Source organism: Amblyraja radiata, chromosome 13 (genome assembly GCF_010909765.2).
Source record: "Amblyraja radiata isolate CabotCenter1 chromosome 13, sAmbRad1.1.pri, whole genome shotgun sequence".
In the NCBI taxonomy this organism is placed as follows: domain Eukaryota; kingdom Metazoa; phylum Chordata; class Chondrichthyes; order Rajiformes; family Rajidae; genus Amblyraja; species Amblyraja radiata.
In genome coordinates this window covers 58,541,720-58,685,898 of record NC_045968.1, presented here as the reverse complement: position 1 = coordinate 58,685,898, position 144,179 = coordinate 58,541,720, and the positions used below count along the sequence as shown (strand labels likewise).

Genomic DNA, 144,179 nt, shown 5'->3' with positions numbered 1-144,179 from the left:
AACAAGGACCAGGCCAGAATGGCCCATATTTGGCCCATATCCCTCTCTGCCCTGTTTGTCCATAAATCTGTTCAAATGTCTATTGAAAGTAGTAATTGCATTTGCTTCTATAGCTTCCTCTGGCAGCTCATTCCAAACACCCTCTGGGTGAAAAGGTTGTCCCTGAGGTCCCTGTTAAATCTCACATGCTCAAACTTATGCCCTCTAGTTTTAGAACCCTCGACTCTACCCTGCCTAATCACGTTTGGTTTTACCATCACTAATCCCCTCTTACTGTCAACATCCTGCGGTACACCAGTGACTGGATCGCGTCTAAAAACATTGGCTATAAACGCATCTTCGATCAGTCTGAAGAAGGGTCTGACCCAAAACATCATCTGCCCATTCCTTCCACAGATGCCGGCTGACCCATTGAGTTTCTCCAGAAGTATATTTTTGCTTAAAACTATATACTTTGTCTCAAACCTTGCATACAATATCTGGGTCTGCATATTTCCAAGTATATTGTAGCAACTATCTCCGTGTTTGATGTCCAAAGAAGGGTCTCGACCCGAAACATCACCCACTCCTTCTCTCCAGAGATGCTGCCTGTCCCGCTGAGTTACTCCTGCATTTTGTGTCTACCTTCGATGTAAACCAGCACCTGCAGTTCTTTCCTACATATCTCTGTGTTTTGTGTGTTTCAGTCAAGTAAGAAGCCTGGTAACCTATCAAGCAGGGTGGATTCCTTCCACCCTTCTCCAACCAGTTGGCTCAGAACTAAACCCGGATGAGACTGATAACAATTCAGGTCAGAAGCAGAGTTCTTGTATACCTTATTAGTGAGATCATGTTTTCACACTGCAGTACATTTTTAGGGAGTTGACAATTTAATTTAATTCATAACCAAATGTAGTGTGAAAATCATTATTTTTTATATAGTTTAGCATTATTGTGACTAACCATGTTATACTATGCTGACTTTGTCTTTGTGTTTTGGATTATTTTAACGCTTGTATATTAAAAACTAGACCAAGGGCAGACCCGTTGGGTCTGCTCCCCCAACGCACCCGTCCCCTACCTGTGGCCCCCACGGGAGGCGTTTTTTCGAGAAGATGTGATTATACACACATAAACACACACATCCACATACAAGACAAAGTTTCAATAGTTACTAGACCAAGTGCAGACCCATCGGGTCTGTTCCCGCGACGCGCGGTTGCCTGACGTCATTGCGTAATGCCACGTGCTAGGCGTACGCCGTCAAGACGCTGCGTACAATGTCAAGATGCTGTGTACGACGTCAAGACGCTGCGTACGCCCTCAATGCCCCTGCGGGCCGACAGGCCGTTGACGCGCGGGATTATCAGAGAGTGCAAGCCCGCGGGGACGGCGAAAAGCAGCGGGGGAGTAGCCGATCTGTGCCTTCCACCAGCATGACAGAGCCGGGCTGGGGGCGGGGGGGGGGGGGGAGTGGAGGAGAGCCGGGCGGCAGCAGCGAAAATCGTGAGTGAAATGTGAAAAATGTCGGCGTTTTTGGAGAAGAGCCGGGCGGCAGCAACCGTTATGGTGGCTGGCCAGCAGGAGGTGAAAAAATGAGTGAGGGGGGGGGGGAGGATTTTATTAAAAATTAGTGAATGTAAAAGTGAAATCGCTAGCGAAATGGAAAAAATCTCTGAGTTTTTGCATGTGGTTTTGGTGGACCAAGGAATCAAAGGCCAAATCTGACACCCACAAACAAACACACACACACACACACACACACACACACACACACACACACACACACACTCACACACACACACACACACACACACACACACACACACACACACACACACACACACACACACACACACACACACACACACACACACACACACACACACGCGCACACACACACACAAAGTTTTAAAAGTATATAGATATATGATAGATAAAAAATCTAGGCTGGAAACTTCATTTGTAAATGCCCTGAAGTTGGAGCATAAACCACAGGACAGACTCCAAGCTTTGTTTACTGATTGAGTATTGTGATTGCACTGGTTAGTCCATAAATGGGCTACATCTTCTTCTTCTTTCGTGTGGCCTGCACAGCCTAAAGTTGTTGGACAACTTGTTCCATTTGATCTTCCGTTTGTGCACGTCGTATAATACAGCCTGTGTATTATAATCTGACACATTACTGAGGTATATCACAAATCTACAATCATTGAGCTGAAGATAGGTTAAACCCTATGACATAGCATTTATTAAATGCAAAGAAAGTTTAAATCATTTCAGAATAAGAGTTTATGTCAAGAACAGTGGAACAAAAAAACTACACCAGTTACTCCCAATAAAAGCTGGATAATATTCAGCAGAAAAGTACAGAGAGTGAATTTATAGCTGCATGTGAATTGCGTGCTTCAAATCGATTTTAGTCACTTACCACACCAAACTTGTCCTTGTTGCCGAGCTCCAGGGTTATTGCATGCAGCCTTTGCTTTTCTTGCTATCGCATCTTTGCTGCAGTATGTGGATTTGTTAGGGTGGACAGAACCTTTCTCCCAGGGTGAAAATGTCAAAGAAAAGAGAGCATAGCTTTAACGTGAGAGGAGCAACGTTTAAAGGTGATATGTGGGGAGAGTTTTTTAACACAGAGAATGGTGGGTACTTGGAACATGCTGACAAAGGTGGTGGTGGAGGCAGATACGATAGAGGCCATTAAATTGCTTTTAGGTAGGCATATGGGTGTGCAAGGAATGGAGGGATATGGACCATGTGCAGGCAAGAGGAGATTAGTTTATCTTAGAATCATGCAGACATTGTGTGCCGAAGGTCCTGTTCATGTGCTGTACTGTTCTATGTTCTACGCTGAAGGAATGCTGGTGTACTTATGTTTCCCATCCCTATATGGTGGTTACCAGGGAGCAGTATGGTCCAGGAAGACTTGGTAGAAAGGAACTGCAGATGCCGGTTTAAACCGAAGATAGACACAAAAAGCTGGAGTAACTCGGGGATAGACAGCATCTCTGGAGAGAAGCAATGAGTGATGTTTCAGGTCGAGACCCTTCTTCGGACTCTGAAGAAGGGTCTCATCCCGAAACATCGCCCATTCCTTCTCACTAGAGATGCTGCCTGTCCCGCTGAGATACTCCACCTATTAGTGTCTATCTTCTATTTAATTGGTGGCTGCCTAATTAATATATTGCATAACCAATTCAAAGGACAAGTTGAGTGTCTGCTTCAAGATAGTCTCCCAGATGAAAATCAGCAAACCCACTAACATTGTTTGTGACCTTGGAAATTCTATGGGATAGAAACAGAACCAATTTCCTCCAGTTTACACCAAATTACACAAGCTCCTAAAAGGCCGTAGTAACTTCGCTTCCAGTGTTATACTGAGTAAAGAAAGGCACCATCCTATCAGTTAAGCAAACCAGCTTAGTCACTATTGGTTAGTCACCATCAGCACTCCTGGTGAGATGCTGTAGCTGGTAATGCAATGGAGGCAAATCATTGACGGCTCTAAAGTGACTCATGCTGCTGATGTAAGGTGAGCGAGTATGATTGGGCTTAGCTGTAATTTGTGTTCATGAAAATATCCCCCATTATAGGAGGACAAAAGCAAAATAAATCCCGGGACTGAAAGGAATGTGTGCCGCATCTAGTTTTACACAGTCATTTCAGTGCCATGGAGTCATTGAAATTTGACAGTGCAGAAGAATTGTACACTGTGACCCAGCATGATCATCATAACCATAATGAACACAAGGTTAATCCCACTTCACAGCTCCTACTCCATTGTCCTGTTGGTTCTGAGGCATCTCATCCACATGCTTTTAAATATGGTAGTGGTCCCTGCCCACACCATCCTATCAGGCAATGCGTTTGACCCATGCTGTTTGCTTAATTCACTGCAGGGTATATTACTTACAGCAACTAAATCTGTGATCTCTGGTTACTGACCACTCTGCAAATGGAAAATAGGCCATTCCTAATTAAATCATAATTTATACATCTATACAAAACTAATGCTCTGATCTTGTTATTTTCCGGTTTGCACCGTCGTTATATTTGGGCAAAAAACGGTACGCGATAACGCTACGATTTTTCCCCAGCTTACTCACCGTTCTCCTGCGCTGCGATTGCACCAAAGTTTTGTTCCGATCAGTGGTGTAATGTAAAAGGTAGTGAGGTTTAAAAATCTTAAAAAACGCGCATTCGCAGATCGATCGATCTGTTCTCCTGCCAGTCAGCACCGTGAGGATTGGTCTTTTCTCCTGTCACTCTGCGGGACGGTCCGCCCCTTCCTACGCGATCGCGTCTTTACTGGAGCTGAGGATGGCCGGCGGAGGTTTCCAACCGGACACAATTTTCGGAGGGACCGGCAGGAGATGTTGCCAAACGGAAAGCAGAAAATCTGATCCTGGCGAAGGAGAACATTGCTGTGAGTCACCGTCGCACTGTCACTTCCAGCCCCTTCCCCTCTGATCCCCATCGCTGGCTCCTGCCCCCTCCCCTGTTATACCCACCCCCCTATTTTAAGAGTTATTCACATTTTAAGCTTTAATAAATCCCTTTTCCACTTGCCGTGCCCATCAGCTGCGCCTGCGCAGTAATACCAGCGTCACAATGGGAACCCAATGGGCAGGAATGGCTGCGCCACCAGGGAGCCGCTAAGAGTGGATGGGGGGGGGGGGCGTTGAGGGGGGATGGAGTGAGTGCGTGGGGGGTAGGGCAAGGAGCTGAGTTGGGGGGAGGAGAGGGGATCAGGGGCATCACAACGAGAATCCGCCAGCCGCGCTTCTGCTGTTAGGAGCTATGAGTGGTGGATTATTGCATTGGGGGAACGGGTTGTGTTGGGGGAATGGGTGAGTGGTGGAATATTGCGTTGGGGAATGGGATGCGTTGGGGGACCAGGCCTCCCGTGTGACTGGGACCCAACAGGTCCCACCTAGTCTGGTCTCAATTAAATCTCTCTTTTTTTACTCTGATTAAAACAAAACTGGTATAGTTCAGAAGGCTTTTCCAAAAAGCTATAATTTTGGGAAATCTCCACCACATCCTCACTGCTTGCCACATCCTTCCTGTGTTTGATTGCTGCAACTGTGGTCCACCTAGGGTTGCCAACCTTCAAGATTCAATTTAATTGTCACGTGTACCAATTAAGGTACATTGAAATTTGACTGACCATACAGCCATACAGTAAACAGCAACGACACACAGCCACATAAAATACAATTTAACATAAACATCTACCACAGCGGAATCCACATGATGGAAGGTAATAAAGTTCAATCCCACTCCCAAGCTTAATGCTTGTGATGATTTTTAAAGTACACTTTTTTTTAGAGATGTAGGTGTCACTGACAAAGTCAATGTTAATTTCTCATCGCCAATTCCAGTACATAAAATGCTGTACACCATTTTCTTTCACTGTTGAAGTCCTGGTGATAATACTCCCAAATGCTTTAGGGTAGAGAAGACAGGGATTTAAACTGGATATTGGAGGAATCAAAGTCTGCGCCTTGAGTGACTTGAAATCTGTAAAGAATGACGTTTTTATGGTCGCATCACTGCTCCTGCTGATTTGGGATGTACTTTTGACGAGATTTGGCAGCTATTATTTTTACAGTAGATAGAGCTCTAGGGGCTAGTGGAATCAATGGATATGGGGAGAAGGCAGGCACGGGTTATTGATTGGGGACGATCAGCCATGATCACAATGAATGGCATTGCTGACTCGAAGGGCCGAGTGGCCTCCTCCTGCACCTATTTTCTATGTGTCTTTGTTAAATAAGGGACAAAAGGTCAAAATACAGGACAAATTCCCAACGGCAATTTGTTGATCGACTCGGCCGTGGCTGGGTGAATGATGAGCTGGCCTGGGTGCTGGACTGCACACAAAGCCCAGCCGGTGGGCCAGCTAGGTTGCGCGGCCCGGGCCAAAACTCCTCAGCTGGCCCGCCGGCTGGGCTTTGTGTTCTGTTGCCCGCAAAGTCCAGCACCCCATCCAACTCATGAACCGATGATCGGCCATGAGAAGGAAGGGTGGTGGTGTCGGCGGTAAGCGAAGGACTGAAGGTCGGACAGCTGGCCGGGCTGCCGACCGATGGGGCCAAGGGCGGGGCGCTGCTGCTGCACTCCACAGGCTGCACTACATCGGGACGGGTGAGGAGGGGCTGGACGCGGTGCTCTGACCCGACAGTTGCCTTGGCCCGAGTAGCAGCAGTCAAATACGGGACAAGGGCGGCCCCATATGGGACAAACCAATTTAGCCCAATATACGGGATGTCCCGGCTAATACAGGACAGTTTCCAACACTAGTTTGGTAGCTGCAACTGTGGCCCACCTACAGCTGGACTATCGCCTTTATACAGGATATGCAATGTAATTGACAAAAAAAAGCACTTCCAATGAAATGATGAATGACCTTTCCCATATTTCAGATTTTTACAGTGATGCGTGTACTGCAGCGTTTGCTGATAGTGAAGACAAGGAGAGTACAGACTTGGAAAGCTATACTTCAGGGACCAGGACTGAAAGCTGATCATGTTGTGACCATCTTCATCTCTCAGACGTCAGGCTTCAGTCGGGCCTACAACAACCAAGGTTCTTGGTGCACGTCAGTAGCTGGGCACATGAAGTGAGAAAGTACATGTGACTGATGAAAAACTGTGCAGCTGTATGTAAAGAACTGGATTTGTTTGTAATGGATTCATTTCTTCAAGACAAATGCTCCTCGGTCGTACAACAGGTATATGAGTGTTAGCAGAGGCCAGGTTCCTGACGACAAATCCAGTTCTGTTTTTGCAGTTAAAGTTTTGGCTTCCCACTTATCTATTTTGTTTGATGGAGCAAATCAAAGTAAATACAGTTGAAAGGGGAGTCATAAAATCTGAAGTCAAGTTTTCACGTCGAGATGAACCATGCCAGCATTTCATGTTTCCCAAGAACACAGGCAACTTGACTCATCTGACTCCTGTGGTGTTTCTGGTCAAGAAAAACAACCAAATGGAAAGATACCAAGAAAATGGACTATGCCTCATTGTGGGTGCATTGATATTGTGAATGCCATGTGAAAATAATTTTCTCAAGAAATGATTTTAGATCTGCAGAGGAAATGTGGTCAATTTATATATTGTGGATGGCTATGACCTATTTAATCGACTTCTGCTCAACTAACAGTGACCTTTAACTGTACCCTTGGACAACCACTGTGGGGCCAAAGAACATGTAAAGATTTGCATGGAAAATGACAAAAAATGTGACTGGTTAAAGATGTTCAAACTGTTGCTGGAACTTCAGTGTTAAGTACTGTATGAAGGCTGTATGATGGTTCAGCTTGCATGTTGTGATTGTATTTTATTGAACATTTCAAAATGATCCTTCAAAAAAAAACGATTCAACAATATTGAGTCTTCTAAAGTAAAGATCTTTAAAGATTGGTTAATGTGAAATGTTTTATGTATCTTTAACAGAAATAGATGTCAATTTATGCAAGAGGTGTTATTGAGATTTGGTTATCGGTTAATTCATGTCTTATGGTGAATTTAAAAAAACAGGAAGTAATGTTTTGGTATGAAGTTTAGACAGGCGATGAGAAAAATAACGAGCGTGTTTCATGATCTTGTGAGTATGGTGAATATTCACCTTCCCCAGAAATCACAGCAGAACATACTGCAATCAGTGTTACTGGGGATTCAGTGGCCAAAATGATTGTCATTTTAATTTAGCTTTTATTAAAATATTATGAACTACAGTTTGGTACAGAAATATCAAGATTCAACATAAATTTTGAATAAATACACACCATTTCTTTCAATTTGCTGGATTGGTCAGTTTATAGTCATGCTTTGCGATTTGTTCTCGATATTTCAGTGACCATACACAAAAAAAGCTTCTTTCAAGCAATATTACTATGTTTATTTATTTTTTTTAAAGCAATAACCTGTGAAAAACCATGAAAATCAAAACTCTTGTAGATGTTGGCATTCTGAAACGGAAACAAAATGCTAGAAATACTTAGTATGTGGAAAGAGAAATGAAGTTAACATTCAGATTGAAGTCCTTTCATCAGAACGGGGAATGAGAGAAGATAAGTTCAAGCCAGAGAAAGTGAAAATGAGGGAGGAATGGGAATAGGAGAAAGGGAATATCCCGGAACAGTGGATGAGTGGAGAGAAACTACTGGTAGTTGGATCTCAGCTCAAGGGCATAATGGAAGGCCCTCACACCATCCCACTGCTGTATGGAGGGACTGAGTAGTGTTGACAACTTTCTCACTCCCAAATAAGGTACAAAAGGTGGCGTGCCGCATCGGTGTGGGTATGGTGCAGGCCCGGGATGAAGTGACGGAGGGGGCTGGCGGCTAGCAGATGGGAACAGTGACCTTTTTCCAAAAGAGAGAGCAAGGAAAAAACAATATCCCTGAATAGGTAAACAAATCCAATATATGAACCATGTATACATATCTTCAGTGTTATATATGAAATGTAACCAAATTATAACAAAGCGTCATCAGGGCGCGCCATCAACAGCGCGTCGGCACGCCTCCCGAGTGCCCTGAGGTCGGCAAACGAGGCATCTGTGAGCTGCAGACGGATGTAGGCTGGCAGCAGATGCAGGTAGGTGTATTCGAACAACAGGCACGGCGTATGCCCATCCAGGAGAGCCACCATCTCCTTTAGGAGGCTAGATGGCCGTCGGTCGCCTAGGCCCTCCATATGCAGGATCCTAGCAGCACGCTCCATCCTGCTTAGGCCATAAATCTGGAGCAGGAGCTCCTTAAGGCCGAGATACTTATCAGTGTCCGGGGGGGCTGCGAGGAAGTCCGTGACCTCTTCAACCGTGTCCTGGTCGAGGGCCCCCACCAGGTAATAGAAGCGGGTGGCATCGACCGTGATGCCCCGCAGGTTGAACTGGGCCTCCGCCTGCTGGAACCAGATGAGCGGCCAGGTGGTCCAGAAGTTGGGCAGTTTCAACGAGACCGCGTCCAGAGACAGGGCCGGGACGGCCTGTGAGGAGGTAGTGCTTTCTCTTCTCTCCATCATGACGCCAATGGAGCATCGGGGTCACCAATGTAGTGCGTGGGTCTCAAAAGGAAGCACGAAGCCCAGTGTTTTGAGAGGCACCTTTTATTATGTTCCTCCCGGTTGTAGGGAAGAACAAACACGAGAAAGATGGCACCCAAACCCCTGCCTTTAAACCCTCTGGCTAAGGGCCGCCTCCGGACTGAACCACTCCCGTGCCGAGGGGTTCGACAGTATGATGGCACGACCCTTGGGAGCCGCCACAAAAGCATAATACAGAGCATAATCTGACTACCAGTCAGACATGAAATAACACCAAATAATCCTATCTGTATGTGCCTATAGTAGGCATATAATCTCTACAAAAGAGGAAAAGAGGTCACACCGTCTACTTTTTCTGTGGATATTTCTTGCTGCTCTTGACTGATTCAAGCAGTCCTTTGTCCTTTTGCACAGCCAGAGAGAAGTCCTTACATGACAAGTCACAGTGCACAGATATTTGAAGTTCATTTTTGATCAGCTCTGTGCTGCATCTGTTTCTTGAGCCTGACCATTTAATGGTCCTCTCTACAAGGGCACTTGAGCCTGGCACACTGAGGACAAATGAGACAACCCTGAACATGTTGATCAAGTTGGCTTTCCCGATGTTTTGGAAAACTCCCACCCACTTCTCACTGGTGGAATTTGTGGTATTCTGTCAGGCTTTCCATATCTCCTCCCGGCGAGCACAAAACTCTTGATAGAGTTGGTCCGTATTGACGGTCTCTGTCATTCTGAGGGCAGCCACCACCTGCTTCAGGTCAGTGAAGGTGAGCTCCTCATAGAGGCCGATCGGTTTCAGTTTCATCATTACATTTTCTGGTGAGAAATCCAACCACTTGTCAACGTGTGTAATGACAGAGTGATAGAACTTCACAAAGTCCTGTTGCTGCTTGGACCTTTGTGCTGGCACTTGTTTGGCCATCAGCTGCCTGGTCTGGTATCCAGAAAAGCTGTCCTGTTTCCGCTGAAGCATCTTCATTTTGAACTTTCGGACTTCCTCGTAAACATCTGTGACGCAGAGCTTTGGTTCCTCCATCTTTTTTACGAGTTGGCCATGTACATGTACATTTGAGTGGCTCCAGTTATATATTCATCCTCAAAAACCCTCTTCATTGCCACAGGACAGGTCTCAAGGGACCTGAAGTATGATGTAAGAACTGGGAAGCTTGGCAGGAGACGTCCGATAGCTGGATGAAGAGAGGGCCATTGTGTGCAAACATGACACAGAATTTCACGCCACTCAACTAAGGGAAAAAATGAACACAGTTCCTCTCTTCGGGAAGCAGATATTGAGAAATGGCTGTAGACCTTTAGAACAATTGTCTCACTATCCACTGACAGCTGATTACAGGGGTGCTTGCAGGAGTTATGAGCTATGTCAGTTGGGCTATTAGCATTCAGAGTGCGATTGTTGACACTGCTCAATAACTGGTAATATGAGTGACGTTTTCCAAAGTTTACATTGGCATTATCTGCTGCATAGGCTGGGCCGTGTCTCTTCTATCTCCCCTGTTTGAGGCATCGGTGGCAACTGAGAAATATGCGAGCTCACCTTCTCCGGTCGGGGGCAGATCATCCATAATATCCCGCACGGTCTTTGCTCCTGAAGCATTCATTAGAATCATCTCAGCTTTCATTCTTCCCAAGTGAAACTTCTTCACAACATTGGAGTTATTAAACAAAGCACCGTTGAGCTCAGCAAGACAGTCGCTGCTGTTGTAGCTGTCCGTCTTTAACCGTATGGTACACATACGAGGCTTCACTTGCCGTGATTTTGTCATTTTCCGCAGTAGATTTCACGAAGAATGCACCAATAATGCTTGCACCTTTAGCTAGTGTGGCCTTCTTGTGCACTTTGGTGGAAGCATTGCTGAGTTAGATCATTCTCACCTCGATGGCCAATTGAGAATTCCCGACGGCATAAAGTACAGAAGGCCTTCGTCGAGTCATCGCGACGGGCTTAATCCACCTGTGTTTTGCTTCCCATTGCTTGTTAAAGCTGCAGTCTTTTCTTTTTTGCAGGTTTATCCATATTTGCATATGCCAAACCGACCGAACAACACCAGGCGTTACTGAAACTTGTTGTGTTGGCAGGAATTGGCAAAATTTAGTGTACTACGCATGCATGGCATCAACAGCACAAGCAACACGCACGCACGCTGTTGTATCAGATCTAGGATCTGTCTGTAAGCGTGCCCTCTAGTGATTACAGAGTAGTAGCAGTCAAATATGGGACATGGGCGGTCCCGTATGGGGCAAACCAATTTAGCCCAATATACGGGATGTCCCAGCTAATACACACACACACACACACACACACACACACACACAGCCTCATCACCCACGTACTCCAACCCCAAGCCTCATTGTCAGCCTCGATAACAATCAGCACGGGAGCACCTCAAGGCTGCGTGCTCAGCCCTCTGCTGTGCTCACTCTATACCCATGACTGCGTAGCTGGTCACAGTGCGAACTCCATCATCAAGTTCGCTGACGACACCACTGTTGTGGGACGTATCACTGATGGGGATGAGTCAGAGTATAGAAGAGAGATCGAGCGACTATCCATATGGTGTCAGCACAATAACTTGGCCCTCAACACCAGCAAAACCAAGGAACTGATTGTGGACTTTGGAAGGAGTAGGATGGGGACCCACAGTCCCATTTATATCATGGTTGAAAGGGTCAAGAGTTTCAATTTCCTGGGCATGCATATCTCTGAAGATATTTCCTGGTCCGAGAACACTGGATGCAATTATTGAGAAAGCACATCAGCGCCTCTACTTCCTGAGAAGATTACGGAGAGTCGGTTTGTCCATGAGGACTCTCTTTAACTTCTACAGGTGCACAATAGAGAGCATACTGACCGGTTGCATCGTGGCTTGGTTCGGCAACTTGAACGCCCTGGAACGGAAAAGACTACAAAAAGTAGTAAACACTGCCCAGTCCATCATCGGCTCTGACCTCCATTCCATCGATGGATTTATCGCAGTCGCTGCCTCAAAAAGGCTGGCAGTATCAGCAAGGACCCACAACATCCTGGCCACACACTCATCTCCCCGCTGCCTTCAGGTAGAAGGTACAGGAGCCTGAAGACTGCAACATCCAGGTTCAGAAATAGCTACTTCCCCACAGCCATCAGGCTATTAAACTTGGCTTGGACAAAACTCTGAACATTAATAGCCCATTATCTGTTTATTTGCACTTTATCAGTTTATTTATTCATGTGTGTATATATTTATATCATGGTATATGGACACACTGATCTGTTTTGTAGTAAATGCCTACTATGTTCTGTTGTGCTGAAGCAAAGCAAGAATTTCATTGTCCTATACAGGGACACATGACAATAAACTCTCTTGAATCTTGAATCTAGTAGCTGACATGTATACAAGGCGGTGGTGGCGGCAGGGCCGGGCAGTCGATGCGGTCACACACAGGGCCACTGGTGATGCACTCACACTGCATGCAGTGGTCCGAGTCCAGGTAGTACCACTCGCCCACATCATACACGCTGTCGTTAGCCTCACATACGGTGGGCAGTGAGAACGCCAGGGTCCCTCGGACCAACACTGACAGCAGCAGCGAGAGTGGCAGCAGCCAGCTGGCCTATGCTGACAAGGGGGCCAGTGATTCACTCGTGCGTAGGGGCAACAGTACATGCAACACGCACGCACGCTGTGGTATCAGATCTAGGATCTGTCTGTAAGCGTGCCCCCTGGTGATTACAGAGTACTGGCAGTCAAATACGGGACAAGGGTGGTCTCGGAAGGGACAAACCAATTTATCCCAATATACAAGATGTCCCGGTTAATACGGGACAGTTGGCAGCACTAGTACTGAGGGATTGGACATCCATGATGAAGATAAACCAGTTAAGATAAGGAAATAGAAAACTGTCAATATGGCATTCTATTTATATTAAAATAAAGATAAAATTCTAAACTGCATTTCAGTGAGTTCAGAATTTTATCTGCCTCTTGAAACACTGACTTTACAAGATACAGGTCAGGGCATGATATCGGGTTACCAGATTAGTAGCGCCCAGAGTCCTGAATTAATTGTGTGGGAAGGAACTGCAGATGCTGGTTTAAACCAAAGATAGACACAAAAAGCTGGAGTAACTCAGCGGAACAGACAGCATCTCTGGAGAGAAGGAATGGGTGACGTTTCAGGTAGAGACTGGAGATTGTAGAGCATGACTATAAACTGACCGAAAGACATGGGAAAGGGAAACGAGAAATTTAGATGATGATGTAGAGAGATAAAGAACAATGACAGAGATCTGCCGATGCGGAAGTCAAGGATCCAGTTACAAAGGGAAGTGCAGAATCGCAGTTCTTGAAGCTTGGTGATAAGTTTGGAGGGGATAATTGTGTTGAACATTGAGCTGGAGTTGATGAACAGCAGTATTTGTTCTTGTTATCCTGATGGTCCAGAACAGCGTGGAGAGCCAGTGAGCTTTTGCTGTTGATCTGGTGTTTAGTTTTGTTCAGAGATACAACGTTGAAACAGGCCCTTCAGCCCGTCGAGTCCATGCCAACCAGGGATCACGCCTACACAAGTTCTATCGTACACACTAGGGGATAATTTACAGAGGCCAATTAATGTATAAACCTGAGATAGAAACAAAAAGCGGGACAGGCAGCATCTCTGGAGAGAAGGAATGGGTGATGTTTCAGGTCGAGAACATTCTTCAGACAAACATGCATGTCTTTTGAATATGAGAGGAGACTGGAGTACCCAGAGAAAACCCACACAGTCACAGGGAACACGTGCACACTCCGTACAGACAGCACCCGTAGTCAGGATCGAACCCAGGCCTCTGGTGCTGTAAGGCAGCAATTCTACCGCTGCACCACCGTGCCGCCGTTGTGGTGATAGACAAATTGAAACAGATCCAGGTGGTTTCTGAAGTAGGAGTTAATTCGCACCATAATCTACACTATGGTAATTATGCTATGTGGGGAACCATTCAGATCATGACATCGTATTTCTGTATTAAAAGTGGTCAACTTTTCAGCTTGGCAGCATAAATTGTAGTTGTTAGCATGAGATTATGAAATCTTCCAATTCTCCTTATACATAATGATTCACTGATGATAAAGTGTTCCTTGATCCTGAACATACCACCCACATAAACATTAAAAAGACTCTACACAATGAATTTGGGAAAACCCCTGTCCCACGGTACGAGTTCATTCCAAAGAGTTCTCCCGAGTTTGCCCTGATTCGAACTCGAAGATTTACGGTAATGGCCACTCGTCGGTACTCGGGGCTCTCGTGGACATTTTTCATCATGTTGAAAAATCTTCACGAGTCTTCCCGTGCTTACCTGCCGTTAGCGAGTCTTCCCGAGTACCTGCCGTTAGCGCTAAGAGACGTCCCCGAGCTCTGACGTACCCACTACATTCATTCTCTGTGCTTACCACGAGATTGATTTTTTTTAAACTCGGGAGAGCTCTTGGAATGAACTCGCACCGTGGGACAGGGCTATTAGCCTAACTAGGTGGATGGGAATAGATACATTTTCAACCCCTGCCAATCTCACTCTCCTCCAAGAAGAGTAAAGATTGTAAAATGTGGCAGAATAAAATATTTCAGAATAAAGTCTACAGTGTCTGCATTTACCCTGTCCACATGAAACTGTAAGAGCTGTTTTGTGGTCATTTAGCAAGGACACATACAACTTAACATTGTCATCAGTCTGAAGAAGGGTTTCGGCCCGAAACGCCGCCTATTTCCTTCGCTCCATAGATGCTGCTGCACCCGCTGAGTTTCTCCAGCATTTTTGTGTACCTTACAACTTAACATTGTTTTCTTCCTTTTGGTGGTGCGATTTCTGCATTTATATTTGAGATTACAATATGACTCTCACTCACACATAATGGAAGAAAATCACTCTTGTTTTGTTTACTCTGTTTTATGCACAGTCAATATTACTCACAAAGGAAACAACCCCGACCTGTTTCATTGTTCTGCTGCTCTTTATAAAAGCTTAACTGGCTGTGTACAACTGTTGATGCCAAAACCTATGTTAGAGAGCTCTAAAAACTGTGCTGTGCTGTTACAGATTGGCTTAACAGTGTTATTATGTGTTATTTTTCACACATTTATTGATTGCCTTCGTGGCTGCAAATGAGTGCTTAAGCATTGACACCTAGCGGGAGGTTCAGTGAGTCGCCCTCTCACTGCTTCTTCTCGGTGATTCTCCTTGCTCTCCTGCTGTTCAACTATGTTCTGCCCCAGTATTTACTCCAGCCACCTCTGCCCATGGCTGCTCAGCTCCAATCACAATATCACTAGACAGGTTTTGTCCTACCCCACCTCTCTATTACAGCAGTCTCCCCCTTGTATTATCAAACTGAAGAAACATAGAAAATAGGTGCAGGAGTAGGCCATTCGGCCCTTCATATTCCACTGAATGGTGCTTCGATGGCAGCCTTTTTTATTGTTATTTTTAGTGTGTTTTAAAAGTTTGTGTTAATGTTCCCTGGTTTGTTTTATGTGGGGGGTGGGTCAGGGGAAACTTTTTTTCAATCTCTTACCTTGCCGGAGATGCGATTGTTTTCTGGATCATATCTCCGGTCGCTCTGCGGCCTAACATCATGGAGCTGGTGGCCTGACTCGGGACGGACTTTGAGCCCCACCGCGGGGCTTGGACTCACCATCGGAGCCGATTCCTTGCCTGGGATCGACGCTCCAACTTGGCCTGCGGACTTTAAAACCAAGGAGCTCGTAGGCTCGGGTTGAGACCGAAGTCGGGAAGCTCCAAAAACCGCATGACGTTCGACTAGCCCAGACCAGGGGTAGATCGCCTGGTGTGGGGGAGCTGAGATTCACCCCCCCCCCCCCCCCGATACAGGAGCTTGATAGCCCTGACGAGGAGGCCCGCCGCCGGCTACGGGAGTAAGATCGTCCCGTCAACAGGCAACGGGAGGCTCGAGGCCCCTGACCATGGGAGAACAAAGAAGGGAAGAGATTGAACTTTGTCGCCTTCTATCACAGTGAGGAATGTGGAGGAGTCACTGTGGTGGATGTTCATCTTAAAATATATTTTGTGTGTTCTGTTGCTTTTTATTGGTACGACTGTATAGCAAATCAAATTCCATGTATGTTGCAAAACATACTTGGCTAATAAAGTACGATTATGAATATTATGATTATGAAGCGAGCACTGCCATTCAAATATGATCATGGCTGATCATCCAAAATCAGTACCCCATTCCTGCTTTCTCCCCACACCCCTTGATTCCATTAGCCCTAAGAGCTATATCTAACTCTCTCTTGAATACATCAAGAAAGATCCTGACCCGAAACATCATATGTCCCGTCCCTCCCCACATGCTGCCCAAATTATTGAGTTCCTCCAGCACTTGTGTTTGGCTCAGGATTCCAGCATCTGCAGTTTATTGTGTCTCCAGAAAGTTATCTTCCTCCTCTTTCAGTAGGATTTTCATTCTCCTTATTTCAGTGTAAAATAGTGACAAACAACAGCAACAGTCTGAAGAAGGGTCTTGGTTAAAAACATTCCTTTTCTCCAGAGATGCTGCCTGACCCATTGAGTGAGCAATTTTGGGCACCATATCTGAGGAAGGATCCAGAGGAGGTTTACAAGATTGATCACAGGAATGAGTGGGTGACATTGAAACAGGAGATGTGGAGTCAGTGTAGATAGAACTAAGGAATTGTAAGGGAAAAAAGACCCTAATGCGACATCTACAGGCCCCCGAACTGTAGCCTGGATATAGGGTGCAAGTTGAATCAAGAGTTAAAATTGTCATGTAGTAAAGGTACCTGGGGTGACGGAGGAACTGTTGTTATGGGAGATTTCACATGCAGGTAGACTGAGAAAATCAGGTTGGTACTGGACCCCATGAAAGGGAATTTGTGGAGTGCCTCCGTGATGGATTCTTAGAGCAGCTTGTATTGGATCTTACCAGGGAAAAGGCAATTCTGGATTTAGTGTTATGTAATGAACCGGATTTGATAAAGGAACTTGAGGTTAAGGAGCCATCCGCAGGTCGTGACCATAATATGATCAAGTTTAATCTACAATTAGAGAGGGAGAAGGGTAAAACGGAGGTGTCAGTGTGACAGTTGAATAAAGGGGACTATGGAGCCATGAGGGAGGAGCTGGCCAAAGTTGACTGGAAAGATACACTAGCAGGGTTGACAGTGGAATAACAATGGCAGGTTTTTCTGGGAATAATACAGAAGGTGCAGGATCAGTTCATTCCAAAGAGGAAGAAAGATTCCAAGGGGAGTAAGGGGCGACCGTGACTGACAAGGGAAGTCAGGGACAGTAGTGTCCAGAGGATCTGGGGTGATGGAAGAACTGAAGGAAATCCACATTAGGCAGGAAATGGTGTTGGGTTGACTGATGGGACTGAAGGCTAATAAATCCCCAGGGCCTGATGGTCTGCAGTCCAGGGTAGTTAAGGAAGTGGCTCCAGAGATCGTGGACACATTGGTGATCATTTGCCAATGTTCTGTAGATTCAGGATCAGTTCCTGTGGATTGGAGGGTAGCTAATGTTATCCCACTTTTTGAGAAAGGCGGGAGAGAGAAAACAGAGAATTATAGACCGGTTAGCCTGACATCGGTGGTGGGGAAGATGCTGGAGTCAATCATAAAAGATGAAATAGCGGTACATTTGGTAACAGGATCGGTCCAAGTCAGCATGGATTTACGAAGGGGAAATCATGTTTGACTAAGCTTCTGGAATCTTTTGAAGATGTAACTGGGGAAATGGACAAGGGAGAGCCAATGGATGTGTACCTGGACTTTCAGAAAGCATTTGATAAGGTCCCACATAGGAGATTAGTGGGCAAAATGAGGGCACATGGTATTGGGGGTAGAGTGCTGACATGGATAGAAAATTGGTTGGCAGACAGGAAACAAAGAGTTGGGATTAACAGGTCCCTTCCAGAATCGCAGGCAGTGACGAGTGGGGTACTGCAAGGCTCAGTGCTGGGACCGCAGCTATTTACAATATACATCAATGATTTAGATGAAGGTATTACGTAACATTAGTAAATTTGCAGATGACACAAAGCTGGGTGGCAGTGTGAACAGTGAGGAGGGTGCTATGAGAATGCAGATTGACTTGGACAGGTTGGGTGAGTGGGCAAATGCATGGCAGATGCAGTTTAATTTGTATAAATGTGAGATTATCCACTTTGGTAGCAAAAGCAGGAAGGCAGATTATTATCTAAATTGTGTCAAATGGGAAAAGGGGAAGTACAATGGGATCTAGGGGGTCCTTGTTCATCAGTCAATGAAAGTAAGCATGCAGGTACAGCAGGCAGTAAAGAAAGCGAATGGAATATTGGCCTCCATAACAAGGGGAGTTGAGTATAGGAGCAAAGAGGTCCTTCTGCAGTTGTACAGGGCCCTAGTGAGACCACACCTGGAGTATTGTGTTCAGCGTAGGTTCACAAGGGTAATTCCCGGGATGGCGGGACTGTCATATGCTGAGTGGCTGGGCTTGTATACTCTGGAATTTAGAAGGATGAGAGGAGATCTTATTGAAACATATAAGATTGTTAAGGGTTTGGACACGTTAGAGGCAGGAAACATGGTCCCGATGTTGGGGGAGTCCAGAACCAGGGGCCACAGTTTAAGAAAAGGGGTAAGCCATTAGAACGGAGATGAGGAAACACTTTTTCACACAGAGATTTGTGAGTCCGTGGAATTCTCTGCCTCAGAGGGCGGAGGAGGCCGGTTCTCTGGATACTTTAAAGAGGGAGCTAGATAGGGCTCTTAAAGATAGCGGAGTCAGGCGATATGGGGAGAAGGCAAGAATGGGGTACTGATTGTGGATGATCAGCCATGATCACATTGAATGGCGGTACAGGCTCGAAGGGCCGAATGGCCTACTCCTGCACCTATTGTCTACTGTCTATTGTCTATTAACATGTGATGAGCATTTGACAACACTGGTAATCACTGGAGTTTAGAAGAATGATGGGAAACCTCATTGAAACATTAAGAATAGTGAAAGGCTTGGTTGGATAGAGTGGATGTGGAGAAGATGTTTCCTCTAGTGGGAGAGTCTAGGACTAGAGGTCATAGCCTCAGAATTAAAGGACGTTCCTTTAGGAAGGAGATGAGGAGGAATTTCTTTAAAGGGTGGTGAATCTGTGGAATTCTGCCACAGAAGTCTGTGGAGGCCAAGTCAGTGGATATATTTAAGGCAGAGATGGATAGATTTTTGATTAGTTCAGGTGTCAGAGGTTATGGAGAGAAGGCAGGAGAATGGGGTTAGGAGGGGGAGATAGATCAGCCATGATTGAATGGCGGAGTAGACTGATGGGCTGAATGGCCTAATTCTGCTCCTATCACCTATGATCTTATGATCTTACTCCAGCATTTTGTGTCTATCTTCGATTTAAACCAGCATCTGCATTTCCTTCGTAAACATCAACAATATGACAGTGAATTAAATGTATCTGCATTTAATTTTTTCCCCCTCATTGGTTTCAAAATCAATGGTTCGTGTTTATTCACAACGCAACCAGCTTTCACTAATTCCCCATTTCACAGAAGCATATTTGTCATTTCTCGCAGATCTCTGATCTCCGGGACCTTAACAGTTTCACACAAAGAGGTCAGTAACAGAGTCACCCTTTTTTTGCTTCCTTTATATAATCAATTAAAACATCAACATACCAGGAGGCCTTGATCTCTGGATTTGTGACAGAGTCTGGGGCCATCTGCTGTTGAATTATAAAATTGCAGGAAAATATCCCTACACCTCATGCAATGTTTTTCCTTTATGATGGAATTTTTAATTTGAAAGCTCTGTGGATGAGCACAACCGTGTACTTTTCTAGGTTATATTTCCTAAATGTTGATGCAGGTCTACCGTGCATGCAGGCAGTGAGGTTCCTGGTCCTGAGAATGACGTCAAATAGGATTCAATATATCGCGTATAAAATATGCATTGCACATCGAGACCTGTGACAGGCATTGAGTTTAAGCATTGAATCTGGTGATAACTGGAAGGCTCAGGCTTGCTTTAGCTTTTGTTGAAGGGTCTGAACTCCAACAGACTCAGGTCTAAGGTGTCCATTTTCTTCCAGTTATGTTTGTTTGTCACTAATGGCTGACCCTACACACTTCCAATGTCCACTGGATATCTTAATTATTTCCGTGCAATTCTTTTCCTCAGAGGGCGGTGGAGGCAGGTTCTCTGGATGTGATCAAGAGAGAGCTAGATAGGGCTCTTAAAAATAGCGGAGTCAGTGGATATGGGGAGAAGGCAGGAACGGGGTTCTGATTGGGGATGATCAGCCATGATCACATTGAATGGCGGTGCTGGCTCGAAGGGCCGAATGGCCTACTCCTGCACCTATTGTCTATTGTCTATTGTATTTCCCCAAAGTGCCTCCTCATATCCATTCACCATTCACATGCCCACCTCCACACAGTCCCTGGTAGTCTCCCTGGCTCCTCATGTTGATCCTTTCAATGTCCCTCTTCCCTGCAATCTACTCCCTACCCAACTTGGCCTTCTCCCGCATTCCCACCCTATCCTATCAATGTCCCCAACAAACTACATACCTCTGTAATTCAGGGTTCACTCACATACACTTTTCCATGATCTCTGGCCTTCAAGGGTGAAATGGAACAAAGGACATTTCTAATACACACAATGCTTTGACTATTGTTAGTATATAACAACATGGGCAGCACAGTGGTGCAGTGGCAGAGCTCCAGAGACGCAGGTTCGATCCTGACCTGCTGGACAGAGTTTGTATGTTCTCCCTGGGACCGCGTGGGTTTTCTCCTGGTGCTCCAGTTTCCCATCACATTCCTAGGACATGCAGGCTCATAGGTTAATTGGCTTCTGTAAATTGTCCCTAGTGTACGATGGAATTAGTGAAGGGGGAATTGCTGGTCGGCGTGGACTTGGTGGTTCAAAAGGCCCTTCAGCCCAACCTGCCCGCACCGGCCAACATGTCCCAGCTACACTAGTCTCACCTTATCACTCAAATCTTATCACTTTTAAACTGGATGTTTGGAGCAGAAGATTAGAAACAGGAAAAATAAAATGAGGGCATATTTCAAAAATTCATGCTGATCAGTGGAAAAATTAATGCGCTAGTAAGCTTAATTCTCAATAATAAAGCTATTTTGAAGGCGACTAATTTTTCTACTATAAGGTACATTTGACTATTTCTATTTTTAGGGAACGAGAAATGTTCATAGTCATAGAACCATCGAGTGAAACAGCATGGAAACGGGCCCTTCGGCCCAACTTGCCCACACTGTCCAATGTGTCCCAGCTACACGAGTCCCACCTGCCTGCGTTTGGTACATATCCCTCCAAACCTGTCCTATCCAAGTACCTGTCTAACATGTTTCTTAAATGTAGGGATAGTCCCAGCCTCAACTACCTCCTCTGGCAGCTTGTTCCATACACTCACCACCCTTTGTTTGAAAAATTTACCCCTCAGATTCCTATGAAATCTTTTCACCTTAACCTTAAACCTATATCCTCTGGTCCTTGATTTACCAGTCTGGGCAAGAGGCTCTGTGCATCTACCTGATCTATTCCTCACATGATTTTATACACCTCTATAAGATCACCACTCATCCTCCTGCACTCCAAGGAATAGAATCCCAACCTACTCAACCTCTCCCTATATCGCTCTAGTCCTGGTAACATTCTCGTAAATCTACGCTGTACCCTTTCTAGCTTGACAACATCTTTTCTATAACATGTTGCCCTGAATTGAACACAATATTCTAAATGCGGCCTCACCAACGTGTTATACAACTGCAACATGACCTCCCAACTTCTATACTTAATATGTTCAAAAGGGAACTGCAGATGCTGGAATATCGAAGGTACACAAAATTGCTGGGGAAACTCAGCGGGTGCAGCAGCATCTATGGAGCGAAGGAAATAGGCGACGTTTCGGGCCGAAACCCTTCTTCAGACTGAAGAAGGGTTTCGGTCTAAAGAAGGGTTTCGGCCCGAAACGTCGCCTATTTCCTTCGCTCCATAGATGCTGCTGCACCCGCTGAGTTTCCCCAGCAATTTTGTGTACCTTCTATACTTAATACTCTGACTGATGTAGGCCAATGTACAAAACGCCATGCAATCTAACATTCCAGAGCCTATTTTGACCACCCTATATACCTGCGACTCCACCTTCAAGGAACCATGCACCTGCACTCCTAGATCCCTCTGCTCTCAACACTCCCCAGAGCCCTATCATTTACTGCGTAGGTCCTGCCCATGTTAGATTTCCCAAAATGCAACACCTCACATTTCTCTGTTTTAAATTCCATCAACCATTCCACAGCCCACCCGGCCAATCGATCCAGATCCTGCTGAAATTTTTCACAACCATCTTCACAATCTACAAAACCACCCACTTTTGTTTCATCAGCAAACTTGCTAATCTTGCCGTGTATGTTCTCATCCAAATCATTGATATAGATGACAAACAGTAACGGGCCCAGCACCGAACCCTGAGGCACACCACTAGTCACAGGCCTCCAGTCCGAAAAGCAACCTTCCACCATCACCCTCTGTTTCCTTCCATGAAGCCAATTTTCTATCCATTCAACTATCTAATAACCATATAACCATATAACAATGACAGCACGGAAACAGGCCATCTCGGCCCTTCTAGTCCGTGCCGAACACTTCTTCTCCCCTAGTCCGATCTACCTGCACTCAGACCATAACCCTCCATTCCTTTCCCGTCCATATACCTATCCAATTTATTTTTAAATGATAAAATCGAACCTGCCTCCACCACTTCCACTGGAAGCTCATTCCACACAGCTACCACTCTCTGAGTAAAGAAGTTCCCCCTCATGTTACCCCTAAACTTCTGTCCTTTAATTCTCAAAAATACTCTCCTTGGATCCCATGCAATCTAACATTCCAGAGCAGCCTGCTATGTGGAACCTTGTTGAATGCTTTGCTGAAGTCCGTATCTACAGCATCTACAGCTCTGCCCTCAAAAATGTTCTCAAAATATTTTAACTTACGCTTTAAAATGATGTAGGCCCTCTGCTTGGTTTTCTTTTAAAAATCCCAATCATTTTGTAGAATATTCTTTTCATCTCTCTTGATAGAAATCTACATCCACCTGAAGTATTGTGTGCAGTTTTGGTCCCCTAATTCGAGGAAGGACATTCTTGCTATTGAGGGAGTGCAGCGTAGGTTTACAAGGTTAATTCCCGGGATGGCGGGACTGTCATATGCTGAGAGAATGGAGCAGCTGGGCTTGTATACTCTGGAGTTTAGAAGGATGAGAGGGCATCTCATTGAAACATATAAGATTGTTAAGGGCTTGGACACACTAGAGGCAGGAAACAGCTTATATGGTTATTAGATAGCTGAATGTTCCCGATGTTGGGGGAGTCCAGAACCAGGGGCCACAGTTTAAGAACAAGGAGTACGCCATTTAGAACGGAGACGAGGAAACACTTTTTCTCACAGAGAGTGGTGAGTCTGTGGAATACTCTGCCTCAGAGGGCGGTGGAGGCAGGTTCTCTGGATGCTTTCAAGAGAGAGCTAGATAGGGCTCTTAAAAATTGAGCCTTGAGATATTATCTAGATTACTGAGCAAAGTGGTTTTGTCCAAATATTATCTGCTGCCCTTAACTTTTCTCTCACAATATCTGAGACATTTAGATGAGTCCCACTCATTTGAACAGAGTGTTACATCTACATTTAAAATCTAGATATTTTTATAAAATGTTCATGTATATTTATAATATATCCTTGTGCTTTTAATTAATTGACAACGGTTTTGTGGATTTTTAGTCAATTTAATTCAATTAATTAATTTTGGGCCCGATATCTGAGGAAAGATGTGCTGGTGCTGGAAAGGGTCCAGAGGAGGTTTACAAGAATGATCCCAGGGACGTCAAGACGCTGCGTACGCCCATCGAGACGCTGCGTACGCCCACAATGGGCCGACAGTCCGTTGGCGCACGGAATTTTCGGACAGTGCAAGATTTTTGGAGCCCCGCGCGGTCGGGACCAGCCCCTCACAACTCCATACGCCTCCGCCGATCGAAGTGGGACCGGCCCCGTGAGGCCATACGCCTCAAGCGACCACATTTGGTCGCACTAGACGCATGCAATCTATGACTGTCGTTTTACAGCACTGTACATGTTGGCGTTTAGAAGGATGAGGAGGGTCATTGAAACATACAGAATAGCGAAAGGCCTGGATAGAATGGATGTGGAGAGGATGTTTCCACTAGTGGGAGAGTCTAGGACTAGAGGTCATAGCCTCAGAATTAAAGGGAGGAAGGAGATGAAGAGGAATTTCTGAAAGAAAAATTTAGGAAGGAGATGAAGAGGAATTTCTGTAGTCAGGTGGAGAATCTGTGGAATCATTGCCATAGAAGGCTGTGGAGGCCGTCAATTAATATTTTAAAGGCAGAGATATAGATTTTTGATTAGTATGGGTGTCAGGAGTTATGTGGTTTGCATGTGGCTGAAATTTATCCTATCTATATAACTGTCCAAATGTTGTTTTAAATGTTATGATAGTACGTGCCTCAACTACATCTCTGGCAGCTCGTTCCATACACCTACTACTTTTTGTCTAAAATAGTTGCCCCTCAGATTCCTATTAAGTCTTTCTGCCACACCCTAAACCTATGTCCTTTACTCTGAATACTCTGTGCATTTACCCTATTTACTCCTCTCCATCTTATACACCTCGATAAGATCACCCCTCATCCTCCTGCGCTCCAAAGAATAAAGTCCTGGCCTGCTCAACTTCTCCCTATAAGAAGGCCCTTCGCATCCTGGCAACATCCTCGTAAATCTTCTCTGCACCCTTTCCAGCTCAATAACATTTTTCCTATAACAAGGTGAGCAAAACAGAACACCATACTCTAATTGTGGTCTCACCAATGTCTTGTACAACTGCAACATAACCTACCAACTTCTATCCTCAATACTCTGACTAATCAAGGTCAATGTGCAGAAAGACTCCTTGACCACCCTGTCCACCTGTGATGCCACTTTCAAGGAACTATGTACCTCTCTTAGATCCCTCTGTTCTACATCGCTGAAAGAGTAACATGAAAGATTAGCGACATTAATGTCTGTTTTTCCCACAATAGCTGCCTGCCCCACTGTGTATTTGGTTTGTATTTCAGCTTCCACATCCACTAAAATTTTTGATTTTGTAGCAATATATTGTTTGTTGGCAAGGCTTACTTACTTATCTTGCCAGTTTCAATGACTATGCATTCATATATTAGATATTGTGGCTTTTTCAGTCTAACCATTTAAAGAATGTTCCTATTTTTATATCTAACTTTACCAAGTTCATTTTTACTTTGAACTCCATTTGTGCAGCCTGCTAAGTTACAGTACATTTAATACCTATGTAGACACAGAAAGCTAGCGTAAATCAACGGGTCAGGCAATAGGTGTCGTTTTGGGTCGAGACCCTTCTTCAGACGTCAGTTTAAGGATAAAACTGCAAACATTTTACACACCAGATATCATATATATATATATATATATATATCCCTCTCCCTCGCTCCTCAACCCAAGTCGCACCAGCTTCTTGTTCTCACCTAGCAAACAGCTAACAAAGGTCTGTTTCCTTTATCATCGTTACTTTTGTGCATATCTTTCATTCATTTGTTCTATATCTCTCTACATCACCGTCTGTGTTCACTAGAGTTTAGAAGGATGAGGGGGATCTTATAGAAACATATAAAATTATAAAAGGACTGGACAAGCTAGATGCAGTCTTAGAATAAAGGGGAAGCCATTTAAGGCTGAGGTGAGAAAAAACATTTTCACCAAGAGAGTTGTGAATTTGTGGAATTCCCTGCCACAGAGGGCAGTGGAGGTCAAATCACTGGATGGATTTAAGAGAGAGTTAGATAGAGCTCTAGGGGCTGGTGGAGTCAAGGGATATGGGGAGAAGGCAGGCACGGGTTATTGATTGGGGACGATCAGCCATGATCACATTGGCTTGAAGGGCCGAATGGCCTCCTCCTGCACCTATTTTCTATGTTTCTATGTTTCTCTCATTTCCCTTTCCCCTGATTCTAGTCTGAAGAAAGGTCTCGACACAAAACATCACCCATTCCTTCTCTCCAAAGTGACTGCCTGTCTCGCTGAGTTACTCCGGCATTTTGCGTCTATACCTGTTGAAGAATTTGTATATGTTGCTAGATATGTTATTTATGTTGTTATATCTGTTATAACTTTCTAACTTTATGGAACATTTCAAGAGCCTGGTGCCGTGCTGAAGAAATGGTGATATATTTGTCACTTAACAATCTCAAGATTTTCATTGGAATCTTCATGATGTGTGAACTGTTTTTGTACATCTAATCTACATTGACACCAAAAACAAAACCATTGTTAAATAACTTACCTGTGTGCATTTTTAAACCAAACATTGTAACATTAGCAATAAATGAATTCTTCTTATTTAACTGGCTTGTGACTTTACTTAAAACTAAACCAGATGAGCACAACTTTTGCCCTTATGCTCCAGTCAAGAGTGAAGAGTGTTTTATTGTCATATGTCCCGGAGGGGACAATGAAATTGTTACATGCCATGAGGTTTGTTATGAGCAATGTCACTCTCACCATGATATTGTTATCAGTTTGTTAGAACGGAGACGAGGAAACACTTCTTCTCACAGAGTGGTGAGTCTGTGGAATTCTCTGCCTCAGAGGGCGGTGGAGGCAGGTTCTCTGGATGCTTTCAAGAGAGAGCTAGATAGGGCTCTTAAAAATAGCGGAGTCAGGGGATATGGGGAGAAGGAATGAACGGGGTACTGATTGGGGATGATCAGCCATGATCACATTGAATGGCGGTGCTGGCTCGAAGGGCCGAATGGCCTACTCCTGCACCTAATGTCTATTGTTTTGGTTTAATACTGTCAGTGAAATGCTTTGATTGCGTGATATCTACTCAAATCATTCCATATTTGAAACATACTGTTCAGAAAACAAAGTGGTCATCTTTGTATGGAGCTGCAGGAGATGGGCAAGGTCCTCAATGAATATTTCTCATCTGTTTTTACCAGAGAAAAACATTGAATTGAATTGAATACTTTCGTCACATGTAACCAGTCACCATGAAATTATTTGTTTGCATACCAAAGGTTCACCCCCCCCTCCCCTCCACCCATAAACACACACACACACCCACAAACACACACAAATATACACCCACAAACACACATACACACACACACAAACATACACATACACACCCACATACACATATGCACACGCACACACACACACACGCACGCACACACAAAGGCACACACACACAGCACACACACAAAGGCACACACAAACACACAGGCACACACACACACACAGCGCACACACACACATACACACAGGCAAAGACTAGCCACCAGGATAATCCTGTGACCATCAGCATTGCCTCCAAGCTGAGCCACCAGGAAGAAACTGGTACTGACAGCACCTCCTCTTGAGGCAAGGGTGAACTGCTGGAAGAAGCCTGAGATTGCTGTGCCTGTTCCAAGTCCAGCACTGAAGCGGCCTTTTCACGGGGCGACTTGACGCAAGAGATAACCAGAGTTTAACATCGTGGGAACCTCGTGCGATAACAGTACGGCATTCGTGGACCACCGTGGACCACCGTAGCGCTAACGGCAGGTAATCGTGTAACTTGGTCACTCGGGAGAAAATTCAAGAAAGTTTGAATTTCTCCAAGAGTGACTTGTACACTTGTGGTTGAGCATTGCAACATTGTATGAACATAGTGGCCAGTGCGATATCCATAATAACTCTTGCGGGTACCGTGGGAACTCCTGCGAACGGTGAACCCGGAAGCTGGACAGAGGGGACAGAAGGTGAGTAAAAATTGTCTTCTGTGGGATTGAATTTAAAAAATAAATAAAAATAAAGATTTGCATCGGCATATGGACATCAACTTATTCATGAGTTATGTTAATGAGATTCAAGAAAATAACTATAATCTTTAAAAGGGACTTTAAAAGGGACTTTACTGAAAGGTCCCGCATTTTTATGGTCCGTGAGAAATTTTTCACATGTACTTCTTTGAGAGATACAGGTCGGAGTCCTCGCCGACTAGCGATCGATGCCTTTCCGAAGCAGGGTCCGGAACGCTACCAATCAATGTTGTACAGAGACCCGTGTAAGGAGTGAACTGCACATGCTGGTTTAAACCGAAGACAGACACAAAAAGCTGGAGTAACTCAGCGAGTCAAGCAGCATCTCTGGAGAAAAATAGCTGATGTTTCGGGACGAGGCACATCTTCAGACTCAATTCCGATTAGGATGTCTGAAGAAGGGTTCCGATTCGAATCGCCACCTATTCTTTTTCTCCAGAGATGCTGCCTGACCCGCTGACTTACTCCAGCTTTTTATGTTTTTCTTCCCAGATCTGACTTACCTGCTGAGTTACACCAACATTTTGTGTCCTTCTGTGCGTATTAACCAGCATTAACCAGCGTCTGGAGTTCCTTTAGACATTACCTAACTTCAGATTTTAGAGATATAGCGCGTGGGAACTCCTGCGAACGGTAAACCCGGAAGCTGGGCAGAGGGGACAGAAGGTGAGTAAAAAAGGTGGTCTCAATATCGACAAGGGAACATGTGTCCTTCGAGGACGTCCCACCTAATTGTCATTGTTGGATAATCTTTTTAACAGGAACACTTGCAGAGATGGCTCCCAGAAAATCTCAAAGAAAGGGGGTAAAGCGTGTCAGAGATGTTTTTGCCATGCAGGAGAATGAGGAGGAGACGCAGCAAGAGAGACAGGTGGAGAGGCAACAGGTGATGCCACAGATAACACTGCCTGTGGGCTCCTTGGAGCAGGGAGAGGGTGAGCAAGGTGGATTTCAGATTGCCTCCCCAGTAGCCGTTGTAGGAATAGCCTCAACAGACGCTTATGTAAAGAGAAGATGGCAGAAGGTAAGGCCATATAACTTCACCAGGGAACAAGAGGGGGAACTTGTAGAATGGTACCAATTTAACGAGATTCTCTACGATAAATCCAGAGAGGATTATAGAAACAGGGAGAGAAAAGGGAACCTGCTGGAGACGAAGGCTGCCGAGTTTCCCGAGTGCTCATGTGAGTTTATATAACGATATATAAGTTCATCAAGAGGAGAACCATTTAATGTTATCCAAGATTTAAAAACATGCATTGCTATTGATGTAAAAGTGCTGTGTTTGCAGTTAACTTAAACTTCTCTTATAAGTCTGTCTGTGCCCTGCAGCTGCAAAGTAAAAAAGTCGCAGACAGCGCGTCAATGAAAAAAACCACCATCCTGTACTCGAAATTACTTAGTATAGGCATGTCTCCAAATGAGCCAATTCAACCAAGGGAGGATATATATAGTGTGTGAAAAAAAAAGTTACATCATTTGTGTCACGTGTAGTTCACAATGTTCATTCAAGATTTAACGCGAAAGCTCGGGAGACGGACAAGTCACTCGCACAAATAACAGAAATGCCGAGTACCGTGGGAACTCTTTATCTACCCCCCGTTATATCGTGCGAGACTCGTGCTGGACCATGACCACTTCACTCTGGTGACATCTTGCGTCAACTCGCCCCGTGAAAAAGCCCCATGAGCCACTGGGACAAGCTGGAGATCACCAACATGATGGAAGGAGAAATCCAAATGGAGGATTGTTACTGTTTCCAAAGTTTTCTTGACGTTGCTTGAGCTCTTTTTTCTGGATGAGCCACTCCATATGTTTGGCCCCATCTTGTAGTTTAGTTTAGAGATACAGCGGGGAAACAGGCCCTTCAGCCCTCCGAATCCGCACCGACCAGCGATCACCACACACTAACACTATCCTACACACACTAGGGACAATTTACAATTTCACCAAAGCTAATTAACCTACAAACCTGTACATCTTCGGAGTGTGGGAGGAAACGGAGATCTCGGAGAAAACCCACACAGGTCACGGGGAAAACGTACAAACTAAGTACAGACAGCACCCGTAGTCAGGATTGAACCCGGGTCTCTGGCGCTGTAGGGCAGCAACTCTACCACTGCACCACCGTGCTGCCCTGTAGCCGGAGTTTATTCAGAAGGACTTCTCTTGAAAAGGAAAACTAGTCAGTAAATCACTTTGAGACAGAATGATGCCTGCTGCTAAGCAAGCGTACTGCCACGGGCACGTTCACAGTGGAGCTCTGCATCTTCAGAGGTCTCCAAGTAATGTTTTTGCTTTTAGTGATATTTAACTAACTAACTAAACAATTACTGCTGAAAATGAGAACTGAAATTGGTGAGAAATTGACATAAGAGGAAGTCTATGTTGCAGGTTTGAGGAAGAACTTGCCACTGGGACAAACCTGCGACCACCAGTGCCACTATGCGGTGAAGACTGGACTGCCAGCGAGAAGCTCTAGACAGCCAGCACCTCGACCTGAGAGTGAGTGGCCGGGGCAAGTCTGAGATAACACAAAGTTTTCCTGCCCAGAGACAATGAAGGACCCACACACCCACACACCCACACACCCACACACCCACACACCCATACCCACAACACACAGACATCCACAACACACAGTCATCCACAACACACAGCCATCCACAACACACAGACATCCACAACACACAGAAATCCACAACACAGACATCCACAACACACACACACGCGCACACACACGTGCGCACACACGCGCGCGCACACACACGCGCACGCGCACACACGCGCGCACACACGCACACACACACACACGCACACACACACACACACGCACACACATACACCCACATACACACCCCACATACACACCCCACATACACACCCCACATACACACACACTCAGTCACACACAAACACACACACACATACACACATACACACACACATACACACAAACACATATACACACACACATACACAGGCGCGCACATACACACACACACACACATACACACACCCACTGGCGCACACACACACACACACACACACACGAAACATAGAAACAGACATAGAAATTAGGTGCAGGAGTAGGCCATTCGGCCCTTCGAGCCTGCACCGCCATTCAATATGATCATGGCTGATCATCCAGCTCAGTATCCCGTACCTGCCTTCTCTCCATACCCTCTGATCCCCCTAGCCACAAGGGCCACATCTAACTCCCTCTTAAATATAGCCAATGAACTGGCCTCGACTACCCTCTGTGGCAGAGAGTTCCAGAGATTCACCACTCTCTGTGTGAAAAAAGTTCTTCTCATCTCGGTTTTAAAGGATTTCCCCCTTATCCTTAAGCTGTGACCCCTTGTCCTGGACTTCCCCAACATCGGGAGCAATCTTCCTGCATCTAGCCTGTCCAACCCCTTAAGAATTTTATAAGTTTCTATAAGATCCCCTCTCAATCTCCTAAATTCTAGAGAGTATAAACCAAGTCTATCCAGTCTTTCTTCATAAGACAGTCCTGACATCCCAGGAATCAGTCTGGTGAACCTTCTCTGCACTCCCTCTAGGGCAATAATGTCCTTCCTCAGATTTGGAGACCAAAACTGTACGCAATACTCCAGGTGTGGTCTCACCAAGACCCTGTACAACTGCAGTAGAACCTCCCTGCTCCTATACTCAAATCCTTTTGCTATGAAAGCTAACATACCATTCGCTTTCTTCACTGCCTGCTGCACCTGCATGCCTACTTTCAATGACTGGTGTACCATGACACCCAGGTCTCGCTGCATCTCCCCTTTTCCTAGTCGGCCACCATTTAGATAATAGTCTGCTTTCCTGTTTTTGCAACCAAAATGGATAACCTCACATTTATCCACATTATACTGCATCTGCCAAACATTTGCCCACTCACCCAGCCTATCCAAGTCACCTTGCAGTCTCCTAGCATCCTCCTCACAGCTAACACTGCCCCCCAGCTTAGTGTCATCCGCAAACTTGGAGATATTGCCTTCAATTCCCTCATCCAGATCATTAATGTATATTGTAAATAGCTGGGGTCCCAGCACTGAGCCTTGCGGTACCCCACTAGTCACTGCCTGCCATTGTGATAAGGACCCGTTTACACCTACTCTTTGCTTCCTGTTTGCCAGCCAGTTCTCTATCCACATCAATACTGAACCCCCAATGCCGTGTGCTTTAAGTTTGTATACTAATCTCTTATGTGGGACCTTGTCGAAAGCCTTCTGGAAGTCCAGATACACCACATCCACTGGTTCTCCCCTATCCACGCTACTAGTTACATCCTCGAAAAATTCTATAAGATTCGTCAGACATGATTTACCTTTTGTAAATCCATGCTGACTTTGTCCAATGATTTCACCACTTTCCAAATGTGCTGCTATCCCATCTTTAATAACTGACTCTAGCAGTTTCCCCACTACCGATGTTAGACCAACTGGTCTGTAATTCCCCGTTTTCTCCCTCCCTCCCTTCTTAAAAAGTGGGGTTACGTTTGCTACCCTCCAATCCTCAGGAACTACTCCAGAATCTAAAGAGTTTTGAAAGATTATTTACTAATGCATCCACTATTTCTGGAGCTACTTCCTTAAGTACTCTGGGATGAAGCCTATCTGGCCCTGGGAATTTATCGGCCTTTAATCCATTCAATTTACCCAACACCACTTCCCGGCTAACCTGGATTTCACTCAATTCCTCCAACTCCTTTGACCCGCGGTCCCCTGCTATTTCCGGCAGATTATTTATGTCTTCCTTAGTGAAGACGGTACCAAAGTAGTTATTCAATTGGTCCGCCATATCCTTGTTCCCCATGATCAACTCACCTGTTTCTGACTGCAAGGTACCTACATTTGTTTTAACTAATCTCTTTCTTTTCACATAATTATAGGAAGGATGTCAACAAAATAGAGAGAGTACAGAGGAGATTTACTAGAATGTTGCCTGGGTTTCAGCAACTAAGTTACAGAGAAAGGTTGAACAAGTTAGGGCTTTATTCTTTGGAGTGCAGAAGGTTAAGGGGGGACTTGATAGAGGTTTTTAAAATGATGAGAGGGATAGACAGAGTTGACGTGGAAAAGCTTTTCCCACTGAGAGTAGGGAAGATTCAAACAAGGGGACATGACTTGAGAATTAAGGGACTGAAGTTTAGGGGTAACATGAGGGGGAACTTCTTTACTCAGAGAGTGGTAGCTGTGTGGAATGAGCTTCCAGTGAAGGTGGTGGAGGCAGGTTCGTTTTTATCATTTAAAAATAAATTGGATAGTTATATGGATGGGAAAGGAATGGAGGGTTATGGTCTGAGCGCAGGTATATGTGACTAGGGGAGATTATGTGTTCGGCACGGACTAGAAGGGTCGAGATGGCCTGTTTCCGTGCTGTAATTGTTATATGGTTATATGGTTATATCTATAAAAACTTTTGCAGTCAGTTTTTATGTTCCCTGCCAGTTTTCTTCCATAATCTATTTTTCCTTTCCTAATTAAGCCCTTTGTCCTCCTCTGCTGGTCTCTGAATTTCTCCCAGTCCTCCGGTATGCTGCTTTTTCTGGCTAATTTGTACGCATCATCCTTCGCTTTGATACTATCCCTGATTTCCCTTGTTATCCACGGATGTACTACCTTCCCTGATTTATTCTTTTGCCCAACTGGGATGAACAATTTTTGTAGTTCATCCATGCAGTCTTTAAATGTCTTCCATTGCATATCCACCGTCAACCCTTTTAGAATTAATTGCCAGTCAATCTTGGCCAATTCACGTCTCATACCCTCAAAGTTACCTTTCTTTAAGTTCAGAACCATTGTTTCTGAATTAATATTGTCACTCTCCATCCTAATGAAGAACTCAACCATATTATGGTCACTTTTGCCCAAGGGGGCACGTACAACAAGACTGCTAACTAACCCTTCCTCATTACTCAATACCCAGTCTAAAATAGCCTGCTCTCTCGTTGGTTCCTCTACATGTTGATTTAGATAACTATCCCGCATACATTCCAAGAAATCCTCTTCCTCAGCACCCCTGCCAATTTGATTCACCCAATCTATATGTAGATTGAAGTCACCCATTATAACGGTTTTGCCTTTGTCGCACGCATTTCTAATTTCCTGTTTGATACCATCTCCAACTTCACTACTACTGTTAGGTGGCCTGTACACAACACCCACCAGCGTTTTCTGCCCCTTAGAGTTTCGCAGCTCCACCCATACCGATTCCACATCCTCCAAACTAATGTCCTTCCTTTCTATTGCGTTAATCTCCTCTCTAATCAGCAACGCTACCCCACCTCCTTTTCCTTTCTCTCTATCCCTCCTGAATATTGAATATCCCTGGATGTTCAGCTCCCAGCCTTGGTTACCCTGGAGCCATGTCTCCGTGATCCCAACTATATCATAGTCATTAATAGCTATCTGCACATTCAACTCATCCACCTTATTACGAATGCTCCTTGCATTGAGACACAAAGCCTTCAGGCTTGTTTTTACAACATTCTTACCCCTTATACAATTATGTTGAAAAGTGGCCCTTTTTGATTTTTGCCCTGATTTTGTCTGCCTGCCACTTTTACTTTTCACCTTGCTACCTATTGCTTCTACCCTCATTTTACACCCCTCTGTCTCTACGCTCACACATTTAAGAAACCCTTTCCTTTTAACTCCATCCTCCACTATCCCATTCGACACCCCACCCCCCTTATTCAGTTTAAAACCACCCGTGTAGCAGTGGCAAACCTGCCTGCCAGAATGCTGGTCCCACACCTGTTAAGATGCAATCCGTCCCTTTTGTACAGTTCCTCCTTACCCCAAAACAGATCCCAGTGATCTAAGAATCTAAATCCCTGCCCCGTGCACCAGTTCCTCAGCCACACGTTCAGGTCCCGTATCTCCCTGTTCCTGCTCTCGCCAGCACGAGGAACTGGAAGCAAACCGGAGATAACAACCCTGGAGGTCCTGCTTTTCAGCATTTTTCCGAGCTCTCTAAAGCCACGCTGCAGAATATTCATCCCCTTCTTTCCGACATCGTTTGTGCCGACATGCACTACCACTTCCGGATGTTCACCTTCGCCCTTGAGGATTTTCTGCACTCTGTCCGTGACATCCTGGATCCTGGCACCAGGAAAGCAGCACACCATCCTCGCATCCCGTCTGTTGCCGCAGAAACCCCTGTCCGTACCTCTCACAATGGAGTCTCCCACTACAATGGCGTTGCCTGCCTTAGGCCTTTTTGGTTTTGGCTCAACAGCCCTATTCGCATCACAAGCCAGTCCGTCGCCCAGTGTAAACACCTCTTCTGTCCCGACAGCTTCTAAGTGGGTGAACCTGTCCACAAGAGGTACAACACCCGGGGACGTTGGCATTCCATGCTTCCCTCCCCTTCTCACTGTCTCCCACCTTCTCTCTTCCAGTACCTTAGGTGTAACAATCGTACTGTAGGACTTGTCGAGGAACGACTCCGTTTCTCGGACAAACCGGAGGTCATCTACTTGCTTCTCCAGTTCCCCAACACGGCCCTTCAGGATCTCTACCTGGATGCACTTCTCGCATTTGTAGCAGCCAGAGGCACCAGCGGTGTCCTTGACCTCCCACATACTGCAAGCATCGCACTGAATCAGCTTGCCTGACATCTCCTTCTTTCGTCTCTACCTCTCAAGCGTATTGCGTGGTCTCCTCTCCTCAGCACCAAAGACTCTCGAGCCAAAGACTCACACTTCCCTCACAAGGCCGCTCACTCACTGCCGCTCGCTAAGAGCCGTCTTGCTTAAATTGACTGATAAATTGCCTGATTTACCAATTTACAAACCAAATTCCTCAGTTTTCAACTGTTTTCCCGGCACTGACTCACTTCTCTCCTCCCACTTGGGCTAGAGCCAATCAGTCGTATCTCTTGCTAAACTCCTGCTGCTGTTGCTCCCAAAACTACAGCAGTTCTGAGTAAAGTCTGCCTGTCCTTGGCCTCTACTTTAACTGTTTTCACTTCTCTCCTCCCACTTGGGCTAGAGCCAATCAGTCGTATCTCTTGCTATCTCCTGCTGCTGTTGCTCCCAAAGCTACAGCAGTTCTGAGTCAAAGGTGAACTGCAGGGACAAGCCTGAGAACACCCACATACACACACATATACCCACACACACACACACACACACACACACACACACACAAAGACTGGCTGCCAGGATAATCCAGAGATTGCCAGCTCTGCCTCTTGAAGCCGAGAGCTGAGCTGCCAGGAAGAACCCTATTCCATGAGCGCCTCCTTTTGTTTCAAAGGTGAACTGCAGGGACAAGCCTGAGATCACCAGCATCATTCATCACACACATGCACTGACGGTGAGGGACAGCGCCCCCATGTGGTCATGTACATCCTTGCGACTGTGAATACAATAAGTCGTGTGAGTTCACACTACTGCGAGTGTGGTTTCTGCTGAATCCAGCATCACCCCAACGCCACGGGACGTTGTGTGAAAAATGTAAATATATCCCCAAAAAAGGTTCATTTTTCAGCTTGTGTTTCTTGTCACTTGCGCAGATAATACAGCTTCATGCTTGGGAAAATCGCAATCCGTCTAGGAACACAACCCTCTCTCCTTGGTTCTTGGTTCTTGGTTTCTTGGTCCTCCAAAATATTCCAAATGGAATTTAAACTGGAGATGGTGAAGGGAGGGCTTAAGCCAGAAAGCGTTATTGGGAAGTAAGAGCTACTTTAAATTTAGTTGCATCTGGTTGGGTAACTATAGTTGGGTGGAGATTATTCCATGCTTTAATTGTGTGGGGGAAGAACGAATTGCTGTACACATCTGTCTTTGTAGCTGGGATCACAAATTGGATCGAATACCCTCGTCTGCTCCTAATTGGTTTGGGTTTGGTGTAGGTCTTGCAGTCTATGTCGAGCTGACCATTTAACATTTTGTAAAAACAGGTCAAACGGTGAGCTTCACGTCTGTCTTGGAGAGGGTTCCACCCCAGAGAATTCAGAAGTTTGGTGACACTCGCTTCCCTCTCATAGGTGTTAGTAACAAATCGAGCTGCCTGTCTTTGGACACGTTCGATGGAAGAAATGTTTTTATTTGTGTATGGGTCCCATGCTGCAACTGCGTAGTCCAAATGAGGTCTAACGAGGGTGAAATACAGCTTCTCCTTGACAGAAGTTGAACAATGATGAAAGCTGCGCCTCAGAAAGTTTAGGACACCTGTTGCTTTCACCGTTGCATGATGAGTCTGACCATCCCAACGCAGATCATTCTGCAATTTGATGCCAAGATACTTGGTTTGTTTGGATTCTTCAAGGGTGGCACCAAGTATATTGTAAGATGTTTCGCCTGGATTCCTCTTTCTGGTGACACACATAGTTTCACATTTGGAAGGGTTGAACTGCATGCCCCATTGTTGTGACCACTCAACCATAGTATCGAGATCCTTTTGGAGAGCATCTTCATCATCAGCTGACCCTGTAAACATTCCTATCACTGAACCAGTGCTTTTGCATTTGGCAATGATTACTCCTAGTTCTCTCTTTCCTATTTAATAAACATACCCCAACAGAAACCACTCTGTCATTCTGGTCCAAAACACCGCAGCGAGACTCCTGACGGGCACCCGAAAAAGGGACCACATCACCGCGATCCTGGCCTCTCTCCACTGGCTCCCTGTGCGGTTACGAATAAATTTCAAGATCCTTCTTGATGTTTACAAAGCCCTTAACGGGCTCGCCCCCACCTACATCAAAAGTCTTCTTGCCCACCACACCACCTCCAGTTCCCTCAGATCGGCCGACTTGGGGTTACTGAACATCCCGCGGTCTAGGCATAAGCTCAGGGGCGACCGCACCTTTGCGGTTGCAGCTCCTAGACTGTGGAACAGCATCCCTCTTCCCATCAGAACTGCCCCCTCCATCGACTCCTTTAAGTCAAGACTTAAAACTCATCTTTACTCTCAAGCCTTTCTTGACGTCCTCTGAGGGAGGGCTCTATGTATGTATTTATGTATGTACTTAATCTATGAACCAATGTTGTATAACGTTAGTACCTCCACCAATGTAAAGCACTTTGGTCAACATGAGTTGTTTTTTAAATGTGCTATAGAAATAAAAGTGACTTGACTTGACTTGAGTATAGCAGGAGAAAAGGCCCTTTGGACACAGTGTCTGTACCCAACATGATGGCAAGATAAACTAATCTAATCTTCCTGCACAAGATCCACATCCCTCCATTCCCTGCATTTCCAAAGCCTCTTAAACGCCACTATCATATCTGCCTTCACCACCACTGTCGCCAATGCATTCCAGGCACCCACCAAGCTCTGTGTAAAACAACCTACCCGCTCATCTATAAACGTCACCCCTCTCACCTTAAAGCCATACCTTTGATGTTTGATATTTCCATCCTGGGAAAATATTTCTGACTGTCTTCCCTAATATAAATTTTGATAAATATATATTATTTTCTCTCATCATTTTTATGTACCTCCACCAGGTCTCCCCTCAACCTTTGCACTGCAGAGAAAATAATCCAAGTCTGTCCAACCTCTCCTTGTAGCTATAACCCGCTAATCTAGGCATCATTTTGGTAAACCTCTGCACCCTTTCCAAAGCATCCACATCCTTCCTATAATAAGATGATCAGATCTGCACGCAATACTCCAAGTGTGCCGAACTAACGTCCAATAAAGGGCCTGTTTCTGCACTGTATCTCTAAACTAAACAAGCTTCCTCACAGTCCATGACTCCAGCAATCTCGGTGTCTGTCCTGCACACTCTCATCACGACCTGCGATCACTGCCATTCCAAAGACATGCAGGTCTATAGGTTAATTGGCTCCTGTAAAATTGCCCTTAGTGTGTGGGATGTGAAACTGGAATAACATTGAACTATGGCTGATCTATGGTCGGTGTAGACTCGATGGGCAGAACAACCTGTTTCCACACTGTATCTCTGAACTAAACTAAAAAGATGAAGCTGTTATTCACAGTGGTGTCGTTGGCAAATTTATAGATGGCATTGGATTTCTGCTCAGCCACACCATCATGTGTGTAAAGAGAGTAGAGGAGAGGTTCCAGGTCATAGGTGAAGTGTGAGTTGATTTGCACCATGACCTCCTGCCTCAGAAAGGACCTTGCCTCTAGGTTGAATAAAAAAAATACAAGGAGGCCTTATAGTAATATTGGCCACTTCCCAGGGTGCAACTGTCCAACTCACAGACAGGCCTACCTATGAATGATCTATAATTTTCAATGGATGATATAATATCCATAATATTCATTTTTAATTCAAGAGTCTGAAGTAATACATCTTTACTCCTACAACTGGCAGAACTAGTTTTCTTTCTCTTGTCACTTTTTGCATTTGTTCTATCTTGTCAGTCTTATGGACTTTTGAGGCCATTTTTTAAAATACTGTTTTGCGCACAAATGTAGAGATCTGAGTTTCTCCTGCTATTGCATTGCATTGGAATGAATAAGGGAAGAACACAATTAGTTGTGTATGAAGGTTCATTAGGTCCATGAGACAAAGGGGTAGGATCGGGCCATACCGCTCATTACATCGGCTCCACCATTCCATCATGGCTTATCTATTTTTCCCTCTCAACCACATTCTCCTGCCTTCTCCTTTACTTTGGCACCCTTAGTACTCAAGAACCTATTAATCTCCACTTTAGAAATACCCAATGACTTCCCCTTCCCCTCCACGTCTCTGGCTATGAGTTTCACAGATTCAGCACCATGCAACTAAAGACATTTCTCCTCGTCTCCATCCTAAAAGTACACACTTTTATTCTGAGGCTGTGCTCTTTGATCCTAGTCTCTCCCACTACTGGAAACATCCTCTCCACATCCGCTCCATTAGACTTTTCATTATTTGGTCGGTTTCACTGACATCCCCCCTCATCCATGCAAACTCCAGCGAGTACAGGGCCCAGAGCCATCAAACACTCCTCATACGTCAACCTGGGACCATTCTCGTAGACCTCCTCTGACCCCTCTCAACACCAGCACATCCTCCCTCAGATATGGGGGCTAAAACTGCTCACAATATCCCACATGTGGTCTGACCAGCACCTTATAGATCCTCAGTATTACATCCTTCGTGGATTGTCACCTTGTCGTGGTTGAGAAGCTTGTGTGGTCCTGAGATCCTGAGATCCGCCTGGAGCTATGCTCCTGGTAGGGCCATCCATAGCAGTAAGGTTGAGGGGGAGGTCTCTGACAAAGAGCAATCCAACCAAGACCTCAACGATGGAACAGGCAGAGGATGATGGCTGACCTTAGTGGAGCGTCACAACGGCTGGGAAGGCGGATGAAGGCTGCAACAGAAAAGGGTCCCCGGTCGTCTTGGACTCCATGCCACTGGATCCTGACCCAGATCTGTCAAGGACTGAGTAGTGGCTGTCTGTGCACCAGTCTCCCCACGTTAAACAAAGCCATGCACAGGCATCCTCCAACCCTGGAGACACCCATGGTCCTTGCTTATACATTCTAAACCACACAAAATGAATGCTAACATTGTTTCTGACCTCCTCACCGCTGACTCAACCTGCACATTAACTTGTTTGGGAATCCTGCACCAGCTCCCAAGTCCCTTTGGTCCTCCAATTTCTGACTCCTCTCCCCATGTAGAAAATAGTCTACACCTTTATTTCTTCCACCAAAATGCACGAATTCACACTTTGCTACACTGTATTCCATCTGCCACTTCCCTGCCCACTCTCCCAACCTGTCCAAGTCCTTCTACAGTGTCCCTGCCTTCTCTACACTGCCCGCCCCACCACCTAACATCGTGTCATCCCCAAACCTGCCCACAAAGCCATCAGTTACACCATCATTAACATATAACATGAAAAGTAGCAGAACTAACACAGCCTCCAACGGGCAAAGGCCCCCTTTATTCCAACTCTTTGCCTGCTGCCAGTCACTCTATCTTCTATCCATGCCAATATCTTGCCCCTAACACCATTGGTTCCTATCTTGTTCAGCAGCCTCATGTCTTCTGAAAATCCAAGTAAACAACATTCACAACTCTCCTTTGTCTGTCCTATTTGTTACCTCCTGAAAAAGTCTAACAGATTAACTAAACCATGCTGACTTCACCTATTTTATTATGTGCTTCCAAGTACCCTGAAACCTCATCCTTAATAATGGTCTCTATAATCTTACCAACCACAGAAGTCAGTCTAACCAGCCTATAATTTGTCTCACTCCCTTCTTAAACAGTGGAGTTACATCTAAGATTTCCCAGTCCTCTGGAACCATTTCTGAATTCTAGTGATGCTTGAAAGGCAATTACTAATGCCTCCACAATCTCTGCAGCTATCTCTTTCAGAACCTTGGGGTGTAGTCCATGGGACTTATTCACCTTCAGATCTTTCAGCTTCTCAAGCACCTTCTACTGAGCAATACTGACTGCACTCACTTCTGTCCCTGACTCCTTTGAATTTCTAGCATGTTGTTGGTGATTTCTACCGTGAAGACTAATGCATTTCTTTGTTCCCATTACTACCTCTCCAGTGTAATTTTCCTGTGGTCCAATGTCCACTCTTGCCCCTCTTTTAAATGAATGAATGAATGAATGAATGAATGAATGAATGAATGAATGAATGAATGAATGAATGAATACGTTATTGCCGCATGTGACAAGTCACAGTGAAGTTCCTTGCCTGCATACCCAAGGTATACAAATAGTTGCCACATAAAGGGCGCTGGCAAGATTACAAAACATCCCGCGGCAGGTGCTCCTTTGTTCTCCCCCTCCACTACCCCATCATCCTTCATCACAGCGGACCACCCACACTGGGTCCTCCTTTGTTCTTCCCACCCCCCCCCCCCGGCAACAGCGCCCTCACGTCCTCGTCCACCGCTGCACCCACCTCTCCACTATCGCAACCAGGTCCCCTCCGCAACGCCTCCGCAACGCCATCCCAGGCCTAAACCACGGACTCTGTCCACCCAGGGGCCGGCCGACTCTGACCTCGATCCCCCGTCCCCGGCTTCTCCGCGGCCTCCTGGGAGGCGTCTGTGTCATCCCTGCGAGTCTCCGTCGGCTGAGAGACCCCACCACCACCACCGAAGTTCCACTGCCACTCGGAGGATCCTCCAACCCAGGCAGGCTTTGCCGCCCAGCTTCTCCACAGCTCCTGGGAGGTGTTCATTACTCTTTTACTCAGAAATACTTTTGGTGTCTTCTGTTATATTATTGACTGGCTTACCTTCCATATTTCATCTTTTCTCCCCTTATTGTTTTTTTAGTCGCTTTATGTTGGTTTTTAAAAGCTTCCCAATCCTCTGGCTTCCTGCTTATCTTTGCCATATGCAGTCTTTGACTTCCTTTGTCACCTCATTCCCCTCTTAGTATGTTTCTTCTTCCAATCAACATTGGCCAGCACCTCCCTCATGCCTCTGTAGTTACCTTTACTCAACAGTAACACCGACACATCTGATTTCAGCTTCTGCCTCTCAAACTGCAGGTTAAATTCTATCTGCCCCCTAGAGGTTTCTTCACCTAATCAAATCAGGTTCATTTTTACAACACAAAATCCAGAATTGTCTTTTCATTTGTGAGCTTGAGCATCTCTTCAGCATTCTACCAATTCCTCCCTTTAGTATCCAGTGCCAACCTAATTTTCCCAGTTCACCAGCATATTGAAATCCCCATCATCATTATAACATTGCCTTTTCTATCTGCTAATTTGTGCCTATTATTTGGAGGCCTGCATATAATTCCTATTAGGTTCTTTTTACCCATGCAGTCTCTATCCACAAGGATTCTACATCTTCTGATCCTATGTAATTTCTTGCTTGTATTTCATTCCTAACCAACAGAGCTACCCCACCCCACCCACTTGTCCAGATGAGTTTGAAAATAGACACAAAATGCTGGAGTAACTCAGCGGGACAGGCAGCATCTCCTGAGAGAAGGAATGGGTGACGTTTTGGGTCGAGACCCTTCTTCAGACAAGGGGAGGATGCTCCTCAAACTGCGGTGCCTCCTGGACAATACAGCTCACCCCCTCCGTGAAAACACTGGTCAACCTGAGGAGCATGTTCAGCAACAGACTGGTTCCACCAAGATGCAGCACAGAACGCCACAGGAGATCCTTCTTCCCTGTGCCTATCAAACTGTACAACTCCTCCCCATTCTGTCGTGGGATAGACTGAGACTGAGACTGACTCCCCTCCTCCCCCTCTACCCCCCACCCCCTCTCCAATCTGTGCACATCCCCCAAGCTTTTCCACTCGGCACTTTAATTTCATGTTTCATGTATTTTATGTTTTGTGTATTTTGTGTTTTTATGACTGTTGGCAGATCAATTTCCTTCCTGGGATAAATAAAATTCTATCGTACCGTATTGTATGGTATATGCCTAAATGACTTACCTTCTTTCTTGCCCTTCTGTCTAAGTCATTGCAGTTCTTAGTGCTTTTCATATCATCCACCTTTCATGGCTCAGCCCTGAGTGACTTCCATGGCTTCCATTTCTTGCTGTTCTGCCATTGTCAACGTCAGCACTTTTCATTCATTGGGGGCTCGGTGTGGAGCAAGGGGCTTGCAGCAGCGGACTATTGAGATATGGAGGGTTGTCAGCGATATGGAAAGTTTGCAGCCGCTGGCTGCCAGGTCATTAAACGGAGAACTGGAGTCGAGGATCTCAGAATCAGGCAACCAGGAGCATTGATGATCAAGAAATTCGCTTCATCTGAGAAATGAAACCAATCTCCTAGATCCCCATTCAAGTGAGGATTAGTCCTTTCCATTGCAGCAATTTGAGGAGTTGGGTTCTCTGAATGCAGTCTGCAATAGTAGCACCTCATATTTCGCTAGGGTAATTTACACCCCAGCGGTATGAACATTTTCTCCAATTTCAGATAGTCCTTGCTTTCTCCCTCCTTCCCAGCTCTCCCACTGTCTCCGCCTCTTCTTTTCTTTTTCACGCCCCCCCCCCCCCCCCCCCCCGACATCAGTCTGAAGAAGGGTCTCGACCCGAAACATTGCCTATTCCTTCTCTCCATAGATGCTGCCTCACCCGCTGAGTTTCTCCAGCATTTTTGTCTATCATTAATTCTGTTCCTTGCAAGTTGTGTATATCCTTAGCCATAGACTTGCCCCTGTCAAATAACAGTACACTTTTTAAGTAAAGTGTCATTTTCAAGATATTGACTCATTCCACATGTGTGTGCTATAGATTAGCATCCACTGCAGTCTCGGCTGTGTGTGTGACCTCATATCATTAACATACTTGCACGTTGCTTGCCTGACACCCAGGCGTCAAGTATTAACTGGAGATAATGTGCTGCGAAGGGACGTCTATGATAAATGGCCCATCCAAATCTATTGAAGACAGCTTACGGCCTAATGGTACTTGATCCATTTTTAATCACCCGAGCCAGGAGGGACAACAAAATGACAGAGGGTGGAAGGTGGCTTTGAGCAGAGCAGATAGGAATGGGTGAACCAGGGGCCACGGGCTTGCAAAGGCCGCTAAAAGCTGCCTAATTAGATCTTTGCTCGCACCCTCTTCCTAATAACAAGGTTCAAGCCTTTGGGCTGAAAATAAGAGGTTCCCCTCGTCAATTAACCTGTGGTGTGCTTGGCACAATGAATGAATGCAACTCAGTACATCGGGAGCAACAAATCAACATGGTGCCAAGCCTGGCCTGATGTCAGGAACCAGGAATCCGGTCAAAAACACGTGTCTGCATGGTGGCGCAGCGGTAGAGCTGCTGCCTTACAGCGCCAGAGACCCAGGTTTGACACTGACTACGGGTGCTGTCTCTACCTAGTTTGCATGTTCTCCCCATGACCTGCGTGGGTTTTCTCCGGGATCGCCGGTTTCCACCCACACTCCAAAGACGTACGTTTTTGTAGGATTATTGGCTTGGTGCATGTGTAAATTGTCCCTGGTGTGTGTAGGATACTGTTACTGTGCGGGGATCGCTGGTCGACACGGACTCCGTGGGCCAAAGGGTCTGTTTCCGCGCTGTATCTCTAAACTAAACTGAAAACTAAACGTGCTTCTGCAATGCATCCATACTCCACACTCAGGATACCATGCATCATGCTGAGCTCAGTTCAGTACAGTGCAGTATAGTACAGTAAAGTACAGGACAAGGCAGTTCAGTTCAGTATAGTGCAGTACAGTTCAGTTCAGTACAGTACAGATTCCATGTTGCAGTGAAAGTAGAATCACGCCTGGATTTATGCCAGGATCGAGTGAAGTAGCTACTCAATGCAATGTATCCGTGACAAAGCCGGGATCTTTGCAATGTATCATATATAACCATATAACAACCATATAACAATTACAGCACGGAAACAGGCCATCTCAGCCCTACAAGTCCGTGCCGAACAACTTTTTTCCCTTAGTCCCACCTGCCTGCACTCATACCATAACCCTCCATTCCCTTCTCATCCATATGCCTATCCAATTTATTTTTAAATGATACCAATGAACCTGCCTCCACCACTTCCACTGGAAGCTCATTCCACACCGCTACCACTCTCTGAGTAAAGAAGTTCCCCCTCATGTTACCCCTAAACTTCTGTCCCTTAATTCTGAAGTCATGTCCTCTTGTTTGAATCTTCCCTATTCTCAAAGGGAAAAGCTGATCCACATCAACTCTGTCTATCCCTCTCATCATTTTAAAGACCTCTATCATGTCCCCCCTTAACCTTCTGCGCTCCAGAGAATAAAGACCTAACTTATTCAACCTTTCTCTGTAACTTAGTTGTTGAAACCCAGGCAACAATCTAGTAAATCTCCTCTGTACTCTCTCTATTTTGTTGACATCCTCCTATAATTGGGCGACCAAAATTGTACACCATACTCCAGATTTGGTCTCACCAATGCCTTGTACAATTTTAACATTACATCCCAGCTTCTATACTCAATGCTCTGATTTATAAAGGCTAGCATACCAAAAGCTTTCTTTACCACCCTATCTATATGAGATTCCACCTTCAAGGAACTATGCACGGTTATTCCCAGATCCCTCTGTTCAACTGTATTCTTCAATTCCCTACCATTTACCATGTACGTCCTATTTTGATTTGTCCAGCCAAGGTGTAGCACCTCACATTTATCAGAATTAAACTCCAGTGAAGTGTTTGGATCCAGGCTAATGAATCCAGTGCAGAATCTGAATCTGTACACTCAACCCATTACACAGCCCGACAGGTAAATCTGGAGCAGAATTTGGAACAATATAACAACCCCAGTCCAGGGTTTTCATAAGTTCATAAGTTGTAGGAGCAGAATTAGGCCATTCAATGGGTGATAGATCATGGGTGATCTATCTCTCCCTCTCAACCCCATTCTCCTGCCTTCTTCCCATAACCTCTGACACCCGTACTAATCAAGAATCTATCAATCTCCACATTAAAAATATCAATTGACGGCTTCCACAACCGTCTGTGGCAATGAATTGCACAGATTCACCACGCTCTGACTAAAGAAATTCCTCCTCATCTCCTTTCCGATGGTACATCCCTTTATTCTGAGGCTATGAGCTGTGGTCCATTTTGAATCAGTACAGAGCTCCACACACAGGATACCATGTGATCAATGTTTATAGTGTAGGACTGTATCTGGATCAATGAGTCATGGAGTTATTGAATTGAATTGAATTGAAAAGAATATTCATTACATGTCATTTGAACCTCAGTGAGGCTCAAACGAAACTTAGTTTCCACAGCCATACAAACAGAGACAATTCCTACAAGACATACAAACAATTCAATTTATGCGACTGCAGCTGGAGCCTCCGAGCTCCGGGGTCGGGCCGCAGCAGCGAGCCACCACCGCTCCCCACGCTCCGAGGCCGGCCAGCCCCACGATGGTGAGTAGTCCACAGCTCCGCGACTGGAGCCCCCAGGTAGTTCCGGCTGGAGGCCGCTCCATGGCCGCTCCACGGTGCTAGGCCCCAATGACAATGGAGACCCGACAGGAAAAAGGTCGGGTCTCCCGTGCAGGGAAGAGATTTTTAAAAGTTTCCCACTCCCCCCACCCGCCCCCCCACATATACACAGTTAAAAACAGTATTAAAAAACAACTACATTTAACTAGACAAAATTTTTTTAAAAGGACAGACAGGCTGAAGGGGCCGCTGCAACACAGAGTCGCGCCACCACCAAAATTGCAGCATAGAAACAGGCCCTTTGCCCCAACTCAGCCGTGCTGACCAAGATGTCTATGTGAGCTAGTCCCATTTGCCCGTGTTTATCCATTATTCATCTAAACCTTTTCTATCCAGGTGGTTATGGGAGATTTCACATGCAGGTAGACTGGGAAAATCAGGTTGGTACTGGACCCTAAGAAAGGGAGTTTGTGGAGTGCCTTTCGTGATGGATTCTTAGAGCAGCTTGTATTGGAGCCTACCAGGGAAAAGGCAATTCTGGATTTAGTGTTGTGTATATAATATAATATAATATAAAATAATATAATACCATTTATTGTCATACAAACAGACATAGTTCGTACGAAATTTTGTTCCTGCAGTCATAACATCAAATAAAAAACCAAGACGCACAATTAACGCAATTTACATAACCATCCATCGCAGTGAGACTCCAAACACCTCCTCACTGTGATGGAAGGCAAAAGTCTTGTCTCTCTAGTCTCTTCCCTGTTCTTTATTCTTCTCCCGAGGCGACCGGGGCTCCCGATGTTAAAGCCCCCGGCGGGCGATGGTAAGTCCCGCGGCTGTTAAAGCCGTGCCGGGCAATGTAAGGCCCTGCTCCGGGTCATTTTGACCCCGCGATTCGGACGGGAGAAGTTGCTGTAGCGGGAGCTCCGCAAAGCAGTCTCCCACCAGGGACCTGCGAGCTCCCAATGTCACCGGCACCGGGCCTACAGCCGGAGCCTCCGAAGCTCCGAAGTCGGGTCGCAGCCGTGCGCCACCACAGTTCTCCACGCTCCGAAGTCGGCCAGCTCCGCGATGGTTAGTCTGCAGGCTCCACAACTGGAGCCCTCAGGTTGGTTCTGGTTGGACGCCGCCGGCTCCACGATGTTAAGCCCAACGACAACGGAGACCCGACAGGGAAAAGGTCGGGTCCCCATACGAGGAAGAGATTAAAGAGTTAAAAAAGTTTCCCCAACCCCCCCCCCTCCCCTCCCCACCCTCCCACATATACACTAAAGAAAAGACGGATGGACTGCAGTCGAGCTGCTGCCACAAGGCGCCGCCACACGTGACCAATGAACCGGATTTTATAAGGGAAGTTGAGGTTAAGGAGCCATTAGGAGGTAGACCATAATATGATAAGTTTTAATCTACAATTTGAGAGGACGAAGGGAAAATTGGAATTATCGGTATTACAATTGAGCAAATTTAATATTTACACTACAATAAAACAACCCAGAACCCAGCACCATAATACAATACAAACATATATCCATAATAACCTACTATACAACTATGATACAATCCTTATTCAGGATACATTCAACACCCTGCGGAGCCCAGCGGTCCCGGAACTCCCTCAGGGTGCCCGTGGACAGGGCATATTCCCTTTCTATCCGCACCCGGGCACGGACGTAACCCCGGAAAAGGGGCAGGCAGCCGGCTCGGGTAGAGCCTTCCACTGCCTGGCGCCTTGACTCGCGGATGGCCAGCTTGGCCAGGCCCAGGAGCAACCCAACCAGGACATCTTCAGTCTACCCTCTCCCCTACGCACAGGGTGTCCAAAGATGAGGATGGTGGGTGTAGATGGGTTATGCATGCAACCTATAATGTAGTTACCTCATCACCACTAACCACGCCCCATCATATTAGTATAACTGTAGTATCCTCCCTTTGTTCCTCCCACTAGGTCCCAGTATGCCTGAAGGCTGGATGCAGTCAGTGCTGGGACGTGTGTGCCATGTGCTATAATAAACTACCAGTAAAGGTTACAGTGTGTCAGCAATCACTCCTTTACATGGCGTCAGAAGTTTAAAACTCGCGTTTCCCGTTTACCGGTTTTCATTTATTTTGTCCCCGTTTGTGCCCAGTTTTGGGTTTCCCTTGACATGGCATCCTCATGCCGAAAGCCATCTCCCCTTGTCTTCGACGCTGACATTGCGGAACGATGGTCGACTTTTGTGATGGACTACACTCACTACGTCAATATTGCACACCGGAACGACCCAGCCGCGTCAAAGCATCACTCTTGCTCAACCTGGCCGGTCCCGACGCAATGAAGAGAGCTCAAGCCTTTGTCTACGAACCAGCGGTCCTGGATGACAACGACCAACCGGTCGAGCCAACTGAATCGGCCGACGACCCGGTATGTCTTTTGCGCAAATTCGCGGAGATATGTGACCTGCCCTCCAACCGTATACTGGAGCGGGCCAGGTTCTTCTCACGCAAGCAACAGCCGGATGAACCTGTTGAATGCTTCATTGCCGACCTGCGGCACCTTGCCCAGCGGTGCCGATTCGAAACCATGCGCGACCAGCTCACCAGAGACATTCTCGTTACCGGTATGATCGATCAGAAGCTGCGTGCCGACCTGCTGCAATGGCCTGACCTAACTCTGACTCAGGCAATGCATGCGTGCCGCATTGCCGAAGTGGTCACCCCTCCTCATGGACAGAGGGGGTCTGACAACCGAGCCATAAATTTAACTGGTGTTGCTGGACAACGACGGATGAAGGACAACTTTCGCCCTCCACCGCGGCCCGTTCGTACACCCCGGGACCCAAGATCTAAAAAGTGTCCTAATTGCAACTACGTGCACTCCTCAGAATCACAGTGCCCAGCCCTTGGGAAGACCTGCAATTTCTGCGGGAGAAGAAACCATTTTGCAGCTGCCTGCCGATCCCGTGGGAAAGTGCCCTCAGCTCCCAGACAAATCCTAAACAACCTTCTGCAAGTTGATAGCGAGATGGACTCTCAGCCCTCTGTTGACGCTGCCCCCGACTCTGAGCTCAGCTTTTCCACGGGAGATGTAAGTATTTACACTCTCCTCCACAGCCGATCTCGCCTCCCCGATCCTTCTGTGAACATAACTGTAAACAATAAGTCTTTCTCTGCTAAACTTGACACGGGGGCGAAAGTGAACGTAATGTCAACAAAGCTGTTCCACCAGATAAGGAATAATGAGCTGCTGATTGCAGACCGCTCTGTTTTGCGTGCCTATGGGGGAGAGGAACTAACACCTGTGGGGAGGGCGACTTTCCACTGCGTGCTGCAGAAATCTTCCCAGGACCTGTCTTTCTTCATTCTGGACTGTGACTGTGTGACGTTGCTTAGCAACCAGGCATGCCAGGATCTTGGGCTGGTGTCGTTTGACCGTACGGTCCACGAGGTGCAACCTGTGATGGATCCACTATCCGAGTACCCAGACCTGTTTGACGACAAGCTGGGGAAGCTGCCGGTGGTGTACAAGATCGCGACTGACCCATCTGTGGAGCCTGTGATTCGTCCACCCCACAGAGTGTCTTTTGCCATGAAGGGCAAGGTGGAGAATATGCTGAAGGACATGGTCAACATGGGAGTGCTGGAGGCTGTCAGCAATCCAACCGTATGGGTCTCCACCATGGTCGCCACGTTGAAGAAAGGAAAAAATGAGATACGGGTATGCATCAACCCTAAGGACTTAAATATGGCGATTAAACGGCCCCACTACCCCATGAGGACTGTCGAAGATGTTGCCGCCCAGGTGGGACAAGCTACTGTGTTCTCCGTCCTCGATGCAAGAAGTTCGTTTTGGCAGATACCACTGGACAAACGCTCCACGGACCTGACCACGTTCAGCACGCCCTTCGGCAGGTTTAAGTTTTTACGGATGCCGTTCGGCATCAACTCTGCCAGCGAGGTATTTCAGCGTTCAATGGAACAATTATTTGCAGGCCTGCCCTGCGCGATTATTGTGGATGACATTCTGGTCTATGGGAGGGATGTGGCCGAACATGACCACAACCTCCGACGGATTTTGGACCGTGCTCGGCAGATAAATTTGAAGCTCAATCGGTCAAAGTGCAAGTTCCGGGTGCCTGAGGTCACATATGTCGGCCACATTTTCACGGCCCAACGGTTGAAGCCAGACCCGCAAAAGACCAGCGCAATCTCTGAGCTGCCCGCCCCGACAGACGCTGTCAGTCTGCAGCGCTTCCTGGGTATGGTGAATTACCTGGGGAAGTTTATCCCCGACCTCAGCGAGTTGAGCGCACCCCTGAGACAGCTCACAAAGAAGGACATTGCCTGGGCATGGTTTCCGCACCACCAGCAGGCATTTGATCTGCTAAAGACGAGGCTGGTCAGCACACCTACACTGAAGTTTTTTGATCTGCTGCGTCCGATCGTGGTCACTTGCGACGCCTCTCGATTTGGTCTGGGTGCTGCCTGCCTGCAACCCCACGCTGGTGACTCGCTGCTGCCCATCTCCTATGCCTCCAGGACCATGACGGACACAGAGCAGCGCTATGCTCAGATAGAGAAGGAGCTGCTGGCGGTGGTTTTCGCGTGTTCGAAGTTTAAGGACTTCTTATTTGGCACCAGGTTCACCGTTGAGACGGATCACCAGCCACTGGTAACGATACTTAACAAACCAATACACTGCGCTCCTGCCAGGCTACAGCGGATGATGCTGCAGCTACAGCGCTTTGACTTTAAAATCGTATATAAGAGGGGCACCGAGATGCATGTGGCTGATGCACTGTCCCGGGCCCCCCGTACCTCCTGCGACCAGCACCCCTTCGAGCAATCGGACTTACAGGTACTGAACGTCAACTTCGTCCCTTCTCACCAGCTGCAGTGCTTGGTTGAACATACCGCAAACGACCCCGACCTGCAGCAGCTTGCTGCTGTCATCAAGCGCGGGTGGCCCACCAAACGGAATTTGTTGCCTGCTAGCGTCCACCCCTATTTTTTGGTCCGCGATGAGTTAGTCCTCCGTGACGGTATTATTATCAAAGGACACAAAGTTGTCATCCCGGAATCGCTGCGTGGCTTGTATTTTGATGCCGCCCACATGGGTCATCCCGGGGCAGATGCCACTATCTCACATGCCCAGGAACAGTACTACTGGCCGGCATTCTGTCGGAACAGTACTACTGGCCGGTGGATTCCTGTCCGGACTGTCACTCGCTTGCCCCGCATCAGCAACGACAGCCACTTTTGCAGCAGCCTGCCCCTGACATGCCCTGGTCTTCTCTGGCGGCCGATATCTTCGACTGGCGTGGGAGGCAATACCTTGTGCTAGTAGACTCTTACTCGAATTGGTTCGAGGTGGACCTCCTCCCTGCCATCACCTCCGAGATGGTGATCAGCAAGCTTCGCCGCCACTTTGCCACGTTTGGTTCCCCTGTCCGGCTGCAGACAGACAACGGTCGTCAGTTCACCAGCGCCGAGTTTCGAGCATTTGCCACAAAGTGGAACTTTAATCATTTCACTAGCAGCCCGGAGTACCCGCAAAGCAATGGTCTGGCTGAACGGGCGGTCCGCAGCGCTAAGCACCTGCTTGAACAAACCCGCCTCTCGAACGGGAATTTCTATCAGGGTCTCCTGAACCTTCGTAACATTTCCAGAGACAGTACCATGGGATCCCCTGCCCAGCGACTCATGTCCCGAGTTGTCCGCCCTCCGATGCCTATTGCCCAGCAGTCCCTGATGCCTAAAGTCCTGCAGCCTGCTGATGTCCAGAAACGTATTGCCCAGAAGCATGAGATCCAGCGCCGCTCGCATGATAAATCCTGCCGCCCTCTTTCTCCACTGATGCCTGGACAGGTCGTCCGTTTGCAGACGCCCACCGGCTATTCCCGACTTGCCACCGTCGTCGGGTTTGACAGCGCGCCACGGTCCTACCTCGTGGATTTCGAAGGGACTGTATACCGACGCAGCCGCCAGCACCTGTTGGCGGTTAACGAGCCCAAACCACCTCCTGCGATTCCGTATACCCCTCCATCGCGTGTCGAGCCTTCCTCCACTAACGTACCATCTGCTCCCTGCACGCCACGGTCGGTCCCTTTGCCTCGGATAGCCCCCCCTGCTCCTCCCGGTTTTGCTCCCCAGGCTCTGTTGTCCCCTGCAAGGTCTTCTCTCTCTCCAACTTCAGCTCGTTCTACCCCTTCATTCTCACCTGGCTCTCCTGTGCCTCTCCGTTCACCCTTCAAGCTGGGTTCCCCACCCATCTTCTCTCCCCCTCCTGTTTCTGCTCCTGTCCCTCCTCCTATTCTTTCGGGCGGGGAGGGTGAAGGTGCTGTGCGCACTCGCTCGGGTCGGATTGTAAAACCTCCGGCTCGCTACGGAGAATATGCTTAGCTTTGCAGGTACTGTATAATAAACCTGCTACTGTAGTAACTTGTTTGAATTGTAAGGGAAAGGATGTAGATGGGTTATGCATGCAACCTATAATGTAGTTACCTCATCACCACTAACCACGCCCCATCATATTAGTATAACTGTAGTATCCTCCCTTTGTTCCTCCCACTAGGTCCCAGTACGCCTGAAGGCTGGATGCAGTCAGTGCTGGGACGTGTGTGCCATGTGCTATAATAAACTACCAGTAAAGGTTACAGTGTGTCAGCAATCACTCCTTTACAGTGGGTGAAAAATGCAGCCAGAAGGCAAGGAGCAGCCCCTTTAGGTATTCAAACATTGGCTGCAGCCTCACGCACTCCATGTACACGTGGTACACAGACTCTTCCAGCCCGCAAAAGTGGCAGGCGGCTGGCGAGTCTGTGAACCTCGAGAGAAATAGGTTGCAGGGAACACCTCGGTGCAATACCCTCCACCCCAGGTCCCCAATGTAGCGGGGGAGAATCCCTGTATAGAGGGACCCCCACCGGGGCCCCCCTCGCGACCGGAAGGCAACACCGACCGCCACTTGGTGTCCGGACGGTGGACCAGGGCGAGGAAGTGCAGGGTGTGGAGGAGGAGCCTGTACAGGACACGCCTCCCTGCGTCTCAGAGGGAGATGAAAGGTGTCGAGGAAAGGCGGCTCAAATTGTGTGGGACCGGCCCCCGGGATGGATTATGGTGCCTGGGTCCGATGAGTACTTCCGGCTGAGTGGGGGCTTGCTCAGCCACAAGTACTCCACACGTTTGATCCCCCCGACACCCGGTGGGGCGGGACAAGGACCGGCTGCTCTCACACCCGGGCCGTCACCCTCCGCCAGTGGAGGGGGGGCCCGGTCAATGGCAACCAGGTTCCAGACTCTCAACAAGTCCCTGTAGAAGCCAGGCATCCCCATCAGGACCGCACGGCTGACCCCCACCATCGGGATCCACGTACCTCCTTGAAGGCAGCGGCTCCATTGGGAAAAATTGCGTCGCCAGCACGTGCCACCTGGGAGGATGCCCTGAGTACAGGTATCTCTGCAAGGTCCTGAGGCGGAGAGCCGCCACCTTGGTGCGAATGTACACCAGTGACTGACCGCCCTCCTCGATCGGGAGACTCAGGACCGCTGCAGAGACCCAGTGCTTTCCGTTGCCCCAGAAGAAGTCCACCAACTTCTTCTGGATGATCCCAGCAAAGGTGGCTGATGGGACCAATGTGGTCAATCTGTACCAGAGCATGGAGGCCACGAGTTGGTTAAGGACCAACACCCTGCCCCGGTAGGAAAGCACTCTGAGGAGACCCGCCCAGCGCCCCAGCCGGGCATGGAAAGAGACCCTAGCAGGGGTGACAGTGGAACAACAATGGCAGGTATTTCTGGGAATAATACAGAAGGTGCAGGATCAGTTTATTCCAAAGTGGAAGAAAGATTCCAAGTGGAGTAACAAGCAACCATGGCTGACAAGGGACGTCAGGGACAGTATAAAAATAAAAGTAAGTGTAGATGACATGTGCATGTGCCTTTAACATAGTGACCTCACCACTACTAACCACTCCCCGTCTTCTGGCTAAGTTTACCGCGATGTGCGACATCCCCACTAACTGCATCTTAGAGCGTTTCAAAATGTTCAGCCGGCGTCAGATCCCTGGAGAGTCAATTGACAACTATATCGCCGCGTTGCGACACATGTCCAGGCGTTGTCGCCTGGACGCTCTGACCCCCGACCAAGTGACCCGGGACATCCTAGTATATGGCCTTCTAGATGTCAAGTTAAGGGCTGAACTTCTGCGGAAGCCCGACCTGTCTCTGGACGAGGCTCTGCACGCCTCCCGCATGGCTGAGGCTGTCGCCTCGGCACTGTCGCCTGCTGATCATGACATTAACTTTGCCAGTGCTGCTGGCCGCCGGCGGAACGCTGGCCCGCCACGGCAACAGGGTTCCCCTGCCACCAGGGTCGGCAGCCCACGACGTTGCCCCAACTGCAATTTTTCCTTCCATCAGTTTAATGTGTGCCCTGCTTTGGGCAAAACATGTAATCTTTGCAAGAAGTTAAACCATTTCTCTGCATCTTGCCGCTCCAAGGGGAAGCCAGTACCCGCTCCACGGAGAATGTTAAACAACCTTGCTCAGGCTGATAGCGAGCTTGGTTCCCAGTACCAACCTGACGAACTTCCTTTGTCTGATACCAGTTCTTCCCAGGGGGAGACCAGCATTTTTTCACTCTTGGATGCACATGCCCTGATAACGGACCCTTCGGTTAGAGTTACTATCAATGACTCCCTCTCCTCTTCGGCCGTCATTGGGAAGCTGCGCCGCCACTTCGCCACTTTCGGCTCCCCGGCGAGCCTCCAATCTGACAACGGCAGCCAGTTCACCAGTGCCGAGTTTCGGGGTTTCGCTGCCAGCTGGAACTTCCGACATTACACCAGCAGTCCAGAGTACCCACAGAGCAACGGCCGGGCGGAGCGCGCTGTCCGCAGTGCCAAGGACTTGCTGGAGCATTGCAGACTGTCCGAATCCGACTTTTACCTGGCCCTCCTCAATCTTCATAACATCTCCCGCGACCCTGCCTTGGGCTCGCCAGCACAGCGGCTGATGGCTCGCACTACGAGACCTCCACTCCCTGTGACCCAGCGGTCCCTCGTGCCCTCTGCGCTCCAGCCAGCTGCTGTCCAGGAGCGCATTGCACTCAAGCACGAAGTGCAAAAGCGCTCCCACGACCAGTCCTGCCGTCCCCTACCGCGTCTGTTCCCCGGCCAAGTCGTCCGGATGTAGTCCCCCTCCGGTCACTCCAAGCTTGCCACCGTCGTTGGTGATGCAGGCTCGCCGCGGTCCTACCTGGTCGACCACGACGGTACTATCTACCGCCGGTCCCGCCAACATCTGCGGCTTGTCAACGAGCCCCCACCACCGCCTGCCGACCCTTTCTCCCCTCCTTTGTCCGCCACGCTACCTGCCGCCCCACGCATGCCTCGGTCCCTGCCATCTCAGCTCTTCCAGCCCCGCTCTCCGCCAGCCAGCCCTCGCTCGCCTGCCCGTCCACCCGCTGCTGCGCCTGCGTCCCCTCCTCTGGCTCCGCCGGCTCTTTCTCCTCCGGGTTCCCCGGTTCCGTCCACCGCTCCCGCTCCTGCTCTTTCTGCAGAGGGGGGAGATGGCGAGCTGCGTACCCGATCCGGCTGGCTGGTTAAGCCGCCTGTCCGCTATGGTGAATTTGCTTAGCTGTTTGCTCCTCTGTTTGTTTAACTGTTTGCCTACCTGCTCGTAGCGCATGAGACGTGGTCGCCCCGTCACTACTGTATTGCTTTGTTTCCAAGGGGAAGGATGTAGATGACATGTGCATGTGCCTTTAACATAGTGACCTCACCACTACTAACCACTCCCCATATCAGAAGTATAAATGCAACCTCCCCACCCATTGATCCCCCTCTAGCCCCTGTGACAGACCACGTACAGCTAGGGCAGCAACGTTTGTGGATTACCAATAAATAGTAGTAAAGACAATAGTGTGTTATCGATACTCTTTACAGTAAGTAAGTACGTTTATTGGCCAAGTATTCACATACAAGGAATTTGCCTTGGTGCTCCGCCCACAAGTAACAACATGACAGTGACAGTTACGAATGACTCAGAAAACACTAAACATTAATAATAATACAACGTTAATGTACGGAGTTTGTACGTTCTCCCCGTGACCTGCGTGGATTTTCTCCGAGATCTTTGTTTCCTCACACACTCCAAAGATGTACAGGTTTGTCGGTTAGTTGGCTTGGTACATGTAATAATTGTCCCTAGTGGATATAGGATAGTGCGGGGATCGCTGGTCGGCCGAAAGAGCCTGGTTCCGCAACCTAAACTAAACTAAATGTCACCTCTCAACAAGAGGTGACCTGTACAAGAGGTGACCTGCACGCGTTGCACCTGAATTAGAGGGGAACCCATATCCTGGTTCACTCGTGCTACACGGGTAGTTTCAAAGGAGATTGGAAGAGAGGTGGGATCCAATGCAGGACTGAGCCAGGTGAGAGGTTGGAAGGGGGTGTAGATGAAAAGATGTGACTAATAGTGGGATCCCTTTAGAGATGGCGAAAATGTTGGAGGATTATGTGCTGTATGCGACAGCTGATGGGGTGGAAGGTGAGGACAAGGGGGACTGTCCTTGTTACAAATGGGGGGAGGGGGAGTAAGAGCGGAGCTGTGGGATATCAAGGAGACCCTAGTGAGAGCCTTATCTATAATGGAAGAGGGGAACCCCCATTCCCTAAAGAATGCGGACATCTCCGGTGACCTGGTATGGAACATCTCATCCTGGGAGCAGATGCGGCGTAGACGGAGGAATTGGGAGTAGGGGATAGTCTTTACAGGGTGGGAAGAAGTGTAGTCTAGATAACTATGGGAGTCAGTGGGTTTGTAATAGATGTCAGTCGATAGTCTGTCTTCTGTGATGGAGATGGTGAGATCCAGAAATGGTAAGGAAATGTCGGAGTTGGTATAAGTAAATTTGAGTGCAGATGGAAATTAGTGATGAAGTTGATGAAGTCAGTGAGTTCTGCATGGGTGCAGGAGGTAACACCGATACAGTCGTCAATGTAGCGGAGGTAGAGTTCGGGAATAGGGCCAATGTGCGCCTGGAACAGTGATTGATCGACGTACCCTACAAAGAGGCAGGCATAGCTGGGGCCCACGCGAGTGTCCAGAGCTACGCCTTGGATTTGGAAGAAGTGGGAGGAATTGAACGGGAAGTTGTTAAGGACTCTGCTAGGCGGAGGAGAGTGTTAGTAGATGGAAATTGGCTGGTTCAGCGGTCGAGGAAGAAACGGAGGGCTTTAAGACCTTCCTGGTGGGGGATGGAGGTGTAGAGTGAGTGAACACCCATAGTAAAGATGAGGTAGTGGGGGCCTGGAAAACGTAAATCATTGAAGAGATGAAGAGCGTGTAAGGTGTCGATGGGGGAGGGGGTGTAGGGGAGGGGGAGCGTAGGGGAGGGATGGTTGTAGGGGAGGGGGTGTGGGGGTGGGGAGCGTGGGGGAGGGATGGTTGTAGGGGAGGGGGTGTGGGGGAGGGGGGGTGTAGGGATGGGGTGGGTGCAGAGGAGAGGGGTGTAGGGGAGGGGGTGTGGGGAGGGGGTGTATAGGGGAGGGGTGAGTGTAGGGGAGGGGGGTTGTGGGGGAGGGGGGGTGTAGGGGAGGGGGGTTGTGGGGGAGGGGGGGGTGTAGGGATGGGGTGGGTGCAGAGGAGGGGGGTGTAGGGAAGGGGGTGTGGGGAGGGGGTGTATAGGGGATGGGGTGGGTGTAGGGGAGGGAGAATGTTGGGAAGAGGGTGTAGGGGAGGGGGGGTGTCTGGACTCCCCGGTTCCCGTCTCTGACAGACCGCACACACCAACTCTAGGACCCGGCTCCGGACTCATTCAGTGGCTCCCGTCCCCAGCGCCTGTCGCGCTCACAGCCCCCGCCCGCGAACACAGCCAGCCCCCGCCTGTAAACACAGCCAGCCCCCGCCCAGGAACACAGCCAGCCCCCGCCCGCAAACACAGCCAGCCCCCACCCAGGAACACAGCCAGCCCCCGCCCGCGAACACAGCCAGCCCCCGCCCATGAACACAGCCAGCCCCCGCATGTAAATACAGCCAGCCCCCGCCCAGGAACACAGCCCGCCCCCGCCCAGGAACACAGCCAGCCCCTGCCCAGGAACACAGCCAGCCCCTGCCCAGGAACACAGCCAGCCCTCGCCCATGAACATAGCCTGCCCCCGCCCGCGAACACAGTCAGCCCCCCCCCCCCCCCCAGCAAACACAGCCCGCCCCCGCCCAGGAACACAGCCAGCCCCCGTCCATGAACACAGCCCGCCCCCGCCCAGGAACACAGCCAGCCCCTGCCCAGGAACACAGCCAGCCCTCGCCCATGAACATAGCCTGCCCCCGCCCGCGAACACAGTCAGCCCCCCCCCCCCCCCCCAGCAAACACAGCACGCCCCCGCCCAGGAACACAGCCAGCCCCCGTCCATGAACACAGCCCGCCCCCGCCCAGGAACACAGCCAGCCCCTGCCCAGGAACACAGCCAGCCCTCGCCCATGAACATAGCCTGCCCCCGCCCGCGAACACAGTCAGCCCCCCCCCCCCCCCAGCAAACACAGCACGCCCCCGCCCAGGAACACAGCCAGCCCCCGTCCATGAACACAGCCCGCCCCCGCCCAGGAACACAGCCAGCCCCCCCAGCAAACACAGCCCGCACCCGCCCGCGAACACAGCCAGACCCTGCTCATGAACACAGCCAACCCCCGCCCAGGAACACAGCCAGCCCCCGCCCGCAAACACAGCCCATACTCCGCTCTTCAGCTTTATTCTCGAAGCCATTGATTGAGAGCGGGTGCTGGAAGGGCCGTCGCCATCCCGGCGAATAACAGACCAATAACATTTGTAATATTTCACCGATCGGAACAAAACTTGGTGCACTTGGAGCAGAGGAGAACGGTGAGTAAGGTGGCTGAAAAATCCTAGCGATATAGGGTACCGTTTTTGTGCAAATTTAAAAACAATGTAAACCGGAAGAGGACAAGATGAGAGTTTTAGTAATAGTACAGAGATAGATAGATAGATAGATAGATAGATAGATAGATAGATAGATAGATAGATAGATAGATAGATAGATAGATAGATAGATAGATAGATAGATAGATAGATAGATAGATAGATAGATAGATAGATAGATAGATAGATAGATAGATAGATAGATAGATAGATAGATAGATGATAAAAGTTCAGAGCATACATGTTCATGTTAGAGTGAAGGGCAAGGCAGCTATGAGTAAGGAAACTGGGATGACGATAAATTAAATCTAGTCATGAAAAAGAAGGAGGCATGGGACAGGTATAAACAGCTGGGCTGAAGTGTTATCGCTGGGGGAGTTTTGGGAACTGAGAAGTACATTCAATTAGGAAACCAGGAGGGTTTAAAAGGGGCAGGAGATAACTGTGACAGATAATATTAAGGAAAATCTAAAGAAATTGGATTGAGTAGGAGATCTAGTCTTATGAATCTGATTGCAATTTTGAAGAAGTAACCAGAAAGGTTGATGAGTGCAAAGCTGTAGACTTTGTCTATACGGACCAGCAAGGCATTTGATAAGGTTCTGTAAGCTGGGCTACTCTGGAAGTTTAGATCGCATGGTATCAAAGGAGAGCTAGCCAACTGGATAGAAAATTGGCTTCATGGAAGAAAGCAGAGGGTGATGGTAAGGTTGTTTATCGGACTGGAGGCCTGTGACTAGTGGAGTGCCTCAGGAATTGGTGCTGGACCCATTGCTGTTCGTGGTTTATCTCAACGATTTGGATGAGAATGTACACGGGTTAGTAAGTTTGCATTTGACACTAAAGTAGGTGGTGTTGTAGATAGCGAAAATTATTATTAAAAATGACAGTGATTAAAATGATCTTGCTCAGTTGGGCAAGTGGGCTGAGGAATGGTTAATAGAGTTTAATGCAGATAAGTGTGAGTTGTTGCATTTTGGGAAGTGAAACCATGGCAGGACCTGCACAGTGACTGGCAGTGCGGTGGTGAGTGTTATAGAGCAGAGGCATCTAGGAGTGCAGGTACACAGTTCTTTGAAAGTGGTGTCACCGGAACATAGGGTGGTCAGGAAGGCTTTTGGTACATTGGCCTTCATTAGTCAGGATAATGAATATAGAAGTAGGAAGTTATGGTACAGTTGTACAAGACGTTTGCGAGGCCACATTTGTAGTATCCGCTATAGTATCTTTGCTAGTGTGTTCAGCTTTAGTCACCCTGCTATAGGAAAGATTTGGTTAAGCAGGAGGCAAAGATTGGGCAAACTGGGACGTTATTCCTTGGAACACAGGAGGATGAGTAATGATTTTATAATGGTGTATAAAATCATGAGGCCAATAGATAGGGCAAATGCACAAAGTCTTTCTCCCAGGGTAGGGAAATAACAAACCAGACGGCATAGGTTTAAGGTGAGAGAGGAAAGTCATGATGATTAGGGCTACAGGAGGGGTATTGAAAGGCCGATTGAATGGTGCCAGAACAATAGTGTTGGTCAGGTTAGCAAGCTGACTTCAGCAGGGAAAAGCCATGGGACCCACACACCTGCCTTGCTGTACGGGACGGCAGTGGAGAGTGTCAACAGCGACAAGTCCCAGGGAGAGATATTTCAAGGGATGATCTGTCCTGGGCCCAGCACATTGATGCATTCACGAAGAAAGTTCATCAATGCCTCTACTTCCATGGAAGATTGAGGATATTCAGTATGTTGATGAATACTGTATCCAACTTCTGCAGGTGTATAGCATACCGGCTGGTAGCATCATGGCCTGGTTTCTCCAGCATTTTTGTTTACCTTCGATTTTCTAGCATTCCAGTTCCTTCTTGAACAAAACTAAAAATCTTGTTTGTTTGTGACAGTGCGTGCATGTGTGTCTGTGATTCATGACATGAATTACGCCAAAACGGTACACGATAGCGCTACAATTTTTAGACCACCTTACTCGCCATGGTCGTGTGGTGTATCAAAGTTTTGTTCAGATTGATGTCATATTTTACAGGTTTTTCACGTTTTTAACTTTACACAATCCAGTTTGAGAAAGAATCACTTGAACTTGCAGTGGCAGTTACAGCTATGACGTTACAATGGGATTGTAGCCTTGCCCGCTACAATGAGGCAAATCCCTGGACACTGAGTCCTGGTAGCAAGTGCAATTGGATTTTTTTTTGTTTAAAAAGAGGGAGGTTGAATAAGAGGAAATGAGCAGCCCCTGCGCAGTTGGGGGCTATGGGTGAGTTGTGGAATATTACGTTGTGGGGAACTGGTTGCCGTTGGAGAATGGGTGAGTGGTTGAATATTGTGTTGGGGAACGGGTTTCGTTGGGGAATGGGTGAGTAGTTGAATATTGCGATGGGGAACGGGTTGCGTTGGGGGACCAGGCCTCCCGTGTGACAGGGACCCAATGGATCCCACTTGGTCTAGTATATAACTAAAACTCTCATCTTGTATGTATGTATATATATTTGTTTGTATGTTTCCGAAATACAGCCAAAACAGTACACGATAGCGCAACCATTTTAGGGGCGCCTTACTCACCATTCGCTGGGGTGTGCAGTAGCAAGTTTTGTTCGATTTCACGAATTAATTCCCTTAATAAACTTTAATTTACTTGATTTTTTATCTAATACTTCCGTGTTTACTTGACTAGCATCACAAAGAGCACCCAACGGGTCCTCAGCCGTGCCTGCGCAGTCGGGGGAGGGTTGCCTTTGCCGATTTTCAGATCACCATTTTTATCTAACTCCCAACAGCTCCACGGGTTGTATGTTTGAACCAGGAATAAAGGTATCTACCAATGGTCATATTCCAATATGACTTGCTGAAGACAGAACCTGTAAATATGCATTTGCTAATTTTTTAATGGGAATATTCCAGAATTGTATAAGCATAGAAAGATTATTTTTTGATATATATTTTTTTATTAAAGGTAATCAATTACAATGCTTCAAACAACTTTATATCAAATTAATTCAATTTGCATTAAGTAAAACACTAGTAATACTTATCTACTATTTTTTTAGAAATAATGATAGAAAAAGAATAGAACAGTTATAAATCATTAAGAGAGTGATTAAATAATAATTTGATTATATATAAGAAAGAAAAGAGAAACGAAAAAAAAAAAAAAAAAAAAAAAAAAAAAAAAATGAAAAACCATGAAAAACCACAATATGTATTGTTAATAACACTACTACAAGTGATAGTATCAATAAAGACATATATGTTAATTCCAATATAAAAATGAATTATTCTCACCAAATCCCGCAGGGTGCACGCCGAGCTGTGTTGCCAAGAACAGCTACTTCTCTAAATACTGTATATATGGAGACCATATCTGTTCAAAAGAATTATACTTGTCCAATAGGACAAATCTAATTCTTTCCAGATGTAACGTCTCCATCATCTCTGCTGCCCACATTTTGGTTGTGGGGGATAATGTTCCCTTCCAAAATTTCAATATGATTTTTTTCCCAATTATCAAACAGTAATCAAAGAAATTTCTTTGATTTACTGTAAGTGATAGATGTAAATCCGGAATTCCAAATATTATTAGCTTTGGGTTAGGGTCCAATTTAACTTTGATGACTTCAGAAATAACTTTTAAAATTTCTGTCCAGTAATAATTCAATTTAGGACATGTAACGAAACTATGTATTAAATTTGCCTCTGCTTTCTTGCACTTATCACAAATAGCGGAGAGATTCGGAAAAATACTATTTAATTTAGTTTTCGAATAATGTAACCTATATAATACTTTAAATTGTATCAATATATGTCTGGCGTTTAATGATTCGTTGTAGACTTTCTTCCCAGTTTTCTTTTGTTATAGCCAATCCCATTTCATTTTCCCATGCTTGACGATATATTTCCGTTATTGGATTCTCCTTATCCAAAATGATGTTATATATATAGGCTATTAATTTTTCTGTATTTGGATATAAATTAAACAGTTCGTCTAACAATCCTGCTTCTTTATTTTTATAATCTTGTGTATTGGATTTAATATAATCTCTAATTTGTAAATACCTAAACAAATGTTGTGGAGACAATCCATAAATATCTTGTAACTCCTGGAATAAAAGAAATTTTCCTTTTCTATAAAGGTGTTCTATCCTTGTAATTCCTAAATCATCCCATTGTTTAAACCCCCCATCTAATATAGCAGGTTTAAACGATGGGTTATTCATAATTGGTAATCTAAATGAGAGATTATCCAAATGTAGAGTCTTAACTATTTGTTTCCAAATACGTCTATTATTATATATTATTAGGTTGTCTTTATAATTTTTTTTTGTACTTCCGTTGGTGCAAAAATTATCGAACCTACATTGAAAGGTAGACAGTCTTCCTTTTCTATATTTAACCATGTCGGTTCATGATCCATATTTACCCACCAGAAATTCATATTCTTAATCTGAACAGCCCAAAAATAATATAAAAAGTTTGGAAGTGCTAATCCTCCATTTATCTTAGCTTTGCATAGATGTTTTTTATTTATTCTGTGATTTTTATAATCCCAAATAAAACTATTAACAATATTATCAATTTTTAAAAAAAAAGTTTTCGGAAGAAAAAAAGGAATAGCCTGAAACAAATATAACAACTGTGGTAGAAATACCATCTTTATGGCACTTATTCTACCAATCATGGATATAGGAAGTGTTTTCCAATATAAAATATTTTTTCTAAGTTTATCTAATAGTTGAGGATAGTTGGATTTTATTAATGAGTTATGAGTTTTAGTTACGTTAATCCCTAAATATTTAAGTTTGTCTGTAACTACTTTTAATGGGTATTGTTGTAATGTATTTAGATTTATTCCTGTTATTGGCATAATCTCGCTTTTATCCCAATTAATCCTATACCCAGAAAATGCACCAAACTTAGTTATAATGTTTAGCAGGTTGGGAATACTAATTTCCGGTTTTGTAATATAAATCAAAACATCCTCTGCATATAAAGAAATTTTATTAATTGTTGTATCAGTATTATAGCCATATATTTCAGGTTCAGATCTAATTTTTTCCGCCAATGGTTCTATCACCAATGCGAACAATAAGGGTGATAACGGACATCCCTGTCTGCATCCCCTAGAGAGTTTGAATTTGGCTGATAAAATTTGGTTAGTCAAAATTCTTGCAATAGGATTCGAATATAAAATTCTTACCCATTTACAAAATCTATCCCCCAATTGAAACTTTTCCATTATATTAAATAAATACATCCATTCCACCTGATCAAACGCTTTTTCTGCATCTAATGATATAACCGCTAGTTCTGTATCTCGTATTCTTTTTGAATATATAATATTAAACAAGCGTCTGAGATTATGGGATGAATAACGTTTTGGGATAAAACCTGTTTGATCATAATGTATTAATTTAGAGATCACTAAACTTAATCTCCTAGATAAGACCTTAGTTAATATTTTTTGGTCTGTATTTAAAAGGGCAATCGCTCTATATGATCCAGGATCTTCCAAATCCTTATCTACTTTAGGGATGAGTGTAATTGTGGATTCATTTAGAGATTCTGGTAATTTTCCTTGGTCATATACATATCTATACATTATTTGTAATCTTGGAGAAATCAGATCTTGAAATTTTTTATAAAATTCTGCACTCAGGCCATCCGGGCCCGCTGCTTTTCCGTTCTTTAGCGAACTAATTGATTCTATAATGTCTTTTACTGTTATTTCAGCATTTAACAATTCTCTACCTTCCTGATCTAAGCTATTGATTTGACATTCTTGTAAAAATATTTCCATACTATCTGTTTGTCCTGTTAGTTTTGACAAATAAAGATTTTTATAATATTGTAAAAATCTATCATTAATATCTTTTGGAGTAGTCAATATATTTCCATACTCAGATTTAATTCCGTGTATCATCTTCTCATCTTCTAATTTTCTAAGCTGTCGTGCTAGTAATTTTTGTGGTTTATCTCCAAATTCAAAATACACTTGTTTAGTTTGTTGAAAAAGTTTAATAACTTGATTAGAATATATTTTATTTAATCTATATTTTACTGATGCAATTTTATTACTTAACTCTTTGGAAGGCTGTTTTATATTTTCATTATCTAGACGTTTTATCTCATTTTCTAAATTTTGTTCTATTTTTCGATTTTCTTTATTGAGATGTGCTTGTGCGGATATTATTGCGCCACGCATGAATGCCTTAAATGTGTCCCAAAATAGTGATGGGGAAGTTTCAGGATTATCATTAGTTTCAAAAAATAATTTAATCTGATCCATCACATATTTACAACAGTCATTGTCCTTTAATATCTGAGGGTTAAATCTCCAGGTAGTAGTTTTATTAGATATATCTTTTAATTTTATCTTAAATGTTAATGGCGCATGATCCGAGATGATAATATTATGATATTTTGCGTCATACGTAAAAGGAAGTAATTTAGAATCTATTAAAAAATAATCTATCCTCGAATAGGTTCCATGTACGGGCGAGAAAAAAGAATATTCTCGTCCGGATGGATTATCTAACCTCCAGATGTCTTTAATATTAGATGTATTGATAAAAGCATTTATGAATTTATTTGATTTCGAGGCAACTTTCCTTTTTGCAGATGATCTATCTAAGTAGTTATCTAAAGTACAATTTAAATCACCTCCAATTATTAAATTGTGTTGAGTGGATAAAGGAATATTATTAAATATTTTCTTAAAAAATAGTGGATTATCAAAATTAGGGGCATATATGTTCATTAAAATTACCTTTTTTGAATATAATTCCCCTGTAATTATTACATATCTGCCTTCTTTATCCTCTATAATAGAACTTTGTATGAAAGGTATACCTTTGCGAATAATTATTGCAACTCCTCTAGATTTATGTATAAATGTAGAATGATACACCTTAGAAATCCATTTAGCTGTTAATCTATGTTGAGCATCTTTTTTAAGGTGAGTCTCTTGAAGGAAAATGACATCTGTCTTCAATCTGTTCAACTGAGCTAACACCTTTCCCCTTTTAATTGGTTCATTAATTCCTTTTACATTCCAACTGCAGAAGGTTACTCCATCACCCCCAGTCTTCACCTTTATATCATGCATTTTACTATTAGGGCGGCTTTTTTTGGAGTAGCTTTCTTGACTCCCCCAGCTCCCCGTTGCACCCGGACATCAATCCAATGAGAATTTCTATCCACCTTAATCCGCATCTATGTCTTCTTAAACTATATACACAATATCCTTCACATCTACATTCAAATAATATATAATATAAGATCAATAAAAAACAAAAACAATAAGAAATATCAATAATAAAAAAAAAGTAAAGGGTGTTAATAGGGTGCTCAGAAAAAAAAGAAACTACACTTATATAGTGTGTAGTATGTGAAGGTGAAAGCCACACTAACGTGGCCATTAATCTAAAGACTTCCGTTTTTTTAATTAAAAAAAAAGATGTTAATTATACCAGCTCCTATCTCAAATGCTATATATATTGGGGTGGGGTACTAACTTTATATACTTAGTACTTAGTAATTATTTCTATTATTCATATTACTATTTGCTAATTACTAATATCAATTATATTTAATACTATAATATGTAATACTATTATCATGGAATAATTAAATATTATTTTCTAATAATTAATACAGAACTACAACTAAATGTCCATTATTCCACTTCCTTCTAAGTGAGTATTTCATAACCACAGGTCGATGATAAAAGTTCAGTTCTCTCCTTCTCCCTCGGGTTCTTCCTCCACGTCTTCTCTCTCTTCATCTTCTGGCTTCTGCTGTATGCCTCGGGCGAATTCCAATGCTTCAGTATACTTAACGAAACGATATTCCTTGTCATCATAAGTTACTCTCAGTATTGCTGGGTACATCAAGCCATATCTCAGATCCTTAGTATTCTGTAAATTCCTCAGGATACCTTTTGTTTCTCTAAATAGTGCTCTTTTCTTGGCCACTTCTGCTGGGTAGTCTCTAAAAATACTGATGTTGTCTCCCTCGTATTTCAGGTTTCTCTTTTTTATTATTATCTTCATCATTTCTTCGAAGACATGATCAAAGGCCACTTTTACAATCATTTGTCTGGGCGATGAACCTATCCCAGGAGCCCGTCTTAGAGCCCTATGTGCACGGCTCAACAGGGGTTCATGATCCAAATTCAGAATATCCTTTAAAAGTTTTGCAACAAATTTTCGAGGATCTTGATTCCCCTCACGACCTTCGCTCAGACCAACTATACGCAAATTTTTACGGCGTTGGCGTCCCTCCAGATCAATACATTTCTCGTTTGTTTTGCGTAATAATTCTAAGAGGCGTTTGTTCTCGGCACGGAGTTTTTCGGTCTCCTTAGTATTCAGTTCAGCAATCTTAGTTAGCTCTTTAATTGCTTCGCCTTGTTGGTCTAGCGAAATTATAGTAGGATCTATCTTGCCATCCAGCTTTCTTTCCATCCCAGCAGCTATATCATTTACCTCCTCAATTTGAGTTTGTAACTCGGCATTAGCCTTTTCCTTCCACTCATCCATCATATTTCTTACCGTCATTATAACTTGTTTTATTAAGTCTTCTTTATTTTTCTCGTGAGACACCAGCATATCCGCTTTTAAACTTTTTATCTCCTCCATATACTCCTTCCTCTGCTTCTTTATCTCACCTAGAATGGTAGTCTTGAGTTCCTCCATTTCAGCTTTCCTCTGTGAGATATCTTCTTGAGAAGCAGCAGCAGCAGCAGCACCCGAGCTGAGGCCAGTTTCCCTTCTCGTAGCTTTTTTTCCAGTGGTGGGGGGAGGGGAGCGCTGGGTCATAATTTCTTCTTAAAATCGCGCGTCTGATGACGTCACGCACCTTTTAAACGCTGCCGGAGCCGTTTGCATTCGATCTCCTGTGGTAAGTGCGTTTGTTTGACCCTTTTACCCCCGTTTTAAATTCAGTTTTTTGCGGAGCTGTAATGGCGCGATTCCACTCACATCGTGGCGCCAACCGGAAGTCAGAAAGATTATTTTTTATATTAATTTATACCATTAGCTGTTGGTTGGAAAGAAGCATCAAAGATGGCAGATTTAATTTTATATGTCGTGAATATTTTAATCTGAAATGTTTTATGGTGTCACAACGGGGATCGACTTTAATTAACTGACGAGCACCAGGCCACCATCTGTAGCACCATCACCGACTTCATCAACTCCCACGCCTTGCCCGACCGAGCCACCAACCTCATCGTTCCCCAGCCCCACACGGCCCGTTTTTACCTTCTCCCCAAAATCCACAAACCTGACTGTCCCGGTAGACCCATTGTCTCTGCCTGTTCGTGCCCCACCGAACTCATCTCCACATACCTTGACTCCATACTATCCCCCTTGGTCAAACCCCTTCCTACCTATGTTCAAGACACCTCAGACACTCTCCGCCGCCTCCGCGCATTCCATTCTCTAGGCCCTCACCCCCTCATCTTCACCATGGACCTCCAGTCAGTCTACACCTCCATCTCCCACCAGGATGGCCTCAAAGCCCTCCGGTTCTTCCTCGACCAGAGGAGCAACCTATACCCAGCCACTGACACTCTCCTCCACCTAGCAGAGCTGGTCCTTACACTCAATAACTTCACGTTTGACTCCTCCCATTTCCTACAAACACAAGGCGTAGCTATGGGCACACGCATGGGCCCCAGCTACGCCTGCCTCTTTGTCGGGTACGTCGAACAATCCTTATTCAATACGTACCAGGGCCCCATCCCCGACCTCTACCTCCGTTACATCGACGACTGCTTTGGGGCCACCTCCTGCACCCACACACAACTGACTGACTTTATCCACTTCACCACCAACTTCCATCCGGCACTGAAATACACCTGGACTATTTCCGACACTTCCCTACCATTCCTTGACCTCACTATCTCCATCGCAGGTGATAGACTCCTGACCGACATCCACTACAAACCCACTAACTTCCATGGCTATCTGGACTACACTTCTTCCTACCCTGCCTCCTGTAAGGACTCCATCCCTTACTCCCAATTCCTCCGCCTACGCCGCATCTGCTCCCAGGATGAGTCGTTCCACACCAGGACATCTGAAATGTCCTCATTCTTCAGGGAACGGGGATTCCCCTCCTCCACCATAGATGAGGCTCGCACCAGGGTCTCTTCCATACCCCGCAACACTGCTCTCTCTCCCCATCCCCGCGCTCGCAACAAGGGCAGAGTCCCCCTAGTCCGCACCTTTCACCCCACCAGCCGTCACATACAACAAATAATCCTACGTCATTTTCGCCACCTCCAACGTGACCCCACCACTCGCCACATCTTCCCATCTCCCCCCATGTCTGCCTTTTGCAAAGACCGCTCCCTCCGCAACTCCCTTGTCAATTCTTCCCTTCCCTCCTGTACCACCCCCTCCCCGGGCACTTTCCGTTGCAACCGCAAGAAATGCAACACCTGTCCCTTTACCTCCCCCCTCGACCATTCAAGGACCCAAGCAGTAGTTCCAGGTGCGACAGAGGTTCACCTGTATCTCCTACAACCTCATCTACTGCATCCGCTGCTCTAGATGTCAGCTGATCTACATCAGTGAGACTAAGCGGAGGTTGGGCGATCGTTTCGCCGAACACCTCCGCTCGGTCCGCAAGAACCTACCTGACCTCCCGGTGGCTCAGCACTTGAACTCCCCCTCCCATTCCCAATCCGACCTCTCTGTCCTGGGTCTCCTCCATTGCCAGAGTGAGCAACACCGGAAATTGGAGGAACAGCGCCTCATATTCCACTTGGGGAGCCTGCATCCAGCGGGCATGAACATTGAATTCTCCCAATTTTGTTAGCCCCTGCTGTCTCCTCCTCTTCCTTAGCCCGCGAGCTGTCTCCTCCCATCCCCCAGCCCTCGGGCTCCTCCTCCTCCCCGCCACCCCCTATCAGTCTGAAGAAGGGCTTCGGCCCGAAACGTTACCTATCTCCTTCGCTCCATAGATGCTGCTGCACCCGCTGAGTTTCTCCAGCATTTTTGTGTACCTTCGACTTTAATTAACTGTTGGCCGCGTCACAAGTGAAAATGGCGCCGACCCCGCCAACCCTTCAACTGCGCACGCGCGGATACCGGGCCCGGCAACCCTCCCCCAACTGCGCAGGCACGGCTGACAGGATGAGATCGCCATTTTCAGATCGCATTTTATGATGTAATACTTCCGTGTGACTGTAGGGGTTTTGCGTTTCCCTTTACTCCACCTCGGAATTATGGTGGGATATGATAAAAAGGTTGAATTGACCAGAGTGTGCTGATGAGAGAAAACAGAAACCAAGATGGACTCAAAGCAAGTCTAAAATTTACAGGCTTTATTAAACAATGAGAAATCGAATCTCACCAACACTACACAATTCGTGGCTAAACTTATGCTTTAAACTAAGACTATGGACGGAAAACTATCGAGCACGTCGTGAAACTTACTTTAACACAATTTTACTTGCAAGCATACTCCCCCTTTACCGTTCTCCCCTCAACCTCCTATTTCGGGAACTTCACCAGGTCACCAGGATACTCACAGCTAAGTCGATGCAGGCCCACGAGCTGTCCAGCAGAGCAGGAAGAGCAGGAAGAGAGAAAGAGTTCTGGCTTGACCGGCTTTTATACCTGAGCTTCCTTTGAAACCCCCAGGTGGTCCTCTGGATAGAAGGGGTTCTTTTGATGTTTCCCAGTTTCGATCTGGCATGAACAATAGGCTTCCGATGATAAGGGGTTTGCTGATGTCATGATCCCTCAGCCTGATCGTTATCATCCCCGATGGTGATTGTGCTTGTGCTGGCCTGTTTACCAGCGTCTGCTGAGGCTTGGTTCCTTCCTTTGTGTATCCAAGAGAATCTCGTTATCTCCGTCTCAGCCTTTCCTGTTCACACCGTTGTGTGATGTCCAAGTCCACAGGCCAGATGGGTTTGAAACTTGAAATTGATTCTTTCTGTGGATTGGGGGGGGGGGGGGGGGGTTCCCTTGCAGCCAGCAAATCTGTCTTTTAAAATATCCATGTCCTTATCCAAGTCCGGATTTGCCCCAATAACTTACATGCCCCTACGATACATCCAGGCTTGCACGGACCGTGTCGATTGACAAAGTTAGTGGGCAATCCTCCAGCCTCAAGAGCTGTAAACACTCCTGGTGAGAAGGTGAAATTATGTACCCCGAAAGCCCCCTTAATCGCTAAACTAGGCCCTCGAAGCACATTAACTTACACTATACACCTTTTACTTTACATCAATCCCACAAACCATACAGTACCCTCACGACCATTCCCTGAAAATGCAGGGATTACAACTTATGTACAAAAACTATTGAGCTATACAAAACCCTATATCTAATTACGCTAACTACATCTACTTACACACAAACCAATGCTATATACAACGCCACCCGTCTCCGGGTGGCCAACTCATAACTGGTCCCCGTCACGCTGGGGCCATCCCTCTGTTGGGCCCACCCGTGCAGGCCAGAACTCCTCCTGTCGAGGGGCCTGACTGCCCCTCACCTCCCTGTGCACTACGGGGTTTTGAGTTACCCCTACGTTCCCTGTGGAGACTGGGCTCCCTCCAGCCGCACTCCGTAGTGCCCTGTTTCGGCCACTCTCCTTCCCGGCCCTCCTGTGGCCGGCCCCAGCCCTAGGTTTAATTAGGGATGGGGACCACCTTACTGGGGGTTTAGTGACTCCGTCACTCCTACGTCTGACCGGGGGTTCCCACACCAGAGGTGATACCTCCATCTCCTCTGCTTCTGCTAGTTCTGCCTCTCTTAGGCAATCTCCGGTACCTGCCTGCGGAGGGCTGGAGTCAGCCTCCTTCTCCGCTGCTTCCAGTCCTCGCCCTGGAACACAGCCGGCTACTTCAGGCTGACTACCTGTGGACTCGCCTGGCTCCCCTACGGTTTCCACATCAACCCGGGTCTGTTCCTGATCCTGTTCTCTGACATGTACCCCTTTCTTACTTTTCCCTGCCCTTGTGGGGTCAAACAATTTACACTGGTTGATGTGGAACCATTTGACTCTACGGGGAAGCTGAATGGCATACACCATGGGACTGGCTTTGTACACTATGTTGTATGGGCCCGCATACAAGGGTTCAAACACCCCTCCCCTAGCATATCTCCTGACCATTACCTGGTCTCCCACTGCCCACTCGCAATGCCTGTGAGGCTCCAGCAGTAGCTTGTTTCTTTGGTGCTGGGCCCCCATGTTTCTGGCTGCCTGCCAGTGAACCTGCCTAAGTTGTTAAAATAGCTTCTTGGCAAACTTGTCCCGGTTCACTTCCCTGAGCTGTCCCTCTGTTAGGGCTGGGACCATAACGTGCATAGGCGTTCTCATGACCCGGCCTGTCATAAGCTCATGGGGAGAGTACCCCGTACTCCTGGACTGGCTGGCCCGAATCCCCATAAGGACCAGGGGTAAAACCTCCTCCCACCGGTTGGGTGAGTCCCCTGTTTCCTTCCTTATCCTTTCCTTTATTGTCCGGTTCAACCGCTCTACCGGACCCGAGGACTGGGGGTGGTAGGCCACATGCCACTTGGCCTTGATGCCCAGTTTTCTAAGGGTGGACTGCATGACCTGTCCCGTGAAATGGCTCCCCTGATCTGACTCCACGAACTGTGGGAGTCCCCACCTGGTGAACACCTCCCTAACCAGGATTTTTGCCGTACCCATAGCGGTGGCTGCTCTGCAAGGGAAGGCCTCTACCCATTTTGAGAACACATCCACAAGGACTAAGCAGTACTTGTAACCCCCTTGAGCAGTTGGAAGGGGTCCGATGTAGTCGATTTGAATCGACTGCCATGGCCCCTCCACCCTCCTGATGTGTCCCATAGAAACCTTCCTTTTCTGGGGGTCTGGGTTGTTTGCTGCGCAAACCAGACAGCTTGCACAAAAGTCGCGAACGTCTTCCCTGAGCCCTGGCCACCATCCTGCCATCTCTACTCGCTGCCATGTGGTCTCTGGCCCAGGGTGACCTGCCCCTGGACCCTCATGGGCTAGTTTTAAAAATTCCCTTCTGTACAGGGAAGGCACTACCCACTTATCTCCCTTGAATAACATGCCTTCCTTCACTGACATGTCTTTACCCCCATACGGTCCCTCTATTTTCTCCTGCCTGCAAATGGCTGCTGAGGCAGCCTTTAAAATGGGGTCTTGTGCCTGGACCGTGGTCAGGTCCGGGGCCAAAACCACTCCCGCACTCTCCTTTTCTCGAGGCTGCTCCCTGGCTGCAGCTACCTGTCCTTCCTCATAGGGGTCCCATGCTTTCCCACTCCTGGCTCCTTCCCTAGCCAAGCGATCCGCCCTCTGATTTCCCTCGCCCCGTGGCTCCGTTTTGGAATGGGCCTTCACCTTATGGATATATCTATCCCCGCCCTTCCCTACGGCTGCTACAATCCTCTCTAATAGGGGTTTAGTGGTCAGGGGCTTCCCGTCCGATGAGGTGTACCCTCGGCGGGACCAGATGGCCAGATATTCCGTGCAGGAATTGCATGTGAACATGCTGTCTGAACATATGGTGTATGGAGTGGAGAAACGCTCGGGATGGGTCACCACGTACATTACCGCCGCCAGCTCGGCCTGCTGGGCGCTTAACGTATGTGGGAGTTTAAGAGCTAGGGCTATCTCTGTCACGGTGTCCCAGATCCCACAGCCCGTGAGCCGTATGCCCACGGACACGAAACTGGACCCGTCCACGTATATTTCCCTACCCGTGGGATGTAACCCTGCTCTAAGCCCAAAGTCCACCTCCCATACCCCTTCCACCGAGCAATGGTGTGGCTCCCCTGGATACACCAAATTGGCTGCGAGCTTGGGCTCACATAGCCTCTCAACCCGTAAGGCCATTTGGGAAAGGAGAAGGGTCCAGCGAGTGATCCTCGCACTGCTAACGGTCCCATCCTTAATCCGACCGTCCAGCAGTATCTGGGTTGGGGTATGGTGGGTCAGGAGGGTTATGGGGGACATTCTTATGAAGACCTGTACCTTCTTCACTGCCCAGTATGTGGCTAGCAGGTGCCGCTCACAGTTTGAATAGGACCTTTCTACCTCTGTGAGGACTCTGGAGGAATACACCACTGGCCTTAACTTGCCGTGCCGTTCCTGGAGGAGCACTGCGCTCAGGCCATCGCTGCTTGCGGCTACCTCCAGGAAAAATTCCTCCCTGTAGTCAATGGCTCCCAGAGCTGGGGCCTTTTGCAGGTCCCGCTTCAAATGGACGAATGCTGACTCGCACTGCTCATCCCACTCCCACTCTACCCCTTTGCGTAGCAGCCGTTGCAGAGGTGTTGCGGTCGCGGCATAATCCTCTATAAAGTCTCGGCAGTAGCCTGTGACTCCCAGAAATGATCTTACCCCCCCCACGTCCATTGGGATTGGGAGTTCCTGCACTGCCTGCCTTCTTGCTGTATCGATACCCCTTTCTCCGGCCCTAAGGGTCAGTCCCAAGAACCTTACCTCTTGTAACCCTATCTGTGCCTTCTTGGGATTTATTTTTAAACCGCTCTTACAGAGCAGCTCCAGCAGTTCGTTTACTAGGGACTCATGTTCCTCACTGGTGTCCGTGAATAGCAAAATATCGTCCACATACATAGATGGAGACGTTACATCTGGAAAGAATTAGATTTGTCCTATTGGACAAGTATAATTCTTTTGAACAGATATGGTCTCCATATATACAGTATTTAGAGAAGTAGCTGTTCTTGGCAACACAGCTCGGCGTGCACCCTGCGGGATTTGGTGAGAATAATTCATTTTTATATTGGAATTAACATATATGTCTTTATTGATACTATCACTTGTAGTAGTGTTATTAATAATACATATTGTGGTTACTCAAATTTTTTTTTTTTTTTTTTTTTTTTTTTTTTTTTTCGTTTCTCTCTTCTTTCTTATATATAATCAAATTATTATTTAATCACTCTCTTAATGATTTATAACTGTTCTATTCTTTCTCTATCATTATTTCTAAAAAAATAGTAGATAAGTATTACTAGTGTTTTACTTAATGCAAATTGAATTAATTTGATATAAAGTTGTTTGAAGCATTGTAATTGATTACCTTTAATAAAAAAATATATTAAAAAAAATATCGTCCACATACTGGACGATTTTGTGGGGCTCACTAAATTCCTTTAAACATTCCGCCATACATTGGTGGAAAATGCTGGGGCTATTGTGGAACCCTTGGGGAAGACAGTTCCACGTGTACTGCTGCCCCTTGAATGTGAAAGCAAATTTGTACTGGTCTTCCTTCCTGACTGGGATAGACCAGAAACCGTTCGAGATGTCTAGCACCGTAAATACAGATGCAGACGCTGGAATTTCCGCTAATAGGTCTGCTACAGCTGCCACAGTTGGTGCGCAAGCCGGAATATTCTTATTCAGGACACTATAATCTACCGTGGCCCTCCAGGAATTGTCTGGCTTCCGTACAGGCCAGAGCTGTAAGTTCACGTGGGTGGCTATGGGCCTCAAAACGCCTTGCTTAACCAGTGAACTCAGGGCGACTTCTAAGTCAGCCTCCGCTTCTCGGGGAAAACTATACTGTTTCTGCGGTCGATACATGGGATCCCCGTCTATCCTGACCTCTGTTCCTGTGACCCTTCCACGGTCGTGCTTGTGAGTAGCGAATGCGGCCAAATTTCGCTTAACATGGCCTCGATACTCTGTCGGGGTCTGCCTCACTAGGACCTCTAGATCGTACCCCTCTCTGGGCTTCACGACACAGAGCCCCTCTCTCTGATGCCCTCTCGATGACCATTAACTCCTTCTCTCTCTCAGCCCCTTCTCCTGCTATGCCCCACAAACAGTGGTCCTCAGGTCCACCAGGACCTGGTGGGCCACTATAAAGTCGGCGCCAAGTATCCCCTTTCCCTCCTGCTCCCAACTCATCAGGACGCATTTCCACTGCGCCTGGAGTGCTCCTAATTGAATGGACAAGGGAACAGAGAAAAACCCCGTCTTCTCGTTTCCCGTAAAATCGACAAGACTATAGGGTACCCCACTAGATAGAGGGGATGTACGGGGATTGTCCATGTGGACAATAGTACTGGAAGCACCTGCGTCCAGCAGGTAACTCCCGACCACATCCTGGACCTCCATCTTGACCCAGGGTCTCCCACATGGGCCACACTCTAACGGGCATAGGAATGTGGGCTGTTTCGCTGGCAGTCATAAAGGTGCCGGGGGTGCAGATACGGGCGCACCCTGGCCTGTTGCCATGGCTACCTGTCCGGACCCTCCCGCCTTGGACTGCAAATAGGTAATTAGATCTCTTACATCTATTGTTACCTCCGGGGCTGGGTTGGCCGTTACCGGGGTCCTATCCCCCACTGCTCTACTTGGGATTCTGCACTCCCTCTTGTAGTGCCCGGACTTCCCACACCCATAGCACACCAGCCTCATCTCGGAAGAGGTCTGGCTGCCTTCCTGTTTCCACTGCCTCCTTTTGGGGGGTGCCGGTACTATTTCGTGCACCTTGCCCTTAAAGGGCTTCTCCTCACTTCTCTCTCCATTGCGGTATGCAAGGGTGAGCTTCCTGATCACCTCCGCCTCGTTAAGGTTTGGGTCAGCTGGGTCGAACCAGTGCTCGGCCCTTGCCCTAACTCGCGGGAGGCAATTCGCCACCAGAGTCTTCAGCCAGTGAGCTGTTCTCTCATCTAAATTCTGCCTATCTAAAGGCATCCCACACGCTCCCTCATATACTGCCCACAGCCTGTCTGCGAACATGTCCGGGGACTCATCTACCTGCTGCTTCGTCTCCCCCACCCTGGTGAAAGGACTACCCTGATTCAACCCCATGGCCTCCAGAACCGCTGTCTGTGCCGCTACCCATGTTTCAGGTCTTCCCCCTTCCCTGGAGGTCACCGCCTTGCATAGGTATGAATCTAGGGTCATCAGTAGCAGCTTTACCCGTTCTACCTCATCGCAATCGTTTATGTCGGCTGCCTGCTGCACCTCCATAAAATGCAATGACGGGTCTCCCGCTCTGGTTAACCTTGGGAACGTGAGCCACCATCCCCTCAGCACATGTGCCCCATGGGGAATGATGATATCACTCTCTATGGGCCCCCTATCTGCCTGCCCTACCGGGGGACCATATTTCCTTTGCCGTACCGGGCACATCTGCCCTACTCGGGGCTGTTGCCCCTTTACACCCGGCTCTCCCACTATGATCGGTAACCCCACCACCTCGTGGTGTGCTACACATGGCGCGGAAGCCGCTAACTGAGGGTGCTCTCCCGCCCCTCCTTGGGCCTGTCCCTCCCCGGACAACCCGAACCCCACCTGCCGACCCGGACCTATCCCCGGCGCCTCAGGAGGCGGTCTATTCCCCTTTGCCCCTGGGGAATCATCTGCTGAGGGAAGCCCTCTGCCCCCGGGGGACCCCCCTGGTCCTACCAGGTGAACCCGTCCCCTAGTCTTGGACAGAGTCTCCTCCAGCTGCGCTATCCTTGCCTGGCAAGGCCCGTGATCACTATCGCCTAGCTCGCTACGGGCCACCCTGTATGCTGCTTGTATATCCTGGAACTTTCCCTCCAGCTCCCTGCACTTCTGTGTACTCTGAGCCAGGAGTTCCTGGGCGTTCCGTTCCCTCTCCTTTGCCTCTACCACCTGGCATTGGAGGAATTCCTGGGCATTTCTGTGGGACTCCCTCGCCTGCAAGATACACTGCCTGGCTTTACTGCATTCCTCAGATAGCCCTTCCCCTTCTCTAGCGCTTTCTTCAGCGCTGGCCCTAGCTTCTCTCAGTTGCTCTTCCAGTCTATCTACCTGTCTCTGCATTTTTGCTACCTGCTGTGATAGGCACGCTAGCCAAACTGCCTTTTCCTGCCCATTATTATACGCTTTGCTTTCCGTCCATTGAGCTGCAGCTGCTGCAGGCTGCTCTGCTCTCAACAGTGCTATCACCCATTGTTTGGTGAGATTGATCTTTTTAAACAGATAAGAGGAGATTCTCTCCTCCATCTTGCTACGTTATCTCACCCCCTCTGGCAAATCACATATCCCAAACCACCGAGGTCCTGCCGCGGTCGCCATTCTGTAGGGGTTTTGCGTTTCCCTTTACTCCACAAAAAGGATTCCCCTAGGTTCTAGACCTCGGAATTATGGTGGAATATGATAAAAAGGTTGAATTGACCAGAGTGTGCCGATGAGAGAAAACAGAAACCAAGATGGACTCAAAGCAAGTCTAAAATTTACAGGCTTTATTAAACAATGAGAAATCGAATCTCACCAACACTACACAATACGTGGCTAAACTTATGATTTAAACTAAGACTATGGATGGAAAACTATCGGGCACGTCGTGAAACTTACTTTAACACAATTTTACTTGCAAGCATACTCCCCCTTTACCTTTCTCCCCTCAAACTCCTATTTCGGGAACTTCACCAGGTCACCAGGATACTCACAGCTAAGTCGATGCAGGCCCACGAGCTGTCCAGCAGAGCAGGAAGAGCAGGAAGAGAGAAAGAGTTCTGGCTTGACTTCGGCTTTTATACCTGAGCTTCCTTTGAAACCCCCAGGTGGTCCTCTGGATAGAAGGGGTTCTTTTGATGTTTCCCAGTTTCGATCTGGCATGAACAATAGGCTTCCGATGATAAGGGGTTTGCTGATGTCATGATCCCTCAGCCTGATCGTTATCATCCCCGATGGTGATTGTGCTTCTGCTGGCCTGTTTACCAGCGTCTGCTGAGGCTTGGTTCCTTCCTTTGTGTATCCAAGAGAATCTCGTTATCTCCGTCTCAGCCTTTCCTGTTCACACCGTTGTGTGATGTCCAAGTCCACAGGCCAGATGGGTTTGAAACTTGAAATTGATTCTTTCTGTGGATTGGGGGGGGGGTTTTCCCTTGCAGCCAGCAAATCTGTCTTTTAAAATATCCATGTCCTTATCCAAGTCCGGATTTGCCCCAATAACTTACATGACGGGGACCCAACGGGTCGACGGGTCGTCTAGTATTTATTAAAATCAGCTGCATGTGAACCTAAGAACATTGCAGCTTGTGTCAAATTGTGATCGCTAATTTTGATGCAATGGCTCAAAACTATGATCATCATTACTGTGAACAACTGCTTCCGCATTAAGAATGCCCAACTTCTGAATACCCCTACATATGATTAAACTCCTATATTATTCAATTCAAAAGTCTGATGTACATATTTCAATGAAAGGCAGAACTAATTTCTTCACTCTCTCCAGTTTTATTAATTGTTCTTTCCTATCAGTCGTGTACTTTTGTTACCATTCATTACAATACTCTGTACAATGCATTTCAGGTGAATTTTGTATATTTCCCAACTTACTAATAACATGGACTTATTGACATCTGTACAAATGGGACCCACTTGTTACCAGGGAGCAGCCTGTGCTTCCACTAACTTTTGGTTTCTGCATATGTAGACAAACCGAGACGTTACTTTTGTTGACACTTTCCTCCTGTGCAGGGGCTCTGCTGCAACCTTTCACAACATAAAATCAATGATTTGCAATGAGCGCAGGCTTTAAGCTTTATTCATGTCATAGAAGCTACTCCGTTCATGTCATCAAGGCTACTCCGCAATTCTGACTGAAAGAATATAGAACATTTTAAGCCGCATAGTGTAGTTTAGAGATACAGCCGGGAAACAGGCCCTTCGGCCCACCACATCGACTAGCGATCCCCGCACATTAACACTACCCTACACACACTAGGGACAATTTTACATTTATACCAAGCCAATTAACCTGCAAACCTGTACCTCTTTGGAATGTGGGAGGAAAATGAAGATCTCAGAGAAAACCCACAGGGAGAAGGTACAAACTCCGGACAGACAGCACCTGTAGTCGGGATCGAACCCTGATCTCTAGCGCTGTAAGGCAGTAGCTCTACCGCTACACCCCCGTGCCGCCCTGTTCATTGAGGTATAACTGAGATTCCACAACATGGAACATGATCTCAAATAACTATGTTATTATATGGATATTAATTCCTTCAAATTAATCTTTTAAAATGCTATGCTTTCCTTAAAAAATAATTTAATGGCTTCCATGGTGAGTGTCCCATTTTTATTATGTTTTGCCGTAAATGTCTGAAATGCTAAATAAAATGTAGCGATACTTACTTCCTGGTTTGTTATTCATGTAATTTCTTGAATCTGATTAGCCTAACCTTAACCTATCTTGAACCATAGACAGTAGACAATAGACAATAGACAATAGGTGCAGGAGTAGGCCATTCCGCCCTTCGAGCCAGCACCGCCATTCAATGTGATCATGGCTGATCATCCCTAATCAGTACCCCATTCCTGCCTTCTCCCCATATCCCCTGACTCCGCTATTTTTAAGAGCCCTATCTAGCTCTCCCTTGAAAGCATCCAGAGAACCTGCCTCCAACGCCCTCTGAGGCAGAAAATTCCACAGACTCACCACTCTCTGTGAGAAAATGTGTTTCCTCGTCTCCGGTCTAAATGGCTTATCGCTTATTCTTAAACTGTGGCCCCTGGTTCTGGACTGCCCCAACATCGGGAACATGTTTCCTGCCTCTAGCATTTCCAGGCGGTGAGTTTAAAAATCGAGCGCGGGGCTTTGTTCCACAGAGGCTCGGGAGCCGTTGGAGCAAGAGGAGGAGTACCCAATCTGCAATGTTCCATCACACTTCCAAGGAAGTGGTCTGGTGGAAGCCGCTGATTGGTGGAAGCGGACCAGACGAAGCAGCTGATTGGGAGCAAACCCGGGTTTGCATTTCTGCTTTCTGGTTAAGGGTTCAGTGAGTTAAGGGTAAACTGAGTTAAGGGTACAGTGAGTTAAGGGTACAGTGAGTTAAGGGTACAGTGCCTTTTAGTACAGGTGCAGTTTAAAGGATTAAGATTTTTATAGTGTGAGTTGATTTAATTTGGGGGTAAGCCATGTCAGTTGAGATCGGCCCCATGGTTTGCTCATCCTGCAACATGTGGGAGATCAGGGATATGATCGGTGTCCCTGGTGACTACGTTTGCAGGAAGTGTGTACAGCTGCTGCTCCTGGCTGACCGCATTGAATGATTGGAGCTGCGGTTGGATTCATACTGGAGCATCCACGATGCTGAGAAAGTCGTGAATAGCACGTACAGTGAGTTGGTCACATCGCAGGTAAAGGTTAAGTGGACAGAAAGGGAACGGGTGGCCATTAGCGAGCGTAGCAGTAGGCAGGTAGTGCAGGAGTCCCCTGTGGTCATCTCCCACCTAAACAGAAATACTATTTTGGATACTGTTGGGGGAGATGGCTCATCAGGGGAAGGCAGCAGCAGCCAAGTTCATGGCACCAAGGGTGGCTCTGCGGCACAGGAGGGGAGAAAAAAGAGTGGAATGGCAATAGTAATAGGGGATTCAATTGTCAGGGGAATAGATAGGCGTTTCTGCGGCCGCAAACGAGACTCCAGGATGGTATGTTGCCTCCCTGGTGCAAGGGTCAGGGATGTCACTGAACGGCTGCAGAACATTCTGGAGAGGGAGGGTGAACGGCCAGTTGTTGTGGTGCACATTGGCACCAACGATATAGGTAAAAAACGGGATGAGGTCCTACAAGGTGAATTTAGGGAGCTAGGAGATAAACTTAAAAGTAGGACCTCAAAGGTAATAATCTCTGATTACTACCAGTGCCACATGCTAATCAGAGTAGAAATAGGAGGATATTGCAGATGAATGAGTGGCTTGAAAAATTGTGCAAGGGGGGATTCAAATTTCTAGTAGCAATGTTATAAAATTTTGAGATTTGAAAAATCAAGTCTGCAATTTATCCCATCAGATAAAGCATAAAAATAAGTTTAATTTGACACCTAATTCACTTTCATATCTCAAGTATTTAAAAAGTTATGGCCATTTTCATACTGGGAAATGAGCATCTTGTTCCCTATTGATTTTCTATGGACATAACAAAAAAGCTGTGATCGTGAACAGTCAAAAGCCCATAACGTTCTTAAAAATTAAGAGAACTGAATGAAATTTTCAGTTATCATAGATTGAAGCATTCGGAAACAAATATAAAATAATCTTACTCGGATGACCTGAAATTAAAGCATATAATTAGTTAGTTACCTAATTGTAGCTAATTTCAGACTTCAATTACTAGATCTAAACATCTATCCATTTCTTAATAAATGATTAACATTTTTAAATAGCCTAAATGTCCAAATAATATTCACAAAAAATTCACAATAAAACATGATTTTTAAATCTCATTTACATTAATTTATAGACCAAATGGAAGGAATTTAGTGTTCAATTGCTGTAAATAAATGCCCATTTAAATCAGCTTTCCAGTGGGTTCCTGTGAACGCGCTGGTTTAGAACGTTCACATTGCGGTAGATTTGTGCCCCAAATGCCGAGAAAAATACTGCGGGATATAATGGGCCCAAAATGAGCTCTCGCAATATTAAACTTTGTATAAAGGGATCTTTAGAAGCCCTTTTTAATGTAAAAATATACAGCTTACCTTCTATTATTTGCTTTATGAGGCCCTGCGGTTGCTGGTGGTCGCGGGTTTAGAGATTGATTTTTAAACTACTATAACTATTATACGAAGCCTTTAAAACTAAAAATATCTTTTGCGACGGGGTCTTTCAGCGATTTTTCGTTAATAATTAACTAGGCTGAACATCTTCGATTTGAACAGCCTAGAGAAAATCGCGTTTTAAACCCGCCCCCTCTAAACGGCGCCAAAATCGCGCACACCCGCAGCGACAGATTTTCAGCGACGCTTCAGGTAGGCTTTGCAACATACCTATTTCTAGGGCATTGGAACCAGTTCTGGGGGAGGTGGGACCAATACAAACAGGACGGTCTGCACCTGGGCTGGAATGGAACCAATGTCCTTGGTGGAGTGTTTGCTAGTGCTGTCGGGGAGGATTTAAACTAATGTGGCAGGGGGATGGGTGCATGAGCAGAGAGTCAGAGGGGTGTAAAATGAGGGTAGAGGCAGCAGGAAGCAAGGTGAAAAGTAAAAGTGGCAGGCAGACAAATCCAGGGCAAAAATCAAAAAGGGCCACTTTTCAACATAATTGTATAAGGGGTAAGAGTGTTGTAAAAACAAGCCTGAAGGCTTTGTGTCTCAATGCAAGGAGCATTCATAATAAGGTGAACGAGTTGAATGTGCAGATAGTTATTAATGAATATGATATAGTTGGGATCACGGAGACATGGCTCCAGGGTGACCAAGGCTGGGAGCTGAACATCCAGGGATATTCAATATTCAGGAGGGATAGACAGAAAGGAAAAGGAGGTGGGGTAGCGTTGCTGGTTAGAGAGGAGATTAACGCAATTGAAAGGAAGGACATTAGCTTGGGGGATGTGGAATCGATATGGGTAGAGCTGCGAAACACTAAGGGGCAGAACACGCTAGTGGGAGTGGTGTACCAGCCACCTAACAGTAGTAGTGGAGTTGGGGATGGCATCAAACAGGAAATTAGAAATGCGTGCAACAAAGGTAAAACAGTTATAATGGGTGACTTCAATCTACATATAGATTGGGTGAATCAAATTGGCAGGGGTGCTGAGGAAGAGGATTTCTTGGAATGTATGCGGGATAGTTTTCTAAACCAACATGTAGAGGAACCAACGAGAGAGCAGGCTATTCTAGACTGGGTATTGAGTAATGAGGAAGGGTTAGTTAGCAGTCTTGTTGTGCGTGGCCCCTTGGGCAAGAGTGACCATAATATGGTTGAGTTCTTCATTAGGATTGAGAGTGACATTGTTAATCCAGAAACAAGGGTCCTGAACTTAAAGAAAGGTAACTTTGAGGGTAACAAGGACATGGCAGACCAATTGAATAACTACTTTGGTTCTGTCTTCACTAAGGAAGACATAAATAATCTGCCGGAAATAGCAGGGGACCGGGGGTCAAATGAGATGGAGGAACGGAGTGAAATCCAGGTTAGCCGGGAAGTGGTGTTAGGTAAATTGAATGGATTAAAGGCCGATAAATCCACAGGGCCAGATAAGTTGCATCCCAGAGTACTTAAGGAAGTAGCCCCAGAAATAGTGGATGCATTAGTGATAATTTTTCAAAACTCTGTAGATTCTAAAGTAGTTCCTGAGGATTGGAGGGTAGCTAATGTAACCCCACTTTTTAAAAAGGGAGGGAGAGAGAAAACGGGGAATTACAGACCAGTTAGTCTAACATCGGTAGTGGGGAAAATGCTAGAGTCAGTTATTAAAGATGGGATAGCAGCACATTTGGAAATTGGTGAATTCATTGGACAAAGTCAGCATGGATTTATGAAAGGTAAATCATGTCTGACGAATCTTATCGAATTTTTCGAGGATGTAACTAGTAGAGTGGATAAGGGAGAACCAGTGGATGTGTTATATCGTGACTTTCAGAAGGCTTTCGACAAGGTCCCACATAAGAGATTAGTATACAAACTTAAAGCACATGGTATTGGGGGTTCAGTATTGATGTGGATAGAGAACTGGCTGGCAGACAGGAAGCAAAGAGTAGGAGTAAACGGGTCCTTTTCGCAATGGCAGGCAGTGACTAGTGGGGTACCGCAAGGCTCAGTGCTGGGACCCCAGCTATTTATAATATATATTAATGATCTGGATGAGGGAATTGAATGCAACATCTCCAAGTTTGCGGATGACACGAAGCTGGTGGGCAGTGTTAGCTGTGAGGAGGATGCTAGGAGGCTGCAAGGTGACTTGGATAAGCTGGGTGAGTGGGCAAATGCATGGCAGATGCAGTATAATGTGGATAAATGTGAGGTTATCCACTTTGGTGGCAAAAACAGGAAAGTAGACTATTATCTGAAAGGTGGCTGATTAGGAAAAGGGGAGATACAACGAGACCTGGGTGTCATGGTACACCAGTCATTGAAAGTAGGCACGCAGGTGCAGCAGGCAGTGAAGAAAGCGAATGGTATGTTAGCATCCATAGCAAAAGGATTTGAGTATAAGAGCAGGGAGGTTCTATTGCAATTTTATAGGGTCTTGGTGAGACCACACCTGGTGTATTGCGTACAGGTTTGGTCTCCTAATCTGAGGAAAGACATTCTTGCCATAGAGTGAGTACAGAGAAGGTTCACCAGACTGATTCCTGGGATGGCAGGACTTTCATATGAAGAAAGACTGGATAGACTCGGCTTGTACTCGCTAGAATTTAGAAGATTGAGGGGGGGTCTTATAGAAACTTACAAAATTCTTAAGGGGTTGGACAGGCTAGATGCGGGAAGATTGTTCCCGATGTTGGGGAAGTCCAGAACAAGGTGTCACAGTTTAAGGATAAGGGGGAAGTCTTTTAGGACCGAGATGAGAAAAACATTTTTTACACAGAGAGTGGTGAATCTATGGAATTCTCTGCCACAGAAGGTAGTTGAGGCCAGTTCAAACGCTCAAATCCAATTTAAAGCATATATATTGCATTCAAGTGTAAGTTAAAAGACTCGCTACAATATTGCACAATTTCAAGCTGCAAAATGCAAAGGTTCCGGGCTTGGTCTCTCGCAATTTCTCACTCCCAACTCTCACCCAATGTTGGCAGCCCTGGCACACAATACTCCAGGTGTGGTCTCACTAGGGCTCTGTACAACTGCAGAAGGACCTCTTTGCTCTTATATTCGACTCCTCTTGTTACTACTTCCAACAGTTACCCTGCATTGGAAAAGTGATTAATCTATGGTGCAGAGGCATGGTTACTATATAAAGTGTCTGTTCATTACACTAACAAATCTGAATCAATGTTTAATTTTACATTTTTTTTGAGACACAGAGCAGAGGCAGGCCCTTCGACCCACTGAGTCCACACCGTCTAATGATCCCCGTACCTATTTGGTATGTGGCCAGTGGCCAATGACCAGTGCAAATGGCTTCTATTCGATTTTTTTAGCTGAAATCAAACTCTGAAAATGTCAGAATTGCTGCAAAATGTATTTTATGAAAATGCAGTTCTCCTTATTTGTAACAACAAATAGAACCAGAGCTGAAATGAGGATCCCGTGTGTAAAATTGCCTAAAATGCTATAATTTCCGCTTTTAAAATGCAGTTGAAAGAAACTGGAATGAACACTTACTGCTTATTTTAAACCTAAAGACTTCCTTATAACTTTTCATTGCTTATGGCTGTACTTGGTAGATATTTGGTGTGCTGAAATAGCGCCTCCATTTATTTATGCAACCAATCTTTCAAGTCCTACCTGTTCTGATGTTACTGCAGCCCCATGATAAGTCACTGGTGTGAACGATTTCTTCAAACTAGCAAGTTGCCTGGAAGCTCTGTAATTGATAGCTCATCTCTTGCAAAATACTCAGGCTTGAACATTAACATCACCTCTCACCTACATTTGAAAGGGAGTTCTCCTGGATCTGTGCACGTGCCATATAAACCTTGACCCTTATGAGATTACCATTCATAATTAGTATTCACGAGAATCTTCAATCTATCTCTATCTCTGGCAACGGTCCCCAAGTGCCTGAAAACAGCCACCATAGTACCGGTGCCGAAAAAGTCCAAAGTCACCAACCTGAACGACTACCGCCCGGTTGCCCTAACTCCAATCCCAATGAAGTGCTTCGAAAGGCTGGTCCTCTCCCATATCAAATCCAGCATCCCTGCCTCACTGGACTCTCATCAATTTGCATACAGGGCAAATAGATCAACAGAGGATGCCATCTCTCTGGCTCTTCACACTGTCCTGACTCACCTGGACAGACAGGGCATGTACGTGAGGATGCTCTTCATAGACTATAGCTCTGCATTCAATACGGTCATCCCCACCAAGCTCACCACCAAACTCCACCAGCTAGGCCTCAGCTCGCCGATATGCGATTGGATCCTGAACTTTCTGACGGAGCGACCACAGGCAGTGAGACTGGGCCCGCACCTGCCCTCCACTGTGTTCCTGCATTCGACACCAACACCATCGTGAAGTTTGCAGACGACACAACAGTGATTGGGCTGATCACCAACGGTGATGAAACAAAATACAGGGCGGAGGTGCAGAACCTGGCGGACTGGTGCACACGTAACAACTTGTCACTAAACACCTCCAAGACCAAGGAGCTGATTATTGACTTCAGGAGGTCCCATAATGGAGAATACGCCCCAATCTCCATTTACGGGGAAAGTGTGGAGAGAGTGTCCAGCTTTAAGTTTCTGGGCACTCACATTTCAGAAGACCTCACATGGTCCACCAACACCGCTGCGCTGGTCAAGAAGGCACAGCAACGACTGTTCTTCCTGAGGACATTAAAAAAGACTGGTCTGCCCCAACAGCTGCTGACAACGTTCTACCGCTGCACCACAGAGAGCATACTAACGTATGGCATCTCTGTGTGGTATCTCAGCTGCACGGAGGCGGAGAGGAGAGCTCTTCAGCGCGTCGTCCACAGAGCGCAGAGGATCATTGGGACACAGCTACCAGCCTTGGAGGGCATCTACCACACACGGTGCCTCAGGAAGGCCGTCAGCATCCATAAAGACTCATCACACCCCTGTAATGGTCTGTTCGAACTACTTCCCTCCGGCAGACGTTACAAGGCCTTCTACGCCCGAACCTCCAGACTCAGAAACAGCTTTATTCCAAGAGCTATAGCGGCTCTGAACCGGCCCTGCTGAGTGCCCCCCACACCCCCCTGGACTGTCTCCCTCGGATGGTCACGACACACAGCTTATTTATTTATTTTACTTTTCTTTCTCATCGGTTGGAGCTGCATACTAAATCTCGTTGCACTGACGTACAATGACAATAAAAGATATTATTATTATTATTATTATTATTATTATTATTATTATTATTATTATTATTATTATTATTATGTACCAATTCAATCTTCTTCTTCATGCGTACAGTGTGCACAGCCTAAAGTTGTAGGACAACTTCTTCTATTTAATCTTATTTGATTGTGTTTGATTGCATTCGTCGAAACAGGGCGAACCAGGGTAAAATTGTCCCTAGTGTGTGTAGGATGGTGTTAATGTGCGGGGATCGCTGGTCGGTGCGGACTAGGTGGGCCGAAGGGCCTGTTTCCGCGCTATATCTCGCTATATACTTAACCAAAATAAAGCTTCCGAATGAGAATGCTGAATCATGGCAACATTTGTGCAAACTGTCAAATGACTGGGTTAAAGTCCTTCATTAAATTCTGAAGTGTCACGGCAGCAGATGGGTTGGTCGTTACATATTCATCTGCATCAGGCAATTTTCTGACATATTTGAAAAACATTTGTAAAATTAGCAGACAATGCTGGTTTATAAAAAAAGAAAAAGACAGTGCTGGAGTAACTCAGCGGGTCAGGCAGCATCTCTAGAGAACATCGGCAGGTCACGTTTTGGGTTGGGACCTATCAGCCTACTGGTTGTAGTAAAAGGGAAGAAAGCTGGAAGAGAGAGAGCTGGCAAATGATAGGTGCATACAGGAGGGGGCGGGTGTTAATGAGTGTTAACACATCACAAAATACATGTTATATGACATTGAGATTCCAGGGATATTAATCATTAACAGATCAATATATATAACAGGAGATTGCCCAGATGTGAAGGCCAATGTGTGCTGGTGTTTGGGCAGATGTGGGCCACAATGTTCAGCGGAGGTCTAGCTAGGTGCAGGACAGGTGGGTGGCCGGAGATTGGCCAGGGGGCTGGGGCATAAACAATGTCCAATGAATGGCAGGCGTTTGATTGGGAATTGGCCAAGTATGTAGTCGAGCATTGAGGAAGTAGCATTGATGGACTTTCGTTATGATTGCATCATTGTGCTGGGTCCAGGACACATCTTCACAGATATGCACACCCAGGAATTTGAAGCTTTTAACTCTCTCCACCACCGTCCTGTCGATGAAAACAGGTTTGTAGATACTCGCCGTTTCTCCACCAAAGTCCACAATCAGTTCCTTAGTCTTACTGACGTTGAGAGGAAGGTTGCTGTTCTGGCACTATTTGGTTAGTCGATCGATCGATCTCACTTCTATACTCTGACTCATTGTCATCTGTGATTCGTCCAACAACGATGGTGTCATTGGCAAATGTGAACATGGAGTTTGCATTGTGTCCGGCTACACAGTCGTGAATATAGAGTGAGTACAGCAGGAGGCTGTGCATGCAGCCTTGAGGTGCTCCCGTACTGATGGTTATCGAGGAGGAAGTGTTCCAGTGAATTTGAAAGATTGAGAGTATTTTTCCAGTGTTTTGAAATGCCTGTTGTAGGTAGTCCTGATCTCAGAAGAATTTGGTTTCAGGACTTCAACTTTACTTGCCGTTTTCCACTCTTGTTGGTGGCCATGTTGGCACATTGGACATGATTGTGTATTTTATCATCAATAAACCTTTTGCCAAGGGTTATCTTGCAAGATCTGGGAAATGGTCCATGTTTTCCCAGGATTCATCATGAACCTTTATTACCAGAGGGAAGAATGATACTGCGGAGAGAAATTATTAAAGAACCTTGATCAAGTAGATGTCAAGTGCAAAACCTATCTTCCCATACCTCAGCGAAGTTATTAATGAAGCCATGGAGCTGTGCCTCTTTGTTCAACCACGTGACATTGCAACAGATGCATCTTGTAACTCAACTACTGGGATTTTGGTGACTTTGGTTCCAGGGTGTAGCATTCCCCATTAGTTCTGAAATTAGATCCGTTCCCTTGGGAAATTTAGACATAAAAAACTGTAGTAACTCAGCGGGACAGGCAGTATCTCTGGAGAGAAGGAATGGGTGACGTTTCAGGTCGAGACCTTTTCTACTCATGGGAAATTTGTTGGAGATGAGATATGTGGTGAGAAGACGATGATACAACTTGTTTGTCTTCAATGAGATTGATTTTGTTGTAAGCCAATGGATTGGTATCATGGCAAATGATAGATGTGGATGAGCTTGTATGGAACCTACCTGAATTTGGTGAAGGTGTTCCATTTGTTCCTTCTGAAAGTGACATCAATGAAGACCAAGTCTAATGGTTCCTGGTGCTCCCTACATATTTCCCTGAGGTGTTATACGGCAAAGTTCGCATCCACTCTGCCTATGGATGGTTTAGGCATATTATTGTCACATGTACTGAGGTACATTGAAAAGCTTTATTTTGCATGCTATCCAATCAAATCAGATAATACTATACATAAATACAAACAAACGGACTCAAGTACAATAATTAGAGCCAAGGGACAAATATAAATGCAGAACATAGTTCTCAGCATAATAGCAGAACAATTCCAGACACAAAGTCCAATGTCCGCATTGGTGTCGAGGTAAATTAGACAGTACCCCAGTTATGGTACCATAGGTAGAGCAAAGGGAAAGACACAGAGTGCGGAATATAGTTCCCAGCATTTGACAGAATCCACACAGTGATTTGGGAAGCGCCTCCTCTGGCACTGAGGAGAGGTGATTCAGGAGGTCCCTGGGAATAAGGTCGTAAGTGATAGGAGTAGAATTAGGTCATTGGGCCCATCATGTCTACACTGCCATTCATTCATGGCTGATCTATCTCTCCCTCCTAACCCCATTCTCCTGCCTTCTTACCATAACCTCAGATACCTGTACTAATCAATAATCTATCTATCTCTGCCTTAAAAAATATCTTTAAAAATGACTTTCCTTGTGAGTGCAGCAGTGAAAGTCCTCTGCAGTTACCAGTCAGACTTGTCTCCTTTACTGATGTTGACCAGGCTACATGTCTCTGGAGTATCTGCTTTATCCTCCTCTTCCCAAATGCAGACAATGATATTGTGGAGTTATGACTGAAGCTCTTCCACTGACTTTCAGGATTTCAATGAACACGTTCTCCACATTCAAGAGGTAGTTGAGGCTGGGACTATCCCAACGTTTAAGCGACAGTTAGACAGGTACATGGACAGGTACAGTTAGACAGGTACAGGTGGTCAGGTTTGGCCGAAGGGCCTGTTTCCACACTGTATGACTTGAGGAAAGTGTCCAGTGGAATTGGTGACGGGGCAGTTTAAGGTGTTATTCAAGACTTTGAGGAAATTGGATGAGTTTAGACCTTCAGTCCAGAGACATTAGGTTAGACGAACTAGGTACCAATGTCTGACTATGGAAGTGTGTAGGGGGTCACCTGAAATAAACGTAATTGGGAGTCTGCTGGGTACCACCTGCTGCGTGTAGACCACCCCCCCAAGGGGCCAGAACATTGGTGTTAAATAAATGAGTGGGGTACCACTTAAATCCACTACCATGGTGTGCTCACTGCCACGCCTACATCAACAACACAAATGGCAGACATTTCTCTGCCAGCGGTACCTTTAATATCTAGGCTAGACTAGATTGGACCAAGGGCCCACTTAAGGGGGTCTGGTAGGCCCAATGCAGCAGATAATTGTTCTGTCATAGGTCAATTTATATTCCCCAAGGTGTGATAGATCATTTAAACTTGGTTTTAGCTGGTACCCACAATATCTAGGCTAGCCTAGTTGGATAGCAGGGTCTAGGGTGTCCATTTTTGGGGGTGTCTGGTACCTGTAGTGCAGCAGACTATTTGTCTGGCGTAACCCGTTTTGTACTCAATGAACTCAACTTGTTCATTTGGGATTATGTTTGAGTGGTACCTTGCTCGTCTATATGCAAGCCCATTTTTTAGGCCCTTTGTGGGGGGGTCTGGTGGGCCTTTTGCAGCGAGAAAAATGTCTGCCATTTGTGTTCAATCAATCAATCAGATTTATTCATCACATACACAATAAAGTGCAGTGAAATGAATTTGCCAGCAGCGATACAATAAAAAAGACCACACAATACACAAAATTTAACACAAACATCCACCACAGCATTCTTCACTGTGGTGGAAGGCACAAAGTACAGTCAATCCTCCTCCATTGTTCCCCCGTGGTCTGGGCCATGAACCTCCGCAGTCGCCGCTGCGGGCAGCCAGATGTACAGGCCCTCTCTTCTGGAAGGTAAGTCCCGAATCGGTGCTTCCTTACCGGAGACAGCGGCTTCAAGATGATGCAGGCCACAGGCCGGTGGTCGGAGCTCTTGTCCAGGGATCCCTGGCGAGGGATCCCGCTCCGGATGGTAAGTCCCCGCCGCACCAGCGGCTAGAAGCTTCGCAGTCCGCGGCTTCAAGTTGAAGGTCGGAGCTCTTCTCCTCTGGGAATCCCCAATGAGGGATCTCAGGTTCCGGACGTCGCGCCCGCGGTTAGAAGCACCACAGACTTCAGGCTGAACAGTCCGTGGGCTTGCGAGCGGAAAAACTCCACGCTGCGCCCCCTGCTGAAGCTCCGGGCCCATCTCCGGGAAAGGCCGCACCAATCCTTAGTGTTAGGCCGCGAGGGAGGCGACATGGAAAAAGTCGCCTCTCCATGGAGGAGGCGACCGAAAGCGGTTTCCCCTTTACCCCGCTGACCACCCCTACACAAGACACACCGAGAGACACTAAAACAAACATTTGGACATGCTGAGAAAAACAAAAAAAGTGGAAATGACTTACACGCTGCTGGCAGGGCAACCATCTCGCAGCACCCCCACCGACTTGTTTATATAGGCGTGGCAGTGAGCACACCATGGTAGTGGATTTAAGTGGTACCTCCCTCTTCTATTTAGCACCCATTTTTTGGCCCCTTGAAAGGGGGAGGGGGAGGGGGGGGGGCCTCCTCTCCCCCCCTCCCCCCCAGGTCTACACGCAGCGGGTGGTACCCGGCAGACTCCCAATTTCATTCATTTCAGGTGACCCCCTACACACTCCCATAGTCAGACATTGGTACGCAGTTCGTCTAACCTAATGTCTCTGGGCTGAAGGTCTAATTAGGCTGTCTATCAGCTGAGTGCATGCTTATTTCAGTTATGTAGCCACAACAAATGAGAACAGACTGCCTCATTTCCTACCTGTCCCCACCCTTTTACCACCTCGTGACTTGAGTGGGTTTTTTTTGCTGCGCAAAGATACGAGTATATCTTTGGTTAAAAGAGTGAGTGGGAATCGATTCGTTCTTGATCTAAGGAGTTTCCCCACCTGAATACGATGCAGAATTTGGTTATGATCGCGGCTTTGTGTCTGTCCGGTGAGTGGGTTGCAGCTTTTATCATAAGTGTTGCACTTTTGGTGTTGAAGGAGACTGGGGACTGGGAACTGGGGGCTGGGGCTGGAGCTGGAGGGGGCTGGGGCTGGCGCCGCGCCGGACGGGGTGGCAGAGGTGGCCGGGACTAAGGGGTAGCTACTGCAGTAAGTTGCTGAAACTATCTTTTGCAAAGTAAAACTCGCCGAGGGTTTGTGGCGGACCTTGCCCGGGACCGGCTGGAGGCGAGTTTCACTTTTTCTCGGGTCGGGAGAGTGAGGAATGCGGAAAGAGCCGAGTGTAAAACTATCTAGGAGCGGCTTCCCGCATAAGGGAAGATTGACACAAAATGCTGGATATTGTCTATCTTCATTGTAAACCAGCATCTGCAGTTCCTGCCTACCCATAATGGGGACATTTTGATTAAAAACACATTTCTGAGCTGCCCCCAGAGTCTTTAATGTACATAATTACAACTCTGTCTGAGGAGAGAGTGGGATATGAGGTGGAATTAATAGATTATTTGTATTCCTGTAAATGTGGTCGCTGTAACAGGACTTTGGCGCCAAGGACCTATCTCTTGCTGCATGTCGTAGTATATTTGGGACGGTGAGCTTGTTCCTAAATGACTAAAATAATAAATACCTCAATTAATTTTAATAGTTGCAGTGCTTGCGGTCTTGTTAAGGTAATGGGACCTCGTCCTTTTAATGTTTAATTTTGTTTATAGCAATCCAAGCCAACATTGTCTAGTAAATCCTTGCATTTATGAATAAATTAAATCCAATGGAAATACTTTGAATATAAATACACCATATCTTTCAATTTGACCAATAACATGTTATGAATTTTCTGTGCACATTTCAGTGCAAAAACACCACTTCATCTTTAGTCCAAGGTGCTATACCTTCGTCTTCAAAAATGTAATCTGGTTATGTGAAGTTTTTGAATCGATGAATAATTGTTAAATAAACATCCATGGTGGTATTTTTCACCTGCACTTTGCTGGCAAAGCCACTTGGCAAAAGGCAAGGACCTCCTCGAGGTTCCATTCCTGGGAACTGTTGACAACTAGAACAGTTTGAACATAGACACAGCACACGAACAAACCCTTTGGTTCACAATGTTTGCCAAACATGCTACTAAGTAAAACAAAACCACCTCTGCCAGCATGTGATCAATATCTCTACTTGCTGCATATCTGCCTACCTTCCCTGCTTAAATAACACAATCGTATCTTGCTTCCACCACTTCTTTAAAAAAATCTTGCCTAGCAAATGAAAGTAATTCCTGTCTAACCTCAAAGCTGTGCCCTCTGGTCTTTGACATTTCCGCCATGTAGGATAAGATTCTGACTACCTCTCACAATTGTATATGCTTCTATCAGGTCTCCCCCTTGTAGCTACAGGCCCACTACATATTTTCTGGCAACCCTGGTTCAAGAGCCATGCTGTATTATCAGTTTTGTCAGAGCAGTTGAAGAGTCAGTAGTCTGGTGCATCCTTTAATCCGGATAAAATCATGAGAGCACACTTGAAGTCCCCCAGAAAACGTGGCACTTGGGCCGGGTGAGGCGGTCGATCTCTACCTCATCGGGGCTTCCGCGCCAATTGGCGGGTGGAATTTGCCCCCTGCGGCCGGTGCTCTGGAACTCCAGCACGGCCGGAGCCCATAGCCGAGTTCCGAGGCCGATTGGCAAGGCCAAGAATGGTTCCCTGCAGCACATACAAAATTCTTCCCACCAGTCTCCCAAACACTTGTTCTTGTGTACTATCTGTACCAGTGGCGGACTGGCCAGGGTGTCAGCTCGCCCGATGGCAAGTGGGCCCCTGATGAAATGGGGCCCCTATATCAAGTGGGCCCCTGATGAGGTGGGCCCCCTTTGTCTCCTGGCAACCAATATTTTTAGACCCAGTCCGCCACTGACCTATACACAAATTGGCCATTCGGAAGCTGGGACTGGCCTGTGCCGTGTTGGTTGCTGATAGCTGCCTAGTCACTTGGTGACCACACCATCCTGCTCTGCTGGTTTCCAACCACTCTCCTGCACCACGTGATCTGTCTTTCTCTACTTGTGCAAGCAAGCCTCTCTTCCATGGTATTTGTATTTCACAACCTCTTTCTACAATTCCATTGTGTAAATACTGAAGTAGCTTCCCTACTTCCTTGCTCCCTTGTCATTTTAAGAATTTCAACAACTCTGTGGACATTTGACAATTATAATCTTGGTTAATAATATTTTACAATTTTATCTGCAGCTTTCATTTCCCTCCAAAACAAATTTGCCATCTTCAGTATTTCTTCTGTACATCTGCTTTCTGCTACTTGGTTTCTCATTTAGTCCTCTTTATGCTGCCCTTTCTCCAGGAATCTAACTCTGTCACGTTTGTCTTTTGCTAACGTTTTTTTAAAGTTATTTCCCCCTAATTTTATTGTCAACTGTACTGACAACAGAACAATGAAATTCTTTCTTGCTGATTTTTTTTTTTTTAATAGGTTCATAAATGCAGTAACTATAAATATGCAATAATCAATAATGCAATAAATATTCAGTAATACAGGTTGCACACCAATTCCCCCCCCCCCCCCCCAGCAACTGATCGTTTGATCCGGACAAATTTACGAGTGCTCAGTTGAAACATTGAGTGAGCAGCCACAAGAGGCATTGCGAGTGGCGAGCAGTCTTTCCAGTCGTGTCCCTCCGTTCTGAGAGTTATATGTTTACATCTAACCATTGAAATTCCTCCTTGGCCTCATCTAATTCTCTGCTGACTCAATGTTTAAGTTTTTGTGTTTCAACTCTGCCTGGTCCCCACGCACCACCCTACAACCTCTCCTTCCACCATTCTGTTCAATTCACCTCTTGCCCTCTGGAACTCTGAACTTCCTGTCAAACCTTCTCTAATTTACTGAGCACATTAAACATGCTGCCTCCCAAGATCCCCCTTTCAACTGTGCTTCTCTAATCTTATCTCCCAACTGTTTCGCAAAGACAACATAATAAACCCTTGTTTTAACGACCTCCTTATGACGGATTTTGGAAATTATGGACGGACCTGCTCTCATCCCTGGCTACCACCATCCCCTTGGCTTCCGACACCACTCCCGACTTGCAAGGTGCACCAGTGAGCCCTTCTTCACCCATAATCAGATTATCAATCTCCCACCTGCACTCTGACTCGTGATTCATCATTCATCCAACATCAGTGGTATCTGTAAAGTATATTGTACTTCCGGTGGCGCTGGTGCCAGCTGCCTCCACCTTCAGCCCAGTATCTTTTTGTTTTTTTGTTTTTTTTTGTTATGTTGAAGTGTGTTTTTTTTTGTTTTTTTAAAATGTTTTGATGTGGGGGAAGAGGGTACGGTAAGGGGGATACCGTCCTTCAGTTGCTTCCTGGAGAGGACGCGACTATTATTCGAGTGAGGTGCAAAGTTTAAAAGTGATGTGCAGAGCAAGTTTTAAAAGGGCGGTGGGCGCTTGACACATGTCGGGGGTGGTGATGGAGGCAGATACAACAGTGGCATTTAAGAGTTTTCAATGGGCATATGGATTATGTGCATGCAGGTAAGAGTTAGTATCGTGTGTAGGAAAGAAATGCAGATGCTGGTTTTGATCGAAGGTAGACACAAAATGCTGGAGTAACTCAGCGGGTGAGGCAGCATCCTTGGAGAGAAGGAATGGGTGACGTTTTGGGTCGAGATCCTTCAGGCTGATGTCAGGGGAGTGGGTGGGACAGATAGAATGTAGTCAGAGTCAGTAAGACTAGGGGAGAACTGGGAAGGGGGGGGGGGGGAGATGGGGAGGGGAAAACAAGGGCTATTTGAAGTTTATACTGTTGAGATGTAAACTACCCAAGCGAAATATGAGATGCTGTTCCTCCAATTTGCACTGGGCCTCACTCTGACAATGGAGGAGGCCCAGGACAGAAAGGTCAGATTGGGAATGGGAGGGGGTGTTAAAGTGCTGAGCAACCGGGCGATCAGGGAGGTTAAGGCGGACAGTAGAGGTGTTCAGATAAACGATCGCAGAGCCTGCGCTTGGTCTCGCTGATGTAGAGAAGTTGACACCTGGAAAAGAGAAAACAGTAGATGAGTTTGGAGGTGCAAGTGAACCTCTGCCTCTCCTGGAAAGACTGTTGAGGACCTTGGATGGATCGAGGTGGGAGGTAAAAGGGCAGGTGTTGCATCTCCTGCGTTTGCAGGGGAAAGTACCTGGGGAGGGGGTGGTTTGGGTGGGAAGGGATAAGTTGACCAGGAAGTTGCGGAGGGAGTGGTCTCTGCGGAAAGCAGAGAGGGGTGGAGATGGGTAGATGTGGCCAGTAGTGGGATCCCTTTGGAGGTGGTGAAAATGTCAGAGGATTATGTGCTGTATGCGATGGCTGATGGAATGGAAGGTGAGGACAAGGGGAACTCTGTCCTTGTTACACATGGGGGAGGGGGAGCAAGAGCGGAGCTGCGGGATATCGAGGAGACCCTATTGAGAGCCTCATCTATAATGGAAAAGGGGAACTCCCGTTTCCTAAAAAATGAGGACATCTCCGATGCCCTGGTATGGAACACCTCATCCTGGGTGTAGATGCAGCGTAGACGGAGGAATTGGGAGTAGGGGATAGAGTCTTTACAGGAAGCAGGGTGGGAAGAAGTGTAGTCAAGATAGCTATTGGGAGTCAGTATCGAGAGTTAGTATCATGTTTGGTACTGACATTGTTGACTGACATTGTCTGAAGAAGGGTCTCGACCTGAAACGTCACCCATTCCTTCTCTCAAGAGATGCTGTCTGTCCCACTGAGTTGCTCCAGCATTTTGTGTCTATCTTCAGTGTAAACTAGCATTTGTAGTTGCTTCCTACACATTGTTCTATGTACCATATTTTGGGTTCCAAATTGTTCACGGGGGTTACTGCTGAGTTAAGGGCCTGTCCCACGAGCATGCGACTCCATGCGGCAAGCGCGACCTAACATGGTCGCTTGAGCCGTACAGCCTCGCGGGGCCGGTCCCACTTCGATCGTCGGAGCCGTGTGGAGTTGTGCGGAACTGGTCCCGACATCGCGCGGGGCTCCGTAAAACTGACCGTGTTCAAAAATTCCGCGCGGCAACGGCCTGCCGGCCCGCAGCCGCCTTGACGCGTACGCGACACCGCGACAGGCGTGCGCAGCGTCTTGACGATGTACGTCACGCGCGAACCTCCCGTGGCCTTTGCTCGAACTTCATGTCACTCACCTCCAGGCGGCCCCTGCTTTGGTCGCACTCGCCGCATGCAGGTGCATGCTGGTGGGACCGGCCCTGTACGGGGGTCACTCGACCTCCGCGCGGCCCCCGCTTCCGGTTTGGTCGCACTCGCCGCATGCAGGGGCATGCTGGTGGGACCGGCCCTGTACGGGGATCACTCGACCTCCGCGCAGCCCCCGCTTCCGGTTTGGTCGCGCTTGCAGTACAACTTCTACATACAGCAACTTAACTTTTTTCTTTTTCTTTTTGCAGGGCTGTTTATAAGTTGTGCTGTTACGTCGGCAGAAAATGCTGCAGCAACAACTACACCAAATACACTTGCAGCACTTAACAAGACCTCTCTTACCACACCCGCGCATGTGACCAACACAACTAAGCACCATACCACACCCGCGCATGTGACCAACACGACTACTGTACATAATACCACAACTGCGCATGTGACCAACACAACTAAGCACCATACCACACCCGCGCATGTTACCAACACCACTGCTGCAAACCATACCACACCCGCGCATGTTACCAACACCACTGTTGCAAACCATACCACACCCGCGCATGTTACCAACACCACTGTTGCAAACCATACCACACCCGCGCATGTTACCAACACCACTGCTGCAAACCATACCACAACAATGCATCCACTAACAACTGTTCTGCCTACATTATCGCCCAATTCCTCTCTCCCAATAACTGGCCAGTATAATGTTACAACGAAGAATGCTACTTGCATCAAGATAACAAGTGGAATACAACTTATTGTCATCGCAAAGCCTAAAGTAAGTTTTATTTATGCGTTCGGTAAGCAACACTGCCTTTGCTCGGTCTAATGGAATAAGAAATCCTTACTTGAGACATGTCCTTGTAGCTACAAATTGGGATTATTTTCAAGTAATACAGACAATAAAAAATGTGATTGTATTTTAAATTTGAGTCACTGAGGTTTAACCAATGCATGTTAAAATGCACACTTCTGACATGTGCTTCCCATAATTGGGTGGTTGAAAATCCAATTGGAATGACAAACGCTAACTCTATAGTTTTATGGGTGGGCAACAATATCCCAATTTTGTAATGTGATATATTTTTCAATGCCAATTATAGCAATGCTTCTGGTGAAGCAGAAAATCAGACTGCAATTTCTCTGCATTTTTCGTTGCATGGGGTAGTCGCCCCCTTCCTTTTAAAAAGGGAAAAAGTCTCAAGCCTTGTTAGAAATGTTACCAGTAAGACTTATTTACTGAATTTATTGATTAGTTGTGATATTGCAACTTGCTCCAATTGTCTACGATTGTTTAGAGGTGTGCATTTAACTCCAGCATTCGAGGCAATTCTTTTTGTTGCATTTCTTTCATTCTTGTTATCAGAATAATCTTTGCTTTTAAAACTAACCACGTTCCCCTTGCATTGGTTAGCTGGGCCTGTTTAATAACTGCTTCACATTTCTATACGTTCAGGATCACTCTGATGCTTTAACAGACTGTTTTAAATATCTGTAGTTAAACGATTCATTGGAAAATCTTTGCTTTAATTCATGTTGTTCACATCTATGCATTTTAGGCTTGTTCAAGCTTTATTCCAGAAAGAAGAATATGGTTTCTTTGGTTCCAATTATTTTTATAATTGCGATAAGAATTTCACAGGATGTGTCCTGGATTTTTAGTTCATGCAACTTTCCTTGGCGTTGACAAATGTTGTGTTCCGATGCTTTCCACCATATTGTGTATACTATTCTCATCTTGGTATTTTGTCCATAAACATAATCCTTCATCTAATGTAGTATTCTGTAGTTTTGATTGGAATCTTATGTGGGAGACCTTGCACGGTGGTGCAGCGGTAGAGTTGCTGCCTTGCAGCGCTTGCCGCGCCAGAGACCCGGGTTTAATCCCGACTATGGGTGCTGTCTGTATGGAGTTTGTACGTTCTCACCGTGACCGCGTGGGTTTTCTCCGAGATCTTTGGTTTCCTCCCACACACCAAAGCTGTGCAGGTTTGTAGGTTGGCTTGGTTTGTATACTTGGTATAAGTGTAAATTGTCCATATTGTGTGTAGGCTTGTGTTAATGTGCAGGGATCGCTGGTCGGTGCCGACTCAGTGGGCCGAAGGGCCTGTTTTCACCGATAATTTCTAAACTATTGTTGTGCAAAACTGATGTTTGGCGAGTACTGATAATTCTGTCGACAGTATGATTTGTGTTGTAGTTAATTACTTGGTATTCTCCGCAACAGTGTGTACAAGGGGGGAATTGTTATTATAACATCACCAAGGGCAATTAACAGGAAATTGCTTCAGATACTCGCTCTAAATTGTAGTGCTAGAATTTAATAACACCATAAAACGAAAGTGATGAAAGTCCAGTGAAAAGTTGGCCTTCCTACCATTGTAAAATGGGTGGAGATTTTATATTAATGTTATCGCCAGATTTATATTTCCATTGACTGAAATCGTTTTTGTTCTAATCAAACCTATTATTCAGTTTATCCATTTTGTCAGCTGGCACTTGTGGATCCATCACAACTAAAACATGTCAGTTGTGATATGGCGGTAATTAGCCTATCCAAAGGTATGATTTGGCGTTTACTATGGTTCTTGTATTAATTATTAAAACCCTAGTACCTGAGAAATGAAGTTATAGTACCTAAACAAGGATTGGCTGTGTGTGTGGAAAGACAAAGTGCCGTAGTAAAGGGCCTGTCCCACTGTACGAGCTAATTCAAGAGCTCTCCCGAGTTAAAAAAAAATAATCAAACTCGTGGTAAGCACGTAGAATGTACGTAGCGGGTACGTCAGAGCTCGGGACTCTCTTAGCGGCTCGTAACGCTAACGGCAGGTACTCGGGAAACGTGGTAAACTCGTGAAGACTCGTGAACATTTTTCTGCACACACGGTGGCGCAGGGGTAGAGTTGCTACCTTGCAGCGCCAGAGACCCAGGTTCGATCCCGACTATGGGTACTGTCTGTACGGAGTTTCTATGTTCTCCCCGTGGGTTTTCTCTGACATGTTGAAAAATGTCCACGAGAGCCCCGAGTACCTACGAGCGGCTATTACCGTAATTCTCCGAGTTCGAATCGGGGGAAACTCGGGAGAACTTTTGAATTAGCTCGTACAGTGGGACAAGCCCTTCACTCATTGGATTAGGCAGCATCCTTGTAGAACATAGATCAGTGATGTTGTAGGTTGGGACCTTTGTAATGAGAAGTGGGGGGGGGAGAAAGCTAGAAGAGTAGAGGGGCAGGACAAAGTATGGCAGGTTATCGGTGAACACGGGCAAGGTGGGGGGGGGGGGGTGGTTGATAGGCAGATGGTTGGACAAAGGAGAGAGGTGAACACGCAAGATGTGAGACCAGTCTTTTGAGAGCTGAAATGTGAAGCTAGAGGATTGATTAGGTGCGAAAACGCAAGAGAGATTGGGGGGGGGGGGGGGCGCGGCGGCAGAGGGGTGATGGGGAGCTGGGGCTAGGTTCGATGGGGGTTCCGCAGGGTGGGGTGTGAGATTAGGGGTTGGGAGTAGCATGGTTAGAATTGGGGAAAGCGCAGCAGTACCCAATGGTACCGTTATGGAGGTTCCTTGTTTGAAGTGTAGAGCAGTAGGACTATATGTTGGTGGAGCTGGCAGTGTGAGACTCCCAGTCACATACACTGACTGAGACTAACCAGAGTCAGTGGAGGTGAACTGAAGGATGATACCGAGAAGGGGTAGAAATAACACCTTTAATGTATCAACTGGAAAGAATGAGTCGACTGGGCTTGTATTCACTGGAATTTTGGCATGTTGGCCTTTATAACAAGAGGATTCGAGTATAGGAGCAAAGAGGTCCTTCTACAGTTGTACAGAGCCCTAGTGAGACCACACACCTGGAGTATTGTGTGCGGTTTTGGTCCCTAATTTGAGGAAGGATATTCTTGCTATTGAGGGAGTGCAGCGTAGGTTTACAAGGTTAATTCCTGGGATGGCGGGACTGTCATAGGCTGAGAGAATGGAGCAGCTGGGCTTGTACACTCTGGAGTTTAGAAGGATGAGGGGGATCTCATTGAAACATATAAGATTGTTAAGGGCTTGGACACGCTAGAGGACGGAAACGTGTTCCCGATGTTGGGGGAGTTCAGAACCTGTGGTCACTGTTTAAAAATAAGGGGTAGGCCATTTAGGACTGAGATGAGGAAAAACCTTTTCACCCAGAGAGCTGTAAATATGTGGAATTCTCTGCCACAGAAGGCAGTGGAGGTCAATTTACTGGATGTTTTCAAGAGAGATATTGCTCTTGGGGCGAATGTAATCGAGGGATATGGGGAGAAAGCAGGATCAGGGTATTGATTCTGGATGTCCAGCCATGATCCTATTGAATGGTGTTGCTGGCTTAAGGCCGAATGGCCTACTCCTGCACCTATTTTCTATGTTTCTAATGATCAAACATGTAGCATGATTGAATTCGTCAGGGGGTGACCAGAGACTCCGTCATGGATTAAACCAATAAACAAAAATACATTATGAATACATGTGGAATATGAAGTGTTGCACGATGAGAACCTGGGGCACACTGGGGCGAACACAAGACGCGGGGACCCTGGGCCTGGCTACTTGCTCTGTGGCCAAAAACTCTCGTCAAAGAACCAGGGCTGTAATCAGCATCTAGGCATGCACTTTAACAGAAACCTGTGAAGGCTTCCCATCTCAGATCAATTCATACCCAAAACTTGCATGTAACTAGAGGTATAACAATGAACTGATTTGCCTTGACTCTGAGTTGTTGAATACCTGAAAACATTTTTTTCTTTTGGAATTTGTTTTACAGTTTTTATTGTTCAAGCTGTTTTAAACAGGATTTGTTTTAAATACTAATGAAAGAGTTGAACTGCAATTTTCTTTTACACAGAACATGTATTTCAATATTCTGCCTGGGATAATTGTGCCTTCGGGGAAATGTGGAAATGTTGCTCCCTGGATCAATTTAAATTTTAAAGCTGGATTTTTAAACTTCACCTTTGGGCAGGTGAGTGAGTTCATGTCGTCTAATGCATACTAGTGTGAGTGGGTACAAATGAACAGTGGTTAGCTGACTTGATGAAGCGTTGATCCATATGGACTTGGGAGAAAAGATGCTTTTAATGTTTAATACATTTGGGTATTATTATCTTTTAATGATTTCTACCATTTTAAAATTTGCTGACAGATTAATTAACTGTGAATTGATAACTTGAAGTAAAATTTAAATCTGATTTTTAAATACACTAAACTTTGGAGACTAGCTAGTGTGCTGATGCAGGTTAGATTAGTTTTTGACACTTTTAAAATATATTTTTAAACTTGTTTTGTACTGGCATCCACTTTGAAGAAATAACTTTTGTTTCTATGGCATCTTGCACACTTCCTAAAGATCAAATTACTGATGTGTTCACTTGTTGGCCAGTGATTTGAAATGACACATTGTGATAAGTTCATTTTAATGGTCACTAATTTATAATGCCACTAAAGTGGTAACAGAATCCAATGCCAATTACAAAGGAAGATAGACACAAAAAGCTGGAGTAACTCAGCGGGACAGGCAGCATCTCTGGAGAGAAGAAATGAGTGACCCTTCTTCAGACTCGATTGCAAAGGATGGGCTGGAAAAACATCTATATCGCCATGATTAAAGCATCCGAGCAACTGGCAGTTGTTTTTGTATAGGAAGGAACTGCAGATACTGGTTTACACTGAAGATGGACACAAAGCTGGAATAACTCAGCGGGACAGGCAGCATCTCTGGAGAAAAGGAATAAGTGACATTTCTGGTCTGAAGAAAGGTCTTGATCCGAAACGTCTCCTATTTCGTATCTCCAGAGATGCTGCCAAACCTGTTGAGTTACTCCAACTTTTTGTGTCTGTTGATTTTGTGTCTGTTTTTGTTTTTTAAACATTCTGCTGGGGAGTACCTATTGGCAGAGATAGACGTGAAAATTGAATGATATAATTAATCCAAACAAGTATGCATCAAGGGACTGGTACTCGTTTGATCAGTTGTAATGAGTTTTGTGCAAGAAGTATTGGGGATAAATTACTTTTAAAATTGCAAATAAATAGGTTTTCATTAGAAAAGACAAATTGAAGATGCAAGCTTCAGTTACGCCCCCTGTCTATCTGTACTTGGATGGCTGGCCTTGTAGTGCAAGTCATGGCTTCAACAGTTCCAGCAAAGAGCTCACACAGATTGTTCATAGAAAAATATTTGCAGGACTAGGCCATTCGGCCCTTCGAGCCAGCACTGTCAATCAATATGATCATGGCTGATCATTCAGAATCAACAACCCGTTCCTGCTTTTTCCCCATATACCTTTAGCCCTAAGAGCTAGATCTAACTCTCTTGAAGACATCCAGTAAATTGGCATCCACTGCCTTCTGTGACAGAGAATTCCACAGTTTCACAACTCTCTGGGTGAATAAGTTTTTCTTCATCTCAGTCCTAAATGGTTTACCCCTTATTCTTAACTGTGACCCCTGGTTGTGGACTCTCCCAAAATCGGGAACATTTTTCCTGCATCTAACCTGTCCAATACTTTAAGAATGTTATGTTTCTATAAGATTCCCTCTCATCCTAAATTCCAGTGAATACAAGCCCAGTCGACCCATTCTTTCATCATACGTCAGTCCTACCATCCCGGGAATTAACCTGGTGAACCTACGCAGCACTCCCTCAATAGCAATAATGTCCTTCCTCAAATTATGAGACCAACCTCTTCAACTGAAGTTCTTTTGCTACAATAGCATTGTACATTACTTGTTATCATTCCATTGTATGCCATGCCATGCTCCAACTGCAGAGACTAACATGAGAAACCCATATAGTTATTGAGTGAGGCCTAAACCCACTAGGAAGATCAACAAGTGAATGCTGGTTCTACAGATGTAATTGTCCCTGTAAGTGAGCTTTTGTTGTAAACTTTCAGGTAACTTCAATAACTTTCTTCTTACAGGATGGAAAAAATTATTACATCAGTGAAATAAGTACTACCCTGCATTCCATGAACAACCTGGGTAAATTGAATACTTTTTCACATGACTAAAAGTTGAAAATTTGAAACAAGATTTTGGTTTTAATTACTTTGAAGTTAATTCCATGCTCTGTGTATATATAGATAATAATCTGCCCCCTTGTTTTTGCCGCCAAAGTGGATAACCTCACATTTATCTATATTATACTACATCTGCCACGCATCTGCCCACTCACTCAACCTGTCCAGGTCACCCTGAAACCTCCAAACATCCTCTTCACAGTTCACACTGCCACCCAGCTTTGTGTCATCCGCAAACCTGCTAGTGTGGCTCCTAATTCCCTCTTCCAAATCATTAATATATATGGTAAACAGTTGCGGCCCCAACACCGAGCCTTCTGGCACTCCACTCGCCACTGTCTGCCATTCGGAAAAGGACCCGTTCACTCCTACTCTTTGCTTCCGGTCTGCCAACCAATTTTCTATCCATGTCAACACCCTACCATGTGCCATGACATATACCATGTGCTCTAATTTTAGTCACCAGTCTCCCGTGCGGGACCTTATCAAAGGCACATCCTCAAAAAATTCCAGAAGATTAGTCAAGCATGATTTCCCTTTCATAAATCCATGTTGACTTGGACTAATCATTTTACTGCTATCCAAATGCCTCATTATTACCTCTTTAATAATTAACTGCACCCTCTTTCCCACCACTGAAGTCAGGTTAACTGGTCTGTAATTCCCCGTTTTCACTCTCGCTCCTTTCTTGAAAAGTGGGATAACATTAGCTATCCTCCAATCCACAGGAACTGATCCTGAATCTATTGAACATTGGAAAATGATCACCAATGCGTCCACTATTTCTAGAGCCACCTCCCTAAGGACCCTGCGATGCAGACCATCAGGCCCAGGGGATATATCATCCTTCAATCCCATTAGCCTACCCAATACTATTTCTCACCTAATGAAAATGTCTTTCAGTTCCTCTACCCCCTTCGATCCTCTGTCCTCCAGTACATCTGGGAGATTGTTTGTGTCTTCCTTAGTGAAGACAGATCCGAAGTACCTATTCAACTCTTCTACCATTTCCTTGTTACCCATAATAATTTCACCCGTGTCTGCCTTCAATGGACCCACATTTGACTTTGCTACTCTTTTTCCCTTAACATATCGAAAGAAGCTTTTACTGTCCTTCTTTCTATTCCTGGCCAGCTTCCCCTCGTACTTCATATTTTCAGCCCGTATTGCCAGTTTTGTTTCCTTCTCTTGTCCTATGAAAGTTTCCCAATCCTCTGGCTTCCGGCTACTCTTTGCTGTGTTATACATCTTTTCTTTTAGTTTTATTCTATCCCTAACTTCTCTTGTCAGCCACGGTTGCCTCCTACTCCCCTTAGAATCTTTCTTCCTTTTTTGAATGAAATGATCCTGCGTCTTCCAGATTATGCCCAGAAATTCCTGCCATTGCTGTTCCACCGTCATTCCTGCTAGGATCCCTTTCCAGTCTACCTTGGCCAGCTCCCCTCTCATGCCTGCATAGTCCCCTTTGTTCAATTGCATCACTGCCACTTCCGATTTAACGTTCTCCTTCTCAAATTGCAGATTAAAACTAATCATATTATGATCAATATCTCCAAGTGGTTCATTTACCTCGATTTCTCTTATCATATCTGGTTCATTGGACAACACTAAATCCAGAATTGCCTTTTCTCTGGTCGGCTCCATTACAAGCTGCTCTAAGAATCCATCTGAGAGGCATTCTACAAACTCTTTCTTGGGGTCCTGAACCAACCTGATTTTCCCAGTCTACCTGCATATTGAAATCCCCCATCACCACAGTGGCATTACCTTTGTTACATGCCAGTTTTAACTCCTGCTGCAACTTACACCCTACATCCAGGCTACTATTTGGGGGTCTGTACATAACACCAATTAATGTCTTCTTGCCTTTACAATTCCTCAACTCAATCCACAGTGACTCTACCTAGTCAGTCCCTATGTCTTCCCTCGCAAGGGACTGAATTCCATCCCTCACCAGTAGAGCTACCCCCCCCTCCTCTGCCCACCTGCCTGTCCTTTCTATAGGATGTATAACCCTGAATATTAAGTTCCCAAGCCCGATCCTCCTGCAGCCACGACTCAGTAATCCCCACAATGTCTTATCTACCAACCTCTAACTGAGCCTCAAGCTCATCTACTTTACTTCTTATATTTTGCGCATTCATATACAATACTTTTAATTCCTTACGCATCTCACCTTTCACATCAATCCCTATTACACTTAGCCATATTCTCCTATCCCTTTGTGAGCTTCCTTTCCCATTAATTCTGGGGTCATTAACCATCCCTATACTCTCTCTCCCTTTAACTCCGTCCTCGACTATCCCATTTCACACCCCACCCCCCCCCCCCTTATTCAGTTTAAAACCACCCGTGTAGCAGTGGCAAACCTGCCTGCCAGCTGGTCCCCCACCTGTTAAGATGCAATCCGTCCCTTTTGTACAGTTCCCCCTTACTCCAAAACAGATCCCAGTGATCTAAGAATCTAAATCCCTGCCCTCTGCACCAGTTCCTCAGCCACACATTCAGGTTCCGTATCTCCCTGTTCCTGCTCTCGCCAGCACGAGGAACTGGAAGCAAACCGGAGATAACAACCCTGGAGGTCCTGCTTTTCAGCATTTTTCCGAGCTCTCGAAAGTCATGCTGCAGAATATTCATCCCCTTCTTTCCGACATCATTTGTGCCGATATGCACTACTACTTCCGGCTGTTCACCTTCGCCCTTGAGGATTTTCTGCACTCTGTCCGTGACACCCTGGATCCTGGCACCAGGAAGGCAGCACATCATCCTCGAATCCCGTCTGTTCCCACAGAAACCCCTGTCCGTACCTCTCACAAAGGAGTCTCCAACTACAATGGCGTTGCCTGACGTTGGCCTCTTTGGTTTTGGCTCAACAGCCCTTTTTGCTTTGCAAGCCAGTCCGCCGCTCAGTGTGATAACGTCTTCTGTCCCATCAGCTTCTAAGTGGGTGAACCTGTTCACAAGAGGCACAACACCCGGGGTTGTACCTCTTGTTTTGCTTCTCTCGTTTTACTTCTGTCCCCTTATTAATATAATTGGAGCTTGACTATCATTTAACTATTTAGTAAAATGTGTTCACATCTGTGCTCTTATTAGTATTTAAATATAACTGGAAAATTGGTCTCGATATACTGTGTGGAAAGAGCCCTTCGGCCCACATCAACCAGTGATCACCCGTACACTAGTTCATTACTACACACCAAGTACAATTTACAGAAGCCAATTAACCCACAAAGCTGCATGTCTTTGGAATGTGGGAGAAAACCCATGTGGTCACAGTGAGTAAACATACAAACTCCATACAAGCAGCACCCGTAGTCAGGATCTAACCCGGGTCCCTGCGCTGTAAGGCAGCAACTGTGCTCATCGATTTCCAAGATGGCGCCCAACCAAGGTGACTATTTGCATGCTAGCCACAGAAGCAGATCTACCAACTCATTACAATTGCTCCACATTCTTAAATATCTATTCCTACAGCAACATTCATCTTACCACAGCCGGAGAGCTGATCTACTATACCCCTTTGGTGACCTTTGCACTATCCTTGATCGGATTTTGCTGGCTTGACCTTGCACTAAATGTTATTCCCTTATCTTGTATCTATACAATGGAAATGGCTCCACCGTAATGTATAGTCTTTCTACTGACTGGATAGCACACAACAAAAGCTTTTCACTGTACCTCGGTACACGTGAACAATAGACTAAGCTAAACACCCTAAAATTAGTCAACCATGTATCTGACTAGCTTCACTATTAAAACTAAATTTCCAGTCACCATTCAGGACATTATTTAAAATTCTTCTACTTTAACACTTGTGAGGGAAATGTGTTGGATGTAGAAATGCTCTTGTGCTAAACATTTGTAGTGTGTACACATTAATCCCAAATTAAATTCTATTTGTAGTGCAAGCAGAATTGCTACTAAAATGTACTACACTTTATGTGCATGATTGTTGAAATTTGATCTCTGGACTTCAAGCAGTGACTGTGCTGCAATTACAACATATATCACTTCTAGTTCTGGGCAATAATTGTTTTGGAATTCTTGTTTTTCAGGGAATACTTATACAGGAATTATAAAGAATATGAAGCTGTTTCATACTAAACTTGGTCACTCGTACAAATGCAAAAGCAAGCAGGTTGTGGCGTTTTCAACTAATACTTTGCAAGTTTTGTTGATTGATACTCAGCTCCAGGCATTCAACATCCCCGGTGGAACATTTGGTAAAGGTAAGATTCTAATCTAACTTTTTAGACAGGAAATTGTCTAATGTTTTTATGAATTTTACTCCCTCCTCAATTTTCCTTTGAACATATTTTCACACTGAGAAAAACTAGTTCAGGAAAAACTAGTTCAACTTCATTCTGTTTACTACTTTCATGAAAGAATATATTAAGGCTGAAGTACTTTTGGTTAGTAAGAAACAAAGATATTCCTATCCTTGGAGTTTATGACAAGCACTATCTGCTCCATTGTCTGAATGCAAATTATACTTGAATTGCTATTTATTCAGTTGTATGCTTCTAAACATGAAATATATCCAGTTTTATCATAAATGTATCTCTTGTATTTTTACATGGAACTAATTTATAATTACTGATAATAGGTTAGTGCTTACAGTGCTTAGAATTTGAGTAACTGATTTTTTAAAGATTACTACCACTTTCTGATCCTTTAATACTTGCACACATTGCTACACTACCTGTCTAATTAGTGTCCTTGTACTGCAATAAAACTGAATGTAAATGTAATTGAAAACCTGAAAAAAAAAAAATTGAGCTCCATCAATGTTGAATTGACTTTTCTGGGCTTGTGAAAATGACCAAAGTCTGGTGCAAAGGATTGCAGAAGTTCTGGTCTGCTCATTTTCATAATGGGGCAAATTTGTCTTGAGTTGACCCAAGACCTTGGGCAGATAAGAATGCACTTGCTCGAATACTTCTCTGATAATTCATCTGAGTTTACTACTTGGGGTTATCCCTCTTGCCAAACAAAGCTTGCATTGGGGAAAAAACATTTAAATGTACCCCCATTTTATTTAGAGTTGGGGGAGGAAAAAATTCAGGTGCCATTTAGTGTTAGAATTACATGCCTGGTCAGAACCTATTTGAGCTCTTGTTTTCTATAAGTGTTTTTTAAAAAGTGTATAATTGTCGTCATTTGCACTAGTTGGACAGTGGGCTGAACAGATGTACATGCACAATTAACTTCTGAAATCCAAAGTTGTCCATAACTTCCAAACTTCACAACACTAAATATCAAAATTCTAACTTAATTGCATCCAACGAGGTGATGTTAATCAAGATTGAACCTATAAAAATTTAAGGTTTGTCTAGTGTTTTTGGCTAAGTTAACTTCTGGGTAAAATAGCTGTGTGGAATGTCTGCTTTATACAGGTCCCTGATGCCCATGAATAAATCTTTAACTTGCATAGTTACTGTCAGTCAGTGGCCAGGAGCAAGTCAAACGTGGTGCTTATCAACATTACTGGATATGTTTGTAAATGTTAACGGTTGTGATGTAGCAGGGATCTGGCCTTAATATGATGTGGGAATTTGCTGCAGTGCTCCAGTTTCTCTCTCCATCTCCGATTCGTTACTATAATTTGACAATTCCCAATAAATTGGACAAAGTGGCAAAAGAATCAAAATTCTTTGCAGTTGAATAAGGGGGGAAATGGGACAATGATTGCTTAACTGGAAGTTGGCTTGGGTAGAATAGGTTTGATGGCATGTTAGACATCTACCCAGGAACGATCGATGTAAAACTAGGCCGACCGTCTGGAACTCTAAGCTGTTTTTGTAATAAAAGGCAATTTACATTTTATCTTAAAGTAGTTACTTGAAAGGCAACCTTCTGATTATTTTACCTCTATTCTGTAACTTGCTTTTGTTACCTAGAGCATGTTGAGGCATTGGTGAATTTGTTATTTTTGCAAGTGTCAAATGGACCACATTGCAGTGGAGACTTGAGCAATCCTTGCATCATTCTTTTTCATGATATCCAGAATATGCCTGACATGAATTGACTAATTATTCCTAATGGCTGATTTCTGACTCTGCTTTTAGAAGGAAAATGTGCAGCAGATGCCGAGAGTAAAGTACTTCCAGTGTTAGTGGGAATCGTTTTGACAGGATTGGTCCTAACTGTGGTTGTTATCTATACAGTTGATAGAAGAAAGAAATCTGAAGGATATGAAGCAGTATAAAACTGATTTTTTTTCCCCAAGCATAAACACTGTGGAAGAGATTCTATCAATGGCATTCTCCCTTTTGATCTGCAGCACTTGTAACTTTCTTTCAATTGGCTTTTCTGTTCACCCGTATTGTAGTAATTAGGGCATTTTTGTCTTTAAATGGTTCCATGATTTCAGTTGTGGGCAGATATGCAATTGGGGTTTTTGGCAGCAACTGTTTGGAATGTATGCTGATATTTGCATAAATATATCCATATTTGTATATCTATTTGAATAAAGTTTTTTACCACCAGTTTTTGAAAAAAATTAGGAGGGCCAATTTATGTATTTGCATATTCTTATACTTGATGTATTAAGAACTGACATGCTTTGTTGATGTAATATTGATATGCTGTTTATAATTGACATTTGGGAGGGAGAAATGTATAAGATGACTTTCTAAATGGCACAGGTTAGAGTAATATATACAAAGTGACGGCCAGTATAATAAAGTGCTTTGTTTTTTTTAATCTCCTTTGGGTCGTAAACCAACTGTTTAGGTTAAATTATTGCTTTTATTTTAGCATCTTGTAAATGCTTCAGTACCAACAAGGAACTTGCTTCTTGAAGGGGCAAACACGTATAATTGCAATCAGGACGACTTGAAGCTGAATCGATCTGCTCATTAAACTGTTACACAAATTCTATTTCCTCATTGTTGTCATATTCCTCAATCCTCTTTAGTGCTCAAGTTTAGTGAGGCATTTAGTGATTTTTTTTTTAAACTTGAGTTAATGAAACCATTTCAGAACACATGCCTCTAAAATGAAAAATGTGCATCTCAGAAGTCTGTAACCAAAATATCTATTTTAAACTGAGATGATAATCCCCATTAATACCTCGGTCCAGACTTCTAAATGGCTTATTGATTAGGATAGATAACAATTGTGCAATTTTTCGTACAGACTCTCCACCCATGGCTACTTGCTTTAGGAGAGAAAATACTTGCATCCAGATTAGCTTTAAATTTGTAAAAGTAGATTTTACATGGGATGACAGAAGACTATATAAATCTGCTTTTATTGTCTTCCTTTAAAAAAAATAACCATTAGAATTTGTTTGAAACTGTAGCTAATTTTGTTTTTCTCTCAACACCTCTTCGTTAGAAACTATCTAGTTTTGCAAAACATCCTGTTAACGATTGCTGAATTAAGTGTATTTTTCAGAATGCTAGCAATGAGCAGTTACAGATTTAAAGTGTGGCAGTTGACCAGTTTTCTGACTACCTACCCTAGTCTCATGAGGTTCTATTTCTATCAACCTCAGCAGCAGAGCAAAACAATCCATGTTTGTCTAGCCTCTCCTTCTAGCCAACAATCTTCCTGATGGAGCCAGAGGAGGAACTGAAGGAAAGCCACATTAGGCGGTAAATGGTGTTGGATAGGCTGATGGGACTGAAGGCTGATAAATCCCCAGGGCCTGATGGTCTGCATCCCAGGGTACTTAACGAAGTGGCTCTAGAAATTGTGGATGCATTGGTGATCATTTTCCAATGTTCTATAGATTCAGGATCTGTTCCTGTGGATTGGAGGGTGGCTAATGTTATCCCACTTTTGAAGGAGGGAGAGAGAAAACAGGGAATTATAGACCAGTTATCCAGACATTGGTGGTGGGGAAGATGCTGGAGTCAATCATAAAAGATGCAGTAACAGGACCTGTCTGGATCAGCATGGATTTACAAAGGGGAAATAACCATATAACAATTACAGCACGGAAACAGCCCATCTCGGCCCTCTAGTCCGCGCCGAACACTTGCTCTCACCTAGTCCCATCTACTTGCACTCAGACCATAACCCTCCATTCCTTTCCCGTCCATATACCTATCCAATTTATTTTTAAATAATAAAATCGAACCTGCCTCCACCACTTCCACTGGAAGCTCATTCCACACAGCTACCACTCTCTGAGTAAAGAAGTTCCCCCTCATGTTACCCCTAAACTTTTGTTCCTTAATTCTCAAATCATGTCCTCTTGTTTGAAACTTCCCTACTCTCAATGGAAAAAGCTTATCCACGTCAACTCTGTCTATCCCTCTCATAATTTTAAAGACTTCTATCAAGTCGTCCCCCCCACCCCCCTTAACCATCTGCGCTCCAAAGAATAAAGACCTAACTTGTTCAACCTTTCTCTGTAACTTAGTTGCTGAAACCCAGGCAGCATTCTAGTAAATCTCCTCTGTACTCTCTCTATTTTGTTGACATCTTTCCTATAATTTGGCGACCAAAATTGTACACCATACTCCAGAATTGGCCTCACCAATGCCTTGTACAATTTTAACATTACATCCCAACTTCTATACTCAATGCTCTGATTTATAAAGGCCAGCACGCCAAAAGCTTTCTTTACCATCCTATCTACATGAGATTCCACCTTCAGGGACCTATGCACAGTTATTCCTAGATCCCTCTGTTCAACTGCATTCCTCAATTTGTTACCATTTACCATGTACGTCCTATTTTGATTTGTCCTGCCAAGATGTAGCACCTCACAGTTATCAGCATTAAACTCCATCTGGCATCTTTCAGCCCACTCTTCCAAATGGCCTAAATCTCTCTGTAGACTTTGAAAATCTACTTCATTATCCACAACTGAAAATCTACTTCATTATCCACAACATCACCTATCTTAGTATCATCTGCATACTTACTAATCCAGTTTACCACACCATCATCCAGATCATTGATGTATATGACGAACAACAGTGGACCCAACACAGATCCCTGTGGCACCCCACTAGTCACCGGCCTCCAACCTGACAAACAGTGATCCACCATTACTCTCTGGTATCTCCCATTCAGCCACTGTTGAATCCATCTTGCTACTCCACTATTAAGACCAAACAATTGAACCTTCTTAACCAACCTTCCATGTGGAACCTTGTCAAAGGCCTTACTGAAGTCCATATAGACAACATCCACTGCTTTACCCTCATCAATTTCCCTAGTAACCTCTTCAAAAAATTCAAGAGGATTAGTCAAACATGACATGACAAACAGGTCAAACGTGACCTTCCAGGCACAAATCCACGTTGACTGTTCCTAATCAGACCCTGTTTATCCAGATGATTATATATATTATCTCTTAAGTATCCTTGACTATCATGCTTCTAGCATTTTTTTGAGAATGTAACTAGGAAAATGGACAAGGTTGTAGTGTACCTGGACTTTCAGAAAGCATTTGGTAAAGTCCCACTTTGGAGATTAGTGGACAAAATTAGGGCACATGGTATTGGGGGTAGAGAAAATTGGTTGGCAGACAGGAAACAGGAGGGATTAACGGGTCACTTTCAGAATGGCAGGCAATGACTTGTGGGGTACCTCAAGGCTCGGTGCTGGGACCGCAGTTATTTACAATATATATTAATGATTTAGACAAAACGAATTACAAGTAACTTTAGCAATTTTATAGATGACACAAAGCTGGGTGGCAGTGTGAACTGTGAGGAGGATGCTATGAGAATACAGGGTGACTTGGACAGGTTGCGTGAGTGGGCAGATGCATGGCAGATGCAGTTTAATGGGGATAAATGTGAGGTTATCCACTGGTAGCAAAAACAGGAAGGAACATTATTATCTAAATGGTATCAAGTTGGGAAAAGGGGAAGGACAACGGGATCTGGGGGTCCTTGTTCATCAGTCAATGAAAGTAAGCATGCAGGTACAGCGGGCAGTGAAGAAAGCGAATGGCATGTTGCCCTTCATAACAAGAGGAGTTGAGTTTAGGAGCAAAGAGGTCCTTCTGCAGTTGTACAAGGCTCTAGTGAGACCACACCTGGAGTATTGTGTGCAGTTTTGGTCTCCAAATTTGAGGAAGGATATTCTTGCTATTGAGGGAGTGCAGCACAGGTTCACAAGGTTAATTCCCGGGATGGCGGGACTGTCATATGCTGAGAGAATGGAGCGGCTGGGCTTGTATACTCTGGAATTTAGAAGGATGAGAGGGCATCTTATTGAAACATATAAGATTATTAAGGGATTGGACATGCTAGAGACAGGAAGCATGTTTCTGATGTTGGGGGAATCCAGAACCAAGGACCACCTCTTTAGAATAAGGGGTAGGCCATTTAGAATGGAGATGAGGGGGAGGGGGCGGGGAATCACCCAGAGTTGTGAACCTGTGGAATTCTCTGCCTCAGAAGGCAGGGGAGGCCAATTCTCTGGATGCTTTCAAGAGAGAGTTAGATAGAGCTCTTATAGATAGCGGAGTCAAGGGATATGGGGAGAAGGCAGGAACGGGGTACTGATTGTGGATGATCAGCCATGATCATAGTGAATGGTGGTGCTGGCTCGAAGGGCCGAATGGCCTACTCCTGCGTCTATTGTCAAAGACCATCGAATTTTATTGCATTTGGATTTGTCAGATTGGGAAGGTACAGAAATGAGAGCTAATCTGTCTGAAGGTGTACATTTAAGGGGGAGAGGGGGGGGAAGGAATAGTTGCTGCCAATCTTGAAGTGAATCGGGGAAAGCTCAGCAGGTTAGCTCACATTTGTGGAGTGTGGAAAAGTTAAGGTCATTAAGTTATAACATTGACATTATAATTGATGACGTGTTCCTTTAACTTGGTAGATGCTACCTAATCTACTGGGCCTCCTTAACATTTCAATATTTCCTTGTCCATCCACTCTGTGCCAGTTTGCAAGGCAATCCCACACTGCCATTAATTTTCCCTATTCTCCCTACATTCCAATCAATTCCCTCAGCTTCTACCACTAATTATAGGGGGCCCAATTAACCCACCAACATACGCACACATTTGGTATGTGAGAGGATACCTTTTTTGGTCAAATAAAATGTGCTACACTGACTGTACCGGAGGTCAGGATCGAACCTAGGACACAGGCCCTGTGAGGCGGCTGCTCTACCAACTGCACAACTCCACCGCCATTTAATCCAGATGTCCCATGACTCTTCCACCTCCGACTTCAGGCATTGTCACTACACTCCATCACGTTATTCTTCTTATCTACTACAATTTAATGTGCATGTTTTCTAACTTTTCATTGTTATGACGCAAGACTTTCAGGTTGTTAGCATAATTCTTCAGTTTTCCATAGAACATAGAACAGTACAGCACAGGAACGGGCCCTTAGGCCCGCAATGTTTATGGCGAATATGATGCCAAGTTAAATTGTTCTAATCTGCCTGTACGTCATGCATATCCTACTATTCCCTGCACTGCCATGTGCCTATCTAAAAGCCTCTTAAAAGTCATTACCCCATCTGCCTCCACCACCATGCTTGGCCACCCCCTCCACTCTCCATGTAAAACAAAAACTGCCCCCACATATCTCCATTAAATTTTCCCACCTCTCACCTTATAGTGGAAGGGGTGGAAGTTGAAAGAGTGCATGAAAATAAATTTCTTGGGGTTATAATTGACGATAAAATAAGCTGGAAATCACATATTAAACATGTAAAATTAAAATTGTCAAAAAGTATCTCTGTATTATACAAAGCCAAGCAAGCTCTGGATTACAAATCACTCCGTATTCTTTATTGTTCATTGATTTTACCCTACTTAAATTATTGTGCAGAAGTCTGGGGTAATAACTATAAAAATTCGATACACTCATTAACCATGATGCAAAAAAGAGCAATTCGTATTATCCATAATGCTAAGTATCTGGGTCATACGAATCCATTATTTTTAGAGTCAAAATTATTAAAATTAGAAGATTTGGTTACATTCAAAACAGCTCAGATAATGTTTAGGGCCAAAAATAAAAATTTACCTGGAAACATTCAAAAATTATTTAACGAGCGTGTGGGGGGTTACAATTTAAGAGGAATATTTAACTTTAAGAAACAAAAAGTCCGTACGACTAGAAAAACCTTTTGTATTTCGGTTTGTGGAGTAGGAGTGTGGAATAAATTGAACGGGGAATTGAAGCAATGCACAAACATGAATCATTTTAAAATGATATATAAAAAAATAATTCTCAAGGGGTACAGGGATGGAGGGGATGGTTGACAAGTGGGGGTTAATGTTTATCTATTGCTTTACTATTGTTTACTTATGTTTGGGTACTTCAGTTATGAGGTTTGTATGTACATAATAGTTGTATGTATATATATGTCTGTAGGTATTATGGGAAATTGCCTAGGGTAGTATTATTATTAGTAATGAATTGATTTTTAAATATGGTAGAAGTGTTGGGGAAAAGGGGTGAGATTTAATAAGTTATTCTTCTTCTCACTCCTTTTCGAGCTTGTACAGACACAGAGTTGGACATTGGAACTTTGATTTTGTTCTTCTCATTGCTTTGTAAATATTGATTGTAATGTCCAATTGTTTGATAATTTCGATTTTGTTAATATTAATGTCGTTAATGTCTTTACTTGTTCGGAATAAATAAATAAATTAAATAAATAGTGTTGGACATTCCCACCCTGAGAGTAAGGTTCGGACTGTCTACCCCATCTATGCCTTTCATGATTTTATACACCCCTATCAAGTCTCCCCTCAACCTCTGACATTCCAGAGAAAACAATGGGATTATCCACCGTTCCTTGTAGCTGAAACCCTCTAATCCAGGCAGAATTCTGGTAAACATCCTCTGTTCCCATTCCAAAGCCTTTACATCCTTCCTGTAATGGGGCAACCAGAACTGCACACAATGCTCCAAAAGCAGCCTAACCACAGACTTATGGAGCTGCATTACGACCTCCTGACTCTTATGCTCAAAAGGCAGACATACCATATGTCTTATTTACCACCCTGTCTGCTTGTGCCACTTCCTTCAGTGAGCTATGAACCTGGACTGCAAGATCCCGTTGCATATCAATGCTCTTAAAAGTCTCACCATTAACTGTCCCCTTACATTCAACCTCCATAACTGCAACACCTCACTTGCAGGGACTAAACTCCATCTGCTGTTACTCCACCCATTTCTGCAACTGATCTATATCCCGTTGTATCTTCTGACAGCTTTCCGCATAGTCTGCCTGTGGTAATTTTGGCATCATTTGTCATGTCCTATGTTTTGTTTAGATACTTTTGGCTTGCACAATCAGATCAGTGAACAGTAACAGCCATGACCCAGTACAATTGAATGTGGATCTTAACATGGCCAAGGGGGCAGTTCTATACAGTATGATTCTTAAGTCCATGATGGTGTAAGAAGCATTCCGTTGTTGAGGAATATAAGTTGCTGCATCTGTGAGACAGAAGTTTTAATAACTGTGCCACCACTTTCTTCCACGCCATTACCTGATCAGATTTTAAAACAAAGCAACAATTTTGTTTTTGTGTACAAAGTATATAAAGTGCTGGGCTGCTCAATAATGTGAGCATCGCAATTTAACCCCAAGTGAAGCTACTGGAGACTTACTGTGCCTGATCATCTTGCTCCCTATTAATTAGTCATCATTCCTAGTTTTCTTGTTTCTTTTTCTCGTACTAAAGCATGAAGGATAAGCCAGTTGCACATTGAAAACATATATTTTTTTAATTTGTGGTTTTAATTAAATTCTGGGGCCACAATCTACAGTTTTCTACAGTGTAGGAAGAACCTGTAGATGTTGATTTATACCGAAGATAGACACAAAATGCTGGAGTAACTCAGCGGGACAGGCATCTTGGAGAGAAGGGATGGGTGATGCATTTGGTCGAGACCCTACAGATTGAAGAAGGGTCTTGACCTGAAATGTCACCCATTCCTTCTCTCCAAGATGCCTGTCCCGCTGAGTTACTCCAGCATTTTGTGTCTATCTTCGGTATAAAACAACATTTGCAGTTCCTTCCTACACATGATGTAATTTGGACTCATTACCAAGAAATTCAGACCAGATACTGGTCCAGTTACCTTATACGTTCATCTCACAGTCCTGGTAAATTGATGAAACATTAACAAACATAGAAAATAGGTGCAGGAGGTGGCCATTTGCCCCTTCGAGCCAGCACCACTATTCATTGTGATCATGGCTGATCATCCACAATCAGTAACCCGTGCCTGCCTTCTCCCCATATCCCATGATTCCGCTAGCCACTAGAGCCCTATCTAACTCTCTCAATCCAGTGAATTTGCCTCTGGCAGAGAATTCCACAAATTCACAACTCACTGGGTGAAAAAATAAATATTCTCATCTCAGTTTTAAATGGCCTCCCCTTTATTCTTAGACTGTGGCCCCTGGTTCTGGACTCCTCCAACATTGGGAACATTTTTCCTGCATCTGCTTGACTAATCCTTTTTAAATTGTATACGTTTCTATAAGATACCCTCTCATCCTTCTAAATTCCAGTGAATACAAGCCCAGTCTTTCCAATCTTTCCTCATACGCCCAATGAATCCTGCACGGAATATATATATTTTTTACATTGAATAGATGGAAATGTCTGAAGAAACCAAACACAATGTCTGTCCATTTCCTCTCATCAATGCTGTCTGACCCACTGACTTCCCCTTCACCATAAGAAGCATCCCGAAACATCACCTATCCATGTTCTGCAGAGATGCTGCCTGACCCGCTGAGTTACTTCAGCACTTTGTGTCTATTTTTGTAAACCAGCATCTGCAGTTCCTTGTTTCTACAGTTTCTCCAGCAGATTACTTTTAGCTCACGGTTTAATATATTTATGTTTAATTCAGCAGGACCAATGATTTATAGTCTGCCCCATTGATTTATTATGACTTCAGGGATACTTAAAAGGGATTATGTTTTTGAGTGAGAGGATTGAGGCTAAACATAGTATTGTAACATTGGAGGTAGCTATCCAGTCCATTGTCAACTCTGGCTCCTTGCTGAGTTATCCAGTCAGTCGCATTTTCTTTGTCCTTTTCTATTGCTCTGCAATTACTCTGTGAACTACTGATCTATCCCAAGACTTGTATTGGCAGTGAATTCATGATCATTTCAATTTTGATCAAATTATGATTCTGTTCCCAAAACCATCTGCTTCCTTGTTTATATCCTGTTCCCAAAAACAACCAGCTTCCTTGTTTATATCCTATCCCAACCAGTCTAAAAGCTCTAGTTGATTTGATAAAAGTGCACATGATTGGCACATTAGAGGGCTGGGACTCTTGTCCTTTTGCAGAGAAGGCCAAGGAGAGAAGTATTTTTTATGAAGTATTTTGTAATATAAAAAAATATCTGAAATGAGGGGACTGATGGCTTTAGGACTGAGGATTCTGGTGTAAAGGGGAAGTGAATTAGAAGAGAGGGGCATAGAATAAAACCTGTAGTCAGTGTATGATTGGAATCTGGAATGCACTGTCTGTAGATTTGAAGGCAGAATGCACTGTCAAGAAGGAAGTGGATAAATATTGGGTGGAGAAGAATTTGTAAATTTGTGAATAAATGCCTGGGGCATGGAACATTATGGTGTGGACATAATGTACCAAATGGATCCTTGTATTAGAATTTTCCAGTGAAATGCTCTAAATTTTCTTTGCACCACAGCGAACATTAGCATCTTCTGTAGTGCAACCTTGTAGTGAAGCCCTTGTCTCTGTAACCATTCAAGCAAGGTGGGTTTGAACGTTGAAAGAATTGAGAATTATTGCTCCGTGGGTGGCACGGTGGTGCAGCGGTAAAGTTGTTGCCTTACAGCACTTGCAGCGCCAGAGACCCGGGTTCAATCCCGACAACGGATGTCCTCTGTAAGGAGTTCGTACGTTCTCCCCATGACCCCAAGATCTTCGGTTTCCTCCCACACTCCAAAGACGTACAGGATTGGCTTGGTATAAATGTAAAAATGGTCCATCGTGTGTGTGTGTGTGTGTGTGTGTGTGTAGGATAGTGTTAATGTGCGGGGATCGCTAGTTGGCATGGACTCAGTGGGCCGAAGGGCCTGTTTCCAAGCTGTATCTCTAAACTAAACTAAAGCATACCAAAATAATTAAACAATTCGACAATTTGTATAAATGAATTGGAATGAACATATGATTTGAAAATTTGTTGTTAATACTTGATTGGAAAGTGTTGTGACAGTGACATAGAAGACATCCGAGGGTCGTGGTTAGGTTACAGTTACAGTTTAGTTTATTGTCACGTGTACCGAGTACAGTGAAAAGCTTTTGTTGCGTGCTATCCAGTCAGCAGAATGACAATACGTGATTACAATCGAACCAGTGTACAGATACATGATAATGGAATAAGGTTTAGTGCAAGGTAAAGCAAACAAAGTCCGATCAAGGATAGTCCGAGGGTCACTAATGAGGTAGATAGTAGTTTAGCACTGCTCTCTGGTCATGGTAGGATGATGGTTGTGAACGGGAAAACAGCTGGCAGGTGAGAATAAACTGAGAAAGTGTAAAAATTGTCCATATTGAAAAGAAAGCATTCACCAAATAGTGAGAGATTGCAGAACTCTTGAGTTGGAGAGGGATTGTTACAAAAGACTTTTGGAAAATTATCAATGTCAAAAGGAATTGAATTCAAGTAAGGATCTTGTGCTTCCATTGTGTGGGGTATTGGCAAGACATGTACCGGATTGGTCTCGTTTAGTTTAGTTTGGTGATACAGCGTGGAAACATGTCCTTTGGCCGACTGAGTCCGCACCAACCAATGATCATCCATACACACAATCTATCCGACACACGAGGAACAATTTACGAAGCCAATTAACCTACAAAGCTGCACGTCTTTGGAGTGTGGGTGGAAACTGGAGCAGGCAGAGAAAACCCACGCAGTCACAGAGAGAACGTAAAACTCCGTACAGCCAGCACTCGTAGTCAGGATCAAACCCGGGTCTCTGGCGCTGTGAGGCAGCAACTCTATTGCTCACTTTGCTTCCCCTTAAAAGAAAAGAAGTGTATTGGAAGCAGTTCAGAATTAGAGTTGGTCTTAGAAAGAATTTTGGACAGGCTAAGATTGTATCTGCTGGAGTTTAGGAGAGAGGAGTAACTTGATAGGAATATTTAAGATCCTGATAGATTTTAACAGGGTGGACATTTTAACATGTTCCCTCTTGTGGAAGAATCTGATATAGTGTACCCCCAGTTTATGGCAGTTCAGGTATTTGAAATTTGCCTTTATGAAACTGACATAACTGTGAAAAACCTCAAGCTGGGGCGGGGTGGGGTGGTGGTGGTGGTGCGTAAACACATTGCTTACAGATAGCAGAACTGCAGATGCTGGTGTAAATCGAAGATAGACACAAAATGCTGGAATAACTCAGCGTAACAGGCAACATCTCTGGAGAGAAGGAATGGGTGATGTTTCAGGTCGAGACCAGACTATCCAGAGGAAAGGGAGACGAGAGGTATAGACAGTGATGTAGAGAGATATAGAACAAATTAATGAAATATATGCAAAAAAGGAACAATGATAAAGGGAACAGGTCATTGTTAGATGTTTGTTGGGTGATGTAAACAAGAGCCTGAGACAGTGTGATTTAAACACATCTTTAATGAGCACTTGAAACTTAGCAGCATTGAGGACGACAGGTTGTCAGTGCATCCTAGCTGCTCGAACTGCAGTACTGGGAACGAGTGTTAGTATAAGTGTTATAGTGGGGTGGAGTTAGTGATGCTGGCTTATGTGTGATTGGTTCACATGCATCATCAATCTACAGGTGAGAACGGGAACCTGGTGCGACTTGGGTGGAGGAGGGATGGATAGTGAGAGTGCAAGAGTTACTTGAAGTTAGAGAAGTCAATATTCATACCACTGGGTTGTAAGCTGCCCAAGCTAAATATGAGATGCTGTTCATCCAATTTACATAGAAAGTAGGTGCGAGAGTAGACCACCAGGTCCGTCGAGCCCGCACCGCCATTCGCTCATGGCTGAACACTAAACAGACACACTTACCCACAAACAGTAGACACAAGACACAGAACACAAGACACTACCCTCCCCTTTATACCGCTATCACCCCTCTCCACCCCAAGAACCGCGTGATCTCCTGGGGGAGGCAAAAAACCGGATAAAAACCCAGGTCCAATTCGGGAAAAAAAATCCGGGAAATTCCTCTCCGACCCCAATCCAGGCGATCGACACTTGTCCAGGAGATCACTCAGGTCTTACTATACTACAATTTGCATTTAGCCCTCTGACAATGGAGGAGGCCCAGGACAGAAGGGTAATTGTGGGAATGGGAAGGGGAATAAAAGTATTTGGCAACTGGGAGATCAGGTAGGTCCAGGCGGACGGAGCAAAGGTGTTCAGCGGAACGATCGCCCAGTCTACGTTTGGTCTCGCCGATGTATATGAGCCCATATCTTGAACAACGGATGCTGGTTGAGTGTGAGGTGTTTCATTTTGGGACGTCGAACAAGGGCAGGACCTACACAGTAAATGGTAGGCCTCTGGGTAGTGTTGTATAGCAGAGGGATCTATGTGTACAGGTGCATGGTTCCTTGAAGGCCGAGTCGCAGGGAGATAAGGTGGTCAAAAAGGCTTTTGGCACTTTGGCCTTCATCAGTCAGAGTATTGAGTATAGAAGTTGGAAGGTCATGTTGTAGTTGTATAAGACGTTGGTGAGACCACATTGAGAACATTGTGTTCAGTTCTGGGGACCATGTTATAGGAAAGATATTGTCAAGCTGAAAAGGGTTCAGAAAAGATTTACGAGGATGTTGCCAGGACGAGAGGGTGTGAGCTATAGGGAGAGGTTGAGCAGGCTGGGTCTCTATTCCATGGTGTGCAGGAAGATGAGGGGAGATAGAGGTATACAAAATCATGAGAGGAATAGATGAGGTAGATGCACAGTCTCTTGCCCAGAGTAGGGGAATCGAGGACCAGAGGACATAGGTTCAAGGTGAAGGGGAAAAGATTTAATAGGAATCTGATGGGTAACGTTTTCACAGAAAGGGTGGTGGGTGCATGGAACAAGCTGCCAGAGGAGGTAGTTGAGGCTAGGACTATCGCAATGTTTAAGAAACAGTTAGACTGATACATTGATTGGACAGGTTTGGAGGGATATGGACCAAGCGCTGGCAAGTGGGACTAGTGTAGCTGGGACATTGTTGACCGGTGTGGGCGAGTTGGGCCGAGGGGCCGGTTTCTACACTGTATCACCCTATGACTCCCTGATACAATAGGTGTGGTTGGAGGAGGTGCAAGTAAACCTCTGCCTAACCTGAAAGGACTGTCGGGGTCCCTGGACAGAGCCGACGGAGGAGGTATAGGAACAGGTGTTGCATCTCCTGCGTTTGCAGGGGAAAATACCTGAGGAGGGGTGGTTTGGGTGGGAAGGGATGAGGGCGTTGCGAAGGAAACAGTCTCTGCAGAAGGTGGAAAGGGGTGGAGATGTGAAGATGTGACTAGCGGTGGGATCCTGTTGGATGTGGGAAAAATCTTGGAGGATTATGTGTAGTATGCGATGGCAGATGGGGTGAAAGGAGAGGACGAGGGGGACACTGGTCCTGTTACGATTGGGGTGAGGGGAGCAAGGGCGGAGCTACAGGGTACCGAGGAGACTCGAGTGAGAGCCTCATCCACGATGGGAGAGGGGAACCCCTGTTCCTTAAAGAGAAATACTCCAGAATTTTGTGTCTTATCTTTAGTGTAAACCAGCATTTGCAGGTCCCTCCTGCACATATCTATCTATGACTTCGGTAGTAGGAATAAAGGCATAGACTATTTTCCAAATGGGGAGAGAATCCAGAAATTGGAGGTGCCAAGTGACTTGGGAATGCTGGTGCAGGATTCCCAAAAAGTTAATCTGCAAGTCGAATCGGTAGTAAAGAAAGCAAACTCAATGTTAGCATTTATTTCAAGAGGGCTTGTACACAAAAACAGGGATGTAATGTTGAGGCTCAATAAGGCACTGGTAAGACCGCATTTGTGTGAAAAATATACATCTTCTAGATGCGCTGGGACGCATCCTCAGTGATGTGACCTGGGGTCATCGGGTGTTTCGGGTCTCACAACATCAGACACCCTCGCCCAGGCGACCCAGCCGGGGTTGATTAGGCCCCGACTTACATCCCAGCAGCAACTGCCCACGGATCAGCCATCTTAATAACTACTCTGCAAAGAATGGGAGACTCTAGTGCGTGGAGGGACTGGGCTCTGTGGGGAGAGTCCTGGCCGGGTTCCTCCTGCATCTTACCAGGTTCAAAGCCTGTGCGCTGCACCTCTTTCTCCTCCGAGCATTTCATTCGCGCCTGATGGATTTTTAGGCCATGTCCACGAAAGTCACAGACTGGGGTGCTAACCCAGGTGCTGTCCCGGGTGCCGTCTTTCCGTGCTGTCAACTGTCTCTCCAGAAGTCACCAAACTATTCTTGGTTGTTACCCAGTCTATTCCTAGGTGCCAATATTGTGAGTAATTTTGGGGACCATATCTGAGGAAGGAGGTGCTGGCTCTGGAGAAGGTCCAGAGAAGGTCTACAAGAATGATCCCAGGAATGAGTAGGTTAACCTACAATGAGCGTTTGTCGGCACTGGGCCTGTACTCGCTGGAGTTTAGAAAAATGAGGGGGGACATTGAAGCATACAGAATAATGAAAGGCTTGGATAGAATGGATATGGGGAGGATGTTTCCACTAGTGGGATAGTCGAGGCCTCAGAATTAAGTTACGTTCTTTTAGGAAGGAGATGAGGGGAAATCTCTTTTATCAGAGGGTGGTGAATCTATGGAATTCTTTGCCACAGGCTGTGGAGGCCAAGTCAGTGGATATTTTTAAGGCAGAGATAGATAGATTTTTGATTAGTACAGGTATCAGAGGTTATGGGGAGAAGCAGGAGAATGGGGTTAGGGGGAAGAGATAGATCAGCCACGATTGAAATGCGGAGTAGACATGATGGGCTAAATGGCCTGATTCTACTCCTATCACTTATGACCTTATTGTAATGTATATAATGTAATTAGCATATGTTATGTCTTGTTCGAGGGGATGCATGAGCTAGGGGAGTCTCATGGCGGCGTCCTGCAATAAAGAAGCTTGTTAGTTTACTCCTGTATCTGAGAGTTCTTTTGAGTCAGTTCCAAGTACCCAAAATACACTACACTTATGACTTGCTTACTCCAAGATGAGCGTAATGTCGTACAGCTGCATCTCCAGTTTCCTACGTGGTCTTTAAGGCGCTGCATCGGGATGTACCTCTTGCAGATGTAGTCCACACGAACATTGAACGTCTTACAGTACAACAGGCCGAGCACACCATTGCACTAGCCTCCATCTCTCTGACACCAAGACCATGTTGTGCACAGAAACAAACAAAATGTGACTGACCAAACCTTATCCTGCAATCACCCTCACCAAAGCCTCTTGAGCCCGAGCCTCAATGAATAACTCTGGCTGCTCCCGCCATGGCCACTTCACTTAGGCTTGCCTTCCTTTTATTGGCAGCTGTTAATTAGCCAATCTGTGAGACTCACCTACTTGCCATTCTTGCAGCTAAATACCAACAGACGATGAGTTCTGAAAGGTCATTAATCCAATACATTTATTTCATAAATAATGGGGTGCTTTGAGATAATAGAATGGTGCTTTACGTATGTCTTTTGTTTTTACAGCAGAGGAATGCTTCTTGGACTACAGATATGTTCTTCCTGTCGCCTTTGGAGTAGTTCTTGCTGGGGTGATCATTCTTATAATCATCGTGTATTTGATCTGTCGACGTCGCCAAGCTGCAGGTTATCAGCGGATCTGAGGAGAGACGATACTTGCTTGTTGATTTAATTAGCCTTCTCAATGATGTTAATAGCGTGTGTATCAACTGCACTGATGTTTTTATTCACCCCGTTCAGTTTACCTGGAGATTTCCATAAATGTGCTTGTAGAATTATTGGTCGAGGACTAGTTGATTCCCATTTTAGGCTGGGTAACCCCAGCCGTGTTATACTTTAGTGTATATTTTCTGCATTACTTTGTTTAGAAATGATTAAGAATTAAAATCATGCAGCTTAATGCCTTTCTGTTTGTGGTGACAGGGTATTTCTCAGTTTGAAACCCATTTTGAACATTTTCACTTTTATGCTAAAAAAAATAAATTAATTAATGACTGATCACGCCATCTAATGTTTCATTTTGTTTTTTCTTTAGAAAAATACATTAGAAATGATATTGCTTTCAAGACTGTAAAAAATGTAGAAACTGCCCGTCATCATTTTATTAAAATAAACACAGTAGCCAACAGTAAAGATGCTGCCTTACAGCACCTACGGATGCTATCTGTACAGAGTAGGTATGTTCTCCTTGACCACATGGGTTTTCTCCAGCTGCTCTGGTTTCCCACGTTCCAAAGACATGCAGATTTGTATTTGTGTAGGAAACATAGAAAATAGGTGCAGGAGGAGGCCATTCGGCTCTTCGAGCCAGCACCGCCATTCATTGTGATCATGGCTGATCATCCACAATCAATAACCCGTGCCTGCCTTCTCCCCATATCCCTTGATTTCACTAGCCCCCAGAGCTCTATCTAACTTTCTCTTAAATCCATTCAGTGACTTGGCTTCCACTGCCCTCTGTGGCAGGGAATTCCACAAATTCACAACTCTCTGGGTGAAAAAGTTTTTTTCTCACCTCAGTCTTAAATGGCCTCCCCTTTATTATAAGACTGTGGCCCCTGGTTCTGGACTCGCCCAACATTGGAAACATTTTTCCTGCATCTAGCTTATCCAGTCCTTTTATAATTTTATATGTTTCTATAAGATCCCCCCTCACTCTTCTAAACTCCAGTGAATACAAGCCTAGTCTTTTCAATCTTTCCTCATATGACAGCCCTGCCATCCCGGGGATTAATCTCATGAACCTACGCTGCACTGCTTCAATCACAAGGATGAATCGCAATCAGAAGGAACTGCAGATGCTAGTTTAAACCAAAGATCGACACAAAAGGTGGAATAACTCAGCAGCATCTCTGAAGGAAAGGAATAGGTGACATTTCGGGTCGAAACCCATCTTCAGACCGAGAATGGTCTCGGCCCGAAACGTCACCTGTTCCTTTTCTCCAGAGATGCTGTCTGACCTGCTGAGTTACTCTAGCTTTTCGTGCCTGTCTTCAGCTTAAACCAGCTTCTGCAGTTCCTTCCTACACAAAATGATTTTCCTGACTGACTTAAGCACCCGAGTCAGAAAAGACACAATCCTCTGGTAAGGTAGACAAAAATGCTGGAGAAACTCAGCGGGTGAGGCAGCATCTATGGGGAGAATGAATAGGTGACTTTTTGGGTCGAGACCCTTCGTCAGACTGATGTCGGGGGGTGGGGTGGGATAAATAAAGGAAGAGTCGGAGACAGTAAGCTTGTGGGAGAGCTAGGAAGGAGGGAGAAAGCAAGGACTATCTGAAATTGGAGAAGTCAATGTTCATACCGCTGGGGTGTAAACTACCCGAGCGAAATATGAGGTGCTGTTCCTCCAATTTGTGCTGGGCCTCACTCTGACAAGGGAGGAGGTCGGATTCGGAATGGGAGGGGGTGTTGAAGTGCTGAGCCACCGGGAGATCAGGTTGGTTAGTGCGAACTGTGCGGAGGGGTTGGGCGAGACAATTGCCAAGCCTGCGCTTGGTCTCACCGATGTAAAGGTTAACACCTGGAACAGTTAATGCAGTAGATGAGGTTGGAGAAGGTGCAGATGAACCTCTGCCTCACCTGGAAAGACTGCTTGGGTCCTTGGATGGAGTCAAGGGGGGAGGTAAAGCGACAAGTGTAGCATTTCCTGTGGTTGCAAGGGAAAGTGCCCGTGGAGGGGGTGGTTTGGGTGGGAGGGGACGAGTTGACCAGGGAGTTACAGAGGGAACGGTCTCTGCGGAAAGCAGAAAGGGGAGGAGATAGGAAGATGTGGCCAGTGGAGGGATCCCGTTGGATCTTTCTTAAACAATCCTCTGGTAAGATGTGATTGGCGGGAAAGGTGTTGGGATAGCTTATTCCAACGGAGACACTCCTGACAAGTATTGGCTTGTTATCACCAACATGACATTTTAGAGACAAGATTCCGTACAGGCACTGAAACCTATTAGAATACGTGATAATCTAAGCAAGTGACCACAAGGATGTCTGTATCAGGGGTTACAATGACACATACTAAAGACAGTCAGATTGATTCACCATGTAATCCACTCTGTAATGTCCATCAGCCTCCACTCTAGCACAACAGCGGTAGAAATGTTGCTGCAGAAAAATTAACGTTTGAGGCCTCAAGAATCTGCCACGAAAGCACATCTGCAATGGTACCTCACTGACATTCTTACATTCCTTGACCAACAGGATCTGCACAGTCAAAGAGTAAAAATAAAGAACAGTAAATGCTGGTTAGTGAATGAATAAGTTTATTGGCCAAGTATGTACACATACAAGGAATTTGCCTTGGTGCTCCGCTCGCAAGTAACAACACGACACACTGTAAACAATTAAGAATGACACTTAAAACATTAATAATAAAACATTATAGTTTAAACATGTGAATGAAATAAAATACCAGCGCACAAGGAGGCTACAGACTTGGTTGTTGAGTAGAGCTGCTGCTCGTGGAAAAAAAGCTGTTTTTGTGTCTGGCTGTGGCGGCTTTGACAGTCCGGAGTCGCCTTCCAGAGGGAAGTGATTCAAAGAGTTTGTGGCCAGGGTGAGAGGGGTGAGAGATGATCTTACCCGCTCGCTTCCTGGCCCTTGCAGTGTACAGTTCATCAATGGAGGGAAGGTTGCAGCCAATAACCTTCTCAGCCGATCGAATGATTCGTTGCAGCCTCCAGGTGTCGTGCTTGGTGGCTGAGCCAAACCAGACCACGATGGAGAAAGTGAGGACAGACCCTACAATGGCCGTATAGAATTGGATCATCATTGCCTGTGGCAGATTGTGTTTCCTCAGCTGTGGACTGTGTAATACACAAAAGGACACAAAGTGCTGGAGTAACTCAGCAGGTCAGGCAGCATCTGATGAGGTTTTGGGTCGAGACCCTTCTTCAGACCTTCCTCAACACCTGGACAGCCCTATGTCATCAGTGAAGCTTGGCTTCACTGTCCAAAAAAGGGATTAGCTTGATTCTGAGGATCTTCAGAATAAGTAGACAAATATGGCCGAGGGAACTATAGAGGCTGTCGGACATTGGGGAGATCATTGCCAGAATCGTCCTCTTGATGGCTGATCTGTTGCTTTCCAATGACAGAGTAGACCGTGCATGTCCAGAGACACTTAGGGCATGCATTTCAGCTACTACAAGAGATATGCAGGAAGCAGCATCACCCAAGTATGTGGCCTTTTTTGACCTGATAAAAATCGTTAATCCTGAAAATTGAGAATTACTATGGAATATCTTTTTCAAATTGGACTGTCTGCAGAAATTCATCTCCATCTTCCATCTGCCACACGACAGCGTGCAAACTGATCCTAACCACAGACCAATGTTAATGCACACCAGCATCAATTGAGGCTGCGATATCTCCAAACATTTTTCTCAAACTGAATGAATGAATACTTTATTAAGGTATGCAAAGTCGCTATATAAAGGGCGCTGACAAAGTTACAAAGTCCCCCATCTAGTCCCCAATGGTTCCCCCTTTTTTCTCGGCGGCCTGTCCGCCCACCAGCACCCACCACCACCCGTCCTCAACCTGTTCTCTTACATTTCATTGCTAGAATGGGGTCATTGTACAGGATAAATTATTCCACCTGAGAACACACAAAACTGTTCAAAAGGGAACTGCAGATGCTGGAATGTACCTGGGAGATGTTGGCCATAGATGCTGCTGCACCCGCTGAGTTCCTCCAGCAATTTTGTGTACACACAAAACTGGATTGGATGCAAATCAGCTTTGACTCTGAGGACACAAAGTGCTGGAGTAACTCAGTAGGTCAGGCAGCATCCCCGGAGAACATGGACAGGTGACGTTTTGGGTCTGTACCCTTGTTCACCCTGAGCTTAAGTAAAATAATTTGATAAGTAACATTAATCGGGGTATCATTGGTCTCTGGCATTTCTTCTACCCATTAACTGAATTACCATTCACCACCGATCATGACATTTAGAGTATTGTGTTGAGTTCTGGGCACCATGTTATAGGAAAGATATTGTCAAGCTTGAAAGTGTTTAGAAAAGTTTTATGAGGATGTTGCCAGGACTAGAGGGTGTGAGTAGGCTGGGTCTCTATTTCTTGGAGCGCAGGGGGATGAGGGGAGATCTTATAGAGATGTATAAAATCATGAGAGGAATAGATCGGGTAGATGCACACTCTTGCCCAGAGCAGGTAAATCGAGGACCAAAGGACATAGGTTCAAGGTGAAGGGGAAAAGATTTATTAGGAATCTGAGGGGTAACTTTTTCACACAAAGGGTGGTGGGTGTATGGAACAAGCTGCCAGAGGAGGTAGTTAAGGTTGGGACTATCCCATCGTTTAAGAAACAGTTAGATAGGTGCATGGATAGGACAGGTTTGGAGGGATATGGACCAGGTGGGACTAGTGTACCTGGGAGATGTTGGCCAGTATGGGCAAGTTGGGCCGAAGGGCCTGGTTCCACATTGTATCACTCTATGACAGGACTGTGGAGTTTAAATCTCACATTTTAGTTATGAAATTGTTGAGATCTGGCTAAACCATAATATTTTTCTGCTTTTAATGTTTAACAAGCACTTGTTCTGTATTCTAGCTTCCCCAATTGTATGTCCTTTTTCTAGGTTCCCTGTTTTGATGGTACTTTTACAGCGTTGGAACACGTCACAGACTGATAGGTTACAATTCTGACAGAACATCTGCTCGAAACTGTCAGAATCAACAAACTAATGAGATTGAGGAACCAAAGAAAATTAGTAACAATTGAAGTACAATTCAAAAGAATTTTGAAAGACTGAAAGTCACTAAACCACAAGGAAATAGACACAAAAAGCTGGAGTGACACAGCGGGTCAGGGAGCATCTCTGGGGAAAGGAATAGGTGAAGTTTCAGGTCGAGACTCTTCAACCCAAAACGTCACCTCTTCCTTTTATCCAGAGATACTGCCTGACCCGCTGTGCCACTCCAGCTTTTTGTGTCTATCTTCAGTTTAAAACAGCTTCTGCAGTTCCTTCCTACACAATAAACGGTACAAAGACTACATACCAGGGTGGAATTGGCTACAGAGATAATGAGTGCTTTGGTAATCATTCAAAATCTGATGGATTTTGGAGGGATTCCTGCAGGTTAACATAGAACATGGAACAGTACATCATAGGAATAGGCCCTTTTGCCCACAGTCTGTGCCTACAATGTCTACTTCAACTAATGCCTCTGCCTGCACATGCTCTATATCCCTCCATCCCTGCTGTCTGAAGAAGGGTCTCAACCCGAAGCGTCACCCATTCCTTCTCTCCAGAGATGCTGCCTGTCCCGCTGAGTTACTCCAGCTTTTTTGTGTCTACGGTTTAAACCAGCACCTGCAGTTCCTTCCTACACATCCCTGCATATCCATGTGTCCATGGCCACAATCATATCTGCTTCCACTATCCCTGACCGCGTTCCAGGCAACTCCCACTCTCAGTATAAAAAACACATTCCACGCATCTGTTTTAAACTTTCTCCCTCTGATCGTATCGCTGTGCCCTCTAATCTTTGACATTTCCCGCCCTGGCCTGTTGATCAAGAAATTTAGTATAAGAGTCAGGAGATCATGTTGTGGCTTTATAACACTTTGGTTAGGTTAGGTTCTTACTTTCTACCCTGTCTATGCCTCTCATACTTATATATACTTTCATTACGTCTCTGATGCTCCAGAGAAAACAATATAGGTATCTCCAAATTCTCATACAGCTAATACCCACTAATCCAGGCATCATTCTGGTAAACCTGTTATGTACACTCACCAAAATGTTCACCTTTCCCGTAATTCGAGTTTCACTGTACCTTAATTGGTACACGTGACAATTAACAGACCTTTGACCTTAATGGGGAAATCAGAACTGCATATAGAAACATAGAAACATAGAAAATAGGTACAGGAGGAGGCCTTTCAGCCTTTTGAGCCAGCACCACCATTCATTGTGATCATGGCTGATCATTCCCAATCAATAACCTGTGCCTGCCTTCTCCCCATATCCCTTGATTCAACTAGCCCCTAGAGCTCTATCTAACTCTTTCTTAAATCCATCCAGTGATTTGACCTCCACTGCCCTCTGTGGCAGGGAATTTCACAAATACACAACTCTCTGGGTGAAAACGTTTTTTCTCACCTCAGTCTTAAATTACCTCCCCTTTATTCTGAGACTGTGGCCCCTGGTTATGGATTCGCCCAACATTGGGAACATTTTTCTTGCATCTAGCTTGTCCAGTCCTTTTATAATTTTATATGTTTCTATAAGCATATGATGCTCCAAATGCAAACTGACCTAAATGCAATCTATTGACCGTAGCTGACAAGGAAAGCCAAGGACAGTATAAAAATAAAAGAGAAGATGTATAACATAGCAAAGATGAGCGGGAAGTCAGAGGATTGGGAAACTTTTAAAGAGCAACAGAAGGTAACTAAAAAGGTTATATGGGGAAAAAAGATGAAGTATGAAGGTAAGCTAGCCAAGGATTTAAAGAAGGACTAGACCAAGTGCAGACCCGTTGGGTCTGTTTCCCCAACGGCGTTTGAGGGGGGGGGGGGGGGGGGGGCTGCGGCATCACACTCACATTAACCACCCCCCCAAACACACCGGTGGGAGGAGGGGGGGTGAGAAGAAGGGAGGGAGGAGAGAGGAGGTGGAGTAAACCGGACAGATTTGGGAGGGAAAGGAGTGCGGGGTAGGGGGTGAGAGAGGGCGATGGGGACAGAGATGTGGGGGAGGGGGGGGATGGGGAGGGAGGGGAGGAGGGAGGGAGGGGGAGAGGGGTGGGGGAGAGAGGGGAAAGAGTGGGGAGGGAGAGGGGAGGGGGAAGGGGGAGAGGTGGAAGAGTGGGGAGGGAGGAGGAGAGGGGTAGGGGGAGTGATGGAAGAGGGACAGAGGGGTAGGAGGAAGGGGGCGGGTGGAGAGAGGAAAGGGGGTGGGGTAGAGAGAGAAGGGGGTGGGGGAGAGAGGGATGGGTGGGAGAGAGAGAGGGGTGATGAGAGGGAAACAGAAATTAAGTGCAGGAGTAGGCCATTCGGCCCTTCGAGCCTGCACCACCATTCAATATGATCATGGCTGATCATCCAACTCAGTATTCTGTACCTGCTTTCTCTCCATACCCCCTGATCCCTTTAGCCCCAAGGGCCACATCTAACTCCCTCTTAAATATCGCCAATGAACTGGCCTCAACTACCTTCTGTGGCAGAGAATTCCAGAGATTCACCACTCTCTGTGTGAAAAATGTTTTTCTCATCTCTGTCCTAAAGGATTTCCCCCTTATCTTTAAACTGTGTCCCCTTGTTCTGGACTTCCCCAACATCTGGAACAATCTTCCTGCATCTAGCCTGTCCAACCCCTTAAGAATTTTGTACGTTTCTATAAGATCCCCCCTCAATCTTCTAAATTCTAGCGTGTACAAGCCGAGTCTATCCAGTCTTTCTTCATATGAAAGTCCTGACATCCCAGGAATCAGTCTGGTGAACCTTCTCTGTACTCCCTCTATGGCAACAATGTATTTGAGCATTGGGCATTGTGACATCACACAATGGAACGTTCACCAGGTGCTGGGGCTCCTGCAAAGGCATATGTAAATGGATCCATTCCGATTGGACATATGTGAACATTGGGCATTGTGACATCACACGATGGAACGTTCAGCAGGGGCTGGGGCTGCTTCTATGGGTGAGAAGCCAGTTTATTTTTGAAATATTGGGGGGGGGGGGGGGGGGGGGAGAATGTTTTGATTAAAAATGTGTACATAAACACGACAAAATGTAATCAGGAGTTTCTATAAGATCCTCCCTCAATCTTCTAAAATCTAGCGAGTACAAGCCGAGTCTATCCAGTCTTTCTTCATATGAAAGTCCTGACATCCCAGAATCAGTCTGGTGAACCTACTCTGTACTCCCTCTATGGCAACAATGTATTTGAGCATTGGGCATTGTGACCTCACACGATGGAACGTTCACCAGGTGCTGGTTCTCCTGCAAAGGCATATGTAAATGAAACCATTCCGATTGGACATCTGTGAACATTGGGCATTGTGACATCACACAATGGAACGTTCACCAGGGGCTGGGGCTGCTTCTATGGGTGAGGCCAGTTTATTTTTGAAATATTGGGGGGGGGGAAGGATTTGATTAATAACGTGTACTTAAACATGACGAAATGTAATCAGGAGTGGATACTTAGAAAGAAAAGTGAAATCTCTACCGAAATGGAAAAGATCTCTGCGATTCTTCGTCTGGTTTCGGAGTAGCAATGAATCAAAGGAAGAAAGGCGGCCGGCAGCCGTCCATGTAAATGGATCCATTCCGATTGGACATCTGCGAGCATTGGGTATTGTGACATCACACGATGGAACGAATCAAAAGGCAGAAAGGCAGCCGGACAGACGGCAGGCGGCAGCCACAGACTTTTATATAACTAGACCAAGGGCAGACCCGTTGGGTCTGCTCCCCCAACGCAGCCATTCCCTACCCGTAGCCCCCACGGGAGACGTGGTCCTCCAACTCAAGCGGCTCAGGAATGAGCAGTGCGGCTGGTTTTAAATGGCGTCTTTGAGGCGAGATGCGGGCGCCAGCAGTCTTTATCGTCGCTGGCCAGCAGGAGGCGACAAAATGAGTGAGTGGGGGGGGGGAGAAGGATTTAATGAAAAATGTGGACATAAACATAACGGAATCTAATGAGGAGTGGATAGTTGGAATGAAAAGTGAAATGTCTACCGAAATGGCTGCTTCTATGGGTGAGAAGCCAGTTTATTTTTGAAATATTGGGGGGGGGGGGGGGAGAAGGATTTGATTAAAAAGGTGTACTTGAACACAATGAAATGTAATGAGGAGCGGATACTTAGAAAGGAAAGTGAAATCTCTACCGAAATGGAAAAGATCTCGGCGATTGTGCGTCTGGATTCGGCGTGGCAAGGAATCAAAGGAAGAAATGCAGCCAGCAGCCGTACATGTAAATGGATCCATTCCGATTGGACATCTGCGAGCATCGGCCATTCCGATTGGACATCTGCGAGTATTGGGCATTGTGACATCACACGATGGAACGAATCGAAAGGCAGCCGGACGGCAGGCGGCAGCCACAGAGTTTTATATAATAATAGATAGAAGAGATAGAAGAGATAGAAGAGATAGAAAGAAAGATAGATAGAAAGATAGATAGAAAGATAGATAGATAGATAGATAGATAGATAGATAGATAGATAGATAGATAGATAGATAGATAGATAGATAGATAGATAGATAGATAGATAGATAGATAGATAGAGATAGATAGATAGATAGAGATAGATAGATAGATAGATAGATAGATAGATAGATAGATAGATAGATAGATAGATAGATAGATAGATAGATAGATAGATAGATAGATAGATAGATAGATAGATAGAGAGAGATAGAGAGAGATAGAGAGATAGAGAGATAGAGAGATAGAGAGATAGATAGATAGATAGATAGATAGATAGTAAAAGCTTCTTTATGTATGTGAAGAGGAAAAAAATAGATAGGACAATTGTGGGTCCCTTGAAGACAGAAATAGGTGAATTTATTATGGGGAACAAGGAAATGGCTGACGAGTTGAACAGGTACTTTGGTTCTGTCTTCACTAAGGAAGACACAATCTCCCACATGTACTAGGCGACAGAGCACCTAGCGTGATGGAGGAACTGAAGGAAATTCACATTATTCAGGAAATGGCGTTGCGTAGACTGATGGGACTGAAGGCTGATAAATCCCCAGGGACTGATGGTCTGCATCCCAGGGTACCCAAGGAGGGTGTTCTAGAAATCTTGGATGCATTGGTGACCATTTTCCAATGTTCTATAGATTCTGGATCTGTTCCTGTGGATTGGAGGGTAGCTAATATAATCCCACTTTTTAAGAAAGGAGGGAGAGAGAAAGCAGGGAATTATAGATCAGTTAGCCAGACATCGGTGGTGGGGATGCTGCTGGAGTCAATTATAAAAGATGAAATAGCGACACATTTGGAAAGCAGTAACAGGATCGATCCAAGTCAGCATGGATTTACGAAGGGGAAATCATGCTTGACTAATCTTCTGGAATTTTTTGAGGATGCAACGTAAAATGAACAAGGGAGAGCCAGTGGATGTAGTGTACCTGGACATTCAGAAAGCATTTGATAAGGTCCCACACTAGAGATTACTGGGTAAAATTAGAACACATGGTATTTGGTGTAGGGTACTGACATGGATAGAAAATTGGTTGGCAGACAGGAAACAAAGACTTTGCAAAGCCTACCTGAAGCGTCGTTGAAAATCTTCCGCAGCCCGTGTGCGCGATTTTGGCGCCGTTTAGAGGGGGCGGGTTTAAAACGCGATTTTCTCTAGGCTGTTCAAATCGAGGATGTTCAGCCTAGTTAATTATTAACGAAAAATCGCTGAAAGACCCCGTCGCAAAAGCTATTATTAGTTTTAAAGGCCTCGTATAATAGTTATAGTAATTTAAAAATCAGTCTCTAAACCCGCGACCGCCAGCAACCGCAGGGTCTCATAAAGCAGACAGCTGAAGGTAGGCTGTATATTTTTACATTAAAAAGGGCTTCTAAAGATCCCTTTATACAAAGTTTAATATTGCGAGTAGCTCATTTTGGCCCCATTATATCGCGCAGTATTTTTCTGGGCATTTGGGGCACAAATCTACCGCAATGTGAACGTTCTAAACCAGCGCGTTCTACAGGAACCCACTGGAAAGCTGATTTAAAATGGACTTTAATTTACAGCAATTGAACACTAAATTCCTTCCATTTGGCCTATAAATTAATGTAAATGAGATTTTAAAATCATGTTTTATTGTGAATTATTTGTGAATATTATTTGGACATTTAGGCTATTTAAAAATGTTAATCATTTATTAAGAAATGGATAGATGTTTAGATCTAGTAATTGAAGTCTGAAATTAGCTACAATTAGGTAACTAACTAATTATATGCTTTAATTTCAGGTCATCCAAGTAAGATTATTTTATATTTGTTTCAGAATGCTTCAATCTATGATAACTGAAAATTTCATTCAGTTCTCTTAATTTTTAAGAAAGTTATGGCCTTTTGACTGTTCACGATCACAGCTTTTTTGTTATGTCCATAGAAAATCAATAGGGAACAAGATGCTCATTTCCCAGTATGAAAATGGCCATAACTTTTTAAATACTTGAGATATGAAAGTGAATTAGGTGTCAAATTAAACTTATTTTTATGCTTTATCTGATGGGATAAATTACAGACTTGATTTTTAAAATCTCAAAATTTTGTAACATTGCTACAAAGAGTAGGGATTAACGGGTCCCTTTCAGAATGGCAGGCAGTGACTACTGGGGTATCACAAGGCCCTGTGCTGGGACCACAGCTATTTACAATCTACATTAATGATTTAGATGAAGGAATTAAAAGTAGCATTAGCAAATATGTAGATGACACAAAGCTGGGTGGCAGTGTGAACTGTGAGGAGGATGGTATGAGAATGCAGGGTGACTTGACAGGTTGGGTGAGTGGGAGATGCATGGCAGATGCAGTATAATGCGGATAAATGTGAGGTTATCTACTTTGGTGACAAGAACAGGAAGGCAGATTATTATTGAATGGTGTTAGGTTAGGAAAAGGGGAAGAACAAGGAGACCTGGGTGTCCTAGTACATCAGTCACTGAAAGTAGGCATACAGTTACAGCTGGCAGTGAAGAAAGCTAATGGCATGTTGGCCTTCATAACTAGAGGAGCAAAGAGGTCCTTCTACAGTTGTACAGGGCCCTGGTGACACCACACCTGGAGTATTGTGTGCAGTTTTGAGAGATTCCCAGTCACATAGGCTGACTGAGACTAACTGAGTCAATGGAGGTGAATTGAACGATGATACTGAGATGAGGTAAAAATAACACCCTTAGTGTATTGACTGGAAAGAATGGGTCGACTGTAAACCAACTGCCCGTCCTCGCTGGCATCGCCCCGGCAAACATCAGACGAGAAGCAGCCATGCTGGCCCTCTCTCGAAAGGAACAGATCAGTGAATCCCACCTCCTCCATCAGATCGTCACAGAGACACCGCGATGAATGCGCCTCAAGTCACGGCGCCCCTTTGCCACACAAGCCCAAGAGCTGCTCTGCACAACACCGGCTGACGCTTCCAAGGCCGCCTGGGTCAAGACGAGATGGAGAGACCAGTGGAAGTCAGCTGAACCATCTAGGTTACACCATTACATCAATGACTCAATGGACGTCCCTGGCCAGGACCTGCCCCGAAAGCAGTGGACAACCCTCAACCGCTTGAGGACAGGCTTCGGACGCTATGGAGTAGCGATGAAGAGGTGGGGCCTCGTGGACAGCGCCTCCTGTGAGGACCCAACACAGACAGTGGAGTACATAGTCACCAGTTGCCCCAAACACCGGCCACCGAATGGTGAACGAGGTCTGATTGACCTGGACGATGACACGTTGGCCTGGCTCGCCTCAACGGAGCTGCAGGTCTAACAGACATACGACAGAAGAAGAAGAAGAAGACTGGTATTCACTGGAGTTTAGAAGGATGATAGGGGATCTTATAGAAACATATAAAATTCTTATGGGATTGGATAGGCTAGATGCAGGGAACATTTTCCCGATGTTGGGGCAGTCCAGAACCGGGGGTCACAGTTTAAGGATAAGGGGTAAGCCATTTAGAACTGAGACGAGGAAAAACTGAGATGAGAAAAAATATTTCTCTTCCTTTAGAGTTTAATTTCTGACAGAATTAAACCTGTGTCTCCATTGTTTAAATATTTAACATCTCTTTATCCAAATTTAACTCAATGTAGTCAAATCAGCTACGTTTGTTGTTTAGTATGATGAAGCACAATGCACAACACCATATCCCAAGCAATCTGGAACAACTGACAACTTTTGTTAAATGCTGTGGGACATGTCTCTATGTATTTTTGCATTTGTTTCAAGATAAAACGATTTGCATTGAATGGTGTGGGAAAGAACTGCAGATGCTGGTTTAAATCGAATGTAGCTAAAAAATGCTGGAGTAACACAGGCAGCATCTCTGGATAGAAGGAATGGGTGATATTTTGGGTCAAGACCCTTCTTCAGACTGATGTCAAGGTAGTGGGCAGTACAGAGATAAAACATAGTTGGATACAGTATGACTGGTGGGAGAACTGGGAAGGGGGAGGGGATGGAGAGAGAAGGAAAGCAAGGGCTACTTGAAGTTAGATACTGAAGTCTTGCATTGAATGGTATTAATCTCAAGACACCCCAATGTGCTTTCACAAACATTTTTGATAATTTTGATAAAGATTCAATTCCAATACAAAAAAAGCTACTGCAGATACTGAAAATCTGAAATATAGGACAGAGCCCTCAACTGAATCTTATTCATTTCCTATACTTCCACTCGCAACCCCTATCTTCATAGGCTGAGCAAGAATATAGTTCTCTTGATCCTCATTTACCAACCCACCAGCCGCTACATTCAATGGCCCATCATGCACAATTTCATCAGCTCCTAGGAGATTCCACCACCAGGCACGCATTGCCCTCATCATATAACAAGATCACTCCCTTTATAACTCCCTGGTCCACATCAACCAACCTATTCCATGGCAATGTCCGAATAAACTCTGGAGCTGCAACACCTGTCCTTTCACTGCTTCCCTTCCCACTCTGCAGGGACCCAAACAGTCTTTCTGTTGCGGCACGGTGGAGTAGCAGTAGAGCTACTGCCTTACGGCGCCAGAGACCCAGGTTCGATCCCGACTATGGGTGCTGTCTGTACGGAGTTTGTATATTCTCCCCGTGACCTGTGAGAACTTCGGTTTCCTCCCACACTCCAAAGATGTACAGGTTTGTAGGTTAATTGGCTTGGTAAATGTAAAATTGTCCCTAGTGCATGTCGGGTAGTGTTAATGTGCGGGGATCACTGGTCGGTGCGGATTCGGCGGGCCGAAGGGCCTGTTTGCATGCTGTATCTCTAAACTAGATAAACTAGATTTCTAGGTGAAGCAGCATACTCATTTGCCCTTCTCATTTCAGTAGGCCAAGGGGTGGACCGCGTTAAGTGTTCACAATGCGACCTTCCAAATACAGACAGGGTGATTCAGTTCACAGGGGTGACACTAGCCTTCAGTTAAAAAAGAGACACAAAGTGCTAGAATAACTCAGCGGGTCAGGCAGCATCCTGGAGCCCATGGATAGATGACGTTTCGAGAGGGGGTAGTTTGAGGTTACCTAAAATAGGAGAATTCAATGTTCATACTGTTGGGTTGTAAACTACCCAAGTGGGATATGAGGTGCTGTTCCTCCAGTTTGCATGTGGCCTCACTCTGGCAAAGGAGGAGGCCCAGGACAGACTGTTCAGTATGGGAATGGGAAGGGGAGTTAAAATGGTTAGTAGCGGGATATGCAGTAGGCCTTGGTGGACCAAGCGCATGTGTTCATAGAGACATAGAAAATAGGTGCAGGAGTAGGCCATTCGGCCCTTCGAGACAGCACCGCCATCCAATATGATCATGGTTGATCATCCAAAATCAGTACCCCGTTCTTGCTTTCTCCCCATATCCCTTGATTCCGTTAGTCCTAAGAGCTAAATCTAATTCTCTCTTGAATACATCAAGCCATCGCCGAGTCTACGATCGTCCTAGATGATGTACAGCAGGCCACATCGCGAACATTGATGTGGTACATGAGGCTAGACGAGGTGCATGTGAACCTCTGTCTCACCTGGAAGGACGGCTGGGGTTCCTGGATGGACGCGAGGAAGGAGTCACAGGGACAAGTGTTACATTTTGTACGGTTGCTGGGGGGAAAGTACCTGGGAAGGGATGAGTTGCTGAGCGAGCAGTCTCTGTGGAAGGTGGAAAGGGCTGGAGATGGGAAGATGTGACTGGTGGTGGGATCACGTTGGAGCAGATGGAAATGGCGGAGGAGGAAGTGTTGGACGTTGTAGGTGAGCTTCCAGTTCTCCGCCACATTCATTTCACATCCTACTCCCAACTCCTGCACCATTAAAACAAAGCACAACGTGACAGAAACAACATCTCTGTGCATATTGCAGCCTTGTGGACTCAAAATTATTCAAGTTTAGGTAATCTGCTTTCTTTCTACTTGTATTAGAACGAGCTATTTCTTCCATTAATCCTGTGTAATTTTATTATTTTTTATTCAGTACTGTCAGGCATATCCCACTGCTCGGCTATTAGCAGGCCATAACAAAGTGGCATGGGGTGGCTAGTTGGTAGACTTGCTGCCTCGCAGGGTAAGTGACCTGAGTTCCATCCTGATATCAGCTTGTCTGTGTGAAGTTTGCACGTTCTCCGTATGACTGCGTGAGTTTCCTCCAGGTGCTCCAATTTCCGACCACTTCCCAAAGACGCGCTTGTTTGTGGGTTAATTGGCATCTGTTTAAACAAAAGATCCTAACGTGTGAAAAGTGGACGAGAAAGTGGGCAAACATAGAACCTATGTGTTGGGGTGATCGATGGTCGGCATGAGCTCGGAGGGACGAAAAGCCTATTTCCATGCTGTATCTGAGAAAAAGCATTGTCTGTAGAAAGGAACTGCAGATACTGGTTTACACTGTAGACACAAAATGCTGGAGAGGGAGACAAGATATATGGAAGGGTAAAGTGTGAAATCGACAGATCAAAGCCGACTATGTTCATCATCGTCTGCATTGTTCTGTTCTTTCCACACCTTTCCCTTCCAGATAAGGGTCTTGACCTGAAATGTCACAAATTCCTTCCCTCCAGTGATGCTGTCTGTCCCACGGAGTTACTCCAGCTTTTTGTGTCTATCTGTGGACAGTGAAACTAGTTGGACAACTAGGGTTGGAGTGGGATGGAGAGAGAGGGCAAACAAGTTAGAGAAGTTGACATTCAAAATAATATTCCACAATAAATGAAATATGAGGTGCTGTTCCCCACCTCCCAGGGAGAGAGGGAGGGGGTAGGGATAGGCAGGGGGAGAGGCAGGGGGGAGGGGGGAAGGGGAGAGTGTGGAAGGGGAGAATGTGGAGCGGAGAGTGTGGAGGGGAGAAGGAGGGGGAGTGTGGAGGGGGGAGAGTGTGAGGGGGA

General features: G+C 45.5%; 2 protein-coding genes and 1 long non-coding RNA gene across 6 annotated transcripts in view; all 3 read left to right on the top strand.

Moving 5' to 3' along the window:
• Positions 1–7,789, top strand: part of mcf2l2 (MCF.2 cell line derived transforming sequence-like 2) — a 367,682-nt gene extending 359,893 nt beyond the window's left edge. For all 3 annotated transcript variants that reach the window (XM_033032171.1, XM_033032172.1, XM_033032170.1), the window contains 2 exons: positions 687–790; positions 6,414–7,789. In XM_033032171.1, the coding sequence (XP_032888062.1) occupies positions 687–790; positions 6,414–6,514 (205 nt within the window). In that variant the 3' untranslated portion in view covers positions 6,515–7,789. The remainder of the gene's footprint in view (positions 1–686; positions 791–6,413) is intronic.
• A 73,500-nt stretch (positions 7,790–81,289) lies between these two features.
• LOC116980196 lies at positions 81,290–85,835 on the top strand. Its single transcript, XR_004413889.1, has 3 exons — positions 81,290–81,459; positions 82,113–82,114; positions 85,825–85,835. It is a non-coding gene; the product is annotated as an uncharacterized LOC116980196 (long non-coding RNA).
• Positions 85,836–93,524: 7,689 nt separating this feature from the next.
• Positions 93,525–128,130, top strand: lamp3 (lysosomal associated membrane protein 3). 2 transcript variants are annotated; one of them, XM_033032169.1, is made up of 6 exons: positions 93,525–93,702; positions 99,178–99,710; positions 103,807–103,923; positions 105,884–105,944; positions 110,041–110,214; positions 127,631–128,130. In XM_033032169.1, the coding sequence occupies exons 1-6, from the start codon at positions 93,663–93,665 to the stop codon at positions 127,765–127,767; spliced, it is 1,062 nt and encodes a 353-aa protein (XP_032888060.1). In that variant the 5' UTR covers positions 93,525–93,662; the 3' UTR covers positions 127,768–128,130. The 2 variants fall into 2 exon arrangements, with proteins under 2 accessions (XP_032888060.1, XP_032888059.1); XM_033032168.1 differs by lacking the exon at positions 127,631–128,130 and adding an exon at positions 112,054–112,216.
• Positions 128,131–144,179: the final 16,049 nt, after the last annotated feature.

Bases quoted from the DNA above. Each gene is read 5' to 3' on its own strand.
- lamp3 (XM_033032168.1), top strand. From the start codon at position 93,663: ATGCAGAATTTGGTTATGATCGCGGCTTTGTGTCTGTCCG. The intron at 99,711-103,806 runs GTAAGTTTTATT...TCTTTTACACAG, and splicing joins TTGTCATCGCAAAGCCTAAA to AACATGTATTTCAATATTCT. The intron at 110,215-112,053 runs GTAAGATTCTAA...CTCTGCTTTTAG, and splicing joins CGGTGGAACATTTGGTAAAG to AAGGAAAATGTGCAGCAGAT.